General features: G+C 32.5%; 1 protein-coding gene across 8 annotated transcripts; it reads right to left on the reverse strand.

Annotated features, from left to right (window-relative positions):
• Positions 1 to 7,453: 7,453 nt before the first annotated feature.
• Positions 7,454 to 121,635, reverse strand: Usp15 (ubiquitin specific peptidase 15). 8 transcript variants are annotated; one of them, XM_026392948.2, is made up of 22 exons: positions 121,511 to 121,635; positions 95,873 to 96,000; positions 89,412 to 89,542; positions 84,518 to 84,644; positions 78,266 to 78,411; positions 71,354 to 71,415; positions 56,821 to 56,907; positions 51,402 to 51,546; positions 30,088 to 30,261; positions 27,195 to 27,353; positions 26,893 to 27,117; positions 23,196 to 23,279; positions 23,011 to 23,105; positions 22,725 to 22,916; positions 21,735 to 21,850; positions 21,284 to 21,556; positions 20,827 to 20,897; positions 20,344 to 20,459; positions 19,541 to 19,690; positions 17,448 to 17,551; positions 14,493 to 14,581; positions 7,454 to 10,281 (listed from the first exon to the last, which is right to left on the reverse strand). In XM_026392948.2, exons 1-22 carry the CDS (start codon positions 121,597 to 121,599, stop codon positions 10,099 to 10,101), a joined length of 2,946 nt encoding a protein of 981 aa, XP_026248733.1. In that variant the 5' UTR covers positions 121,600 to 121,635; the 3' UTR covers positions 7,454 to 10,098. The 8 variants fall into 8 exon arrangements, 5 of the variants coding, with proteins under 5 accessions (XP_026248733.1, XP_026248734.1, XP_026248735.1 ...); XM_026392949.2 differs by lacking the exon at positions 56,821 to 56,907; XM_026392950.2 differs by lacking the exons at positions 89,412 to 89,542; positions 95,873 to 96,000; positions 121,511 to 121,635 and adding an exon at positions 85,346 to 85,430.
• Positions 121,636 to 128,781: the final 7,146 nt, after the last annotated feature.

Below are 128,781 nucleotides of genomic sequence, written 5' to 3' on the forward strand. Positions count from 1 at the left end.
GAGTCTTACTTCTTATTTTCCAATTTATGTTTTATTTCTTTTTCATGTTTTATTGAGCTGAGTAGAACTTCCAACACAACCATGTTGAGGGAGACATCCTTGTTGATTGTAGGGAGAAAGCACATCTTTCAATGGCAACTGTGGTGGCAGTAGAATCTCTTTAGACATCTTTGTAAAATTGAAGAAATTTCTCTTCCTAATTCTTTGAGACTTTAAAGATTATAAATGAATGCTGCATCTTTTTTAAAAAAAATTTCTTGTAGTTGTAGATAGACAGAATGCCTTTGTTTTATTTTTTTATGTGGTGTTGAGGATCAAACCCAGTTCCTCATGAATCCTAGGCAAGTGCTCTGCCTTTGAGCTACATCCCCAGCCTCGGATGCTGCAAAAGGCCTTTTCTGTATTTACTATGATAGCAATACGATTTTCTTTTCTTTCTTCCTTTCTTTTTTTTCAGTGCTGGGGATCAACCCAGGGCCTAACGTGTACTCTAGGTGAGCACTGTACCACTAAGCTACATTCCCAATCTGGAGTTTTATTTTTCAGTGTGTTAATTTAGTAAATTATATTGTTTACTTCTTGACTATGGGGCCAATCTTTCAGTCCCAAATTCCACTTAGTCATGATGTACAAAAATGCATCTTTAAATATTGGTACACTTAATTTGCTAACAATTTGTTGAGGGTATTTGTGTCTATGCCCACGAGGTTTATTATCTATGAATCTATGTGCTTTTTTTTTTGTATCATTACATGTTTTTCTATTTTTGATATCATGGTAATGCTGGTATTGCAAAGTGAGTCGGATGATTTATCTTCTACTTTATGGAAAATTTTTGCATAACTACTCTTGTTTCTTACTTAAAAGTCTGGTATAACCCATCAGTGGAACCACTGGACCTGAGGTTTTCTTTTGTTGGAAAACAGCTACTAATTCAGTTAGTAGTGATAGGAATGTTGAGGTTATCTGTCTTAAGTGAGCTTTGTTAGTTTTTTTTTTCTTTCAGGAATTTGCCATTTTCATCTAAGTTGTCAAATTTAGATATGAAGCTGTTCATAATATTCCATTACTATACAAGCTGGGCATGGTGGCACAGACCTGTAGTCCCAGCTACTAGGGGGCTGGGGCAGGAAGATCATGAGTTTGCGACCAGACTGGACAGCATAGTAAAATTCCATCTTAAAAAAAAAAAAGGCAGATTCTTAAATAATTGATTTTATACCTTCTTTTCCAAAACAAGCGCTTCAAGTCATAAACCTCCCTTGAACATCTGTTTTGGCCTCACTTCATGAAATTTGACACCATTTTCATGATCAATTATAAATATATTCCCAAATCCCTTGAGATTTCTTAACTCACTATAATTTCCTAGATGGCTAACTTGATTACTTTTGTGGTAAGAGAGCACATTCTGTATGACATCAGTCTGTTGTGATTCACTAAAAATTTATTGCCCAACATTTCAACATTTGATCTATCTTTGTACATTCATTTTGTGTGGTGTTCTATAAATGTAAGTCATCTGATATTAATATGGCTACACTAAATTTTATGGTTGGTGTTTTCATGGTAAAACCTTATTCACTTTCATCTTGTCTGGTTTTATATTTAAACGGTGCCTCTTGGAAAGAGCATCTAAGAGTTATTTATGTATTTTTTGGTGTGTGTGTCGGGGGATCCTGTCTTCCAATTTCTGCCTTATGTTGATTTAGACCATTTACAATTTAATTATTGATATGGTTGGGCCAAAATCTACATATTCCTGTTTTTTATTAGCTTTTCCCCTGTTCTTTCTTTTTTTTTTTCTGCCTTTACTTTAGGTTGGAGGAGGGGGATAGTATTACTGCTTATTCTATTCTGTGGCCTCTACTGGTTTTTACCTATATCTTTCTTGTGCTTGCACTGGGTTTATAATTTGTCACAATCTTTTGCATTAATATTATACTATTTCATACATAAAAATTATATAGCAGTATAATTACATTTATACCCTTCTTCACAAGTTGTCATTGTTTGTATGTCAGGATTCTTCCAAAAGCTCATGTGTGAGAGAATGCAAGAAGGTTCAGAGGAGAAATGATTGGGTTTTAAGAGTCTTAACCCAACCAGTGAATTAATCCTCTGACTGGGATTAACTGAGTGGTAACTAAAGTGGCAGGGTGTGGCTGGAGGCAGTGGGCATTGGGGGACGTGGCTTTGGAGTATATATTAGTATCTGGCAAGTGGAGACCCCCCTCTCTGCTTCCTGTTTTGTCATGTGAGCTGCTTCCCTCTACCTCACCTGGAGCCCCAAGGAATGGAGCCAGCCTTCTATGAACTAAGATCTCTGAAACTGTGAGCCCTCAAATAAACTTTTCCTCCTTAAAATTGTTCTGGTCCGATCTTTTAGTCACAGCGGCGAAAAAGCTTACTAAAATACAAGTATATGTCTATGTGACATACACTTTATTCCTACTTATGTTTCATACCCCACAGCGTTACATTGCCTTTTATTTTTCTTTGAACAATTTTTTTTTTTTTTTTTTTTTGCTATATCAGGGATTGAGCCCATGGACTCATACACTGAGCTATATCCCCAGCCCTTTTGAGTTTCCCAAACTGGCCTTGAACTCCTGACTTCTTTCTGCTTTAGCCTCCTCAGCAGTTGGGATTACAAATGTGCACTACCATGCCTGGCTAGTTTCTTACATGCAAGAGTGATAGTCTTACACAAGCTACTCTGCTCTTTCTCAGAGCTGAAAGTCTGATGTGGTCATTTTGCCAGTGATTTTAATACTGGGCCTTCCCCCACCTATTCTTAATTTCATACTTAATTGGACATTGTTTCTGTAAATTGCTAAGTAGTAATGAAAACTCTTACCCCGTTACTATGCCACATCCATGGTACATGCCTTTCCTCATAGGGCAACTAAGGATGAGAACTGAAAATAAAACATGGTGAGAAAATATATAAGCCTTAAGTGGTAAAAGATGCTGTTAAGTGTTGAGGCAGGAATTACAGTGTGACAGATAAAACACATATACAACAGAGTTAGATATACATTTATCTATAGTATAAATGACCATCATATATTATAAATAAAGCAGCTGCTCATACACTGAAAGTTCACTTGTAATATGATTTTTTTCATTAAAATCAATAATTTTCAAAACCTTGGATTTTAATTGCAAAAGCCAGATGATAGAATAAAAATCGTTTATTTTTTGTTTTTTTGGTTGTTGTTTTTTTGATGCTCAAATATCATGTGTCAAAGTTTGTGGTTTTAGGGATGGAAAGAAGTATTCCTGCTCCAGAGAAATAGAATACTAAATAGCAGACACAGAAGAAAATTGAACAAGTTAAAATGACACAGCTCCCCACTCCAATCCCAGTCCCAAGATGTTACTTTGCTATTCCACGAATCATATGTACAAAGGACTCTGTTTAAAACAAAGGATAGTTTCTTCCCTATTTTCATTAAAAAGTAATGAAAATTAAATTTCATGAAAATTTCTAAGCATGCTAGTAGACCTCTCTTCTGGAATCATTGACCTTCAATGAATAGGTCATAGGCCCAACTGTAAATCAAACCCTGCCAAAAGAAATAGATCTACTTTTGAAAAGTTGTTCTTAATTACCCTAGCTGGCCTTAAACTTGGGATCCTTGTCTCAGTGTCCTCCCCACAATCTATGATATTCTGTTATGTCAGAATGAAAAGACTAATATCCAAAACACAATAAAAACCATAATCTCCAGCCTTTGGATTATTAACTCAAATGACTTTTAGCGACTGTCTCCTGAAGGCAGAGAAAAAGTTTTACATGTGAAAGTTGCAAAGTTATGCTACGTAGGTTTAAAAAATGTCAGCCTTTAATGAGTGATGCACTGTAGATTAATTTATAATAGTCTACACCTCCAAATCCATGAATTCAGTCCCCACAGGAGATTGGTATCATTTTATGACTGCAAAAACTGAAATTCAGACAATGACTTATTTGGAGCTGTGGTGAAAAATGATGCTAAATATAGAATATTCTTACCCATCTCACTGTAGATAATATACTATACAAATAACCCATATTAATAATACTGTTGGAATCTACAGTATTAACAGCCACACAATAGATACATGGCCAAAAGGAACTTAAATTTTACAAATCGAATAGCTTTACTAGAATCACTCAATTAAAAAAACAAAAAATTGGGCTGGGGTTGTGGCTCAATGGTAGAGTGCTCACCTCACATGTCCGAGATTCTGGGTTCGATCCTCAGCACCACATAAAAATAAATAAGCAAATAAAGGTATTGTGTCCAACTACAACTAAAAAAAAAAAGTAAATTAAAAAAAAAATTGGGGAAGGGGCATTGGGAATTGCACCCAGAGGTCCACTGATTTTGAGCCACACCCCTAGCAGAGAGTCTGGCTAAATTGCTAAGGCTGGCCTCAAACTTGTGACTGAGTTGCTTTAGCCTCGTGAGTTGCTGAGATTACAGGTATGAACCATCATGTCCTCCCGAGTCATTCAATATTTAACGGAATCCTTAAAAAAAAAAAAAGTGTGTGTGTATAATTATTTCCCCATCTTTACAATATTTTTTTCCTCAGGTGATAGTGATTCTAGAATACTTTGCATTTGCTTTCTCTTAATTTTTGAGGTCCCTGATAATCCACTAAAATGCAATTAGAAAAAAGGTAATCTTTGGAGATTCTATTAGGTAGTTCAGGGATTCAAATCTGGAGGCTTGGGCGTGGGGCTTCTTGAGGAAATTAGTTAGATGGTCATGATAAGATTAATTTGGATGAAAAATTATCCCTTTGATCTAATGAAAAGATGGTTCTCACTTTAAAGAAAATTAAATGTCCTCACTACGTACAGGGATAATTCAATGTTGGAAGAGAGAAGGCACACACTTAAAGACAGATGTAAGCAGAACACTTTAATGAGTCTAAATTAGTTAAAATTCAGCATTACCTAAGAGAAATGAGCAGAGGCAGGAGTTACAATGTCTGTTAACCTAGAATTTCTTTATAGTCTTTTTTTCAAATATTATAAAACAAAATATTTTAATAAGACTTCTTTTTGAGATGTTACAAAGTTTAGGAATTCTGAAAGATCTTAACTAAGAATTAAAAATGAGATATTTGAGGCTTAAAACAACAGTTTGGAAATGTTAAAAATTTGTCATTACTGGAAAAATGGGAAGGGACTGGGGTTATGGCTCAGCAGTAGAGCGCTTGCCTCTCGGTTCAATCCTCAGCACCACATAAAAATAAATAAATAAAATAAAGATATGTGTCCATCTACAACTAAAAAGTGAATTTTTTTTTTTAATGGGAAGACTATTGGATTGTTTCTACATTATGGGAAAGGACTGTTGTTTCCTTATTGTTTTACTTCTGTGTATGTGGATTTAACTCCAACTAGTTAACAAAGTCACAGAAATGCATTTTGTTGTTGTTGTTGTTACTGCAGGGGTTACCACTGTGCTACATTCCCTGCCCTTTCTAAAATTTATATTGGGTCAGGGTCTTGACAAGTTGCCAAGGTTGGCTTTGACCTTGGGATCCTTTTGCTTCAACCTCTTGAGTTGATGGGATTACAGGTGTGTGCCTCAGTGCCTGGCTGAAACTACGCCCCCCCCCCCCAATTATACAGAATTACCTAAAAGTTTCTGATTTGAGGGGGGAAAAAACTCACAGTAATTGCCAAAGTTAAGCATGATTAAAAAAATATTTTAAAAATATTTTTTATTTTTAGTTGTAGATATACACAATATCTTTATTTTTATGTGGTGCTGAGGATCGAACCCAGAGCCTTGAACGTGCTAGGCGAGCGCTCTACCACTGAGCCACAACCCCAGCCCTTAAGCATGACTTTTTACTGTAGAATATAGGTTAAATATCAGGGATTGAACCCAGGGAAGCTTAACCATTGAGCCATACCCCCAGGCCTTTTTATTTTGAGACAGGATCTCAGTAAGAGGCTGGCTTTGAATTTCAATCCTCCTGCCTCAGTCTCCCGAGCTGCTGGGGTTGCAGGTGTATGTCACCATGCCCAGCTAAAAAAATTTAAACTTTTGAAATACTAAATTTTGTGCACAAAGTGTATAGTCTTATTATTACAGCATATTCATTTAAGAGAACAAGAAATAGCTGTATTTTTAGCAACTCTGTAGAATTAGATTTGCTTCCCATTTCTAGACAGGAAAAAAAAAAAAAGAGACCACCAACCCATTTGTCTTTTGAGATTTTAGAACAAAGTATTATATATCAATTCTTGACTTTCCTTAAATGGTTTTATTTACTTTCTAGAGTCCCTTTGAAAACCTAGTCTTTTCCTTTCACTACTTTGGCAAGTTCTAAGCTCCCAGAGACAGAGCCAGGGAATAATTAGATCAAGGTATGATGTTGGTAAGTTTGTTTCCCAGTGTATGTATATATATATTTGCCAAAAATAATTTTTGAACTGTTTTACACCATCCATTTAAAAATTCTTTACCCCACCATTAGTGAAAACAGGCTTGGTGAGTATTACAACTTTAACTGTTGTACATATGTATATATTTTTTTAAATTTTTGTGGTACTCAGTATTGAACACAGGGGCACTCGACCTTGATCACATCCCCAGCCCTTCTTATTTTGAGACAGGGTCTCACTAAGTTGCTGAGACTACACCCAAACTTGGGATCCTCCTGCTCTAGCATAATGAGTAGCCAGGAAACTATTTGCCAGGCCTTACTCTCTATATTATATATTCCAAATTCTGTTATTTTGAAGTTATTCTATGTAGCTTATAAAAATACGAACACAGCAAACAGGTTTTTTCCTTAACTCAGTTTAAAGTGAAAATTTTTGTTATCAAGAGGTATCTGGAAATTCTTTTCCTTAATATAAAGTATGAATTTAAGCACCTAAAACACATAATGACTTGTGATGCCCTAAGCCTATTATAAAATGGCATATTTCTTACTGTAAAACTGATAATGAACAATACACAACAATGCACTGCCTTTACACTATATCTAATTTGGTACTTGCTAATTTTCTTTGTCCCCAAATCAATGCTTTGTATTTTTTATATCCAGTTGTTACAAAAGCAAAGATAAATACATTACTACTCAAAGTACACAGATTACAGGAGAAAGCAAGATATTTAAAGAATCAGAGGCTGGGCTGAAGATTTTTCATGGAGATCAATTCAAGCTAAATTATGAGAAAAATATCAGAAAAATAGTCTGGAAAGTATGGTTGCATATGGGGAAGTTCAAAGAAGGGCATGTTTTTAGATGAAGGAGGAAAAGCCATCTTATATTTAACATTTAATTAAAATAGTAACAAATGTACATAAATTTGTGAAGTTAATTTTAAGAGGCAAAGGTTAGTCAGTATTCTAGCCAGTATTCTTCTTATTTAATACTTAGAGATGGAGACTGAATATACTTTTGGAAGCAAAGCCATTAGACTTCAAGATGATTTTCCATTCAGACTAAAGAAACTTTTAATGAGGATAACACACAGTTTACAAATCTCTTTCCCATAAAATACACGATCTCAAATTAACTCTCAACAATCCTGAGGCAGACATTTTAACACAGTGAGAGGTAGTATATATCTTTAGAATACCGTACCACATAGTAATTGTGTGAACTTGGGGATATTACTTAAATGCTTCATATCTTGGTTTCTCCATATGAAACGTGAGGATGACGACTGTCCCTACCACATCTGTTGTAGCATTGAGATAATGTATGTAAGCACTTTACTAAAATGCCTGGTCCATAGTAAATAATTACTAACTGGCAAGGCTAGAAGAATTCTAACCTAGATATATTTGTACTACCCTGTATTACCTATGGATATCTACTTTTAATGTTATATTATTATCCTTTTGCACAATTTTAAAGTTATTTTTTGCAGCTGAAAATGACATTTGAGTTTGACATATTCAATGGTGTTATTAATTATTATTAATGACAGGCATAAAAAAAGGAAGTGGTCTCTATGGAGCATTAGGATAAAGACTAAATCTAGGTCTTGAAAAAGTTCACTTGGACCTTTTCTAAACTTAAAAAAAATAATACAATCTATTAATTAGTGGAGGGCAGAAAAAATGTAAGCTCTGTGGGGGCAGAGATTATTTGTTTACTCTCTGTCTCCAAACTCCAGAACAGTGATTGGCAGGTACACAAACATTTTTTTTAGTGAATGAATTTTTTAGTTAAAAAAATCTACTTTAAAACATGTTTTAATAGTAGGATTCACTTTGTTCTGACATGCTTTCCTGTCTAATATTAACTATATTATAATTAAAAAGTCTAGCATACAGTCGTCTACTCATACAAAAATTTTATCAAAATATTCAGAGTAAGAAATAAAAGACTAAATAAGGCCTTGAATAGCTTTATTGAAATCTGTATAAATAAACATGCACATTTCAAATGTAAACTCAAGTGAACCCAAGTGCAGACAAAATTTTAACCTCTGTCATGCAGGAGGTTAGTTTACATTAAAAAAAAAAATGAAAGAAAGAAAGAAAAAAGAAAAAAAACCCAAAGCAGCTTTTAAAATACCAGGATGAAAAACCAGCTTTAATATCAAGGTATAAAGCAAAGCCATGATTAACATACCTCATTTATCCTGGTCAAATGCAATTTTTTTCCTTTACTTTAAAATGCTAACATAAATAAATAATTTACCAAAATGTGCACTCACAGAGTGAACTTTTATTTACAATACACAATTTATAATCTATTGTATTTGATTAGTTCAAGTGAAGAACATTATACTTTTTGCTTTATTAACAGTGGGACACAAAGCAATTTCTCAGGTAGTCGATATGTGAAATGTGCCCCAGCATTTAGATTTTCTATTAAAGGCAGTTTTGTATGCCAATCGACAATACATTCTTTCAACTAGATCAAAGGGAAAAAAGCAGCAAATGAAAATGCTTCAAATGTTCACACATATATTTGGCATCCTGGATCCTTGAATGTGGTGAACTAAAATCAAATTCAAGGTTTGTATGCTTTATATACTGTACAGGTTCTGACTCTGGAACATGCAAATGCCATTGCTCTTATAACAAGTTACCTTCTGAGAAAAGCTGTAAGGCTATGGTGAATTCCATCAGGAACACACAAAGAAAGTTAACAGACCTACCTTTATAGCCAATTGTCAATTATGATTTAAAGGCTAGTTTATGAAAAAAAAAACTCTCATCTAAGCTTGATGCAGTTATTACTATGGATACAGAATACTACTAAGTATGTCCTTATATTACAATAATTGGGAGAGCTAAAACTTGCCAAATTACCAAAAAATGGGGGAAAAACAGGCAGCAAAAATTTAGTTTTGGACCAACACCAGATTAAAGACAGCATCTTACAGCATGTAAAGAAAAATTTGAATATCTAAGATTCCAATATCAGTAAAAAATACTTACATGTAACTGAAAAATGATTTTAGAATGTAGTGTGAAATCTAGAACCTGTTTCCATAGTGGCAATAAGATGAACATAATAGACTGGATATTTAATGATACTAAAAAAGGAAATGACTTATCAAGATTGTTTCTTGGTTTTTTAATAGGCCCATATTGATTACCAGGGATAGATTTGAAAATTTGGTTTTCCAGCACTACTGCAGTATTTAGGCCATATTGATACTGCAGCTAAACATTATAGTAGTATATATGGCAGCCTAATGCACATGAACTAGATTATCCAAAAACTAAGTTCATAGTTTCCTTGCAGTATAATCAGAGCAAAATAAATGACCAACATCCACAAATTTAACATTTGTCATCAACTCACATCCAAAAAATTAAAGAAAACATAATTCATCAAAACAGCAGCAAACTTAAAAGGGATTTATTTGTGATTTCCTATATATATTTAGCTTGTAAATACAAGACTGTAAATGTATTATGAGACAATTTCTGTTAAAGTTTTCATTGTGTTTCACTTCAAGTACTGCACAAGTTAAAATCTGATAAAGGATTTACATTCGGTTATCTGAAACTCCCCATCTCAGACTTGTTTTAATGTGGTGGGTAACTTCGTTTCCATAGATACCACCAGCAGGAAGTCTCTCTTTTATGGCTTCTAGGACTTTCATTAATTAGTGTGCATACAGTTTTCATTTTCTATATCATTGTCATTATCATTGCTATCTTCATCACTTTCTAATGGGATGCCTGTGGCAGCTGAAGCACCTTTAGTTTCTCGGTCAAGAGGAAAAAAGCCAGTTCCACTGAAAGTGTCTTGTCTCTGGTAGAAGAGTACATATGCTGCCTTGGACTGTCAAAACAAAAAGGGTGTTAAAATGATCACAATTCTTAAAGAACACATAAACTATAGTATAAGTATTTTACCTGGTATCAATTTTGTTAACAAGGCCCAAGTCAAATAGAAAAAAAACACACATGGTCAAATTGAAGTCACTAAAATTAAGTAAATATAAGATGATTTCTACATGTAAAGGAAAAATGCTTAGATTAAAATTTTTTTGTTATTTGGATTAAGAAATAAACACAACTACAGGATAGATTAACCTAGTTACTCTAACATGAAATAGAATTCTATGTCTTCCTTCCTTTTGACTCTAAGGGAAAAGTGAGCTTTTTATCTAATAGTTGTTTCATCCCATGTTTGCTCTATAGTCCAACTTCTTCTACTGTATTAAGGACATTTTCCATCAATTACCACTGTGTTTTTCTGTGTGTGTGTATGGTGGGGGTATGCTTGTGGTGCTGCTGGGGATTCAACCCAGGGCCTCCTCATGAGTACTAGGTAAGCACTCTATTGCTGAGCACCCCCCTCCACCCAATCACTATGTATCTTTTTATTTTATTTGGTACTGGGATTTAACCCTGGGGTACTTAACCACTGAGTCACATTCCTAGCCCACTTTATTTTTTATTTTGAGACAGGGTCTTGTTAAATTGCTGAGGCTGGCTTTGAACTGGTGATTCTCCTGCCTCAACCTCCCACGCTGCTGGGATTACAGGTGTGTGCCACCACGCCCCACTCATTGTGTATTTTAATGAGACTTTATCTTCTAGACTTTTTCTCTTTGGCATTAAAAAATACTTGTTTTTTTTCATCATAAATCCCCTACCATTCTACCTCCCTTCTAGATGCCACATACTTCTTTCTTCCTTACAACTAGGCTGATAAGGTAGTCTATACCCATAATTCACTCTCACACAAACTCAATGCAATGTAATCTAACTTTTGCCCAAACCATTTTAATAAATTGACTTTCACTGGGTCAATAACCTCTGAACAACAACGTAAATGGCGAATTTCTCTATAGTATTTAATGTCCTACCTACTACTTTTCCCTTCATCAATTTTTGGCTTCTGTGACACCAGTTCTCTTTAGATCTTTTACTATCTCTTCAGGTTTCTTCTCAGACTATTCTGTGGCTTCATTAAATCCTAACCTTTATGTTTTGCACTCAGCTCAACTCTCTTTCTCAATTTGTATCCTCTCACTAGATAACTAATTCAAGCTTTTGGCTTCAATTTCTACCTAAGGCTGACAACTCAAATTAATAATTTAAACCAGTTATCAACTCTGAACTCCTCAAATTTATAATTTAAACCAGTTATCACTCTCTGAACTCATCTTATTAATACAACTACCTAATAGAAATTTCTACAAGATAACTATCATATAGGTACTTCAAACTACACAGCAAATTTTCTTCCTAAATTCCCAATCTCGATTATTAAATTAAGAGTCACTTTCAACTTTCCCCTCCTGTATCTCTACATCATTATTTATAAAATTTTATTTATTTTATACTGTAAATCTCTCTCAAATTCACTCTCCCCTTGTCTGTACTGGCACTACCACTAATTTGATTAATTGTGACAGCCTTCTGTATGGACTTTCTACTTTCTCTACTCAGTGCTTTAAATCTAAATGTTCTTGTAGAGAAGTTAAGATACAAATTTAATAATGTCACTCTACTGCTTAACAATCATCTAATGGTTTCAGTCTTTTTTCTTTTTCTTTTTTTTTTTTTTTTTGGTACCAGGGATTGTGAGCTCAGGGGTATATAACCAAGGAGCCACATCCCCTGCCCTTTTTAGTTTTTATTTTGAGACAGGGTGTTGCTAATTGAGACAATCCTTGCTAATTTCAGAGGCTGGCTTTGAACTCATGATCCTCCTGCTTCAGCCTCCCAAGCCACTGGGATAACAGATGTGTACCACACCACACCTGGCTGTTTTTTCAGTCTTTAAAGAAACATTTAAAAACTGGGATGCTGATTTTCTTTAAGACTTAAATTTATCTCTAGCCTAATTACTTCCCCATATTCCTATAAGAACATTTTGTGCCCTTAAAACATCCTGCCCTCATGTCTCCTTTCTTTTGCAGTATTGTTCTTTTTGCTTAGAACCCCTTTGCTTCCTTAATTTACTCATTTGTATTAGTAGACTCAGGTCAAACAGCACTTTCACTATGAGGATTTCTTTAGTCTTATTTGCTTAAACTCCAAATCTGAGTTGAGACAGCTGTCTCAGGTGTAACCATAGTAAAATATTTAATGGTATTTATAACACAATTATTAACTTGGTTAGTTGTCTTATTTTTTTTTTTTAGGGTACTGGGGATTGTACACTGGGGTGCTTTACCACTGAGCTCCAACCCCAGCACATTTTAATTTTTTTATTCTGAGATAGTGTCTAGCTAAATTGCTAGGCCTGGCCTTGAACTTTCGATCCTACTGCCTCAGCCTCCTGAATAGTTGGTGTTACAGGTGTGCACTACCAAGAAGAGACATAGCTGTCTTTTAATGCTGCTTGTAATAGAGTCCCACATATAAAAGACACCACATCCATAAGTAAGGTATTCAAATACTGGTGATGTTTGCACAACAAATCACCTAGAGATGCATTTCTTAGAATGTATCCCTGTTAAGTGACCCACGATTATGTGTATGTTCACACACAAAGAACCATCATTATTAAATGCATGGCAAAATCAAATTCATGTAGTGCATATAAATAAGATAAATTACTTGAAAGGGAGATTAGGGCAATAATGTTAAAGAGACTTTGAAGGATGGGATGTTGGCAATTTTAGGATATTTGGGCTAGGAGATAAAAGAGAACAGAAAAAAAATTGAGGACAAAAGAATGAGGAGTTTAAATATAAACTGGAAATGTTAACTTAGGCACACACCATAGAATGACATTTTGGTCAACGATGGAAAGCATATATAATGGTCATCATGTAAGATTATAATATAGTCTAAGTGTGTAGTAGGCTATATCATCTATGTTTGTGTAAGAATAATCTATGCTATTTGTAAAACAAATTACCTAACAATGCATTCTCAGAATGTGTTCCTATTTTAAGTGATATATGACTGTACACACACACACACACACACACACACACACACACACACACACACGGGGAAGGAGAGAAAAAGGGAAGAGAGAAACAAACATTTCAGTGCTATTCATGTAAGGACAGAATAAAACTATGCCAATAATTGGGCTCAGAAATTTATCAATTTGCTTTTATAAACTGAAGACTTTAAAGCATCAAAAACTAAAGTTAGTCTTTGCCCTCAGGGAATATAATTTAATCTGGGAAATAAAGTAAGTTAGTTTTTCTCACATCAACAGAAAGCCTTTTGAATATTACTATCATATGAGCAAATACAATATTTCTCACTCTTTGTAGTATTCTAACAATGGGTAAAATTTATAGAGCTGCAAAATTTATAGAAAAATAAACCCTTAAACAATTTTAACTTTCTTTTAAAAACACACTAGTCATTTTCCATCTCAACATCTGAAAATAAAAATCTGCTCAGATGTAAAACACAACAAATGTGGATGATAAATGAATGCCAGCGTAAACAGATGTAACATTCTTATTTTTCTACTAGTCACAGAATACCAGAGTAACAAGCATACAAAAGGAGTTAATCTTTTAAAAATTGTATTGTTTAAAAGAAGTTAATAATTTTTAAAAGATTATGTCATTTTGAACTTAAATGTCTAATTGTCTTAGGCTTTAAAGATCATAGGTATGGTAAGGCACTTAAAGGATTTTGACTTTTAAGTAGTCAATATCTAAAATGTTAAGAGCTGACCTACTTTTTAGAGGAAAACTAATTTTCATTAGAAACTCCATTGTACAAGTTACATGAAAAATTTTCAGACTGCATTTTGTGCTTTTGTTATGGGCAAATTTGAAGACAAGTGTCCATTTAGGGCACAATTTTATGTTTCTTTAAATCAGAGCAAGTGTCTCTTAGCTACTAGGCATGCTAGAATATATACAATAGTGTTCCATGGGCCCCTTTTATTAATTTGCCTTTTTTATTGTGGTGGGGCAGTGTACAAGATAGGGATTGAAGCCATACATGCTAACTAAGCATGTACTCTACCAATGAACTACACCATCATCCCTTCCATTCTTATTCATTTCTTAAAAACAGTTGATCCCACAATTTTTGGGAAATACATAATATACTTACCACAATTTGGTCTTCAGATGCAGTGGAGACACTACTGTCATCAAAATAGTACCATTTTCCATCATCTTTATTTTTTGCAAAAGCAGTATCTAATGAGAAAATAAAATCACTTCTATGACTAAAATGATCTAGGGAATTTTCAAAACTCTATAATCATCTACGCAATAGCTTAAACTCTATTAACAATATTTACTAAGCACCTATCATGTGAAATAAATGTCTCATATTTTGACTGCTGTTTGTTTCCCCTCCCAAAAATCAACCATGAAAAAAGCTGTAAGAGGGAAGTGAAAGTCAAACTTAAACAAAACAAAACAAAAAACAAAAAAACCTGGCTAGAGGCAGCAATAAGAAGACAGATTAAAATAATGTTTTTAAATTCCACACATGGGACAACCATTGCCTGATTCTTTGCCAGAGATTATCAGTAATACTCAGGTCTCCTGAATCAAAGGCATGATGTTGTTTACAAGACTTATAAACTTGCTGGATTAACAAAACATTTGACAACTAGTGTGGCAATACTCATTCATGTACTCTGATAAAAAACTAGTTTTGCAAGGAGTTGAGGAAAACAGCCATGCACTGAATAGTTTCCTTTGAGTACAGCCTCTCCCAATTTTTCCCCTTCCAATTACCTAGGACTTTTGACAAACAACTTCTGTACATGTTGAATTCTGTCCTATATCCTTTCTTAAATCTAAGTAAACTCTTTGCTGGATGAAGCATATTGTGTGTTGTGTTTGTTAATCTGAATTCAAGACCACTGTGAAGCAAAACATATTCTCAGGCTGAGTAAAAAGACAAGATTGAACAATCTTGTGAATTATATAAGAGACAAATCTCCAACAAAAGTTAGCCAATTAGAGGACTGAATCAAAAGAAAGCTAGAGCAGCACTTGTAATATCTGAGATAAAGACAAGAAAGAATGCCAAATCCCAGTAAAAGGAACTACACAGAGAGAAGAGCTAACCATTGTAAAAATGAATATAACTATTAATGCAGAACAACCAATAAAACTATTAGGAGAAACAGACCAAATCAACACTTTAAATAGGAGTCTTGATAAATTTCTCTCAGAATAGAATGAACATAAAAAATAATCATACAGTGTAATGATTTGGGTACAACTGAAAAAACTATTTAGAAACATAAGGGGGCCTGGGGTTGTAGCTCAGAGGTAGAGCCCTTGCCTAGCATATGTGAGGCATTGGGTTTGATCCTCAGCACCACACAGAAATAAATAAAGGCATTGTGTCTATATACAACTAAAAAAAAAAATATTTAAAACAAGAAACACATGGATTTATATCTCAATGGGTAACATATGTTTTTTTTCAAATGTATGAAAATTTAAAGAAACCATGTATTAGGCTACTGTCAAAGCTTCAAACTCTTAAAGATTAATACAGACAAAGCTCCCAATTGTTACAAAAAAAACCCCCATGTACTTGAAAATTAAGCAAATAATTAAATGACCCTGGGCTAATAGAAAATCAAAAGGAAATTTAAAAAATCACAGTATTAAAAGATAATAAAAATCCATCACCAAGACCTAAAGGAGTATTAGTAGGAAGTTTATAGTTTTAATTATAGCTTTCAATATAGTTTCAAAAACAGTGGAAAGCAAAAGTTAAGCGGTCAACCCAAGAAGTTAGAAAAATAGCAACATAAAATGACAACCAATTACCTAGGACCTCTGTTAAACAGTTTTTGTCCATGTTATGTTGTTTCTTTTCCTATTTGTGTTCTTTATTTCTTTTTTGTGATGCTGGGGATTGAACTCAGGGCCTTGTGCATGCAAGGCAAGCACTCTACCAACTGAGTTATATCTCCAGCCTCTGTATCTGTTCTTAAATTTAAGTAAGCTCTGCCACTGTGTATTTTGAGTTTGTTAATCTAAACCAAAGTAACAAGAAGAAAACTGTCATCAAGGTAAAAATGAAATGAGACAATAAGTACAATTAACAAATTAATAAGATGAAAATCGAACTTCTGGAAGAATTGATAAAAAAAAGAAAAGAATGAAAAAAGGGACAAAAACATAGGATAAAAGTATTATAAACCATTCTGAAGTATACTGGAAAACCTAGATGAAAAGGATACAGAAAAAGAGTATGGCATCCTATCTGTTTTATGGCTATAATTTTGATTTCAAAGTCAAATAACAATATAAAAAATTATAAGACCACTGAACTTATGAAATTTTAACTATCTTAATTAGTTAATAAAATTCTACTGTGTATCAAAAACCACAAAAAGACAAGTAGGATCATCCCAAGAATGCAAAGATCATTCAATAGAAAAACCTATCAAGTGGAGGAGAGGGTGGATTTGTTAGTTTCAACATGGAAAGAAATCTGGCAGTATTTAAATACTCATTTAAACCTGGCAGTTTCATCTGAGTACACAGTTCAAAGAAATTTTCATGTAACAGACCAGAAACAATAATATTTACCAGTCTCAAAGGTAAGTTGGATATCCACCATATGGTGAATGCAGAGATAAAATATGGTGAATGTAAACCATTAGAGTAGTGAGGAACAATGGACAAAATAGATAATAAAAGTATAAAGAAAACAAGCAAGATCTGCTGAGATCTGTAGTACAGTACCAATTACAAAAGTGAGCAAATATGCATGGTTTATAGCACATGCATTAAACATGTTACAAAGAGAAGGGAAAAACAATGGAGAAGAGGAACCCCAAATGGACCAGTAACACTTCTTCCAGTGCCTTCAACTGACAATGAGGAGCATGATTAACTCAATCCTTTCTTTTCAGATTTAAAAGAAAAGGGTTCAAAAGCTGATTCATTCATTAATCAATATTGTATAACTATTATATGAAAGACCCATCTGACATTTTACCAGAAGTAATAAATACCTTAAGGAAAAAAAATCAATAGTTATTCGAACATCATCATCAGGTTAAAATATAAACTGTCAACTTACAGTGTCCACCTCCCATCCCTCCATAATGGTTGGAAACAGCAATCAAATTATATCGGCAAGGACCTGCATTTGGATTAATTAAGAATTCCGACATATCCAAGTCACTGTTTTTTTAAAGAGAAATGAAGTTAGTGTTATGTTTTCCCTAAATATAATAAATTCATTTTTTTCTTTGAAATGCAATGAATTCTATTCCCTTCTGCCAGTGTTGCCTCTCTCTATATTTTTCACCAAAGAAATTATCAAGAGTCAAGTAACTCATTATCATTTTGATCCAATGAATTGTTTTTATTTAATCAACTAATTTATTTATTTTGGTACTGGGGATTGAGCATCAGGGACACCCACTCAACCACTGAGCCACATCCCCAGCCCTATTTTGTATTTTATTTACAGAGAGGGTCTCACTGAGTTGCCAAGTGCCTCCCCATTGCTGAGGTTGGCTTTGAACTCGAGATCCTCCTGCCTCAGCCTCTCGAGCCACTGGGATTACAGGCATGTGCCACCATGTCCAGCTTTTTTAGGAATGATCTATACAGCAAAAAATAAAGGGAGAGTGAAAAACAACTTTCTTATGAGTTTTTTAAAATTAAGCTAGACACTAGAACATCAAGAATGTCTGTAATCCCAGCTACTCAGATGCTGAGGCGGGATTGCAAATTTGAGGTCTGCCTCAGCAACTGAGTGAGATTCTGACTCAAAATAAAAAATAACAAGGACTGAGGATGTAGCTCACCTAAGTTCAATTCCTAGTATCTATCAATCAAGTCAATTGAAGTACACCTAAGTTCAATTCCCAGTATCTATCAATCAAGTCAATTGAAGACCATTTTTATTCCACATTTTCCTGATTTTGATAACCTATAGACCAGAAATGGGTAGCACTCTTTGAATGCAATTGACTGTTCATAATCATATATGCATGCACTTGGAACACACCATCTTATAAATAGTTTATTATTGTTTTTCTTACATTTGCATAATTTCTGGTTGTTGTTCTTATACTCACATCATTAAAAAGCAACAACTCTACTCGGAGTGTAGCTCAGTTGGTAGAGCACTCCCTTAGCATGTGTAAGACACTGGGTTCTAACCCCAGCACCCCCACCCCGCAAAAACAATAATTCTAACTTCCAAATATACCTATATTAGAATCTAGTTTTCTTGCATTTACATTGTCAAAATGCTATATTCTTGAAAATTTTAATGGCTCACAATTTTGATACATAACCTTTTTCTTCCTGCTCAATAAGTGGAATGAATAATTAATATTTTCAATTTTTTAAAATCACCTGTATCCTTTCCAGTCCCTTTTGTATACACACCTGCCTTCAGCATTTGTCCACTTACTAACTGATTCAAGTAAGTTTTGGTGCACAAATATCATAAAATATGAAAGAATACTGTCACATGTTCTTTTTTGCAATACAGGATAATGCCAAGCTCTTTATTACAAAATATTGTGTGATGAAGTCCTTCCTGCTGCATGACTAAGTGAATGAGAATACAATGTTCCCTTTTTTGTCCTGAATTCTTAACTGTGTTTAGTAAAAGCTAAAAAACAAACAAACAAACAAACAAAAAGAGACTATGAAGATGGTTTCCAGACTTTGTTATACTTTTTTACAAGTATGATGTCATACCATGCAACAAGAAAAACTGAAGGATAAATGCATATAGGGATAATTTATTTCATTATTAAATCAACATTCTAAGCAATTCCATTTTTCTATTTTTATAATATTTTAGTCATTTAAAAAAATTTAGGAATAATTGATGAATAATAATAAAATGAATCCTAGGAAAAACAAAATCGCTAAGTCCATAAAAAATCTTATAATTATAAATGGGGTCAATGAACACATAAGGTAATGCAAGACACAGTGAGCTATATTTATTTAAAAAGAATATTTTCACTTTTGTTTTTGGAAAAATCTCTAGGAATAAAAATTGTGAAATATCAACCCTTAAAATGGTTATATCTACTCAAAAATAAATTCAAATCTTTTATTAAGATACAATGACAAAAAGCATCAAAATAAGTTTGAAAAAAGTTAGAATGCTCAATGTTTATTAAATACAATTTAACTTACTTGATAGGAAAATCAACTAAAGTATCCAATTTATCTCTCATGTATCGACTGTATGAAAATCGCTTGAGATGTACCACAAGTACTGGAGGAAGGGACCATAAATCCAATTTCTTTGTGGCTTGCTGATGTTCTTTACAATTTGGACAATACCTAAAACCAAAAAGAAATATTTAAAAGTTCGACAGAGGTATAAATGGCTAGCTCCATTAACAAAAATAACAAGCCAAAACCCAAGGGTGGGGGGGAAACCCTATATTTTCAGTAAGCAATTATTTTAGGAGTAATATATACCAGACTAGCAGCAACTCCTCTTTATTTTCAATACATTTTAAAAATAAGTCTAACCATTATAAACTAATATGCAAATAAATATTCAAATAAATGATGAGAGCTAGGTTATTTACATTTCAGTATGCTAAAAAAGATATGAATGTATCATAATATTACAAATGTGTGTTGAGACATAGGTATCAGAAAAATGTCAAAACTTTGGACTTTAATGGAATGATATCACAAAATAATTTCCCTAAAAAGCTTTTTCCAACACAGCTGAAACTTCTTAGGAAAAAGGTAATTATAAATAGTAAAATGACTATTAGGGAAAATATAGTAATGAGATTAAAGCTAATACTGGGATAATACTTTTGAAGATATTCCCATCCCTTTTAATAGACTATTACATTACAGAAATTTATAGCAATAAGAATATTTAGTAATCATTTTTTCAACTTGATGTAGCACATATTTCAGAATAAAGCCTTAAAGAAAATAATCAGAAACAATTATTTAACTTTGTCTCTTACCAGGGATCTTCAGCACCTAGCTTTTCTTTTGTTGTGAAAAGTTCAATGCAGTCTTTTAATTTCACAAAGGGTTTTTTAGGAGGTTTATATTCCACGCTTTCATGTTTTTCAAAATCCTAAAGAGAAGTATTTCTTGAGTTAAGAGAACAAATGAAACAAAACTCATTTTAGTGAAACCATCTTACTATGAATAATAATGAAAACTCCTAAACTTTCAAGAGAATCATAAAACTTATTTCAGCTGAGATTTTCATCACACTTTTTAATAACTCCTAAATGACCTTCTATAATTAAAACGTGTCAACAAAAAGCATGTTCAAAACCCCTCTAGTTGAAAAAAAGTTTGTGACCAAATTTTTAATGGCAAAATATAAACTAATTTCAAGGAAGCAGAAAGTGTACAAAAGAATGTGGTTAACTCTAGCAATGAGAATAAAGTAAGCCAAGAAAAGGTAAAAAAGTAGTGTTTGAGTGATAACTTACCTCGGCAGCATTTTCATCAAAATATCTTTTTTTCAATTCAGGATCCCAATCCAAAGCAAGAAAAGATCTTTCTAAGGTGAAAAACATTTTTTTTCTTTAAAATTCAATGTGTTTTACAACTAAAATTTGTATATTTTAATATTAGGGTATATATAAAAATAAACAAGGAGCAATTTTTTCTACTTGCACAGATGATTAGGACAAATAACTGTTTCCAAGCCTTTAATAATGTGAGATCAAAAGACAAAAAGATACAAAGCTGAAGCATGAAGTTAAACCCTGCTTTAGTAAACACTTGCATGTTTTAGTGTACCTGGATATTAAGGCCTTTTATTTAACATTTTAAAATAGATAAATGGTATTTTTCATGGTTGGGCTGAATTTCATAGTTTTATATTTTTAAAAACCCACTTACTGAAATTTGATGCTCAAGTCATTTTTCACAAAAAATACTTACCATCTAGCCTAAGCTGCCTATCATCAAATCTTATATGCCTTGTATCGTCTTTGATGTAGTTGATATCAGTACTGCCTAAGTTGTTGAACTGGAATGTAAACAATCGTTTTTTGTGTCCCGTGAGTTGACCTTTGCAAGTTTCCTCAGTACATAATCCATTTTCAGAATCATTGTCTCCTCCAACTGAATCTTCTGACTGACTATTTTCATTCTCTGAGGGAAGTTCTTGATCCTGGCTGGATTCATCATCTGGTTCATCTGTTTCCATTTCACCTAGTTTTAGATATTAGATATCTTTAAATAAATTCAGTGTTAACATTTCTGAAATAATTATTTTACCTAGATTTACAGATGGTTTGTTTTTTGGTTCCTTAATATCCATTTTTTAAACTTTTTCTCTGAGGCAATAAACCAAGTGAAACATTTTAATAATTTAACAGGAAAGTCTTACTTGGTGAACCTTCTTCATGTATGCCATTTGGGCCATTCCCATTAATATTTTGGTCTTTACAGCAATGCAGGGAACCTTCAGTTTCTTCAGTTTCAGTAGATATTTTGACATATCGGCTTAATAAAATCAGAAATCAAACAAGTTCAATTCTACAGAGATCTAAAAACTACTTTCCACCCTACCAATAAAATGGAGCTTTTCAATGCAATAACAGTGGTTATTTGGTAGATTTAAAAATAAATTAAAACTCAAAGCTTACAATTCCATAAGTAGAATTAATTGTGTTTTATTTGTCTTTATAAAAAGAATAGTTTCTTACTTCTAGAGTGTTATATCTGTCTTTTATGCATTAAAGTTTGTGGCAAATAATTTCTCAACTTTAAAGTATTATATTCCCATTTAAATGATATACATGTTATTGCTAAGAAAGCTTGCTTTTATATGATGTGAACATTTTTAATAATATTTTTTGTGGCACTAGTGATCAAAATGAGGATAATGTGATCTTTATGTATGAGTTATGAAACTACAATAATTAGGTATACAAGAAATAATACTGAACATGTCAACTATAAAAAAATTAAAAAGGATCAAATGGTGTTTATGATTACCTTATATAATTCAAATCAAGATTTTTAGGAAGGTAAAGAATGGACTATACATTGTGACTATTTATTCTTTTAAGACAAAGTATGTTTCTTGAGCTAGTAGTATGCATAAAGATATGAGACTCTGCCATTTGCTACGATTCCAGAGTGTACACATGTATCACAGTTATTGATAATACTGAGTTTAAAATAACCTCAGTAATGCATTTTTTTCATGATCATGAAAGTAGATGACTGTAATCTTGATTTTTAAATTGCTACCTGTCTAAACAAAGTTGAGATAATGTTCAATTACATTCTGGTAGTTCCTTGCATGTTTACTTTTTTACTTGTATTTCATTCCCATGCTTATTTTATTGAAGTAGAATTGTCTGGCACTTACCACATTCTCAAAAGGAGAAGATTATAGAGTTTATCTTCAGTATTGTTTCGTGGGACAGCCATAAGAAAAGGTTGACCAAAAAGTGAAGAACCAGTATGGTGGGTATAACTTGAGTGTCTAAATTTTTCTCTTAGGCAAACAGGAATAATCACATGTTCTGTATCTTCTGTCCTATTGATGTTAATTTCAAACCTATAAGAACACAATGGACCATAAACTCTCAAAATCTTGTTATTTCTTTTGATTATTTTCAAGTAATACTCTGCACAATAAATTTCATACTTACACATAAATATCATCCCGTTCCATAATACTACTAAGGTTTTCATCCATAGGGAATATTCTGTGAAATCTATGATTGTATATATCAGTAACTATCATCTAAAAGGAAATAAATTTCTATTAAGCTGGTTTTTTAACACCGAGAAACTAAACACCAATTTAAATTCTTCAATCCCAGAAATATCTTACCTTATCTGCCGGTACTCCTGACAAAGTAGATAATGCTGTGCAAAGATCTAGTATATTTCCAATTTTGGGGACAACCACTTTATACTAAAAAACACAAAAAATTGTAATGAACTTATTATACTGGGAAAAAAAACACTGAGTAGATGAGACTGACCTCATAATTGTTTTCTTATATTCATTTGGTATTCAGCATTTGGCTTATAATGTCTACCTCCAATCTTGCCATTACCCCAGGAGATAATGTCCATATAGATGATTCATCCCACCCCTTATTTTTCCTCAGTTTCTCAATTCAAAGATCTATCCTTACATTCAAGTATAGTCAACTTCCTGGACCTTGTCGCCACCTGAATCTGCTTTGCTTCTGATACCTTAAACTCTAGCAGGTTATTGTCTAATACCACTACCTGCTTCACCTGGAAACATATTCTTACCTATTCTTATCTTTAGAGATTTCTAGTCCTTATGACACTCAGATTTTCTCCCTACTGTCTTCATGCACTTCCATCCCGACCCCATATTCTTCATCAATTCAATCATTCCATTATAAAACCTTTAACCTCTATTACTCAGTTCCACTCTTGCTGAACTTTCTCAAAGCAGTTCAGATATGCTGCAGAAAACTCCCCAACTTCAGATGCCAGTGAACTTCAAATCCACAGTCTCAACTGATCCTTAACACTGCCCAGAAACAATTCTCTGAATCTTATTTGCTGTTTTTCTCATTTCTCTCAATTACTATTTAAAATATTCACCATTACTTAGGCCTCCTATTTCACTGTATCTCCCCTTCAGAAGAACATCTATTTTACTAAGAAAATGGAAGCTGCCAAGTGGTAAAAATCTGTAACTTCCAGTTCCCTTAAAAAATTACTTGAGGACATATAGGTTTTTTTTTTTTTTCTTTCCTGTCTCTTGCAATACAAGATAAGTGTTTTTCTTCCCATTAAGGGAGAACCCTAGTTTATATGCTCTGAATTCTATCCTCTGTTAATGGAATACAATAAACATCTCAAAAAACAAAACAAAAATAAAAATAGTCCTTCCCTGCTTTCCCTTATTTCCCCTGCTTTATAAATGACTTTATTAACCATATCTACACTGACTATTATAACTTCCTTACCTCCCATTCACTCTCAACCCATTTTCTGGCTTTTGTCTTCACCCCTTTATTTAACCTATTGCCAACATTACCAAAACTACTACACAACTCACTTATTAAAAACCTTTAAAAGCTTTCCTAGCTTTAGGAAGAAGTCCAAATTTCCTATCATGGTATCAAACATCTTTGTGATAGGTCTTTGTGATACTCATTGGTAAAGTTCCTGTTTACCGTATTTTTAGCTACTTATAAATTTTAGAAGTAGGGCAATGACTTCTTTTGTCTTCAGGCCTTGTACATGCCAATTTCTTGGCCTATAATATCTTCATTTCCAGCTGCTACTTACTTAATACATCCTCAATATGATTACTAATATAACCTAAATCAACTTCAGTAACAGGATGTTAGCTAATTCCACTTCCTTGCCAGCTGATTAAACCATAGTGTTAATGAGGATATCGCTTTGTACGTAAGCTGTGTTTAAGAAGAAAAAACAACAACAAAACAACAACAAAAATACCACCCCCATCCCTCTAAAAAAGAACATAAACAACACCCAAATCCAATTCCTGTGTTGATTGTGGACCTAATTCTCACAATTAATATTCTTGGTCACCAAGTGAGTAAAGAAGTAACTCAATGAAATTCACAATGCTGAAAAAATGATTTAAAGCCAAATTACAAAAGAACATTCACCATATACCTTAAGGGCTAATGTGTAGCTTTAATGTAACCTGTCACTATATAATACATATTATTTTATAATATTAGCCTGGAAGAGTATTGTCTTTAACAAATGTGCTGAACATAAATAAAACATCTACTTTTTTTGTTGTTGTAATACATTTTTACTAATTTTTCATATTCTTTTGCTCCATTGGCATGTATTTGCAAAGTTACAAGCTAGTGAGGTAAGGGTATAGTTTAATACTGACAGAACTGAAAATAATGTAGACAATTCTGCATTTACAAACAAATGAATAATCGAGTACCTAAAGAATATATATTATTATCAAGTATGAACAGAAAAAAAAGTGTAAAAAGTAAAAGCAGGTCTTTGTTGATCCTGCTCATAGATAAGGGTAAGTTCTCAACACTACTTGACAAAATACTGACATAAAGCCACTAGGTTTGATTAGTTCATGAAGGAAACATAAAGAAGCAGAGAAAAAAAGGTGAAATTTATATGGGATTGCATTATTTATTACAACTAGACTTCAGTTACCTTGAATGAAATAACTATTTTTCAGAATGTTGTAAATATCCTTCTCTTGTTAAGAGTAAACTCACTTTCCTGCCTGAGTGGTAAAATCATAATTTTGTTCAGAGCATAACTTTCATATAGATTTTGTGACTATTAGGCACCAAAGTTGAGCTATCTGGCTGAAACTCTAAGGATTTAGAGAAAACAATATTCTGAAGTAGGACCATATCTGCCTTGTTTAGTGAACAAAAACTTTATACTATTTGTGCCTAATACAGCATTGTGAATACTTTTTTTGGTGGGGAGGGGTTCTGAGGACTGAATTCAGGGGTACTTTAACACTGGGCTACATTATTAGCCTTTAAAATTTTTTTCTAAGTTGTTCAGGGCCTTGCTAAACTGCTAAAAAGCTGGCCTTGAACTTTAGTCTTCCTATCTCAGCCTCCTAGAGTTGCTGGAATTACAGGTGTGTATCACCATGCCCGGCTTGTATACTGTTGCACTAACATACACAAATTAAGCATTGAAAACAAGATTTATAAGTCTCCTATCTTCAAATAACTTATGGTCTAGGGAAGAAAAACAAGAGCAAATAAAGGTCAAAATAAAATTTGCTAAGTGCTGTTAACAGAATTTAGGGGAGGTAGGAAAAGAAAGGAGATACTTTGGATGGGAGGGGTCAAGTCTCAGAAAAGTACTGATAAAGAAGGGAGAAAATATAGGATTTCATTCACAAAATAGAAAATAGTCCAATTATAACACTACACTATGGAATCAAGCAAACATGATCATTAATGCCTACTACCAGTGATTTTGCATAGGATAAACAATATGTGATAAAACAAAGTATTAAAGATTAGAACATTATTGAATCAAATGTTTTAATCTAACTAAATTTCCATTTCTCATTTTTGTAAGCTAATATTCTTCAACACTGTAAAACAATGTCTGTTTTCTTTGATGAGAAAAAGTCTTTGAGAATACTTTTTACATGACATCCTTCATCCTTTCAAGATTCTAAAAATTATACTAATTTCCAAAGTGTTAAGCTTATAGTACACTACACAAACATTATTACTAAACTGTGCTTTAGGATTCAACACTAATCTCTAGTACTAATTTACATATAGTACTAGAGATTAAATCCAAGGCCTTGCACATGTTAGTCAAGTGCTTTACCACTGAGCTACATCCCCAGTCCTTTTCAAAACTTTATTTTGAGACAGGGTCTTCCAAGTTGCCCAGGCTGACCTTGAACTTATAATCCTCTTGCCTCAGCTTCCTAAATTGCACACACCACCAGGCCCACTTCAAAACTAATTTTATATAGTACTCAACACTATAATATTTGATAAAAAGTAACAAATGTAAAGAAAATAATCACTCCTTACCTGCATAGGTTTGGTAAGTGGATCCATTCTAACTAAATAAACTTCCAAGGTACGTTCTTTTTTCATGGGCAATGGAAGTGTCAAGTAACAAAAAGGATCAAATGTTACTGAAATCTTAGCACATTCAGGACAAACCAAAGTTGATTTGAAAAGGCCATGAAATATATCTACTATGATAGAATCGTTTCTTTTTAAATGGTTTTCCCAGGCTTCTTCAGCAACCACCTATAAAGAAAATAAGATCAAATTATAGAGGTATTATAGAATTGCAACAATACAGACAATAATATCATGAAACTTACTTTATCAGGCCTTCCATCAGCATCTTTCAATTGTATATATGGTTTTTTCCTAATTCTATTCAAATCTTCATGTAGTCCATCTAATAGGAAAGCTAATAGTTCTTGACAGTCTTGCTGTTGATATCCAGAAAACTGGGGTGCAAAACGTCCTACCTGTGTCTGTGAGAAAAGCAAAACCATGAACTCAGCAAGAGTCAGGATTCTTTTAAAATTCTACAGTTGATTCTTATTATTCATGGACTCCATATCTATGAGTTGCCTACTTGCTAAAATTTATTTGTAACCCTCAAATAAAATTTAAACACTTTAGCAGTCATTGTGGATATCCTCAGAGAGGTGAAAAATTTGAGTCATCTAACATGCACATTCTCAGCTGGGGAACAAAGTGATCCTCTCCCCTTTTTATTTTAGCTCTCATACTATATAAACAAATGTCTTTTTGTAGTTGATTTAGTGCTATTTTTTTTTTCACACTTCTGTGCTGTCTTCTGGTTATTTCAGTGTTTAAAGAGCCCCCCATACATAGTGCTGAAGTGTTGGCTAGAAGGAGGCTGTGATGTACCTTTTGAAGAAAACAGATAAGCTTCCTTCAGACATAAGTTACAGTGTTATTGGCTATGAATTCAATGTTAATGAATCAACAACACATATTAAAACAAGTTTTTTTTTTCCATTTTTTCTTTTTAGTACCAGTGATTGAACCCAGTGGTGAACATCCCTAGTCCTTTTTATATTTTATTTAGAGACAGGGTCTTGCTGAATTGCTTAGGGCCTAAATTGCTGAGGCTGGCTTTGAATTCACAATCCTCCTGCCTCAGCCTCATGAGCCATAGGAATTACAGGTATGCACCACCATACATGGTAAATAAGGGTCTTTAAACTAAAATACACATAACACAAAATGACACACTGGTTGGTTGGTGAAAATGTTACAACTAGAAGGTTTGATAGAATCAAAACCTATATTTTCCCTAGTAGCAACAGTTTAGTATGGTTATTCAGTATTTGCAATAAATTTAAGGAATATAACTATTGTGAATAATGAAAATGTATATATACAAAATAGGAACATATATCTTGTTCTGCATTCCAGTTTACATTCAATGAAGCTTGCTTATTTATTTTTTTTTAGAATTTAACCTTTATCTTATTCACTTTTTTTTTTTTTAATGTGGTGCTGAGGATTGAATTCAGTGCCTCACCCATGCTAGGCAAGCACTCTACTCCTGAGCTTCAATCCCAGTCCTCAATGAAGCTTATTTAGGCCAAAATAGAACAGAACATGGACTCCTTAAAAAAATGTATAGATGAAAAACGAACAAAACCCCCCAAAAATGTGTATTGATCATTATGGGTCCTATATTTCTTTGTTACTAATTGCCATTTCACTATTTGTCAAAGGAGTTTTCCGCACTTTTAGCTCTTGGTTTTCCTATTGCCTCTTCCTGTAAATGTTTGTCAGGCAGACAATAAAAGACAAGTTTTTATTCTGGCTATTATTATCATATAGATAATCATACATCTAAAAGAATTTTGAAAATAACTACTCTCTAAAATAGAGAAATGTTGACATGAGAAAAGAACAAGGAGAACATATAATAAAATATTGTACAAAAAATTGGGAAACACTGAAGACTTAAAAAATACTTTAGTAACTTATTGCTTTGGGTCCACTGGGGAAAAAACTTTAAATCTTTTAGTTTCTGTGTGTAAAAAGAGGAAGAATCTCATAAAGATAACAAAAATATTTATTTTCAATTTTGTAATACTATTTTTTGATTGGACTACAAAGAAATGTAATAATATAAATCATAATATGAGGGGCTGGTATTGTGGCTCAGTGGTAAAGCCCTTGCCTAGCATGCACGAGGCACTGAGTTTGATCCTCAGCACCACATAAAAATAAAATAAAGATACTGTGTCCACCGAAAACTAAAAAAAAAATAAAAAATAATAAATAAAACATAATATGAAAGAAGTCAAATATCAAGAACCTGCATTTTTACATAAAATTTAAAGAGGAAAAAAAAAATCTAACAAAACAAAGCTACTTGGAATGAGGGTTGAGTTGAGATGGTTTGTCTAGACTAGTCTGTCCAAATGTAGGGGTACATGATTTTTTAGGAAGTAGTATACAGTTACTTAGTACATGTCCTACATGAATACCATTTAAGTTGATTGTAAAAATTATGGCTTATTATAATTGCTTATTCTTCAAAAGTACATACTTTCTCATCCTACTCCTATTACAATTAATTAGGAAAACTTTTTAACACATAAAGTCAAATTTTAACTTAATTCTTGTTTGAATGAAAAATCATTTGTAATTTTATTGATTCTAAAAAGCAATCTATTCACAAATTTGAATAAACTTTGACTTTAAGAATTACATTGAAAGCACATTCATATTTAGTGACTGTTTTGCAGACTAGCTTTAATTTTTCAAACCCACAATGACTATTGAAATACTCTTGAGTTCTTAGACTTTAATGTTCAAATTTATTTTTTTAAGGTTGTATAATATGAAATAGTCATGTAGATTTTTCAGAGATGTATTCTAAAATAACTATGCAAATAAATGCTCACTGCTATTTCTCTGTAGTAATTCTATCATACCAGTGTTTTTCTCAGTCTTTTAAAATTATTCCCCCCTCCTAAATCCTTTTTAGACTTTCTGAAAACTAATCACCCACTCTGTCATCTGTCTGAAATTTTTTACCACAGATGATCTATCTATCCATCCATCCATCCAACCATCCATCCATCCATCCATACTGTATTCCTTTGAAGGGCTATAAATCATTGTGATAGCTACTATTTTTCATCTAGGAACTAGTTTTTACCCTCTTGGGGTTGATATCACTCTTATTGAGAATGTATTTATCATACTAACCTTAAATGCTCTTGGGGTGACGTAGCTAAACTTTCCAGACCACATTTGCTTGATCAGTTCAGCATATGATTTAGCTATTTCGCCTCTCATTCCTAAGGGATTGTCAAAATTCAGTTCTTCTTGATACTTATCATTGAGGAAATACTCAGTAAGTGGAGGTGTGTTGCTCAAACACTGCAAAGAATAAAATATATTTTCAAGTAAAAGTAATCATACACACACTTTTTTAAAAACATGCTAAAATTAAAGGGAAACAAATTGTTTGCCACAGCAATCAGAAAAAAATAAGATGGTCTCTGGCACTAAGAAGTTACTGTTCAAATAAACACTGAAATGATGCACTCAACTATTCATTTCCCAAATTTCAAATCAATTATTTATAATAAATGAAATGTTAATATTTGTTGCTGTGAAATCTGCATTAATTTTAAACACAGCAAACTACCTGTTAACTGGGAGAGAAGGTCAGTTTTCTTTCCTCTTTTACTTGATTGGTAGAAATTATGGATTGTCTACTCATCCCAGGAACCTATAAATTAGCCTGAGTAGGAAAAACTAAGATAAGAGTGCAAGCAAGAAATTAACTTAAAAAAGAGGTTTAGCTGACTATCTGTAGATTCAACCAACATAGATAGAAAAATACTTGGGGAAAAAATTGTGTCTACAATGAATATAGAGACTATTTTCTTTTCAGTATTTCCTAAACATTACAATATAGCAGAAATTTACACAGCATTTATATCAGGAATTTATGTAATCTAGAGATAATTTAAGACATATGAAAGGATGTGCATGGGTTATACGAAAATAATACATCATTTTATATCAAGGACTTGAGCATTCATGGATTTTGGTACCAATTACCATTGATACTGAGGGATGACTAAATTTACTGCTTCCACTATTAGTTACTTATCATTAAAGAGCAGCCTTAATTTAAGCCTTCCATCTGGCCAACTACCTTTATAAGGAATAGTATAAACTAGCTGAAACTGAGAAAATAAATTTCAGTTATGTAGACTCTGGGTAAGTGTATTCTCACTTTTTTCAGTTCTTGTTTTAATACAATCCAGTTTTCTTCTATGGCAAAATAAAAACTATGAGTAATTTAATTCTTCAACTCTCTTCCATTCTAAATAAAACAATATATTCTTTAAAAATAGATGAAAGTACAGTTTCCACAATATTTTATTTCAAGATGGAATAATTTTAAGCTGATGATACCATATAATTTAATTTTAATACAAATATTACTACTTAATTAATGAGATGCCTAAAAAATGCAGTGTCTGCTATAGACATACAGCCATATAGGTAATTAGTTTTTTCCTTTTTCCCCTGCTGCAGGGAAAATATTTGTCTTGGAGTCAAATGACAAACTGCTACATAAGGAGCTAGTTGCTTGCATGTAAAATAGTAAAGGCCCAGTTTGATGAGAGCCTGGATTTACATTAATGGAAATTCAATGTAAAACATTTAGCGTAAAACATTTTATTTTCAAAGTTTTTCAAAGAGTGCTTGCTATTAAATTAAATATACTTAGGGTGAAAGATTCAGTCTGCTGGGTTTTTTGATAACTCAGATGTTGTGAATTATAACTATCTTTTTGAGCTAAAACTGTAAAATAAACTTATTCAACTTATACTCAGGTCTTTCAAGTAAATTATGGAGCTTAATTTTGTGGTTTCAATTATAAATCAATTTATGTTTACTCAAGTAATCGTAGTATCTATTTAGGAATTTTCTATATAATAAAAATAATATTGTCTAAATTAGTAGTCTAGTCCCTATTCTCAAGGCAAAAGGGAGAACTACTTATAGTGCCATGAAATTTGTATTATCAGATTTTTATACAGTTAAAAATATCTAGGATGGGCTATACAGTTTTCAAGATCATTTACATATCACTTTCAGTGTAAAAATTTTTATTTACATTAGCAAGAGGAAGACAGAAGTAGGCTACAGTGTAGGAGGCAACTAAGGGAAAGGATATTATCCTTTCTAATTTCTTTTTTATCTCAACACCTCTCCTTATCTCATACTCCTCTGGAGTTTAATTTTCTCTTCTTTTTTAATTATATATCCTTTTAATTATAAACCCAAATTCAGTATAAAACTTTTAGTGTAAAACATTTTGGGGGAGGGAGGTCCAGGCAATCTAGAATACAATACAGCTAGCTATAAAGAGCATAAATGCCATCTTATATCACCAAAATAGCACAGATAGGATCAATGTTAAAAGACAATTAAGTGAAGGGAGATTGAATAGCAATTTCCAACAATTATCAATTAGTTTTCAAGTCTTTATATTTGATCAGCTCAGAGTTATGATAAGAATATAACATATTCCACTATCATCTATTAATGCAATCATACAACATAATTTACATTTTACCAAATATCTCAAAGAACCAAGTTGTGTAAATATAAATAATTCCTGAGTTATTTTTACTTAATTATTCACATATATCCTTATCTTACAAAGATAAAAAGTTATTTTAGCTTTCATATATCATCAAGGGTGATTTGTTTTAATAACTTTATTTTGTTTATTTTTTTATGTGGTGCTGAGGATGGAACCCAGCACCTAACGTGTGCAAGGCAAGTGCTCTACCACTGAGCTACAACCTCAGCCTAAGGATGATCTTTTACCAAGTTACTTCCTTGCTACAAATTGTTTAATGGCTTTTCTTTGCTTTCAGATTAGAATACCAAATCCTTAAATGGGTCTGTTGCCCACCTATGTACCCTCAATCTTTCGCCAATATCTTTTCTGTTCCACTTTATTGAGCCTTATTTTAGTTTACTTGTGGTTCCTTGACCTCTAAATATCCTAAGTTTGCAACTTTAGCTATCTGAAAATGTACCTTTTTTTTTTGCCTTACTTAATGTTTACCAATCCATCAAGATTCTGATATTGTGTCTGGGAAGCCTTCATAATACATGTTTCTTCCTGTATGTTTCTGCACTGATTTTATAATAAACTAAAGCTTTAATTTTTAGTTTGCCTGTCTTGTCAAATGATCTGACAAGGAAAGACAAACAAAATGGTCTGACAAATGGTCTGCCTCCAGGAAAGCAGGTACCACAATAACTTTTATATTTACACCTCTAGCACTGAGCACTACTTCACTTGGCCCTTAGAATGTGTATAGTAAATATGTGCTTAATAAAAATGTTTTTGCCTATGTTTACTAATGCATTTATTTTCTCAGATTTACTCTTTTCTTTCAATGTTAGGTTCAGTTGCTCAATGATTTATTTTTAAATAAAATATTACTAGATGCAGCAAAAATATATTTACTTGTAATGAGTAATCTCAAAAGAATCTCCAAGTTCTTGAATATGAAACCAAAAGAAGGGCAATGCACGTTAAAAACGTCCACTCTTTATTTGATCTTTAGTTAATCTATGATCTGTTTTGCAATGAACTTCTGTATTTGGACTTTTTAGACTAGCATTTATTTTCACAGTGACACATGTTGGTTTGAAACAGATTATAATTCACTGTTAACACACTATTTAAGAAACACAAATTATTTTTTATTTTTTAGTTGTAGGTGGACACAATACAGTATTTTATTTTTATGTGGTGCTAAGTATCGAACCCAGTGCCTCACGTGTGCTAGGCGAGTGCTCTACCATGGAGCCACAACCCCAGCCCAAAAATAATTTTAATGAGAAGTAATTATACAAATTACCTGTGAAGATACCATAACTAGTATCTATGTTTTAGCTATTTAGTCCTAAATGGGCCAAAACAAGCCTCTTATTTCTGGAATTTAATGTTTTAAGAAACTCTCAAGCTACAATTCTCTAACAATTTGCAAAAACACACATAAATATGGAAATTCAATAGTCAGTATAAATATATATATATATATAATATATATATATATATATACACATACATACTAACACATAATTATTTATTTAAAAACTAAGGTGATGTTAGGCTTTCCTCCCTCATTTTGAAAATACCACTAAATGAGGAATAAATTCTTGAAATAGCATAAGATGAAATTAAAATATTAAAAGTTTCATTATAATTTTTGGTACAAATTTCAAGACATAATTGGAAAAAAGATCAAACAACTAAAATATTTACATGCCCCGGGTGATGTTCTACTAGTATTCAGTACCACCATTCTGGAAGAAGAAAGTCAGTTTCTTAAAATATTTTTATAATATAATTTGATTTGTAATACTTCATGTAACTCATTATTCAATCCTTTTTATGTAAGCTATCTTGGAAAGATGAAAATCTTTGACTACTGCAAGAAAACTGTACAACTGGACTGGCTGCCATAAAACAGTGCTTTACAGAATAGTAATTTCTATACAGTTCAATAATAAAAACCATAATCAGAGTTAAGCTTTTCTACTATACAAGCATCATTTTCTATTAGATGAGACTGTCCTAAAACAATTTCCTTTCTTAAAGACACATATTTTAAAAGTCCTTTGTTTGTAGGGCATTTTCCTTTTAGTTTGTAAGATACTTTAAATGATATAAAAGGCATCTAACATGTGTTGTGTCTATGTGAATATCTCTCTTATTCTCAATGCTTCTTGGACTGTAAAATAACAAAACTCACCCTTTCTTAACAGCACAATTGTTCTTAACAAAAACTGAGAATATGTATAAGTATGTCATAAAAAATAAATATATAAACAGTATGATTTAGTTTGTGGATACACTGTAAGTATGCTATGTTTGTAAATACTTCCGAGTTTTAAACATGTCTACTAGTCTCATGTTATTTGGAGCTATGTCTCTTGTTAATTTACTGAAGTCAACTCTCTGACAAAGATGAATGTCAAAAATCTCAGTGCTTTGGGAGAACTAAATCTTGTACTTTAACTCTAATAAAATGAGTTTTACCTATCAAGCAATGTGACTGATCATAAAATGCTTTTATGTTTAAGCCATATTTTGTTTCTATCATTATTTGTGCCTAGAGTTGGTCTTAAAATTTCAACTCATTTTGTCAAACAGCATGTTACAATTAAAGCATTAACCAGAAAGAATAAAAAGGTTCTGTACCTACATTCCAACTCAATGCAAAAGTTAAAAAGTAAAAAATTTCTATTAATGAATAGGTACTATTAACCAGGTAAAGTATTTTTAATGCAAGTTTATTGTGTACAAAACTGGCAAGAGCACTTGCAGATTTAGGGATTAAAAAACGAAATTTCATGTTTAGCAGATGGTAGGCTTTTGGAATTTACTAATTTAGCATTTGTGATAGAATGACTAGAGGTAAGGTTCAGGAAATAAGCTACTATGAATGAAAGGCTGTTGATCTACGAAGAATGGTAAGAATGGTTGGTGTATGCACAAGCTAAACATTTAGTGAAAAGCGACTGCTACATATCTATTCTTTGAAGTGGCTATGGGGTTCTTCTCTACATGCATTTTATATTGTATATGTATTTCACATTATAAATTTCAAGTTTAAGATTATCCTTGTATTTGAATTATGAATCTTAAGATATATGCCTTAGCTTAATGTATTAAGACTGCACCTTCACATGTATTCATTCCTCTCCTTAGAAATTTCTTCCCCTGTAAGAAATTCACACTTAAAATTCTTTAAATTTACTTTAGCATCTGCTCAAAGTTACAAGTTCCTCAGCACCTCAAAAACCAAAAAACCAGCAACCAAACAAACAAAAACTAATATTCCATCATCAGGGCTAAAACTATACCACCTTCAACTTACTTATACGGCAGAGTCCATGTCTTAAATTTACACCTCAGAATTTAGCACAGTACCTGACATATAGCCCAATTAAAGTGTCTTGAGTAAATGAAAACTTGTACAGTAGAGAGACTAAGAAACATTCCTCAAGTAAGAAAGCAATGGGAAAACAACAGACTAAAAAGGACATCTAAATTGACCCATTATAACTCTACACCAAAATTCTACAAGTTCAAAAATAACTATAGTCCAAATAATTCCTGAGAGATTTCCCTAGTGAAAGAAAATAACTACTGTATATACCCCATATATATATGTGTGTGTGTGTATATATATATATAAAACTATAACTCTCTATAAGTAAAAGATAAGTGAAAAAAATATATTTTGAAATACAGTTTTTTTTTCTTTTCCCTAAAATTTTCACCCTGGAACTAGACATGAAAATTCTAAAAAGAATTCTCTTAAATAATCAGATGTCTCATCAAAAGACATTCTGCTGTTATGGTTCAAATGTATACACACCTTCATCCACTGCAACCCTGAAGAATTATGTTAAAAAATAATAAACATTCAAATTGTTCATAAAGTATTAATTCTTCATAAAAACTATCTAGTTACAAACTTCCTTCCTTAACCCAACATCCTAAAACTTTAATATATATGGGAAATATAATTTTCTTTCATTGTTTAATTGCTTTGAAGATGCAAAGCATCTTACACATTTTCTTCATATACACATGCACAAATCTTACTGTTCTTACTTTTTGAAAGTAAAAGACTTAGTCTTTTACTATATATGTTCTGATCACTAAGATTGATATTTCTAAAAAAATATAAGTGACAAGTAAGAGTCTCAATTTTGTATTTCACTATAAACTTCAATGTAGGTTTTGTTGTTGTTTTAAACTGATGAAGACAAAGTCCTACTATATAACCAAATCTCAACTCTGTAATCAACATATTTTAGGAAATGAATAATTAATAGCCATCCCATAACTTGTAACGAACTGGAATTTCCCCAGTACCTGGAAAATAGCCAAAGTAATCCCCTTCAAAAAGAGAAAGTTGTCTTTTGTAATGCTGAATATGAACCACTCCCTTTCTGTTCAGGTGCTCCAGAAGCCCAATTCTCAAGTGATCATGTATGCTCACTATTTAGTAAACCGGTAACTAGAACAGGAAAGAAAACAAACTTAATTTTTGATTACCTAAAGTTTTTGAGTTGTGCAACTCATTCTGTAACTGATAAAAATGTAATGCCACTCACAACCCTTTAAAAAATAGCTACACCTTCAAACTGACCAAACGTAAAAATAAAAACCCAATCTAAAATAAGGGATTCATTCTTATTTTTTATGACTTAAAAAATAAAACCTAAAGTAATTAACAGTAAATGTCATTTTAGAATACCCTCAAATATGTTTTTCCACCCTGAATTTTAAGGATAGATGGATAAAGAATTTTTAAATTTGCCTGTTGTTTTCCAATTTGTCATGAGAACAGTATCAGAATTCTAAAAAGGTACTGCCATAATTTAAAAGCATTCTATTAATATTGGGATACTGGCATTAGTTTTGTAAAATTCAAAAAACTAATCAAACCAAAACAAACCAAACCAAAACAGTAGATGATACTAGAAAGTCTGATGTAAGATTTCACAATGGAACTGAAATATAGGCCTGTGCCATCATCAAATAGATTAAAAAATAAGCTTTCTGGTAATTTAATGATCTTATTTTTGTTAATTTTTTTCTAGAAAAGTCAAATCTCATATGAGATTTGAGATTAATTCTGAAGATCTCCAAATATTTTGTGAGAGTAAACAAAATTATTGCTCTATCTTGATTTACATTTCTATTCTTTGAGCTTTTTAAAAAGATGGATATAATTTTCCTTTTATCTATTTTTAAAAACTTTTGCTGTGTTTTCTTCTCTGGTAAAAATCAAGAACTACATACTCTAGATGCTGTTCTATCATTTTTATTTAATTACTCATTCCCTAGGTTTAACAACATGAATAAAATTAAACAAAAGTCCCACTGTTTCCTCTTCCTTCAAATTCTATGATATATCTTCTTTATCAAAGTTCTGGGAAACACGAAAAATGATGGGATACACTTTGTTGGTCAGCAAAGAAATGTCAATCCTTTCCCCCTCATCTACAGGATTGAGGAAAACTAATTCTAAGTTTGTCAAAAAGATTACCTTGTAATCCTGTAACTATAGATGTCCCTGTTAAAAACGTCATGATTATGTAAAGATCACTGATTTTCATATTGAAAGCTGAAAGAAATTGGATAGAAGATCCTTTGTGATAAAGATAAATTTGAAAGTTTTGGCTATAAATTATTATTATACCAACAAAGCTATAAGCTTCAGGTGAGGTGTATTTAAATCAGGCTTTAGACCACTAGACTATGACAGCAATTCTGATTTTTAAACTTTTTTTTACTTTTTAGCAACAGACTATGAGTGATTTTATGTTAAGGTATTCACTTTATGGAAAGCATGCTAAAACCAAATGTTTCTATAATAACATTAAGAAACAATGTTAAGTTACATCTATATATAACAACTAAAGTTTATAAATAATTTTAATGTTTTAGAAACCATCTCTTAGCCCATTAATAATTCAAAACAGGCTCACAATGAAATAAATGCCAATATTAACTTTTTGGCAGGCAAGATAGAAGTTTTAAGGGGGAAAAACATACAGTCACACGCACACACACATGCGCACGTGCACACACAAGTATGTAATATTGATATTCAATCCCTTGCAGATAATATTCAATAAAAATATTTTCAAGTAACTGAATATTAAGAATTATATGATTTATTAATCTTTAATTTTCTTGCAAGGGCATATAATAAGGGGCAGCAGAATTTTTTTAAGTTTTACTGACTTATTACACTCTAAATAACCAAGCCATATATTTGTCATTTCATTACACTAGGCCCATAATTGATAATAATTAAACTCAAGTGAAATAGAAATTTAAACATCATGTGATAGCATGAACTATGAAGATGTCTATTTTCATAATCTAAAAACTTCAAATTTACCTAATCACTCAACAAGTATTTATTAAGAAAATATCATTATTTCAAAAGCCTCTGAAAGTATATAAAATATGTTCTAAAAAGATTTTCTCATATGATTCATTGTAAAATTATTCAAGGAACTATTTTTATTGCAGTGCTGGTATGACCTGTCAAATTATGACTAACATGGTGACCCAATCCAAGTATTATCAGATTTCTTGGACTTTCTATGTTGGTATTTTTTTTTTCAGTTTTTAGTTGCAACAAGTTTCAGTTTTTAGTTGTTTATTACATACTTTAATGCTTTTAAAAATTATTGAGTTCATTTGGAGTTTAGGCAGCTCTAAAAATATCATAAATCTGGTACAGGTTGAATTCCAAACATTTCTGGTAATAATTTTTCTAATTAGTGTTTCTCAAAACATTTGTGTTGGAAGGACTAATTTTTTTTTAATTACTGAATCAAAGATTGGTACTTTTGTGTACAAACCACTAGGAAAATAAAACTGAAAAACAATATACAAAAGCCAAGTCTGATTTTTATTATTAGATTTAATAGCTATAAAATTGCTCTATCAGATTGCTATAGAAAATTTTAACAATTTTCAATTTCTATAGTTATTTCATTTGATCAACACTGTGAAATTCACAGGCAAATCATGAGAAACAATGTCCTAATATACATCAGGCATTATACTAAATATAGGGGATATAAAAGAAAACCAAAGACAGCTTTTGCTTTCATGATTCTGTGTAATGGATATTTTGTCTAGGAGGAAGGGATAGAAGAAAAGGGGGAAGTATAGGAAAGACAACTAAGGAAGAGGTAATAATATGTGCAAAGAGTTTTGAAACTTAATGAGTTCTAAGAATTGAAAGTAATTTTGGATAAAAAAGTAATCAGGATCTGGTATGAATTTTATCCTTCAGGGGATGGTAAACAAACTTTAAACATATTATAATCATATTTTCTTTTCAAATCAATGTATTTGGAAGCAGTGTACTAAATGGGCTGGAAGAGGATAAATAATGCAACAGGAATGACTTGGCATATATTTTTATAGTTCACCTTAAAAATGCTGAATATTGGAATAATGTCCTGTTGGAGGAAACAGTGGATATAACTGCTATTTAAGAGTGAAAAGAACTTTGGATAAATCTCATGTTTTAACGTGGGTTACTGGGTGGACAATTGTAGTTACAAGAGTAAGTATAAGAAATAAAGAGGACTGGGACTAGTCTTAGTAAACATGTTGAGTTATTTGTAGGTTATATCTGTATCAATGTCCATTTAAAAGATCCATACTGGAGGGAAAATGAGGAGGGAGAATTATGGGTGGGACAGCTTCAGGATTTGCCAGTGTAAAAATGGACGTCAAATTCTCAAAGGTAAAGGGGCTACAGAAAACCTAGCAAACAAGGAGGTCAAGAGTGACCTTATCAAAATTTCTATGGAGTGGTATAATATCACAGTGACAACATGAGTTGATATTTATATACTGTTTACTATGCATCAAGCACTTCTTAAAAAATTAAATTTTCACTTTACCGATGAAGAAACTAGAAAGTTTCTTATTCAATATCATACAATTTGCAAATGAGAGAGCTAAGATTTGAATCCAAGCAATCTGATTTCAAATCCATGCTTTTACCTATCCTGCTAGGCACTTGATAGATTTAAATAAGATGTGGATTGAAGAAAAATAAGAAAGCAGATAGAGAGCACAGACTATTCTTTACAAGGTCATGGATCCCCCTTGCACCACTCCTCATTTATTAAAAAAGACATGTATATAAGCTGAAAGGAGCAGTAAAAATGCGAATTTAAAGGAACAAATAATGAACAACAATGGAGCAAGTTTTGGGGAAGGTAATGGAACTTCCAGAAAGACAGTGATATAAATGTGGCAACAGAAATTTTTTTGCAATACCCAATATACTGTATGCTATTAAGCATAAGAGGAATCTCAAAGTATTTTTTTAACTTAATTACTAGTAATATTTTTGTCAGAAATTTATTTTTAAAAAATTGATTTCTCCTGGTAAAGCATATTATACTTTAAAAAGCCCTAGGCATTATTCATAATGCATCAATTATATATCAAATCTAGTATGCAAGTGAGGCAGTATTGTCTGGTATATACCAAACCTGGTAATCGAAGCATTATGAATAAGCATTACATATAGCTCAAAATATTTTAGGTACTCCTCTTTTTACAGCTTGCATACATGAAAAAGCATCAACAGTTAACATGTAGGAAATTCAAGTATGTATTTATTGAATGTATGAATAATGTTTTTACTTTGATAAAACAGATTTCTTATGTATAGATTTCTATGGTGAAAAAAATATGTAGAAACATACATAAGCTATAACGATATAGTTTGTATTTCTGGTAATTCTCTGCTATTTAATGATCAGATGAATAAAATATGTCATAATGGATAGTTACATACTCCACCAAATAAAATTAAAACTCAATTCAAATATCACTTTGGTGAAGCCTCACTTATTTCTGAATGGCTCTCTTTGCTTCCATAACATTTTGCTACTCATGCTATCATATCTTGTTTGTTTTTATGTCTATTTCATTCACTAGTTTATGAACTTCTAAAGCATGGCCACTCTCTTTTTATCATTGTCTAAAACAATGTTGGGTACATAGTAGAGATTCAGTGGATATTTGTTGGGTCAGCTAAATATATAAAACAAGAACATTAGTTGATTTAAGAGCAATCCTTTTCCCCTTTTCTCTGTCCAACCCTAGATGAACTCAGTTGTCTATTTTATGCACCAAGTAAACAGTGCTGGAGAAAACCTTAAGTGAATAAATCTATCATTTTAAACTGATATTCCCAATCTCAAATGAGATCTCAATATTGTTGAGCAATCTTCCCCTTTCAATTCTTAGCTGATGATCTGGTCTCATATTTTGGAGATAATGGGAAGTCACTGCAGAATCTAGAAATGACATCCATAATCTTTCTTTTCTCCTACTTAAACATTCAGTGTCTTCTCTCGGTTCAAATGTTGCATTACAGAGCTTAGTTCTAGAACCTCTATTTCACAGACCTCCTCATTTAGATACATTCATTTCCATGATTTCAAATACCACCTATAATAACATATTTCTTTTTTCCAGCCTAGGCTCTGATCTATATTCCATACAAGAATATTCACCTACTTCTGATCTAGCTACTTAGACGGTTCATAGGCAACACAAAACAGACATGCCAAAAATCAATTCATATCTTCTCCCCACCCTGAATCTAGTCCTCCTACCATGTCTCCTTTCCCACTACCCTGATTTTGCTAAATGGTCATATCCATCATCATGACGTATAAGACGGAAACTAGAAACTTCACCTTTCATTAATTTGAGTTTTTTTTTTTAATGCCAAGTGTTATTCTAGGTAATGAAGCTATAGTAGTAACTAACACAAAATCCCTGTACCCATGGAACGTGTGTGTGTGTGTGTGTTGGGAGTAGAGGGAGACAGAAAGAAAAAAGACAAATATAAGTAAAGCATGTCAGTAGGTGATGAGTGCTGAATGGAATGTGGAAAGGGCAGTTCCCATTTTTCTTTTTTTTTTTTTTTTTGATAGGGTGAATGGAGAAGAATCTGACTGCTAATAAATATCTAACAAAAATAAGAAAGTAAAGCTATAAATAAATATTTAGAGAAATACCATCACAGGTATAGGAAATTGCAAGATCAGAGACCTTGGGGCAGGAATATTTTTGGCATGTCGAAGAAGCTAGTAAAGATAGAATGAAGTAAGCTTGGTGGAAAATAATAGAATATAAGATACATCAGGGGCCAGATCATATAAGGCCTTCCACTATTTTAAGGCTTTAGCTTTTAGTGTTGTCAGCAATAACAACAGAAAAGGATCTCTCTGGCTGTACTTTTAAGGAACAAACTACAGGAATTAAAGGTAAAAGCAAGTAAAACAAAACAAAAATCCCCCAAACAACCCAGCTAAGATAACTGCAGTAACCTAGGTAAGATAATGGTACCCTGAAATATTCAATACCCTTATAATGCATTAAAATCTAAATTCTCCTTGTATGCTCTGGCTTTGGCCTATATCTTCAAATTTAATTTGTCCTACTCTCCTTTTGTCATTTTATACGTGACTCAAACTGGCCCTTCCTAGAGCATTTTTTATATCATTTTTAATTCTCACCTGCCAAATTTACCTATTTCTTGGTCATAGCTCAAATGAACCCCAGGGGTACTTAACTACTGAGCCATATCCCCAGCCCACCTTTTTTTTTTTTCAGTTGTAGTTGGACACAATAACTTTATATTGTTTATTTATTTTTTATGTGGTGCTGAGGATTAAACCCAGCACCTTGCACGTGCTAGGTGAGCGCTCTACCGCTGAGCCACAACCCCAGCCCTCCCCATCCCTTTTTACTTTTTATTTTGAGATAGGGCCTTGCTAAGTTGTTCAGGCTGGCTTTGAACTTGCAAGTCTCCGGTTTCAGTCTTCCAAGTTGCTGGCATTATAGGTGTGTGCCACTATGCCCAACTCAAATGTTACTTCTGCTGAGTAAGATGCCCAGTATAAATTAGGTGTTTTCTGGGCTCTTGTCATTCACTTACAGCATTCCATTGTTTCCTCTTCTTGATGCCTAATGCAATTATGATTAATTTAATGCTTATCTCTCCTGCTAGACTATAAACTCTGTGGAAATAGAAACTGCTTTGTTCATGATGTTGTAATTTGTGCTCAGAGTGAAAAAGACGCTTAGTAGGGCCTCAAGAAATATTTGCTGAGTAAATGAACAACATCATAAGTGTATCTTAGTAGAAAAATTATTTAGCTTGAGTACCTACAATATTCCAAATATAATATTCTCAATAATTTCTAGTTTTGAAAACCAACTTATTCAAGAAGGAAAAATACCTACCAGTGATGTTAAGAATGAAACAATTTCAAAAAGGAGTACTTGAACTATATTTTGAACATTATTACCATTAAATAAATGTTTGTATAACTTCTTAAGGGAATTCATGAGCTGTAACCAAACAATAATGCTATTTTATGGGAGTATCATGAAATATAGAGACCATTCTCTTGGCATAAATATAAAAACTTTTTTGGGGGGTGGTTTTAAAAATTATTTGGTGGTCCTAGGTATTGAACCCAGGGTCTCATGTAAGTCAGGCAAACACTATTCTATTGGGTTTAATCCTCACCTCAAAAGCTTTTTTTTTTTTTTTTTTTTTTTTTGGTGGCAGAGGGTGCCAGGGATTGAACTCAGGGGTAGTTAATTACTGAGCCACAACCCCAGCCCTATTTTGTATTTTATTTAGAGGCAGGGTCTGAGTTGCTTAGTGCCTCACCCTTGCTGAGACTGGCTTTGAATTTGCAATCTTCCTGCCTCAGCCTCCAGAGCCACTGGGATTATAGGTGTGTGCCACCATGCCCGGCCTCAAAAGCATTTTTAAACAAGTGCTGGGGATATAACCTAGCAGTAGAGCACTTGCCTACATGCACAAGGCTCTGGGTTCAATTCCTAGCACAACAAAAACAACTAAAAAACTTATTTTTAATGGTTGTATAACAATGTGAATATACTAAACTATACATTTAAAATGGTTCAAATGGTAAATTTTTTTGTATATTTTACCACCATAAAATAAAATGAATTTAAAGTATTTCTTAATAGTTGATTAGCATAATTTGAAAAAAATACATTGTCTCAGAATGTTCTGAATAACAACTCAATTTCAATTTATTAAGTTATCTTAGTAACTGGAAAGTCACTTGAACATTCCTTGCCCCAATTTCTTTATTAGTGAAATAGGCATGCTTAGGCCCTAAATCCCAGATCTCTGAAAAGAGAAAGTTAAAAAACTAAACATGATATGAAAAACAACTTGTACTATGCAAAAAAGGATACTGCTATTATCAGAGACTACAACTTCAACACTGGGCTACATGTTTTAATAAGGGTATTATAGCTAGTAATTTAGATATTACCATTTACAATGGTTTCAGCAACCATTAACCCTTTCTTGTCCCAAATAGTTTTGTTTATAAATCACTGTAAAAAAAAGTGATTAATAATATTTTGTAATGTTTCTTAACAGAATACTAAAGAATCCATTTACTATGAAAGTGACAATGACACCTAGAAAGTTGATCATGTTAAAAAAAGCATAATCATAAAACTATTTCTACTTATAAACTAAAACAGAAAGATGATCTCAAGATCAACTGTCTTAAAAGAAACAAAATTCAGTAGAAAAGAGCCTTTAATAAGCACAGTTTTGACTGGCTACAATTTAATAAAAGTATACTTTTAAAAGAAATAAGCAATGGACATCAAAACAAGCCCCAAGAGAGATCTGGCATGACTTTCATTCTTTCAAGAATATTTCAGTCCAATCTCCTAAATTTTCTAGTGACCATTCAATCATACCAATTTATAATTTAGAATATAAAACCGAAACACTTTAGAATCTTCCAATCAAAAAAGTATTGAATGATATTAATATACATTTAGTAAATGAGGATGTATTATTTTAATTAAGAAAATGAGCTGTGTGATTTAAGTAACAGAAGTAAAACTGGAACCAGTTTTCCTTTCTTTTCTTGTGGTGGGGAGGTAAATACTGAGCTCTCACTATAGATCACTGACTGACGTTTCTTAGGTTTTTCCTTATGTTTTACTAAAATAATAATTATCACAATCAATACAAGATGTGTATTGTAAGATGTGATCACTATAATACTATCTAATCAGTATATACTCATCTCTTGATATTTATGGATATCAAAATTGCAGATGCTCAAGTCTCATAAAATGGTGCTGTATTTGCATATAACCTATGCACATTCTCTTATATATTCTAAATCATGTCTAGATTACTTATAATACCTAATATAACATAAATGCCATATAAATAGTTGTTATACTATATTTAGGGAATAGTGAAAGGAAAAAAGTCTATATAAGTTAGGTATAGATGTGTTAAAAAAATTTTCTTTTCTATTTGCAGTTGATTGAATCCAGGGAAGGCCAGCTATATTATTATTTGGTGTTGGCTTTTTTTTTAGCCAGAGTAATATAAAACCATTTTGTATGTTAGAATCAGATGCAATTATTTATAAATCCTTAAAACAACTTATTTCTCTGTGATCTACACTCATGTCATTTTCCTGTCATAGAATGAGGGACAGAAAAAATACTTAAAAGTCTGTATTAATTGAAAAATAAAAGCATTAGTCCTAGAGAGATCTACTTATTAAATGAGAAGGTGAAGAGCAGATAAATCAGATTTCCTTCCCACATTTAAGAAAGGCATGTTTTCATGAGAAGAAATCCCTAATAACCAAGTTACGTAACTACAAAGGCATTCTTTTAGAGTTACCATTTCTCTCCTAGTTGTAAATATTAAATTCCTACAGAACTATACTATACAAATTCTTTCCTAAAATAATCTGCCTGAGAATACAGGTTCTCCTTCGTCACCCACTTCTTTCTTTCTAAATGGAAGGGATACTTCTTTGGTGTCCATGTTGAGAAAGCGAATGGCTCTAATGCAAGATTGTCCCTCCACTTTTTTTCTTTTTTTTTGCTTTTGTAAAAATTGAAAGAAGACTTGATTTTCCATCTGATAGATGACTGAATAGATTTTTTAATATATCTGTGCGTGTGTATACACACAGAAACACTTTTTTTAAATTTTTGGTAGCGCTGGGGAAAGAACTCAGGGATTGGTGCAGGGCAAGTGCTTTACCAGTATATTCTTAGCCTGATTAACATTTTTTAAAACGATAGTTTGCTATGCAAGATTTGGCACATAACATGGAAGAAATTCAAACAATATCCTGGATTAGACTAAACACTTGGCCTGGAAAGAAACAGTTTGAAGTTTTAGTTAGCCACATTCTCAGTTTATCAAAAGAAATTATTCTCTAGAAGATCCTCAACTTAAAAAAAAAAAAAAAACTGTCATATAACTCAGAGGGTAAAGTTTTTTTTTTTTGATGGAAACTATATATATGTATTTTAACATAAGGTTGCTAATTTGTTTAAGTGGACTTCTGAGAATTTGTGTTCCAATAAGTGCAAAAAGAAGTTCTCAAGATAAGAGTAGGGTAGTGTTATATTTAATCATATTCAAGCTATGAAGTAGTATAACATAGAAATGACAGTTGTAGTAAGGACTTTTTAAGTTTTACTATGTAATAAAGACCTAGTGTTGCATTCTCTAAAACTTAATAAATTTTTTTCTAACTCAACAAATCACAGAAAAAAAGATAACTTTTAAAATGCTTGGAATCTCGATTCATTTTCTATTTTATGACAAGAATAATAAACAAGTCCTTGATTAGTTTCATTTTTCTCAATGACTTCCTACAATCTATTTAAGGGGCCCTGTCAAGTAAAGAGTTTTAAAACAACCATCTTACGCTGTGCTGCTTTCCAGTGGAAAAGACCATATCATTCCCTTGCTTCAAATCCATCTGAAGAGCTGCTTCTTCCAGGAAGCCAATCATGAGCCTCCTAGGTAGGCCTTGACAATGAAAAAGACAAGGGTTGGAGTGCTCCTGAATCTACCGAACTAACACTAATTCAAATTACCTCCAAAAATGCAAACTGTAAAACTGGACATTCTTTAGATGAAGTAATAGATTTGGGGCACTAGAAAACTATTTTTCAAATATATTATTTGTACCTCCAGGACATGGTGGTAACTACTCAAGAGGCTGAGTTCCGGGATAACCTGAACTGAAGAATTTTGAATTTTGGAGCACCCTGAAGACTGCATATAAATAAACAGTTATACTTTATTGTATTCTTTGTCTATCAGTTTGCCTATGGAAACCTAACCTATCATAGCTCAGAAATGGAGCAGATGATAAATAACCATGAATGCAGCAACACTAAGTGGGAAAAAAAAAAAATACATCAAGTTCCTTTTTTTCTCATTCACAAGGTCTAGTCAAAATGGAATAAGAGATTATTAAGAAAGGAAAACAAATGTTGGGGCCATGGAAGACAGAATATTTCAGGAGTCATTCTGGTTAACTCTTTTAATTAAAAAAAAAAAAGACTAACACAAAAATAGTATCAACCTAATCACTATTCTATGAGTTTTATATTTATCAACTCACTTAAACACTTGCAAAACTCCTAAAATATGGATACTATTATTTTCTTATCATTTGAAGACAAAAATGAGTTGGGGAATAACTTGTCTAGGGCAACACAGTTAATAAGCAGGACATCCATGTTTTCAATCCCGGTATATAACTCCTTAGGACTGCTCTAACTTGTAATTTTTTTATGTGGTTTTTCTGTTCATTTTTTAAAGCTAGACTTTGGTTTTCAAACTGTCCCTCGAGTCCTGGGATTCCATGAGAATGTTTCTGGGGCCATTAAATTAAGGAAAATAAAGATAAGCAGATGGGGTTGTGGGAACTCCACCCAACCAAAGCAATTTCACTACTACCACTGCTTAAATATTGGGGATACAATTAAACTTTAAGTTAAAGAAAGGTTTTGATGCTATAAAGCAAAAACGTTTAAAAGTCACCCAATGTCCAGATTATAACATTCATAAAGGTCAGGATACAAGTCCAAAAAAATTTCACATATTTGATGTTAAATAAATGTTAATTTAATAAACTGAAACTACATGGCAATACTTTATCCACTAAAAAAAGTTAATATTCATACCATTATTACATCAGAGAAATACTGAGTACTGATATAATTAAATAATAACAATTATGTTACATGACATTTAGCTTAGTTTTCAGTCATGGGTGACTAAAAGATTTCACTATCTCAAAGCGACTAATGGACTAAGCATCACTCATTCTCAAACACATACAAAATTGGTATGCTATTCACACATACCATTTTTTGTAGATATATCAGACCAGCTGATGTACTAAAGTGACCACTCACACTTTTTAGGTTCACTGAATTATTTTAAGTGGTTATATTAAAATACACTATCAGTAGAAATGTTATTTCATACTATTTTCAGAAGCTCATGAATGTCTTCAATTTTAAAGAAATTACAAGAAAACTTGGAAAAAGCATAATTGAGTAACAGTATTTGAAAACAATTATTGATAAAATCTATTTTATTAGTTATCTCTTAGTCTTCTCATCTATGGACCTATGAACATGGATGTTTGTGAAGCAGAGGCATTATTTTGTATTTCCTTTTACAATGAATTTTCAGCTTGAGAGCTGATGTTTAAATCAATTTAAAACCATAGCATTTTAAAGAAAACAAAACTAAAGTCCTAGCTTTCCTAATTCTCAAAATTTGTATTAAAAGTCAAAAGCAGCAAAACAAAAGTCACTTTTTTCTTCTCTGACTTGTCTGCAGAATTTTATTTTAGAGAAAGTACAGTTTCCAAAAGATAGACATGAAATAATATCCACTGCTTAAAATAATGAGTGCTTAAATTTTCATAAAAAATCTTTATGATTACTATCATAAAAATTACAAACATCACTCTTGTGTCTATGTCTCAATTAAAATGGAAGACAGGATGGTGAAAAATATTGACAGGGTAAGTGGTAGATCTGCAAATTTATTGTAATAAAATAGCTTTGAACAGAAGCAAAAATGAATAAAATGAAGTTTCTTACACCTTAAACACAGCATATAAGGAAGCTATTCAAATGCTAAATCTAGCTCACTTGCTTGGTTAGATGATTTAATTTTAATACCCATTTTGAAAAACTGCAGTTAATCATATGGAAATTAACTAAACAGACTATGTTAAAGGCACAGGAAACTAGAGAGCATTATTGCCTTATAAGGAATTTAATTTGAAGGCTGGCCAGACCCTCCATGAATGATTAGCTTGAACACTCTGGTTCTCTTCTGATAGACTCAAATTTCTATTGTCTATGTTGTAAAAATATTTTCTTAATCTTTATGAAAAAGCACTGAGATCGATTTTCTATACCAGACTATCAAAACAAAACATCAAACTAATATCAAGCCTCAGGAGTCAAAGTAATTTTGCTATTGTGAGAGTAAAGAGTTATATAAAAATTACATGACTTTGGGACCCTAAAAGAAGCTTTTCTGGTACTGGTGCAACCACATTTTGTATAAAATATTTTCCAGAGATTATAATGAAAGGATTTTTATGGCAAGGGAGGGTAGTCCAAACACAAACCAAATTATAATAAGCCTGTTCTGTCCCTTTCTCTGAAAGTTTAGTACTCAGTATTTTACTTTTGTTATCTAAAGAGCTATCAGGATAATAATAATTTTAGCGTGGTCTTCTCAGATGAGTTCCCCCTTCTTAACTTCCAGAAAAAACAAACAAAAAAACTTATTTTGTTTAGCTAGAACAGGAATACTAGAAAAATAATTTTAAATAAACTAATTCACATTAAGGAATGAACAGTATTACTCATTCAAAGAAGATTTAAAGAAGAATTTATTAATCTATATTATATCCACTTAAACAGATATGCTATTTTGTGAGTGGCTCAATTCTATACAATGAAATCAGAAAATTACTAATTAGGTCTCCCCCTTCTCCCAAGTTTCTAAAAGGTTACTCCTGGCCTACAGTTACCCCAGTTAAATTTTAATTTTCCAAGAATGCTATAAAGACAATGGTTAATTTAGGAGACAACTGGATTAATGACAATGTACAAAATAATTCACTTAAAGATGTGTTATAATGTCATCAATTCTTGATCTACATGTTATCTACATATTTGAAGGTTAATTCTTATGTAGTGGAGATTCAATATTAAAATGTGAGTTGAACAAAATATTCAGACTTAAAACTAAAAATTCAGAATTCACCAAAAAGATTTACAAAAAAAAGGTGAAAATTCAAATATGAAGAATAGTCAGTTTTCCATTATCCTAGGCTTTTTTAAACACAGAATTTTATCTGTAAAAGGGGAATGAAATAACACTATCTCTAATTTTACACACAGTGACAGTGATATTAAAATACATCTTTTATTACTTTAGAATCAAAGTACAAATTTAACAAATTAAGTCAGAAGGCGGTATAGAATAGAAAGAAAAGGGAAGTGCCATGAAAATGGGGTGGGGTGGGGATAAAGGCAGTCATTTCATACATCCCCAAATTAAAAGATATTGAAGGCAAAGTGATTTGTTAAAATATGTATAGAAAAGGTCCACAAAAATTTCCCATTTTGAAAATTTCCCATTAAGGTTAAGGGCAGGGACAGGAGGTGACAAGGGAAAAAAAAAAGCAATAGACTTCTACTGAAGACAGAGATCTCACTAGCTTACTTTTTTCCTTAGAGAGCCTAAGCTTTCTGTTAAGAACCACAATTTTACATGAAGTACTATTTAATCTACTCTACAAAATGGTCAATCATATGCTACCTAATTGAGGAACAAGAAAATAATATTCTACCACTAGTAGTATAATGAATGAGTCAATGTGTGTACATAAATTCCCCAAATACATCTAATACTCATGTTCTGATATGAAAAACCCATCTATTATTTTTATATCAATAAATTCCACGAGACACGAATTTCACATTGTTTGACAAGACCTACCTGAATAGCTGAGTTCATGAAACATGTATTTCCCAAGTTACTTAGGCCACAAAGGCCCGGCTGTTCATTGTTTCTTCCAGGTTCTGAATAATCATAGTTCTTATAAGCAGTATATGATGGGAGACAATAATTTGAGTTTTTCACACTGGAAGAAAGAAAAAAATTTAAAATGCAGCCAATTACATTACAATATAGTTGTAATGAACAGAATACTTCATTTTATTTTTGAGATGGTTAGTTATTACATTTCTTTTAAGAAACACAATTCAGGTACTTTTAAAGACATGATTCTCAAATCAATTAACCCCTCTAAATTAATGTACTCTTTATCCAATCAACAAAATTACTGCAATCAAATACCACACCAACCAATACAAACCACTATTATATCTTTCTACCATTGATTAACAGGAGCAGCATCACAGCTTGCTCCATTCTTCATTGCTCCATCAAATTTAAAACATTCAGATTTTAAACACCACCCGCAGCAATAAATCATCTCATTTATGTTCCTTTTGCATCCTTTTGCATCCAGTAGAGTGAGAACAGTAGAAATAGGAAGAGTTGTGCTTTAGTTACAGGTGAGAGCAGAGATTTCCAAGGCCACTGTGACATCACTGTTCTAATGCACTGAAGATTCTATTTATAAATTCTATGCTAGACCAGCAAAATCTAGTATTCAAATGCAGAAAAAAGTCTAGGTGATCAGGAATGCAAAAAGTGATTCTAAGCAAGTACATTCCTATATTATTTACCTTGTGTTTTTCTTAGCTTGGTAGAATAATACAGGTTATTTAACTAGATAAATATTAACTCAGGATAATTTGTACTCACAGTGTAATAAATGTTAATCTTAAAAAAGCTATTATCAAAAATTAAGAAAAATGAGGATAATTTTTGAAAAAATTAAGAAGTCCATAAATAAGTTAAATGGTTCCTTTTTTCTACACGTAATAAAAAATAAATTTTGTGGAAAAGAATGAATTCTCCCTTAATTTTTAATAGCTTACTTATCTTATAAAATATTTATGATGGATAGTTTGGACATAATTCAGAAAAGCATACTTTCAATCATTACTTTTTACTCATTAGAACAAACCTGAATGAGAATCAAGGTCATGTGCTAAAAGCAAATAATGGTGTAAATAAAATACAGTTTACAAATAAATGTGATGAATCAGTAACTCCACTTATCTCCTCTGGCTATAATTTATTCCTGGTATTATTTTAAAACAATATAATTTTTTATAATTTAAAATAATTCATTTTATTATTTTATACACTATACTATCCCTAGATTATTATAATTTAAGTGAACTATACTATTGCATATTTAACAAAGGCTTTAGTAAATGTAAACATACCCCTCCAAACTGAACTAGTAAAACACAATATAAAACCAAATCAATCCCAAATCACACACATTAACATTATGCATTTTTTCAGAAAAAGCTCCTTTCTCTAAACAAAAAGACAGACCCAACTCTCAAAACAATCCACCTTACAAAAGAGCAGTGCCCAAAGAAATGCAACCTTGATCAATTCAAATTCAGATTTGTAGAAATTTGTTTTAAACTTAAAAAATCAAGTCTTTTGTGTACTTAAATAGTCTAAGAACTGCATTTTCTGTACATTGTACACATTATAGAGAAGAAAAAAATAATATGCATCTATATGGGTCTGATGGTAAAATTATAGTAAGATGTAAGTAGCTAGAGCACATAGGGAAGAATGCCCTAACACAGGCTCATGCCTACCCGCCTTCCCATGGAAACATTAAAAACACATTTACATGCTCATTCCAAAAGTATATATTCAGATTTCTGACTCTTTAAAGGGTATCTATGCCTTTGTTTTAAATGACAGGGTAAGTATAAAACTTGCCCAAAGACTGCAATAGTTTAGATACTCAATGATAATAATGAAAATCAATCAATTTAAAATACTTAAATATTATTGATTCATCACTTGTATTTCATATGTTATGTGCACTTTAAATTATATATTAAAGTTCATCATGGAAAATAGCAAAACTAGAAGTTGTCTACAATACTTCAAAAACAATACATGGAACCTAGGTCCTAAAGAAAGCCTCAATGGAAGTCTTTTATGACCACATCTGCTAATTATTTCATTAAAAAAAAAAAACAACTAGTTATCATCTTTTAAGCTTATGCTACTTTGCAAAAATAAATTTACAGAAGTATATGGGAATTTTAATACAATGCTAGATTAATTCTATATTATAAATCTATCCTCTTTAATGAAGATAAATTAAAAATGCAACAGATTTTTATAAAATCAAAACTTATCTTGACATCATATATATTTTAATACTAACAACCATAATTATGCTCACTTTGTAGTTAATGAAACAATTGTCTCAGCTAAGGAACTTGTCAAGAGTCATATGGTTAACTCTTCTGTCTCCAAATCCACAGTTCCTGTTTATGCATTAATATTATACAGGGAATCATTTCTATTTCAAATGAGAGATTTAAATAAATTTAGAAAAACAGAAATGTGTTCTCATGTGGAATGCCATAGTCCAGAAAACAAATACATTAAAACATTTTTAAGAAAGTGCTAGTAATATATCAACTCAAATATAGCAGGAGAGAACTATGCAGGTGATAAACCTATAACCAGAGAAACAATTTGACAGACATTAAAAAATGCACATAAATTATAATTGAGACAACTATGGACCTACAGATAAAATTACATACAGTAAACAAACTGTACTTCACCAATGGACTCTTCACAGTATTAGTTTTAATAAAAACTTTTTTAACTTTAAATAATTCCAAGCATATGGTATTATCTTTATAATATTCTTATTTCTGGAAATGAAAGTTTTATATCTTAATAATGTATAAGTACAGGATAGTTCAAGTCTTGAACTTGTAAATATATTTCATATAAGCTTATAACTATTGATTTTACTATATAATTTATACTTATAGAATATTTCCACATACATGAGTTTTCAAGAATGCACTTAATTTAAAAAGGCCATTCATTATCTATTAACATACTTTCAGAGAAACTATGCTATTTCCATTTGAAGCTTTAAACTTCCACAAGTAGAATGGAAATATAAGAAATAGACTTTCATATAAAATAACTTTTTGTTCAGAGTTTTAAAGGTAAAAACAACAAAAACTCCCTTCCATTCTATGAATGCTTAAGTTCTGTGCCTAAGAAAGGTAATACATAAATAAAATTTACTTTTAAATTCAAAAATAAGCACAGAATGTGGATTCTCAGTAGGTTTTCACTATTAAAATTTCCTAATACAAAAGATTGTTTTACTGTCTTGAATTTAGTTAGCTAAAAATAAAATCTAGTCATAGGAATAAAATCATTAAACCTGGTTTAAAACTCTTGTAGTCAGAGGTTTTGACATAAGATTGTACTACCATTTTTATTATGTAGGGGAGGAAATAAGATAAAAACAGAAACACACAGATTCCAATCAAAACAGTCTATATTCAATGCAGTATACAAACAATGTTAAAAAGCTCTCCAAAGAATGACCATAAATACATGTTATACCTGTAAATAAATTCTTTTACAACAAATGTGGGAGTGATTTACAATTGGTAGGACCACAAGTAAGACTTTATCTCATACAGGAATTGCTTTTGATGAATTAAAAGATATTACATAAAATACAAACAATTACAGCATAATACTGTTTCATCCTTTTTGCCTGTGGATATATAATTTTAAATAGAAAAGAAAGTGTTACACTTTAACTTTGGATATTCATGGTGTTTTCAGTATTGTAGTGTAATGCTAATACACAAAACATATGTATCTTTATGAATTACTGATATAAAGATGTAAATACTATCTTCTAGAAAAGCTGTACTAATATTCCAACCATGAAAGAGAATCTTATAAGAATGAATATGATTGTGTTTAAGTTTCTCAATGTGACTGAGGCAGGAGAAAGTAAACAAAGTTTTTTTTATGGTTTTAATTTACAAAACTCTAATTGGTGATAAATATGACGTTTAAAATGTTTATCTTACGTTTAATTCCTTTATTTTATTACACATTTATATTGTTTGTCCATTTTTCTTATTTTCTAGAGCTTGATATTTATTCTTTTAAAAAATTCACTTGTAATAGTATTTTTTTTCCATTTACTTCCCCCTTTTTATATGCCTGGTAATTATCTTCTATTTAAAGTTCTAAAAGACAAAAGAGTTATCCAATTTCTCAATGAAATTTCCTGGATAATCTGACCCATTCGTCATTAGTCTAGAATGCTTTCTGATCACATTAACTTCTTTTACATAAGAAGATATGCTTCTGGATTGTCTGAATCCATCAATCTGTATGTGTATTTTTGGTCAGTACTAAATTTTTATATCATTATAACATGTTGTTGTGATACGTAAAATTAATCCTTTGTCATTTTTTCTTTCTAAAATTATTTTAATTATTGTCATCTATTTATAATCCAGATACCAAGTCCCCCACTAAAGATATTAATCTTAAGGGAAAATTTAATTTATGAATTTAATTACTGGTGTTATTTCAAAGATTATTTCACAAGTTAGTCTTTTTGAATTTATTGATAAGAATTATCAGATGCCATTTATGAACTGGACAAATAGTCAAAATATTTATCTAAACTGTTAACCTAATACATAAACCACAACGCACACACACAGATCCATGAAATAAAAGGAAAATATTCATCTCTGGACCAAAGTTCTTTTAGTAAATTGATTGGGCTAACTACAAATGATGAGGTTTTCTTTTTACTTTTTCCAATAAAATAGATATGACAATTTTCAAAGTAATACACCCATAGTCAGGTATTATAGTTAAAGCTCAGATGACTTTCAACCTTTTTTATTATAGCAATACAGCACATCTTTCACATAACTTCTCTAAATTCCAAGATTCCACATTGTACTAATTGTGGGGGGGAGGGATTGTTTTTCTAAACCTCTTTTTAAGAAAATGTAATTGTCTTTTTCATAAACATAAAAATTTGTGTGTGCTTTCCAGCTGAGAAGCACTGATAAACACTTTAAAAATATTATATTTTAGGTTATTATACATCTAGTTCCAAAATGACACCTGAAGTTGATATCTGTCCTACAAAAATGAGTTATAACAAATTTCTATATATTTCAATAATATTTAGAATATAAAATTCCAAAAATGTTTCATTTCTTTCAGTTAACTATTATAGTATTCATATTAAATCAAGAAATAGTTTATAAATGTGCTTGCTTTCTTAGGAAATTACTCATGGAAGAACTGACCAGTAATTTAAAAGAAAACCAGTTTAATGCATTAAGCTTTTATCCTAAATTTTAGATACAAGAGATTTTTTTTGCAACCAAAATAGGGCGATCAATTAAACAAAGAGTTTTTAAGATTTAGTGCTTACTTTCTGTTGTTGATGTTGTTATAATTATTTGATAGAGATGAAGGAGAGATCTTTGGTAAAGTTGAAAAATTGGATGCACCTGGGGACCTTTAAAAATATGAAAATGTTAAATTAGATAAAAAATGAAGAATTTTGAAAATAATTATGAAATAAAGAAAAGAACTAACAGATGACAATGTTTGTAGTAAATGAATGCTGGAAAACAGATTTATGAGCAAAATCACTATATATCCTTTGGTTTTTAACTTGTACTATATTTGTCCTTTTCATATATAATAAAAAGGGAGCTATTTTCAAATTAAATATACACCTTGTTATTATTCCTATAAATTTACTAACTGTACAGATACCCATTTCAGAGTTAAGGTAACAATTATTAACATTTTATAATCACTTTCCATAAATTAATGGAATGAAAAATTTTCCACTTTTGTTTCTCAGTAGGTACCACTGGCATTCTAGTTATATATACACTGACAGAGAACAGAGAATATTACCAATTCTTAAAAATTTTAAGGCAAGGCGGACCTAAGAGCAGAGAGAGTTTCAATCAAACCTAAGTAGTAAAATTTGCCCAAAATCACTCTGGCTTTTAACTAATAAGTACACTTTAAAGGCATAATTTATAACCAACAAACCTACTATATAGAAATGATTAAATTACTTAAAGGTCTCTGAAAGATTCAGTTTCCTTTGAAATTTTGTACACAATTTCAATTCACCAGGCAATATCTAGTCCAGGGGCTCTAAAACATTAGGTTTCAAGGCAGTTAACTAATTCATTGCTAATTATAAATTAGTGAGGCCCAAACAGATAAGTTTCTAAAAATTATTTTATTTCCTCTATTAAGTTACTAAGGAACTATGAAATGGTCAATGGGTAGGAAAGTTTAATCTACAAAATCTACTCTCAGATAATTTGGATTCAGAAAAAAAAATACATGTGCATGTGTATAAATGTACTACATATAATAAATGGTATGTAAGAAAAATTAAACTTTTGAAGTTTTATATATTATATAATCTGTCAAAAATTTCTTTCATTTTCTCATATGCATAATACCCTGGATTCAATCACCAGCACCACCAAAACAAAACAAAAAACCTTCTTTGGTGAAGGCTGTGTATTAAAGGATTACTTAAGTAAAACTTCTCTTTAGGCAACTTTCTGACAGAAATATCTTTAATAAAATGTCATTTTACTATTTTAAGTTAAAACAAAAAATACAATCAACCAAGCTTTAATAGAAAATAATGTAGAAAACACACTTAAAAGTAATTTTAGAATACTATTATTTTCAATAACAGAAATATCTTGGCATTTTTGCTGCCATATTCAGAGTTTTTTTTTTTAACTATGAAAAAACCCTACTATGATTAGAGTTATGGATTAAGGATGTCAATTTTTCAAAATGTGATTCATTACAATTTTTCAGGAACACATATATTAATGGAAATGTTTGTTCCCTTCTATTAATCAGTAAGAAATATGGAAATAAAAAATATATTACTACTTCTAATAAAAATGGCTGAGGAGGGCTGGGATTGTGGCTCAATGGTAGAGCACTTGAGTAGCACATGTGAAACACTGGGTTTGATTTTCAGCACCACATATAAATAAATGAATAAAATAAAGGTCCATCAATATAATAAAAAAATTTTTTAAAATGGCTGAGGAACATATAGATGTGTATTTATTTACTTTTTCTCCTTTTTCTGTCCATCTGTGCTTTTTAAAAAAAAAAAAAAACTCTTCATTACTGACTTTACCTATGGATTATATTAGAAGAAAAAGAATTAAGTTGTATTTTGATAAGAGTTTCTGTGGAATTCATTCAAACTAGGAATACAAAAGAGACAGACAGTTCAGGGAAAATTGACACATAAGTAAAATACCTACAAAACAATATAAATGTGATAACAGATTTTAATACAACATTCTGTAGGTATAACATGATGTTCAGTGAAAGGAACAGGTGAGAACTAGAAATATTACAAGTAGAAAGAAAAGCATTTGCAAATGTGAGATCGTAGAAAATATGTGTTTAGGAAATTATCAGTAAATCCAGCAAAACAATATATAGTGATAGGAACAGAAGTTAGTGAAGTAGGTATGATAATAAAGGGCCACTTTGTTCTGTGAAGGAAAATGGATTTGATCCAATTGTGCTGGGACTTGTTGAAAAATTTTAATAGGTGATCAACAAAATCATATTTACATTCTAGAAAAGATAACTCAGGAAGAAAAACAGAATGAAGGCTGGAAGGTCAGTAGGAGACTATAAAGATAACAAAGGGGAAAATTTAAAAGGGCTGAAGTTAAGAAAATGGTGTGGGCAACTGCAACATGTCTTTGATGTTTTGGAAGCATTTTCAAAGTATAGTACCTGGACCCTAGGGTTCTTTAAGACCCTTTCATGGTATTTGTGTTAAAATTATTTTCATTATAATACCAATATGTTATTTAAATATTACTTGACAGTTTTTACTGGGTGGATATTTGTGCTGATAATGCAAAAACAATGGTGGATAAAACTGATGGCACATTAACATCAATCAAAGCAGTAACAGTGATGCTATACTCTTCACTTTTCCACAGTAGAAAACAAAATTTCATTGATGAAAATCATGTTGAAAAATAAAAATTGATTTTTATTAAATCTAGACTCTTAATTATGCTACTTTTTAATATTATATGACAAATTGGGAAGTTTGCAGGAAGCAGCACATCTGCTACACATGAAGTACCATGGCTTTCATGAGGAAAAATTTGTGTAACTGTTTGAACTGCAAGTGAAACCAGTCACTGTTTTTATAGCACCTCTCTTCACTCCTACACAGAAGAACAACTGGAGGTTGAGGCAGGGACTGCATGTTTCAGGTCAGCCTGGGAAACTTAGCAAGACCAGGAAGAAAGGAAGGAAGGAAGGAAGGAGGGAAGGAGGGAGGGAGGGAAGGAGGGAAGGAAGGAGGGAGGGAGGGAGGGAAGGAGGGAGGGAGGGAGGGAGGGAGGGAGGGAAGGAAGGAAGGAAGGAAGGAAGGAAGGAAGGAAGGAAGGAAGGAAGGAAGGAAGGAAGGAAGGAAGGAAGGAAGGAAGGAAAAGGGCCAGAGGTGGGAATGTGCAAGGCCCTATGTTCAATCCTCAGTATTGTAAGAACAAAACCAAAATCTGAACAAAACCAAAATCCAAACAACACCACAACACAACTTCCGGTGGCTACTAAGACTTGGTTATCCAGTACACATTTTCTCAAAAATGAATTAAGGGAACCTACTATTTCAAGGAAAATAACTAAAAGTATTGCCAACAATAAAAAAATCTTGAGTTTTCAATCAAAAAACAGAATTTTTGAAAAAAGTTCTGCCACCATGTGGTTGTTGGATCCCAGACACTTCTCATAAAATTTTTAAAAATGTGAATTACAGCTAGGTGTGGTGGCATATACTTGTATTTCCAGCAGCTTAGGAAGTTGAGGCAGGAGGATCACAAGTTCAAGATCAGCCCCAGCAACTTAGTGAGGCCTTTAGCAACTTTGTGAGACACTGTCTCAAAATAAAAAACATAAGAAAGATTTGCCTAATTCAGTGATCAATATTCTTCAAATAACCAAGATGCATAAAATTACAAATGATTGGTCTTAATGGAAAAGTACAAAAGATACATTGTACAGTGTGGTTTCTGATCCACAACTGTAATTAACTTTTAATACTTAAACCACCTCTGGTCAAGTTTTGATAAGGTATCAAATATCAGAAAATACTATTCCCATTTTCAACTACGTAGCTATATGAAGATAAATTTCCTTCATGTACTTCATACAAATAGTGTGCCACAATAAATTAAATTTAGAAGCACATGAGAATTTAGTTGTTTTCTATTCATCTAGATAGTAAAGAAATTTGTAAAAATGTAAAATAATGCTATTTTTCCTAGTTTTTTTTTTTAAAGAAAAGTTATCCTTCGTAAGCTACATCAAAAGATAATGGCTCAGCACTGTTATTTATAAATATCTTAAAATTTAATTTTAATTCCTATTATGATAAACACTTGATTAAAAACCCACCTGAACAGAAGTTTTTTTTTGATTCATTAATAATTTTTAAGCATGTAAAGGGGAACTGAGACAAAACACTTAAAAATTTTAGATTTAGGAGATAGAAACTGCAAGACTTGCTAACTTGAAAGGAGTGAGGTGGAAAGAGGAACTCAAGATGGTTCTGAGATAGTAGTTAAACAAGGAATGCAGGAAATGAATACTTTGAGGTTGAGGGGATAGGAAGTAGAGTAAATAGATTTTATTCAATCTGATGTGGTAAGTTCTTTTTTTAAATTTATATATGACAGCGGAATGAATTACAATTCTTATTACACATATAGAGCATGATTTTTCACATCTCTGGTTGTATACACAGTATATTCACACCAAATCGTTTCTTCGTACCTGTACTTTGGATAATAATGATCCTCACATTCCACCATCATTAATAACCCCATGCCCCCCCTCCCTTCCCCTCCAACACCTCTGCTCTATCTACAGTTCATCTATTCCTCCCATGCTCCCTCTTTCCCTATCCCACTATGAATCAGCCTCCTTATATCAAAGAAAACATTCGGCATTTAGTTTTTTGGGATTGGCTAACTTCACTTAGCCTTATCTTCTCTAACTCGGTCCATTTACTTGCAAATGCCATGATTTTATTCTCTTCTATTGCTGAGTAATATTCCATTGTGTATATATGCCACATTTTTTTTAATCCATGCATCTATTGAAGGGCATCTAGGTTGGTTCCACAGTTTAGCTATTGTGAATTGTGCTGTGTTCTTGTAGTATGCTTTTTTAAGTCCTTTGGGTATAGACTGAGGAGAGGGATAGCTGGGTCAAATGGTGGTTCCATTCCCAATTTTCTAAGAAATCTCCAAGTTCTATGTGACATTTAGAGAAAATTGTGAATTCAAAAGAGTTACAGGCAAGAATACAGGATGGCATAATTGTGTTAGTTTTGAGTTGTGGGAGAGGATTAACATAGAACTTATAACCTTTGAGTACCTACTATGGTATGAAAAGATCTTCAGACAAATTTTGTATATTATGAATGCATTTAAGGTCTGAGCACAGCTGCTCTTTATAGTCAGTGAACTTGTTTAATGGACCATGACAGGGAGAGACTTTCACATGTAATGCAAGAGGCTATACACCATCTGCAAAATCAAATGTGGTGACACTGAAGAGGAAGAGAGGATTGGTTAGAGAGGTGAGAATAGTTCTTGAAAAACATTTGTAGTGTGGATTAAAATTCAGGGAACTCTGGGAGACAGCAATCAAAAAGAAGTATTAAAGTCAAACTGGATAAAAACAACAAATAAGACTTTGTTAAATGATGCATTGGTGGCAATGAACATTAAGTAAAGCATTTTGCAAAAAGTTGGATACTAAAAAGGCGGTATTTGGAGCAAGTTAATGTTTTTATATTTCAATGTGGGAGAGATTTGTTTATGCTCATAAGTCAAAAGGGATGATGACATTAGAAAAGAAACAAAACAGTATGGTAGGCATTTTATACATGTAGGAGAGGGGGAATTAATGAAAGAAAAGGCAAAGTCTAGGATGAAATGATATAAAAACTATAGTTGTACTTAAATAGCAAGTAGATCAGAGAGATAAAAATATATGTTGTCCACAGGTGAAGTTGAAGGAAGACAATTTAAAAATGCTTTTCTCGATATTACTGACAAATGATTACAGATCAGTTAAGTAGTCCAATCTAGTTAAAATTTGTGGAATTAATGTCAGGTTGTTTAAGGGTTGACTCATAAGTCTACAGATAATAATCAGTCCCTTTTTTCTTTTCATGATGTAATTTAGAAATTATATTTTTCACTTTCTAGTGGCTTTCTAGAGGGGAGAAAAGAAATGTTTGAAATATGATATACTGACTGGATACCAAGCCACTTACCTAGCGTTAAGCTAATCTTGGCCAGTTTGGTCTAGCTGTAATATAAGGCAGGGATTAATCTCTTAAATAGGACAAAAAAAGGCAAGACATCAATTTAGCTTAAGTGGTTCAGAGAAAATTAAACCTTACCCCTGACAACTGAATGTTTATAGTATTTAAATTCCTCTATGTCCAATATGTTTCAACTAAAAGCATGTAATTCAAGGCTAAATTGAGCTTCTTGCTTCAACAGAAACAAAGTTTTTCTTGGTAAGTGACCTGAATATTTATCATACATGGAAACTGAATGCCATGATATTGAACAATCAAAATGTAGAAGTCTGAATGCTAACATAGCAAAATAGTTATTAAAAAGATTTTTATATTTATTTCAAACCTAACATTGTAAAACAACCCAACTTTATAAAATCTAATCATGCTAGACAAGGCAAAAATTATCAACAAAAGCAAGACCAACTTTAAACTGTTTATAACAACCATCATAAGCCAAGTTCTTAAAGAAAAAATTTAAAATCTCTTGAAAAATATCATCTTCTAAGTGAGATACAGATAGTTCAGTTCAAGAAGTGTTTTCTGTAAGCCTCCTGCACGACAGGCAGGGGATTAGGTACTTAACGATATGCAAGAATTTACAATACATTGCTTTTCATAGTTTTATTTTTGTTTCGTATTTTAATTGCTTAATTTTACAGAAAGTATTTGTAATATATAACTTTCCACTTTAAAAGATGAAGCCGCAGTCATTTCTTCAGTCATTATTATGCTCAGCATCAAATTCACAATATACTTTATTTTAAACTTTTATTACAGAAATTCTGAAACATACACAAACTCTCATTTACCCAATATCAGCAATTCTTCTTCAACAATGACCATTTGCCATTCTTGTTTTAACTATAATTCCCTAGGCATCCCTTTCCTCCCTTCTCCCCTCTTTTTGTGGACTAATGTAAGTTCCAAAGACTTATAATTTCACCCATAAATACTAGCATGCATCCCTAACAGATAGGGATCTTTTTGTTTTAATCACCACATACCATTATCAGTCTCAACCTAGTATAGTTTTGTGCTCATTTTTCCAACTATCTAAAATGCATTATTTTTCTTTCAATTGGTTAGTTTGACTTGAGATCCAAAAAAGTTCATACCTATGTATATCAATTTTAATAAAAAAAGGCCCTTAATACTTCTACCAGCTAACTTATCTTCTTTGATTTCATCTTATAATGCAAATACAATTATTTTCCACTTGTCCTCATTTCTGACCTATTTAAACAGGTAACCTTGACTTTTATGCGTTAATGTAAATTTTATAAACTGCTCAAATCTTTTTTGGAATTAACTAGAAGAGAAAGAAAGTATCCAATAAAGGATAGATATCCAATTTGAAAATCTAAAATTTGAAAAGTTGTAAAATCTGAAACTTTTTGAGCACTTGACACTCAAAATTCTCAAATTTTAGATGTTTTTCAGATTTCTGGATTAGAAATGTTCAACTGGTGAAGTCTACTCAAATATTCAGAAATCTGAAACACTTCTGGTCCCACACACTACCAATTGAGCTCTTTCTCCAGTCCCCCAAGCATTTCAGATATATTTAACCTGTAAGTATTCATGGGTATCTATGAACCAACATTGTCAAGCATTTACTGAGAAGTCTACACTTAAAATTATATTCATATACACATGTATTTCACTGTCTAAATTTTCTAATTTCAACTAAACCTAGATACTGCTTTTAAGTATTGATGCTAACATTGGCTAATCATGACTGTGACCATGTGGTTTGTTTGATAAAAACAGATCTAGTACTAGGTTATACATTATTTTTTCACAACAGAAAGTGGAATAATACTTTGGTAGAAGTTTGGATGTAGAAATGATCTGTTTAATCCATATATATTTTTAGCAATGCAAAATTTACATAAACATTTAAAATCTTAAATTTATTGGTAAATAGCAGTATATAGAAATTCTACTTTAATATTATCATTATACCTTTGCCTTTAAGCGACAAATACCTAGAATGTATATACTTAAATAACAAACAGATTTATCTTCCTGTCTGGGAATCCTTCCTCTCCAACCAAGTACCACCTTTGATAAATATTTCATGAAGAGTACTTGTACACCAGTTGTACCATTTTCTGACTAGCATCTTTTCCCTAGTCATCTACTTCCCACTCCCATCTTGCTGCCTGAACTTACATGCTAGTTTAAACAATGGTCTCTGCTTGTCAAGTTCATTAACCCTCTGTTCTCTATCCCTCCCATCTCTTCAACTTTTAGCTTTGCTGACCATAGAAACAAGTTTTCTGAACCTTTATGATTATTCTATTTGATCCTCTAGTATCAATACTTTGTGATACCCTTTAAATTTTGTATATTGTTCTCTACATTTTCTGATAATTCACATACACTTTAACTTCCCAAATCTATGAACGTGACTGCATCCCTGCAGTACTCATTACTCTCCAAACTTTGGTTCCATATCTTTTAATTGTATCATAACACTTTTATTTGGCTGTTCCACTATCTCACATTTTACAAGTCTCAGAAAAAGTTATTCCGTGACTGTTTCTTAATGGGAACAATAAGATAAAATGTAAAAGCTTCAGTACAATTTGTTAAAATGAAATCAACACTTTATGTAAGGTTTCCCAATATGTATTTTAATAATTTTTTAACCAAATAGGTCTATGCACCATTTCTGAACCAATTAATTCTTGCAGTTACATATGTGAACTGGGCTTAATTAATCTTCAAAATAATCTAAAGAAGTGTTTGAAACAGTACAGAAAAGCAGAAACAGAATATTGCAGTTACAATGATTCCTATTATATGTGCCAACAAAAAAAGCAGTATGCAATAGTTTTATTCACAAAGTGCTTTCCCTTCCAAACAGATTTCTCAGGAATAGAATGCTGTAAAAATACTATTATGGCATTAGATTAAGTTTATACTTGAGAGTTTCAGTCATCAATTTGGAATTTTATTAATCACAACTCTACAAATGGCAGAGAGACAATGTGTAATTATCAGCAGTATTTTTCCATTAGATTTTTTTTTTCAGCCACTGCTTTATCTGGTTGATGGTAAATTCTCTGGATGCTTTCTAGTCCATAAAAACAGTCTTTAGAGTCATCATTGTCTCTTTAGCTTCTTTTCTCCAAAAACTTAATCATTTATTTTTTTTAATATTTCTTGAAGAATTAATGAAAATGAATGGATTAAATTCAAATGCTACCCTCACAAAAAGGAATTTTGACCATAACATAATTATTTAATAGGCTGTACTTCAGCTAGAAGCCACAGTTAAGAAATGAGTTGTCAACCTTAATTTTTCTGATAAAGTGAAAGTTAAACTAATTGTGCAGGTTTCTACTCTTTAGGACCCCCTCTCCTCAAGGCTTCTACAGTTTTTCTACTTTAAAATCTTTTTTTTTTTTTTAGAAATTCAAGATTTAATTAGCCAAACATCCCCAACAGAATAATTAGACTATTCACTTAGTGTTAGGAAAATATCCTTGGAAAATAAATGGTCAAATTTTAAGGTACCATTAGAAGAGGCCATGCTTTTGAGAGGTTGTAAGAAATCTGATACTTGGAAACTAGAAATGCAAGCTTTCAAAAAACAAATAAGCATTGAGTATTCTTAATATATAGCATAAATATAAAGATGAAAAATTCAAATTATGTTGATATTTAGAAAAATTCAGTTAGAAAACTTTTGAGTAGTGCTTAGATTTCTAATGTAGACAATGGATTGTTTGATATGCTAATTAAAAGAATACACACAGTAACTACAGAACTACATGTTTTTTTAAAAAATTATTTTATCCCTAACATCTTTGAATATTTAGTATTTCTTCTCAAAGTAAAAACCACCACTCCCAAAATTTATGCTTCAGATGAGCACACATGGTTTCAGTTCATTTCCATTTTCAACAACATTCCTTTTTTTTCAGCGGTTTTGGAAAGTCAGACAAGTAAAATGCTTTAATATATGTCCTCTACAGTAACATTTAAGTTTTTTTCTTGTTCATAAGAAACACCTAAAATGCAAATTCCTGGGCACACCATAAAGACATACTCTGCTGATCTGGGTGGGAACTGCATAGTACATGTCAAGAAACATTACTTAGAGAATTTCTCAAAGTGTAATCCTGAGGCGTCAGCATTAGCATCACATGTGAATTCGTTAGAAATGATACACTGAATAAGAAACTGTTTTAATTAAACTCTACAGGTGATTATTCTTTCTACCATAACACAACTCAATTTTTCCTTGCCTTTGACACCTTCTGTAGGAACTGGTTATGTGCTATGTGGTATGATTACTGGATATTCGTGATGTTTATTAGAACTAGCATTTTCACACCAAATCTTTATCTGGAAGTTTCTTCTTAAAAAATCTAAAATATTCTCTCTGCTAGTGTCAAGTCACATAAACGTACAATGTGATTCAGTAAATACACAAGTATTCCACTTGATTTATTTTTGGTGGTGGGGGCATACTGAGGATTGAACTCACAGGCACTCAAACATTGAACCACATCCCCAGCCCTATTTTATTTAGAGACAGAGTCTCACTGAGTTGCTTGGCACCTCGATTTTGCTGAAGTTGGCTTTGAACTCCTGGGCTCCTGCTTCAGCCTCCAGAGCCAATGGGATTACAGGCGTGCACCACTATGCCCCCCCTGAGTTGATTTTTTTTAAAGCTGACATTCATCTAGAAAAAAAAAATCTGTATCCTTGCTTCAATTATATAAATACAAATAAAAGCAAGTGATACTTTTTCACCTTTTCCTTTTTTCCCCTCCTGTGTTGTGCTTTTTCTATGTTCTTAAGTAATATTTTTATTTCACATAATATTCTGTTTAAAATGTACAAAAAGGGTAATAAACTGTAAATTTCATTCTGATTTTTTTCCTCTCAACTGTATGTTTTGAAGATTTTACCACTATTAACCAACACCTCATTTTTCTTATTCACTTTACCAGTAACAGATATTGAGCAAGGTTGCCTCAACGTTCTATTACTACCAAAAATACAGCTGCGAAGATTATACCCTTTAAGGACCATAGAAATTCCTCAGAGTACTAGGTCAGAGGATTATGGTACTCCAATTTTAATTCAATACTGACTGATTTATAGAATCTGGCAATACTAGTTTACACTTCTGTCATCAGTACATAAGACTTCCATATACCACCCAACACTTTGCATCAGCAACCTTTACATTTTTTTTCATTCTAATGGATGTAAGGTTGTATCTTATTTCTTTTTATGTTTACTAGTGAGTTTGTCTCCCCATCTACCATCAGCAGTTGGCCTTCTTTTAAACTGTCTACTCATATCTTTTGTCTATTTTTAAGGCAATTTTGTTTTGTTTCTATTAATTTGTTACAGTTCTTTATGTATTACAGATATTATTTACTTGTAAGTTATAGATGTTCCAAAATTGACATTTTATTTTTATATATGGTTTTTCATTAGAAAGTCTTAATTTAAAAAAAATTGTAGTTGTAGATGGACAGCATGCCATTATTTTATTGTTCTTTTTTATATGGTGCTGAGGATCGAACCCAATGTTCACACATGCAAGGCAAGTGCTCTGCCACTGAGCTTCAGTCCCAGCTCAGAAAGTCTTAATTTTGATATCATCAAATCAATTTTTCACATTATACTCTATGATTCTTATGTAGATATTCTCCAAAGTTTCTTCTAAATTAAAATTTAATTTTTTAAATTTAGGTCTTTAATCTTTTTTCCAAATATCTAGTTCTAATAAAATCTAAGTATTCATCTGCTTTAAACACCCTCACTACCTAGGTACACACTATCATATATCACATTCTCATATATAATTAAATCTTTGTGAGCTTACTAGTTTATTTTAGTCTACTTGCCTCCCTCGTCACAGTGTCATGATGTTTTTGTTACCATAATTAGGCTAATTTTTATTATATTAATTCCTACATGATTTACTATGGGTATTATATGAAAGGTCAGAAATCTGTGGCTTGCAGGCTAAATCTAAGCCTTTTGCTTCTTATAAATAAAGTTTTATTGAAACAGAGTCATGCTTATTTTTTAACATAATGTCTATGACTGCTTTCACACTAAATCAGAGTTATATAGTATTGACAGAGACCATGTGGACTACAAAACTAAAAATATTTTTCTTCTCCTGTATAAAGATTGCATACCTCTGGGTATAGAAAGAGTCTATTCATTTATATTAGGAAGTCTTGCTGAATTTTCTCCATCCCAGTAATCTGATTATCTAGGATCCTTATTAAACCAGCAGTTTTAGTGTAGCCTGGGACTCTGAATTTTACTTCCATGCATGTCTAATATTGTACTTTCATTATCGATATTTACTGTAGATAGCAGTGACTTGGATCATGGTCTTTGACTGCATCATGGCTGTGACTGAGCTTGCACTGGGAACTTTCTGTGTAAAGGTGGGAGGACAAGATTGTCCAGTTGTTATGGTAATGCCCTGCCTGAGGAAGCTTTGTGCAAAGGCATGGACCCATAACAGTCTTGATCTTGAGCTCAGACACCAACTGCCAGGGATACAGAATTCTAAGCATAAAATCTCCAAGTGCTGCGAACTTAAAGTCTGTATCCTTTGTAGAAACTTTCCCATAAAATCTTTTGATGATAAAACTTATGTGTTGTACTAGATCTGGGTCATTGTTCCTCCATCAGAGGACAGTGTCCCACCTTTCTCTCCGTATTTGTCTTTCTTAATCCCCTATCGCCCCTCAACAGTTTCTAAAATTCAGCCATGGAGGTCACGGCAATTTACTGCATGTGTGTGATAGATATTATATAAGAAATTGCTTTTTTTTTTTTTTTTTTTTTACACAAAGTAAATAGTATAGTTGTTTGAGTGGATAAAAAGTATACTGAGTTGGGTGTGTTAGCATGCATTACAATACCAGCAACTAGGTGGCTGAGGCAGGAATATACTTGAGCCCAGTAGATAGAGGCCATCTGGGTAGCATAGCAAAACATTGTCTCAAAGAGAGAAAAGCAAAACAATACCACAATGAAGCATTGAGCTAGCAGAAAATCAGTAATTTTATGTGCCAAAGACTTCTCAATCTTTGTAATTCATTTATATTTTTATATTAATCTATAGCCAGTTTTGTAATTTCAGAAATTATTTAAAGATATAGCAAGTATACTACAATTTAAGTTAGAAAAAAAAGCAATGATCTAAAGACTATAAATAAATGTTCATAAAAATATTATTACCTTCTAAATCTTTAACAGGTATGATTCAACTCATAGTTTTTTAATGCTCTACTGCTGAGCCACAACCCCAGTGGCTAAAAGCTCTACTTTTGTACTAAGTTCTACCCTTGAATTATGTTCAACTAAATAGGGTAAGAAAGAATAAAAATCAGGGGCTGTGATTGTAGCTCAGTAGCAGAGCGCTTGCCTCACATGTACGAGGCACTGGGTTTGATCCTCAGTAACACATAAAAATAAGTAAATAAAATAAAGGTATTGTGTCCATCTACAACTAAAAGTATTTTTAAAAAAGAATAAAAGTCATGACAATGTAATTAACATATCTACTAGGCATCTTCTCATGACAAATTTAAACCAAAAAACTTCATGCAAGATAAAAAGGATAGAGAACCACTTACTGAAGGTACATTTTAGTCTTGAAAAAACTAAAGTAGCAGGCTTTTTATTTTAAATTTGATGTGCTAGCATCTACTAAATTAGTAATTTAGTTAAAAATCAATATTTTAAGGGTTTCAAAATGTCATAATCCCTCATCAGAAAATCTGAAATTCTAAAGCTCTAAAAACATAGGTATTTTTTCATAATTCATTGGCAGCAACTAAACAGAACTGATATAAAGCTATTCATAATTCTCACTTATCTCACTTGGAATAAATATTTGCTAGAGGAAAATAACACATTTGAATATAGAGCGTCCCTCTTGTATTTATTCTCCATTGCAATTATAGGTGGCAAATGTACCATATTACTTCTCAAAGATTTGAAAAGTCTAAATATTGAAACACAACCAGAGTTAAGTGTTTGTCATAATGGAGTGTGGCTCTCATAATTCTAAAAAGACTTAAAAAGATTTTTAATTCCTCCCTCATTTACCATTAAAAGCATCTCTTTCTTAGTACTCTAGGTACATCTCTACTTACATTTTTATATTCTAAAACATTTATTTAAAAAAATAAAAATATTACTTTCACATCAGATTCATTGTGATAAGTACTAACTTAACAGATACTTTTCTTAAAAATCACAAAAATAGTTTGAGAAAATCAAAATGTTTAAACATTTAGTATATTAGACAATGCAACTTTTCCATTTGTAACATTAATTTACACTGTACCTTATAAGAGATCTGAACTGGAAGCTTTTTAAATTGTAATACCGTAATTCAATTGTAAACTTAGATGACAAAAAGTTAAAAAATGTATTTTTGCAATACACAACTAGGTTCTTCTATCATTCTGGACTTCATTATCTGAAATCAAAGGCAACAAAATCATGCAATTAAGTCATAAGGAATGGAAGCACTTACTTAGGAGCAGAAGGACCCCTTGGCCAGGTTCCGTCTTCATTTTTCTGTTCTATCACTAATACCTGCAAATATGACACATAAAGGGCGTTTTCCCATTATTTTTAAGTTAAAATAGGTTAAAAGATAAGCTAAATATGCTAAGGAACTAAAATAATTGTGACTATTCAAAGGATACAATAGACAAAGTAAAGATATATCTGCATTTTGATTCCAAAACTAGGCAAGGGAGATAAAAAGATCTCAAGCAGAAGTCAGTAATGATAATGAGAAAAGAAGGCAAATAAAGAAAATCATTGGTTCTATAACTTTTAAGAAAGTTTAAACCAAGGAAATAGAATATAAACTCAGAAGGTATGTTTTCTATTTGTATTGGTAGCTTGTAACATACACTGCAAATAACAGATGCTTAACCATTGGGTATAGCTGTTAAACAGTCTAATCTTAGCTAAATCATTTACTATGTCATTATGTAGTTTATAGAATATTTTAATATTTAAATAAGTCACATTTATGAGAATCAAACTGAAGTACCCTGTTGCAGCACACCTGAGGTAGATAAAAATTGCATCTAATAAATGAAAGAGTGACAATAAAGGGCTAAGGAGATGAACAGACACTTCTCAGAAGAAGATATACAATCAGTCAACAATTATATGAAAAAATGTTCAACATCTCTAGTAATTAGATAAATGCAAATCAAAATGTGCTAAGATTTCATCTCATACAAGTCAGAATGGCAGTTATCAAGAATACAAACAACAATAAGTGTTGGAGAGGATTTGGGGGAAAGGCACACTCATACATTGCTAGTGGGACTGAAAACTGGTGCAACCAATCTGGAAAGCAGTATGGGGATTCCTTAGAAAACTTGAAATGGAATGACCATTTGACCCAGCTATCCCATTCCTTGATCTATACCTAAAGGACTTAAAAATCAGCATACTACAGTAACACAGCCACATCGATGTTTATAACAGCTCAACTCATAATATTTAAATTGTGAAGATGCCCTTCAATAGATGAATGGATAGAGAAATTGTGGTATATATGCACAATGGAATATCATTCAGCATTAAAAGAGAATGAAATTATAGCATTTTCAGGTAAACAGATGGAGTTGGAGAACATCATGCTAAGCAGTAAGCCAAGTAAGCCAATCCTAAAAAACCAAAGGCCGAATGTTCTCTCTGATAAGTGGATGATGATCCATAATGGGGGGAGGTGGAAGAACTTTGGGCAAAGGGAAGGGGAGGGGGCTTGGGGACAGGAAAGATGGTGGAATGATATGGACATCATTACCCTATGACTGCACATACAGTGGGATGCTACATCGTGTACAACCGGAGAAATGAAAAGTTGTTCTGCAATTGTGTGCAATGGATCAAAATGCGTTCTGCTGTCATATATACCTAATTAGAATAAATACATTAATTTTTTAAAAATTAAAAAAAAATAAAGTGAGGGGCTGGGATTGTGGCTCAGCAGTGGAGCACTCGCCTAGCACGTGGGAGGCCCTGGGTTCGATCCTCAGCACCACATAAAAATAAGTAAATAAAATAAAGATATTGTGTCCAGTTACAACCAAAAAATAAATATAAAAATAAATAAATAAATAAAGTGAAAGGGTGAGGCAGAGCTGCACTTCATCTGAACATCCCCAATTCTTCCTTATATATTCCAGAATAAAAAGGAAGTCTTTCTTCCAGTTTTTGCTATGTAGATGAGTTTGTGCAAAGAAGAAAAATTTACTTTTAAAATAATTACCAAAAGAAATTTGTGATAATAAGATAACCCAGTCTATATGATTTTAATAAATAAATATATTACAAATCTGGATACATTCTATATATTCAGTTTCATTAATTTTCCTCATAGTTGTAATTTTTTAACCTATTCTACATACTTTAAGCAATATACTTTTATGGACTATATGATTCCAGGTCATTTATAAATTGGCATTTTGATTCTAACCATGTAAAATATACACCTATTTCAGAACATGCAATGAATAAAACACTGATTAAACAATTCATGAAACCATGTTGGAAGATAGTGCTAAAATATTAAAATGTATTAAAATTGTCTTTTTTTAAAAGTTGTATGATGTATTTGTAATAAATAACATAAAGAACAAGTGCATTGCGTGTAAGGTCCCTAAACATTAGTAACTCCATTTTGGTTCTGGGGCTCCATCTTGACCTGAAATCAAAACTTATATAAACTGCTAAAAAAAAGAAACTTAAGGTACCCTATCCCCTTGACCCCCGCCCCCTACAAGGTCCCTAAACACAAAAAACTTGTTGTTACCTAACCACCTACACCCAAGGTCAATTCTAGTTTGCTCTTGTTCCTTGTCCAAAAGATATATAAGCTTCCATTCAAGTGACACTGGCTACTGGGCCTTGCAAAAGGGCAGCCTGGCAGATATTCTCTGTTAATAAACTTTTGCTTGAACTCAGAGATGTGTCTCGTGATTATCTGTGCCAGCTACCCTAAAATTGTCCACCTACCATTCTGGTCCCCTCCAGGTCATATTCCTCTCCCTATCTACCGGAGACAATTAGCCATTGCTTCAATTTCAAATTATCATTCCAATATATTTTTATATATTTTAAAAATTTATATAATAGAATTTATGATTGATCACTTTTTTTAAGAGGGAGAGGGAGAGAGAGAGAATTTTTTAATATTTATTTTTTAGTTCTTGGCGGACACAACATCTTTGTATGTGGTGCTGAGGATCGAACCCGGGCCGCACACATGCCAGGCGAGCGCGCTACCGCTTGAGCCACATCCCCAGCCCCATGATTGATCATTTCTGAATAAAGTTTTTCTTTACTACAACTTGTAATTTTAGTGACACATATAACATAATGGTCATTTGGAAAACTTAAATCAGCTATAAAACAAGAGATTTTAGCTGCAGAAAATTTTAAAATAATACATTTAACATTGTTTAGTCACAATACCTTCATTTCTAACAGTATTTGTACTGAAAACTTGATGTTTTTACAGCAACTGATGCTAATGTTAAAAGGTTATCATCAGAAATAATAAAATTCATTTCTTTATTCAAATGTCTATTATTCTCTGAATAAAATTTTGCTTATATTAAAACTAAATCAAAATGAAGACATTTTTAGAAAATTTTCAAATTTTAAATCACATACACAAAAGGAAAAAGGGAAAATCTACCTTTTTTGGGACACTTACTTTGCCTAACTTTCTAATAAAGACACTTTGCCTTACTTTCTAATGAGGATACTTTCAGTTTTATTAAAAGAAGGATAATGTTTAGTTCATTTATCACAGAAAGAATTGCTAATTAGACGGAAAAGCTAAATTTTTTAACATTCCACGGTAGGGCCTAAGACTAAGGCAGGAATAAAGCAGGACAGCTTGACTAAGGAGACAGACTAAGTATGGGAGAAGGAGGAAGCTAATTACCCATCCTGTTCTCATAAATTGCCTGTGGTGTGGAGGTGACATAGTGTGAGGGTATTTCACAGAATCTGACACTGTCTTCAGATTGAAGCCCAGGTTCCTTCTGGTGTTCCCCCAAAGTCCCTCCCTCCCCATCCTATACATCTTTAGATACACTCAGGAATTCTTCCTAAGAGCTCTCTCCAAGCTCTTTCCTCCCTTGTCTATGAAGGTATTTGCAACTGAATCTTATATTTTATTAAACATTAATATTGTATCTTAACAACCTGGTGGAGAAAAGTAAATTAAAAAAGAAAAGAACTGTTAAAAGACCTAGAATATTTAATGAATATTCTTTGAAACATTTCAACTCAAGGATCCTTAAAGATACTCAATCGTATTATTAAATGAACTTACTCTCCTATTCTTCAGCCTAGTAAATACATACCTTTATAGCAAGAATATCAAACTATTTAACTTCTCTAAACTTCAGGGTTTTTTTCCCCCTTTTTCAATTTGTTATTTTTAGATACATGTGATAGCAGAATATATTTTGACATATTATACAACATAGAATAACTTGTTCCAATTAGGATCTCATTATTGTGATTATATATGATGTGGAGTTATACTGGTCATATATTCCTATATAAGAATAGGAAAGATATGTCTGGTTCATTCTACTATCTTTTGTATTTCCATCCTCCCACTCTTCCCTTCATTTCCCTTTGTCTAGTCCAATGAACTTCTAATCTTCCCCTTCCCTTCCCTTGTTGTGAGTTAGCATCCACATATCAGAGAGAACATTATCCCTTTGTTTTTATTATTATTATTATTTTTGTATAAGGTTTTTTGAGTTCTTTGTACATCCTGAAAATTAATGCTCTATCTGAGGTGCTGCTGGTAAATATTTTCTCCCATTCTGTAAGTTCTCTGTTTATGTTCTTGCTTGTTTCCTTTGTGGTGAAGATGATTTTTAATTTGACACAGTCTCATTTACTGATTCTTGACTTTACTTCTTGCATGCTTTAGGAGTCTTACTGAGGAAGTTGGTTCCTAAGCCGACATAGTGGGGTTAGTTTTTCTTCTAGTAGGCACAGAGTCTCTGGTCAATGCCTAGGTCCTTGATCCCCTTTTAGTTTTGTACAGGATGAGAGGTAGGGTTCAATTTCATTCTTCTACATAGGGATTTCCAGTTTTCCCAGCACCATTTGTTGAAGAGGCTATCTTTTCTACAATGTACGCTTATGACACTTCTGTCTAGTATGAAATAACTTTATTTATGTTGGTATGACTGTATGTCTTCTAAGATTATAACTTATATTTAATTAGGATCCCATTCTTGTGGTTGAACATGATGTGGAGTTTCATTGGTGGTATATTCATATATGAACATAGGAAAGTTATGTCCAATTCATTCTACTGTCTTTCCTATTCTCATCCCCCTTCATTCCTTCCCCTTTGTCTAATTCAGTGAACTTCCGTTCTTCCTCTCTCTGCCCTTATTGCATATTAGCACCCACATAACAAAGAGTACATTTTATCTTTGTTTTCTTGAGGGAGGACTGGCTTATTTAACTTAGCATGATAGTCGCTAGTTCCATTTACCAGCAAACGCCATAATTCCATTTTTTATGGCTGAATAATATTCCATTGTGTATAGGAACATTTTCTTTATTCATTCATCTACTGAAGGGCACCTAAATTGGACACACATTATAGCTATCGTGAACGGAGTTGGTATAAATATTGATGTAACTGCATCACTACAGTACACTGATTTTGAGTCTTTTGGGTATATACTGAGGAGTGGGATAGGTGAGTCAAATGGTAGTTCCATTCCATATTTTCTGAGGAATCTCCATATTGTTTTCCAGGGTGGCTGCACCAATTTGCAGTTCCACCAGCAATGTATGAGTGTATGTTTTCCCCAAAATCCTTGCTAACATTTATTGTTGTTTGTATTTTTGATAATTGCCATTCTGACTGGAGTGAGATGAAATGTCAGTGTAGTTTTGCTTTGCATTTCTCTAATTGCTAGAGATGTTGAATATTCTTTCATATATTTGTTAATCGATTGTATTTCTTCTTCTGTGAAGTGACTGTTCAGTTATTTTGCCCATTTTTGACTGGATTATTTCCCTTGGTTTCTCTAAATTTTTCACAATCCAGTAATATATTATTGATGTTAGTAGTGATTTTTAATAAAATGGAACAAAACTAAATTTCTATATATTGGATCATCAGGCACTACGTTAAGTAATAAAAATTTTTACAAATATGTAATCCAACTAACAGAAGAACCTCATAGTCTAAATAAGTATACTATATATATAATTAAAGTACCAAAATGAATAATACAAAAGACATATTTGTAAATCATCATGGAAGGAGAAATTTTTCCTGAAAGTAGAAAAATCAGGGGGTATTGAGAAATAAAGTAAAGTCTAAGAGAAAATATAATATTTGAGTAGGAATTTGAAGAATTAATAATTTGATCTGGTGTGTCTACATGATAGGATGGGATGGATAATTTGAATATTTGGATGATAAAAAGCAATTTTTGCCAGAAGAATGCAGGGAACGGGAAGAAGGGTACATCAGGCAGATAAATTATGTAGGCAAAAGTTTAGTAGCATGAAATGGCATACTGTGTTCAGATGTAGTTCAGTTTGGTATTGCCACAGTAAAAAGCATAAGACAAAGTATAATCTAAAGATGCTGGAAGAATAGAAAAGAGGTTAAACCAGGAGTAAGCTAAAGTTTCTGGACTTTATAGTCATTAAGGAATAAGAAAAGGTATATAAAAGGAAAACAATCAGATTTACATTTTAGAATGAATATTCTGGCACAAATAAGAATGAGCGTGGACATATAAGAGACTGAAAGTAGCAGCATTTGTTAAGAGAATATGAAAGATAAGGGCTGGGAATAGAATAAAGAGATTAACTCAAGAGATGTTTAAAAGAATCAATTGCTGGTTATGTTCATTTCTTGGGTTATGCCATTAAAGAAAGACCAAGTTGGGAGATGATACCTGCTAGTAAGGGTTGGCAAACTATGGTCCACTTAGTGTGCTATACTGCTAAAAATAGTTTTATGGTAACAGAGTCATGCACACTTGTTTATATATTGGCTATGGCTGCTTTCATGCTATTATAAGGGCAGTTACAGTTACAAAGACTTCATGGCCTGTAGAAACTAAAATATTTATTACTTGAACTTCATAAGAAGTCTGCTGACCCAGTTTGTACTATTAACTGCTTTATAAAAAAAAAAAATAAATAATTTCTTCTTAACAAGTAGATTATTCATAAGTTCAAGGAAATCAGAAGTTATAGTTACTGACCAGCATGGGTAGAAATGAGAAGAGATAGAAGGTGAAGACAGTAGAACCCACTATATATTACAGGATATTCATTAAAGTTTGTGAATCCAACAAATTTCATGTGTAATATGCTTAAAATAAACAATATTGTTAAACAATACCTGTCCTTGGTATAAGCCAGCATCCTGAATGGTGCTGTCTGGTTTATTCAGTGGTTCAAATGTATTACTCATGTATTTGTTCCACAATCTGGTCTCCTTTTCATCTGGAATATTGAAGATTTTTCTTATTTCCTTTTCAATTGTATCTAGATTTAAGAAGGAAAGATATGTCAATATAATAAATTTTAAAAACATACCATGAAAAGCTAGATGTTTACCTGAATACAAGATTTAAGCTTAAAATAAGAATAGAATAGCAAGAACAGATGAACATATTTGTGAAAAATATTTAAAGAAAAACACAATAAATACACAAAAAAAGTTTGTAAAACCAGTTGTGGTTTTTAGGGGAAAGAAAATAATTGTAACTAGGACAAATGATTACTTAAAAAATTAAAGACCTCAAAAGGTAAAAAACTTCATTCACACAACACTAAAGTATAATTTGTTTTACAAGATGGACTTGAATTTTTGATTAATTACAAAATAAAAATATTTTCTGTGGATATGTAAAAATTAAACTATGATTAAAAGATGCTACTAATTTACATAAAAAATTTAAGAATAATTTATACTACAGAAAATAATTTATAGTTTGAATAGCTAACTAGATCATACAGACACAAAATGAAAAGGAATGTCCCTTGCTTGATGAGAAGTGTGTATTTGTCAAAATTTCTTATATTCAAGGTAAAACTATACATTTTCCAAAATCCTAAATCAAATATTTTTGAGTATTTTTTATACCAGTAGCTTAAGTTGCATAAAATAAGATATAAGATTATCTCTGTATCTGAAGGTACAAATGTAATTATGTTTCAGTACCTATAGTTAAATGAATCTTTTAAGATTTTGAAATAACCGAAAGAAATACTGGACAGAATTATCACAGTTAATTGGTTAATAACTTGCCTAACAGACTCATAAAATCTGAATAAAATATTTAACGATATGATGAAATATGGAATAATATAAAATTTAGAATAGTTGGTTAGTTTGGGGAAAAACATTGTTTGTAAAACACTCAACTTCATAATATATGTTCTTTTAAGAAACTTAAAAAGCTATACCTATTCTACATAAATTTATCCCAATGTTTATATTCTATTTAGCAGCTAAATTTCGGTAATAGTCTTGTAATCAATGAAATTTTGATAGGGTATTAAATTAGTAGTAAATATTGCAGTGCATCTCAAAACAAAGCACATGAAGCAGAAATTTAAATAATGACATAATATAAATGAATGATCAGTACTGCTTTCTTTCTATATATTTTTTTCTGTTCTTATTAAAATAGAAATGTGTAAGAAAAATGCATTCATCATCACTATTTTGGATTTAAGATTCCAAAATGACACATAAATGACAGTATAAATAGTGCTTAGATCAAAAAACAGAACACTATGTTCCCCTTATTCCTATCAAGGGAAGGAAAGAAGCCAAAGAAGTTAAGTTTCGTCTTTCTATAAAAATGAATACATTTCTCCTGACTGCAGAAATAGTTTTTGTTCATTGCAAAAATACTGAAAACACTGACATCTACCAAGAAATAATCACTGTTAACATTCTAATGTCTTTTCTAGACTTTTTTTTCTATTACGACACACAGATATTTATGCACATAATATATAGTATATACGATAATACATGGAAATTTCCTCTTCATTAAGTTTTGTAATCTAGTTCTATATAGGGAAAGAACATAAGAGGTATAAGGAATAGCAATCCAAAGGCCTTGAGATGGGAATGTGCTTGGCATGTTTTAGAAGAGCAAGGCACATGAAAGTGGCTGAGGTATAATGAATGAGATAGAAATGAAACCTAAAGATATTTCTGTACCTTATATAGAATTTTGTGGGCTATCAGAGAATTTTAATTTCATTCTGAGTAAGCAAGGAAGCCACGGAGGAGCTTTGGAGAAATAAGTGAAATGACAGAAGCCACGGAGGAGCTTTGGAGAAATAAGTGAAATGACAGGACTGACATTCTTCATGTTCACTTTTATAGATGGCAGGAGTTTCAAGGGTCGGAGACAAGGTATGGAAGTAATACAAAACAAAGTGGTAGAAACGGAAGAAGTGTTTAGATTTAAGTGATGAGACAGAGGATGGACTGTAAAGTATTTGAGGGTGAAAAATAAAGGAATCAGAATGATACCAATGTTCTTGACCTTAGCAACCTGAAGAAGTGGCCATTACTGAGTTGAGGAAGAATGAACGGGATTTTGGAGTGAGGGTGAAGAGTTTCACTTTATAAACAAGATCTGGAGTACATGAAACTAGAATTAGGAAGAATTAGGGGCAAGACATACAAATTTAAAAGATATTGAAAATACTGATGAATCACCAAGAAAAAGAAAAGAGATCCAACTACTTAGCATGGAGATACTGATATTTTGAGATCAGGAATAAAAGACAATCTTACAAAGGATTCTCACAAGATGCAGCTAGGAAGAAACTGTGCCCTGAAAACCACAAGAAAATAAAGTGTTTCTAGACAGAAAGTAGTTTACTGTGCTAAATTTTGTTGGCTGGCATGTTAAGAAGATGGGAGACTCCTAAATTACCACTGAACTTAGAAATAGGGAGGTCATCAGAGACCATGATAGAAGGAATGTCTAGGGAGTGGTAACATTAATGTGACTGGTTAGAGAGAGAATGGGAGCAGATGAGCCAGAAAGCAAGACACAGAAACTGAGATGGGCAAGTACAGTTACATATGACAGCCTAGACAATAACTGTGGGAACTGGTAGCTGAGGTTAAGTGTAAGTCAAGATCACTTTGGTTAAGAATTCCCAGAGATTGAGAGCATTTTTTTCCCATATATTAACTGGATTCTATTAGCCAGTTAATGAAAAGCTACAGAAAGAGGAAATAAACAAATAGGCAATAGAAATAAATTATGACAAATATTTCTAGTAGGAATATTTAATAAGAGTGCCAACCAATTTTATTAATAAATTTTACAAAGTATTTTTCAAAAAGTTTAAGAACAAAAATTCTGCTTTTAGTGGTTAGCCTTTAAGAAATATAAAATCTAATTTTATTATCTTACTGGAGCATGTTCACTACCCTAAGATATCAATTTAGGGAGAAAAATATTCAAAGGCAAGTATTTTAAACCCTTATATGGCAGATTATTTAGTTTTTGACTATGGCTTCCATCATTCTACTATAAATCAACATACAGTATTAGCTGAAAACAACATTTATTAATTTAGTGATAATGAAAGCCAGAAAATTATGTTTTTAAAAAATAAAACTTGTGGCACTAGGTGATTAACCCAGAGGCACTCTATCACTAAGCTACATCCCCATCCCTTTTCATTTTTGAGAAAGGGTCTCACCAAGTTGCAGAGGCTGGGCTTGGACTTGTCTTCTGAGCAGCTGGGATTACAAGTGTGTACCAGAAATTATATTTCTTAATCCTGTTTATATAACTAATGTAACCATTTCATGTACATGACTTTTTTGATCATTTTCAACCAGGATTTTTAAAAAGGGAAAATTCCATTCATTTTCATTATCCAAATTTTCTGTTTCAAAACTCATGTTCTTTAGAAAAGTAAAAATCAGTCCAATTAAAATGAACAGTATTTTACCATGCACAAACTGTTGTAAGGTACCAGTTAAGAAGAAGATTTTCAGATAAGAGCCCTGGTTAATGAAATTAAAAACTGGCTCTCCCAGGGCTGAGGTTGTGGCTCAGCAGTAGACTGCTCACCTAGCACATGTGGGACACTAAGTTCCATCTTCAGCACCACATAAAAATAAAATAAAGGTATTGTGTCCAACTACAACTTAAAAAAAAAAATGGCTCTCCCATTTGCTATCAGGGTGAACTGAAGTAGATGAAAGCCTAAGCTTCATCATGTTTAACATGAGGCTTTATGGTTGTTAAGGTTCAAATAACAGCATTCCTGAAAAGTGCCTAAAACCATATTAAGTGTTCAATAGCTGTTAAGTTGTATGATAACTAAAACTATAGAAGCCTCTAAAATGCCTGGTTCAATTAACTTTAATTTTTGCAGAACTTTTTAAACTAAAACCTATAGTAAAAAATTGAGAGTTAGCAGACATACATATGCATTGATATTTTATACTCTGATACTTCTCATTCAATTATATTTACTCTCAAAACTGTATAAAAAGACACCAAAGGAATGACTGCCAGTTGGAAAAACATTGATCTAACAGCATAAGAATTTGTATAGAAAATTTAAGTTCATATTCAATTTTAAGAAATATATTCAATGTATGAGGCATTTTGAAAAGTAGAATATTTCAGACTGCTGATTAAAACCTATACTAGTTCATAAAGTTTTTGGAACAGAGATCCTTTACAAATTGAATTTCTCCCTGACAAATTCTTACTTGGTACTTAACATGAGAACTATAAAATGCTTGTTATGAATTCAGAAATTAAACCATTTACTAATTTTCATAAGTTAAAAACATTAAATAAATCATCTAAAATAACGTTTCTTATGGTTTCATTTCTAATTTTCCTGTAAACTATTTAGATACTTTAACAAAAAAAGTATGTAAATATGAAACTATCTATAGTCTCACCAAGTTGCAGAGGCTGGGCTTGGATGTATGTAAATATGTAAATATTATGTATGTAAATATGAAACTATGAAGAAAATATCAAACTTTAAAAATATCTAGAAAACTTTATCAACTAATTTTAGAGATAGCCTCTCATTTATATTCCAATTGGCTGCAGATTGCAGGGATTAGTTTCTGAATTAATTTTAATGAACAAATTTTATTAGAAAGACAGATTCTGATTGTGCACAGATCACTACAATTAACATAATTTTCACAATTTGAAAATATCTAGTTCTTAATATGTAGTAATGTTTTATTATCTTAAATATATTCTAAAAATCTGGAAACTCAAAATGTGAAATAACTTATCCATAATAAATTATAATGAGTTTACTGAAATTCAACCTTGAACTTATAAATGTTCCAGCTAAATAAAGATGGGAGAATAAAGAATTCATGATATAATATTTTATTTGGTAAAAATATTAGAATTAATGTTTTGAAGAATGTTACTATTTCATAAAATATACAGATTAAAAGTACTTTCCTGCTATGAAATTGAAAGTGGTAAAAGCCAAATGACCTCACCAGCTAAGCAAGCACTGTTAACAGGGAGCTATATCCCAGCCCTTATTTACTTTAACGTTCTTAATGATAGGTTCGGATAAGGTAATCTTATTCAGTGTTATAATTAATAAATGTGCTAATCTCTCTTCCATGCTGAGTTCTACATGTCATGTATCCTTCTCCATTGTTTACATTTTCCAAAAAGATCATCACCACTAATCTTGTTTTATAAAATCATTATTTAAAATGAAACAATCATTTTTTGTTTTTATTTTGACTTATAGTTTATAAAAGTACTGTAATTTTTATTAAATTCACAATAATTTATTTTTAAAACTTTATTGAATGTATTCTTGATTTTAAAATAAAACATGGCTTTTTAAATAGAATGAAAATTTTTGTATATTTTAAATATATATATATATATATATAAAGATATAAAGATATATAAAGATATATAAAGATAAGGAAAGAAATAAAATCCACTGATATTTGATTATGATTCCCTAAGTTATTCATTCACAACAAAAATATCAATGTGTCATAATAATGTTAAGCCTGTTGCTTTAACTACTAAATTGTATTTAGAATACAAAATAAATTGAGAGAAAAATGGAAATAGGCCATTGCCATTTTCACTGCTACTTAACCAAATTTTTATTTAAAGTTCTACCTTAATTTACATTTTATAGAAGATATGACATATATTTTTAAGTACTAAATTAAAAAAATAACCATATGATTTTTTTAAAGCAAAGTGACAAATGTTAAGCAAAGTGACACAAATGTTAAGCTCATTAAACAAATGGAAAACAAGAGTAAGAAATAATAAATAATTCATCTCTAAGCTAAGATATATTGTGTCAAGGTTAGGAATCTGTGATGTTTATGAATAAGCCTTTAAAATGGTTATCATTCTAGTTGCATATAAAAAGAGAATTATAACTAAATATCTAATAGCAATGGTTTAAAAAGAGATAGGATCTTGGGGCTGGAATTGTAACTCAGCAGTAGAACGCTTGCCTTGTACACATGAGGCACTGCAGTAGATTCCCAGCACCACATATAAATAAGCAAAATAAAGAATCAACAACTTAAAAAAAAAAAAAAAGAGATAGGATCTTGCATTACCTATTGTGTCAGCTTTGCTAAATCTTCGAGTTACAACATTGTTCATGTTTCCATTTTCACAGAGCTTCAGTTCTGTGAGGTACACTTCCACTTTGCAGTGCTTCACAAACATACCCTGTTCAACCACCTAAAAGAATGGGAACACATCAGTTTCACCTATATCAAAATATTTCATTCTTAAAGCAATATATTTCTCTAAAAAGGCTTTAGAAAAAAGCTGCAGATATCTAATGGAAATAAATTAACTATTAAAACTTGTTAATATAAAACAAAAGATACTGTTATAGCTGAAAGTTAAAAAACACATTTTGGGAAATTTTAGCAAAATATGAATAATTATGATTTAAAACATTGGGAAAGGCAGCCTACTGGTTTATAAAGAAACTTTGGTACACTATAAACAGTGAATACATTTAGTTTTTATGATTAGAAAGTTTACCCAAAATGACTGCATGTGTTTTTTTCTCTAGGTAATATGTGTTAGTATACAAATGCACCTCTGATTAAAGACACAAACATACATCTAGCTTTTAGTAGTAATCCCCAAACAGAAAACCTTTTAAAAGTTTTATACAATTTAAACAACTGCTATATTATCACTCTGTAAGTTAAAATAAATATTTTAAAATGGTAACTCAAAATTACTGCTGCCAAAATACTCGGCTATTGCTCTGTAACTGATATGTTAGTTTCACTCTAAAATGACTTTCTTTGACCTTTACAAGCATGCTTAGTAATTCTATGCAATTGATTTTTTTTAAAAAAGAAGCTGTCACACATGCAAGCAATAAAGTATAAAGAGAGAAAATATTTATATATTAGGGTCACCTTTTAAATAAGTATAATTCCTTTTGATCTTCTAAAGGTTAACTGTAGGATTTCAGTCATGAATACTGTTTCTGAAAATAGTAATAGGCCTGATATGTGATACATTAGACAAATATGGTGAAAGGGAGGCTCCAAAATAACTTAGATGTACTCACAAGCTGACATCAATTCAATATGTGACTTACAAATTCATTTTTCACTTTCAGGGAATCTGTTTTCAGCTCAAAAAATTAAAAGAGCTTAGCTATTATTTACTGTATAATCTAATATGAATTTTTACACGGTCATATTAAATTCTCTTAATCATGTTACAAATTTCTAAAACAGATTATGGCCTACATCTCTCCCTCTGTTAATAAACTTAATTCATTTTATAAAATTAATAATAAATTATTATTTTATAAAATTAATAATTTTATGAGACTACTGGTAGCTATATTTAAGCAGAGAAAAACTAGGAATCATATTTGATTCTTATCAAACAGAAATTTTGGCTCTGGGACTCAATATCTGAGTAAAATCCTAAAATAGTATTACTTACTAAACATTTTTGGATTGCTAAAACTGAGGTAAACTGCAGGCCTCATTTATATTTAAAAAACAAAAACAAAAGAGAGAAATAGGATAAATAAAAAATAAGAAAACCCCTCATTAGGAGTTACATATTGAGGAATATATTTTACAAATAAGCACAGGTTTTTATTTTTTGTTTTTAATTGAGAATCAATTTTCAGAATACTAATAGACATTTTTTCTGAAAAGAACCTAGTCATTGAATTGTCAGAAAGTCATTGGAAAATCTATAAAAGCAGCCGGGCATGGTAGCTCATACTTTTAATCCCAGCAACTTCAGAATTTGAAGCAGGAAGTCACCAAGTTCAAGGCCAGCCAGGGGAACTTAGTGAAACCTTATCTCAAAATAAAAATATAAAGGGCTGGGGATGTAGTGGTAGAGCACCCCTTAGTTCAATGCTCTGTCTAAAATTCTCACAGTATTCAAGGCCCTTTAGGTTTTCATTAATATTCATAAAGTCTTATAGCTTCTACCTACACTGCTCACCTCCAAAGTCATCACATTTCAATTTTTGCACCCTACACCTAGGTACCAAAATCAATATCAGTTATCTTTCGCTGCATAAAAAACTGCCTTGAGACTTAGCAGATTAATCCAGCAACATTTTCTCATGTCACTTCTAAGGGTCAAGAATCTGGGAGCAGTTTAGCTGGGTTGATCTGGTTTGGGATCTCTCATGAGGTTGCTGTAAAAACTGTGGGCCGGGGCTTTAATCATCTGAAAACTCAACTAGGCCCAGACAATCCACTTCCAAGCTTACAACTTAGGCCTCCTTCCTCTTTATTAGCACAGATCTCAGTTACTCACCATAGGTTTTCTGAGTGACCTTGCCATATGCAGTTGAATTCCCCCAAGTGAGATATGAGAACTAAAGTGCATGCACACTCAAGATGTAAGCTGCAGTGTCTTTTATAACCGAATCTTGAAGTAATATACCATTGGTTCTCTATATACCAATGGTCACATAATATTATAGTCATTAATAATTATAAAATGAATCATACAACACGGAAGGGGACCCAAAGATGTAGATATGAGGAGTTGAAGAATATAGGGGGTCATTTTAGAAACTTCTATAAGTTACATAGTTTTATATATATTTTCAACTTCATAATAAATTATTAATGTTTTAAACAATCCATACTAACATTTATTTACAATATTTACTACAAGTCTGCTGATAAAAAAATTCTATCAGTTTATATTTGTCTGAAAATGGCTCCTTTCCCTTTCATTTCCAAAAGATTCTTTCCACAATCATAGAATTCTATTCTGGAGTTGCTACTGTTAGGAATTATATTTCTCCATTTTCAACATTTTTTATTAGGTATGATTTTGTTAATATATTCTCAGGTTGGATTCACAGCATTTCTTGTGTGTTAAACTAATTCACTGTATTCCATGTATTCTTTACTTTTGTCTAAATTTTCCATTCTTTTGCCTAATTTCTAGAATGTATATGGTCCACTGACATTATCATTTAGTCTACAAATTCTCATTTACTTAGCATAATATCCAAATACTAAGTTCAATATTTTTTCATATTTTCAGTTTTAGAATTACATCTGGTTGTTAATCTTACCCTACTTTTCAATTATTGCCTTTTTTTAGCATAACACATGTAGTTTAAAGTTTCTGTCTAATAACTCCATTAATTGGATTTCTTATGGGTCTGTTTCTATTGCTTATTGTTTTTCTTGGATTTTGGTCCTAGTGTATTTCTTGTTTATATGTTTTTATAGTAGCTTGTTATTAAAATTAAGTGTCCAAATTTCTAAGTGAAACATTTTATTATTTGAGGCCCGAGAAGATGTGTAACTTTGTTTCTGCATAATAACTAAGGCTATTACCAACTCTAGATTCTTTAAATAATCATTCTATAATTCCAAGTTGAACTTTCTATTCTACAAGGGCAGTCTGTTTACTTCAAGTGAAGTTCACCTGCATCAGTCACATGGGTATAATAAAAATGTCAATTCCTACATTTAGTGATTCAATTTTGGGGGAAGATTCATCTTTAATAAGGGCTCAAGCAGTTCTGTGCAAATTAAAGTTTGAAAACTATTTTTCAGGTTCAGGGAATTCCAGTCACCTTATTAAAAATAAAAGTAGGGTCTTCTAATAGACTTCTCAAATTTCTTTCTTTTTACTTATGTATTTTTAAAATTTATTATTTCATTTTTTTCCTCACTTTAATTTGCTTATCAAACAAATTTTAAGAAATATCAGTGAGGCCTCTTTTAAAGAGTAATGGCCAAAGATGTCGATTTTATCACTCTAAAAAATTAACAATAAAAGAGAGTAATGAAAATAAGAATAAAAAAGAGTAATGGCAATGAAACTGTTAGGTGACCTGGTACCACAGTAAAAATTTGTAGGGTATAATATGATACATGTATAAGGAAAAAAATAATATAGTTTAATACATTTGAAGATATTTTGATCACAGATTTTCCTTTATCCTGGGAAATAAGTTCTTTTAGAATGGTTACACAGCTAAATAGGCAATCTTTCAATTGGTCAAAACACTCAATTCTCCAGGAATGATAAAGCACCTAGACTAATCTCTATTTATATAAATTATCAATATAAATGTAAGGTTAGCTAATTTATCTTGAGTATCTGGTATTCTAATATAGGAATAACCTCAATTTCATAACTCTCATTAGTTGCAAAAAAAGGAAAATTGGAAATTTTTAATATTTCTGGACTACAATTATGAAACTTTAAAATAAAGATATGAAGCTGGGTGTGGTGGTACATGCCTGTAATCCCAGAGGCTTGGGAGGCTGAGGCAGTAAGATCCCAAGTTCAAAGCCAGACTAAGTGATTTAGCAAAGACCTAAGCACTGAGGATGTGCCTCATTAGGTAACACTTCTGGTTCAATCACCAGTACCCCCCAAATAAAAAATATATATATATAATTTTTAAAAAGATACAAAAAAAATCTACATTTTTTAAATTGGAAGATTTTTATTTGAAAAAAAAAAAAAAAAAGGAGTGCAGTACAGAAAATGGAGTTAGGCTGCCTGGTGTACTTTCTACCCTGGCCCCTTCTAACTTTTGGTCTTCATTCCCTCACCTATAAAGTGGGAATATTACTTAGAGTTTTCCATAAGGATTATTTATTAAAAAAGTAATGTCCTTAGAACAGTGAATAGCATACAGTAAATCCTTTCTATATGTTAGCTGTTGTATCATTTTTATAATACAATGTAGACTAACATTTTGCTAGACCTTTTTGCCAGAGTAAGTGATGAGGCTTCATAGTTCATTGTATTAACAATAAGATGTGTGGGCTGCGGTTGTGGCTCAGTAGTACAGTGCTCATCTAGCATGTGTGAGGCCCTGGGTTCAATCCTCAGCACCACATAAAAAAATTAACAAAATAAAGGCATTGTGTTCAACTACAACTAAAAAATACATATTAAAAAAACAATAAAATGTGAATTATTTAAGAAAACTAATAATTAAGTTATTCTCAGATGTACCTTTCGTGCTATTGGCTCCTGACCTTCCATCAATGTGTACCAGCTGACAAGTTTATTCCAGCCCTCAGTTGGCAACAGTATGTAATCCAATTCATCAATAAGATGTTCCTTAAGTGACTGGGCATCACCATCTGTGAAATGAAAAATAAACTCAATACATAAACAAAGCAATAGTTTTTTACCCTAGTATTCTGATTATACATATCACACATTATTTAGACTCATGAAGACTACTTTGAAGTATATAAAAGAGAGAACTCCAAAAAAAAGCACTGGAGCAGTTCAAATTCCACTGTTGCTTGAAAAGTTTTCAATGTGTATGATTAGTCAGTTTTCTAAAAATGTAATTTTTCATCCATTAGGCTTTAAAATATACTCACATAATTATTAGCCAAGATACCTGAAAGAAGAATGTAATATTTTGAGCATCAAACAATCTCCACATGGTTCATTTTATCATTAACGAATGAAGGAAATTCAGAAACAAGTAAATAACCTTTTACAATGATTCCAAGACAAATGGGCTATGAACTATAATAGAAATCACAAAGAGGTATCTTGTGAACCGTCTCATTATCCCAGAAGGCTCAGATTCTTCCCAAGATCTAAAATGGTGAGTTATTCTGACATGCTTCCAATGTTGTGATCTACTTTCAATTTTTTAGTTAAAACAAAAAATTAAATGCAGGGCAGCCAAATCTAGAAGCAATTTCCTAAATTGTAGCTACCTCACAGTCCTAATCTGGGACTCATTTATTAATTGGTCATTTGAATTTCTAAAGTACAGAAATAACTCACTGGGTTTTAGCTAACTTAAAGGAGATTTTCTTATTCTGAATTAGTCATAATTAATAGATATGGGGGGCAATACTGTTCTTGGCAGCATTTCAATAATAAAAGTGTATTAGACCTAATAAGGTCTAATGATTGAATCAACAAGAAAAATAAAGATGTAAACAGAATGTCACTCAGAATTAATCTGTAGTCACAACATTTCTAAACTTTGAGAAAACTCTGAATCTTATGAATTTCAAGAGCAGATATAAACCAAGTATTAATTTTTTAGCTCAGTTTTTATTTAATCATTTATTTGGTTGATGAAAAGATTTTATTTTGTTGATGAGAAGATTTTATAATACATTTCCAAAAACTCTCAGAAGGTAAAAGAAATATAGTCTCACTAGACATCATGTACTATGAGACATACTACCACTCAAAAAGGAAATATCTGTCAATTTCAAAACAGCCCTATAAGAGAGATATCTCTAATATTAAAGATTAGAATATATACTCAGGGATATTGAGTAATTTACCCAAAGTAATTATAGGAAATTACATATACTGTAAAATGTTTTTTATACAGATACTATAAAATGCTTTCTTACAGAAAATCAAGTTATCTCAGTTAATTTTCAAAGTAACAGTATGAAGAAGGTATCTCCATTTTAATTAGAAAATAGATTCAGGGATGTAGATTTAGGGATGACAAAAATCACACACAGAGAAAACTGCAGAGACTCAATTAAAACATAAATTTGTTTACTGAATACCCATTTACACAACATTATAATACACTGCCTTGAAAAAAACTTAGAAAGTTTTAAAATTATGTGCCAGAATCTAATAAGTAATTCATATCTAATAAAATAAAATAATCAACTCATTTTCAGGAGAGAACACATTTAAACTAAATACAGAATTGATATTTGCTGTGTCTCTGTATACTGATATATAACTGCAATACAATATACTATACATTTAAAAAATAGTTTGGTAAGTTTTGACGTTATCAAAATAAGTGTGAAATCATCACCACTAGCAAAATTATGAAAATCTCTCTTAACCCCAAGTTTGTGGCTCTTTATCATTTCTTCTTCCTGCCCATCTTGTCCTAAGAAAACTGATCTGTTTTACAACTCAGACTAACTTGCATTTTCTAGAATCATACATAAAAACAATATGTCCTGTTTTTGCTTTTTGTCAAATTGTTATTATTTTGAGATCATCCATATTATTACCTATCAACAGTTCATTCTTTCCTAAATGCTGAGTAGGATTTCATTATATGGATATACTATCATTTGTTTATCAAACTGTTGATAGGCATTTGAAATTGTTCACAATTTTTTAAATTACAAATAACACTGTGTGAACATTCATGTACAATTTTTCATACAGACAAATGCTTTTATTTCACTTGGGTAAATGCCTGAATAGAATGAATGCATACTATGGTAAATGTATGTTTACCTTGGAATTTCACTTGCTTTTTATTGTTGTCAACATTTTGTAAAGGTCAGTCTTTTAAATTCTGGTCATATTAATACATGTGTAGTAGTACCATACTGTGCATTTGTTTTGTGGTGCTGAGGATAAAACCCAAGGACTCAAGCATGCTAGGGAGGCACTCTACTACTGAGCTATATCTCCAGGCTCCCTTGTTGTGGTTTTAATTTTCATTCCTTTAATAATAATGAGGCTGAGCATCTTTGTATGTGCTTTTTTAAAACTTCTTGTTTGGTAAAGCATTTGTTTGAATCATTTGCCTACCTTTCCCACTGTGCTGTATGTTTTCTTCGAAGTGAGTTTTATTCCATTGTGGTAAGAGAACATAAATTTTGTATGATTTGAATGCTTTTAACTTTACTGAGACAGGTTTTATGGCCCAGAATACAGTCTATCTTGGTAAATATTCTGCATATATACCTGAAAAAAACTTTTATTCTGCTATTTTTCAGTGGCATGTTCTATAATGTCAACCGAGTCAAGTTGAAACAAGCAAGTTACTGATTCCTTTTGCTTTGTTCTTAACTTCTGAAATCCAAACTATGCTAGGTCAGTCAGCATTACTCAATTTTTCTTTGGGATTTAAGGATCTGTATATCTATTTTCCTTCCCAGATTCTCTTTTCTTCCTCCTTCAGAAATTGCTATAATGCATATATTAGTTTGCTTGATGGTGTCCCATAAATTCCTCAGGTTTTCTTTACTTTTTCATTCTTTTTGTTTCTCTGGTGGAATAATTTTAAATGATAAATCTCCAAGTTTGTCAATTTTTCTACTGGATTAAGTCTGTCTTTGAAGATCTTTATCGAATATTTCAGTTATTGTATCATTCAGCTTTAAAATTAGTTTGGTTCTTCTTTATAATTTTTATCTCTTGGTTGATATTTTCATTTTCCTAACTCTGTTGTTTGTTCTCTGCAACTCACTGCACTTCTTCTAGACAATTGCTTTAGATTCTGTCATGCAGATCTCCAATTCTGGAAATTTACTTTGCTTCTTTCTGTCATTTTTCCCTGATGCTTTTTCTTTTTTTAAATGTGTTGTGTGTGGTGGGGCAGGGAATCAAGGATTGAATTTAGGGTTGTTTAACTACTGAGTCACATCCCCAGCTTTGTTTTGTTTTTTATTTTGAGACAGGTATCATTAAGTCCTCAGGGTCTTGGTAAACTGAACTCGTAATCCTCCTGCCTCAGCCTCCAGAGTCACTGGGATTACAAGTATGTACCACCGCACAAGCTTCCCTGATTCTTTATATTCCTTATAGTTTTGCATTTGGTGTTTGTGTAACTAAAAACAAAACAAAACAAAACAAAACAAAAAAAAACAAAACAAAAAAAAAAAAACCAACCACCCCTTCTTAGTCTTTATGGATTAGCTTTGACAGGAAAATACCTTCAGGGATCAGTGAGAACTTTTTCTTTGGATATGTCTTTTCTGTACCAGAATATGTAAATTCCTAATTGTAACTATTCATAGATTTCTTTTTATTCTAAGAACCCATAATCTCTTCCTCCCTCTGATAACTGACTACCATACCACAGGTCAAAATAATATAAAGGCATACTCCACTCCTTTTCCCTAGGGGGTAATCCCCAGGGAATGTTCTGCATATTCTCCCAACATTGTAGAGCTATCACACCTGAAGCAAGTTACTGACTCCTTTTGCTTTATTCTTAACTTCTGGAATCCAAACTATGCTAGGTCAGTCAGGCATAGTGAAACAAGCAGAAACTAGCCCTGTAGCTACTGAACTAAGTGGCAGGATGCTCCACTCTTCTTCTTTCCTGGGAGAAGACTCAGGTTCTAAGCCTTCTCTCAACCTCACAGAGACTTCTGACTGCAGCAACCACCCACACCTTTTCTTTTGTTAACTGCTCTCAGGTATCAGAACTATTCTCCTGGGCAGCACACTGAAAAATGGGATGTTAAACCTGAACTTTCCTTTTTCTTTCCCCCAAAGGAAGATGTCCTGCACCAACACAGTCTCTCTCTTGTTCTAACAGGCCAGCTTGGAGGAAGAGTCCATGTAAATAAAATAAAATTATTCTTCTTTCCTGTTTCAATGTTTGTTTTCAGTTTTATGCTCATCTAGAGTATTGTAACTTTACTGGATCTGGTTTTCCCATAAAGGTGTTCTGGTCCATATGCCACTGTTAAATCAGTGTTTCTGTGGGGGAACAAGGGATGGAACCTTTCTATTCTACTATATTATTGATATCACTCCTCATCATATTATTTAAATTATGCCCTTAGGAAGGTAGATATTAGGGATAATTAAGTCTCTTGATGAATTGTCCCATCCCATTCAGCATTATGAAGTGAGCATTGTTCTGAAACTTACTATTTGGTATTAATATGGCCATTTCAGTTTTCTTTTGATAGTGTTAGCATGAGCATTAATTTTCTACTGCTTCATAATAAATTACCACAGTGGTTTAAAACAACACTCACAGTTATGTGGGTCAGCAGTTCAGGTGGGCTCTGTCCTTAAGGTTTCATGAAGCTGAAGTCAAGATTGTCACCTGTGTTTAGGCTCTTATCTAAAGGCGCTGGGAAAAATTCTGTCTTCAAACCCATTCAGGTTGTTGACAGAATTCATTTACTCATGGTTGCATGTTTGAGATCACCATTTCTTTGCTGGCTGTCTTGTTCCTACAGACCAGCAATGATGCACTGAGTCTTTTTTTTTTTTTTGCTTTGAATTTAACTACTTCTGACACAACCAGAAAAAATTCTCTGCTTTTAAGGGCATATGTGATTAGATAAAGCTCACTTGGGATAATCTCCCCTCTGCCTTATGATCAATCATGGGAGTGATATCCTATTTACAAGTTCCATCTATTCAAAGGGCAGAGGATTATACCAGACAGTTGTTGGAGGTCAGTCTTATCAGCATGGCACATATTGTTTACAATCAGTGTGATCATTCACAGAGCTGTGTTTTATTTGTTTTGCACTTGTCTCATCTGTTTTTTGTCCACTTTTTGGAGGGAGGTTTTTTGTTTTGTTTTGTTTTTTAAGATATTTCTTCTCACTGTGGGTCATATTTTCCTGCTTCTTTGCACACTGGGAAATATTTGGTTGAATCCAAGATATTATAAATATTATGTTATACACTGGATATTTTTGTATTACCATAAATATTCCTTTATCCAAAAATTTGCTTAAGTTACTTGGAAACAGTTTGATGCTTTCAGTTTAGCAGTGCAAGAAAATTAATTTCACCCAACTGTAAGGATAAAACTGTTCTCAGTAGTTTACACTGTGAATTATTAGGTTTTTCACTGGCTGCTGGGCATTCCATTGTTTTTGGTCCTAAGTCCTGACTGAGTGTTCCCTCAGATTCTTTTGGATGGTTCTTTTCCTGACCTTAACAGCTTCCTCATACACATATGCAGATCAATAGTCAGTTAAAACACAGAAGATAGATCCTCTGCAGATCTCTAGGTCTCTCTCTTAGAGATGTTCATTCTTCCCTGGTCTTCCTGAACTCAAATTTTGTCTCTTTAACTAAGGGATACTTCGAGAGTCTTATTGGGTTTCTCCTTTCTGTGCTGCCTCCTGGAAATTTTCAATATAGAAAGCTGAAAGTAATTAACTCACCTGATATTTACATCTCTCAGGGATCACTGTTTTTAGGTACTCGATAACCAGTGTTCTGAGAATCACTATCTCATTTATTTTTTGTCAGAAGGGTAAGTTTGAAGTTTCTTCATTTTGGCCAGAAATAGAAGTTCTGGTACTTACGTTTCACTCCCTTTAAATGTAATGAGATACAGAGGGGCTGACAAGTGGTGAGGGTGTAGAAGGATAATGCAAAAATCCAAGAAGGTAAACATATACTGGTTCTCTCAACTTAAAAAAAAAAGTTTCCTATACTATAGGAAAAATACATGTGATATATATCATTTTCCTGAAACATTAAATAACACTGTGCTTTATAATTTACATTCTTCACTTCAAGGTTTGAACAATAAACCTTAATGAAAAAACAAAATTTGTCATAATACATAACAGTAACTAATTATCATAGAATAATCTGAGCTCATTAGGTCAACTCTATAATACAAAAAGAGAGTTCTAATTTGTTCATTTATTTACATTCCCATATTATAGTCATTGACATTTACATATTGCAATTTAACACATTTACAACTTAATGAAGAAAATAATGACCTTTGAGAAGTCCAGAGTTATCAATGGGTCCAGGATATACATTTTGATCTCCCATCTGGTATTTGTCCCAACTGTCAAAGCCAACATATTTTTTCCACTGTTTGAACCAGCGACTATCAACTAGGTACCTAGAAAAGAAAAGAAATTGGTTTAGGAAAATACCTGGAAACACAAGAACAGCAGAAGAGCTATCTATTTTTGATATTTCATTTTGTATTAAAGAACAAGCCTATCTCAAAGGATTACTGAGAATTACTGTAATACCACTCAGCATTTGGAAGAAAAATACTTCATTTATATCTGTATAAGTATTATTTCTATTATTCTATGCTATTTGAGGATAGGTATTGACATGAAAATGTCATTTTACAAAGATGCAAGTAATAGGTATTCAAGAAAATACTTATTAATTAAACAAAAGTTCAAATAATTATAAGAATCAATCAACATAGTTTTAAAATTCAATGTGGTAAAAAAGAAATATAAAAAAAAATGGCTCTTTTCCAGAAACTTATACAGTATTTCATATACTTTAATGTGTTTTGCTTTTTTTGAGGGAAGGAAAACCTTGTTATTAAGAGCTTGCAAAGTTGATCAGAATAATTATAATTAAACTTAAAAAATATTAAAAATAAGTTTTTTTTTTTACTAACAAAAAATATTAGTAACAATATTATCCCTGACTGTTCTTATACAGTAGTAAAATCTGCTGGGGCATTTTCCTCATATTTAACTGGGTTCAGTTGCAAAGAAAAGCAAAAGTGAAGGTTTCTGAGATGTTTATAGCTCATGTGTGTAATAATACAGATTTTCAGGAGATCATCATCCTAATGCTTCTGGGCTTATCACATACAACACTATAGGAATAAAAACCCACAATTATGTCTGAAAATAACTAAAGCAAAGGCACCCAAGTAGCAAAACCCCATAATTCTTCAAGAATATTCATAAGCATTTTAACTTCCTGAAAGTGAATATGCAGAATTATCTATGTACCAGCATTCCAAATCCACTGTCAGAGTTATGCAACTGGAAGAATTGTGGAACTTCAGATTTGTTGAAAAAGGAAATGAGGCACTAAGTCTTGAGAAAACACTGTTTTCTAAAATCATGTTTGGAAAAAAAAAAATTTTAATGAAATAAATCATACTTGGTTGAAAATTACTCCCTATCTGTGGTATGCTGCTTGCCTAGCATGTGCAAGGTCTGGGTTCAATACCTATTACTGAAAAAAAGTATACACTGTGTAACGTTAAAATCAGGGTAAACATCTTTTCAAACATTTATCATTTCTTCAAAAAAAGAAAAAGAAAAAAGAAATCAACTCACTAAAACATTTTTAGACTTTGTCCTTCCCTGAAATTTAAATACATGTTTTCCCCATGAATTTTATAATCAGTTTATTAGTTTCAACTGAAACTGCATTAAACTGTCAGATTAATTTGGGAGAAATGGCTTCTTTACAATGATGAGCCTTCTGATCCATAGGCACAGAATCTCTCCCCATTATTTAGGTACGATTTAACATCTTTCAATAAATGTTATTATTTTTTCCCCATAAAGATCTTAAGTTGTTGAATTTATTCTTAGGAACCTCAGTATTTCTGCTAAGTGAATTTTACTTTTTTAATCGTTACATTTTACAACTTTGTAGCTGATGCATAAAAATACTACATATTTGTGGCATGACATGTGACACTCTGACATAAGTATACACTGTGTAATGTTAAAATCAGGGTAAACATCTTTTCAAACATTTATCATTTCTTCATAGTGAAAACATTCAAGATCTTTTCTTGTAGCTTTTTAAAAAAATTTTTTTAGTTGCAGATGAACACAATACCTTTATTTATTTATTTCCATGTGGTTCTGAGGATCAAACCCAGTGCCTCACACATACTAGGCAAGCACTCTACCACTGAGCCACAAGCCCAGCCCTTCTTCTAGCTTTCTGACATACACAGTATATTATCTATAGTCACCCTAGGGCAACAGCACACTAAAACTTATTACTTCCTAACTATAATTTACTACATGCTGATCAATCTCTCCCCAACTCTTCCTTTCCCAGCCACCCTGACTACCATTCTACTTTCAACTTTTATGAAATTAAAACTTGTTTTAGATTTCACATGAATGAAATCATGTGGTATTTACCTTTCTATACCCAGCTTATTTTACTTAACAAAATTATCTGTGGTTCCACCCATGTTGTTGCAAATGACAGGATTTTATCCTTTTTCTAATAGCTCAAAAGTACTCCACCACTGTGAATATGTACCACATTTTCTTTACCCACTCATCAGTTGATGGGCACAGTATTGTTCCAACAAATGATTAATTTTTTTAAAGTTATTAATCTTTAAAATAGTAAATAAAAATAAAACAGACACCAGCATCCCTATTAATAGCTCTATTTGTACATTTCCTTGAATTTTTCTATAAAAAGTCATTTTGTTGCAACAATAATGTGTTTTCCCTTTTTCTTTCTAATTCTACTTCTGCTTTCCTTGTCTAATCACTGACTAGAACTTCAAAAATAATATAGAGGAAGACAAGACATTTTTGTAATAACGTTAATAGTAATATCTAAAGTTTCACATTAGGTAAGATAATTTTTGCTGTAGGTTTATAAAAAACATTTTTAGTTGTAGATGGACACATATCTTTATATCATTTATTTAGCTTTTTTATGTGGTGCTGGGGATCAAACCCAGTGCTTCATGCATGCTAAGCAAGTGCTCTACACTGAGCCACAACCCCAGCCCTACTGATTTATTTTTATGTGGTGCTGAGGATCAAACCCAGTGCCTTACATGTGCTAGGCAAGCGTTCCATCACTGAGCTACAACCCTAGCCCGTTTTTTTGTTTTCTTAAATAAGTTTGAGAAGTTCCTCTCTACTTAACATTTGTGTAGACTACCATGATTAATTGTTGAGTGTGTGAAATTTTTCTGCATTTAATGTTTTTCCCCTTACTGAACAAAATTAGGGTAGCTTTTCCTTTTCCCTTTTTTTTTTTTTTTGTTTTTTTTTTTGTAACTTAACTACTGAGTCACTAAGTTGCTTGGGGCCTTGCTAAACTGTGAGACTGGCCTTAAACTTGCGATCCTTCTCACTTGGTCTCCCAAATGCTGGGATAAAGGTTTGTAGCACCATACCCAGCACTAGCTTATAAAAGTAGTTTGAAAGGACAGATTAATCTGTTCCTTTATGATTTGGCATACTTGTATGAAAAGCTGTTGGAGGGTAGTTAATTTTCTTAAATACTGACTTTTGCATTTAAAATGGAAACACAGATTTCCCAGTTCATTTTCTTAAATAGCTAATGTCACATGCTTGAAAAATAGAAATAGACTTGAGATAATGTTACTACTATAATTACAAATGTCATTTCCAAACCTTATGTTGCAAACTATTTGTGGAATAGTATCAAAATTCAATGTATATTTACTTAAGAGATATTTCTTAAAGATGGGATCTTATCTCCAAAGTATTTAATGAATCCTTTACAGTTATACTGGAGGTTTGGAATTGGCAGTATTTATCTGCTATCACAACATCATTAGATCAACTCTCTTTCCTAGATTCTTGAAGTGACTTTCTCTATAATGATATGAAGTGTAAAGTATTACTTTCTCATTTAATGATATTGAGTTGCATTCAGTACTACCTTCACTTGAAAATGGGCATTATATTCTATTACAGTCTGTGGAAATGAAACATGAGAGAAACAGAAATAATAGAGGCATCTATTAAAAAAAACAAAACAAAAACAAAACCATGGAAATCTTATTAGGTATACACAAGTAAGATAAGATTAGATGAAGTAGACAAATAAATTTAAAAAATTATATTTCAAGATCTCTGTAAATTTGTTGTCCCATAAAAACTCTACCCCTCAATCTATGAAATCTGCTAAAATCTCAATAGTCTCAACAAAACAGAATCACAAAGATTATAAATAAATGAACAAAACTGAATTTATACCTTCTCAATAGCACTCAGTATGCCTTTGGGGTCTGGACAAACCAAATTTTTGCTTCTGTGTTTCATTTTGAATAGTTATAAAATTCTTAACATTGCTTCAAAGGTCTTGGGTGATCTGCCCCTACCTACTCCTTCAGTTGCAGCTGGAACCACTTTTCTTTGTGCTAAGTTCCTGCTATAAGAAAGAGCCTTCTTTCAGTTCTTCAACACACTGTTTTCTGGCTCATGGCTCCTTTTGCCTAAAATACTCTCCCTTTTCCCCAAACACAAAACACAAATAGCATGAAAGTTTGGATCCCCCTGCTAAAATCTGTATGTTAAAGTCTTAACTCCCAAGATATTAGGAGATGATAAGGTAATAAGAGCAGAGCTCTCTCTCTCTCTTTTAATATTTTTTAGTTGTAGTTGGTCACAATACCTTCATTTTATTTATTTTTATGTGGTGCTGAGGATCAAACCCAGGGCCTCGCATGTGCTAGGTGAGCATACTACCGCTGAGCCACAATCCTAGCCCGAGCTCTCTTGAATGAGATTTGTGTTTTTATAAAAAAAAGTCTCCGAGAGATACCTCATTCCATCCACCCTATGAAGAAGACCTATGAAGCAGAAAGTGGGCCCTCACCATATTCTGAATGTGTCAGCATTTTGCCATCTTGGATTTATCAGCCTTCTACAACTATGAGAAATAACTCCCTGTTGTTTCTTAAAGTCTCTTCTTGATACTTTGTTATAGGAGCTTGAATGGGCCAAGACTTTTTCTTTTAGCTAATTCCTACAGACTTTCACAAATCAGCCTAAATGACACATTCTCAGGGATTACTTCTCTAAGCCTCTACCTACTTCCTCTGAGTTTGGAAGATGGCAATCTCTACTACATACCAAGACTCTTTATTAGATTATAAAAATTACTTTTAATAATAAAAGTTTGAGTTTTATTCCTGCAAACTTCTCAGCACTTCAATATATTGTTTCACTTATTCCTTAATTACCCAATGATTTAGGTACTATTATCATAATTTCATATGTGGAGCACACAAGCCCACAGAAATTAACATATCAAAGGTTACAAAGTACAAGAGCTTGTGATTAAGAAAATGTGATATTGGCATACAGAGAAGCAGAAAAAGACCAGTGAAAAAGCACAAAGAAATAAGAACTAGACTTGCATATATGTGAAGACATGATAGATCTCAAAAGCATCATTACAGATTAGTGGGGAAAGAAGAACTACCTCTATTAAAAAATACTGAGACAGGCCTGCACTGCTACTGCCATTGCTGCTGTCAGCCTGAGGTCGCCTGGAGGTCTTCCTGGGCTGTCAAGGTCTTTTCACTGGGCACAGCCTTGGTCACCTCAGACTTGAATTCTGACACTACCTCCATGGTCACTGCCATTGAACTGGAAGTCTCCTGTCAATCAACCACCACCTGCACCACTACCGCCATTGCTGGGCCTCTGATTCCACTGCTTCCAACCTGAGGTCGCCTGGAGGTCTTCTTTCTGGGTGCTGCTGTCATGGAAGAAACCCATGCTCCGGATGCAACTGAAGCTGACACTGCTGCTGACCCCCAGAGATCACCTGGTGATGTTGCCCCCACACCTGCAGTTGCAGCTACTGATGACCTGCTACCTCCTGCCACAAACACTGCTACCATGGCCTAGAGGACTGCTTCAGGAAAGACTCCAGGTTTGGCTGCTCATGCCTGCACCCATTTTGGGACACCAGCCAGGGCCTGGGGCCTGGGTGACAGTAGGTTTACCTTAACCAGCCTCTGTCTGGGGACTCCAGCTGGGACCTACAAGTCCAGTGTGGGGGTGTCTGTGGGTTTGGAGTAGCCTGGGGTCTTCCTCCTGAGAGTGCTGGTGGCCCTGTCTTGCTGCTGCATCTCAGGGTTGCTCCTTTGCATGAGTATATCCCTGGTGGTCTCTCTGCAAGTAGGAGCAACACTGAGATCTTGGGACTGCAGTATGGCCAAGCCTGAGGTATCTGAAGAACAGATTGGTGGTATAGAGACTGGGTTTGCAAGGGTTGATCTGAGTTTGGTGATCCTGAGAGATGTCAGAGACAGGTCTGAGAAACTGCTAAACACTGACAGAGAGGTTCGACTTTCCAGCAAGATTTACTTTATTTTTTGATTCACTAATCTCTCTACCATATTTGGAACAGGATTTTTTTTATGCATCAGTGTGTGGAGGATAATGATATATGAAGGGGGTTTTGCATTCTTGTTGTATTCTTCTGTCTTTAATATTTTCTCTTTGTTTGTATTCTTCCTCTCTCTTGTCTATTTTCTTTCCAATTTTTCTCCAACCAACAGCCAATCTTTGTCAACTCCTCTTCCACTCTTCCTGTGAATTTTTACTTCTAGCTTCTCTCTTGCTCCCTTGTGAATATTGCATACTACACTGCCTATTTTCTCATCCACCATTTGAAATTGTAAATCGTTTTAACAAATATTCTGTTTATACTGTGGATAGTTATTGAACTCATCATTTTGGTTTAACGTGAAAAAGCAGTAGAGGGTTTAATGGGAGCTATCAGGTTTAAGGCTATATATTGTGTACACTGGGTGCTATTGATATTGGTCTTACCAGTAAAGGTGAGGTGATAGAAACCTTCAGGGACACTATAGGGCTACAGGGTAGAATTTATCCTGCCTTTGATCCATACTTTTAGATGGGAAAACACACTAACAACATTAAAAAAACAAGGGATTTAAGCATCCCAAACAAACCATGATGCTTCAACAACAGAAGCTACTGATAACACAGTAGAAGAAATGTCTAAGAAGGAGTTCAGATTGTACATAGTTAAATTGATATGAGAAGTAAAGGATAGTATAAGGAATAAAATCAAAGAAAAAATACAGGAAGTGAAAGACCTCTTGAATAAAGAGAGATTGTGAAAAAAAAAAAACCCAAGCAGAAATTCTCAAAATGAAAGAATCAGTAAACCAAATTATAAATTCAATAGAATGCATAATCAACAGACTAGACCACTTGGAAAACAGAACTTCAGACAATGAAGACAAAATATGTAAACTTGAAAGCAGAGTTGAGAACACAGAGAAGATAAGAAACCATGAACAGAACATCCAAGAATTATGGGATAACATGAAAAGACCAAATTTAAGAGTTATTGGGATAGATGAAGGACCAGAGATACAAACCAAAGGAATGTACAATCTTTTCAATTATATAATAGCAGCATTTTCCCCAAACCAAAAGAACAGAATGGAAGACCAAATACAAGAGGCTTACAGGACCCCAAACGTACAAAATCACAGCAGACCCACACCAACACACATTATAATGAGAATGACTAAAACAGGATAAAGATAAAATCTTAAAGGCTGTGAGAGAAAACAAAGTACTTATAGGGGGAAATCAATTTGGCTCTTAACTGATTTCTCAACCCAGACCCTCAAAGCTAGGAGGTCCTAGAATAATATATTTCAAGCTCTAAAAGAAAACAGATGCCAACCAAGAATTTTATGTCAGAAAAATTAAGTTTCATATTTTAAACTGAAATTAAAACATTCCATGATAAACAAAAATTAAAAGAATTCACAACTAGAAAGTCTACACTACAAAGCATTCTCAACAAAATATTCCATGAGGATGAAGTGAAAAAAAAAAAAGTGAAAACCAGAAAAGGAAGGATCTACACTAAAGGGATATGCAACCTAATGAGAAACTAAGACAAATCAAAAACCAGAAATAAATCAAAATGACAGGGAATATAAATCTCATCTCCATAATAACCTTGAATGTTAAGGCCTAAACTCATCAATCAAAAAACATGGACTGGCAATCAATCAATCAACAAATATATGAAAAAGTGTTCAACATCTCTAGCAATTAGAGAAATGCAAATCAAAACTACTCTAAGATTTAATCTCATTCCTGTCAGAATGGCAATCGTCAAGAATACAGGTAACAATAAATGTTGGCGAGGATGTGATGAAAGAGGTACACTCATACATTGTTGGTGGGACTGCAAATTGGTACAACCACGGAAAGCATTATGGAGATTCCTCGGAAAACTGGGAATGGAACCACCATTTGATCCAGTTATCCCACTCCTTGGTTTATACCCAAAGGACTTAAAATCAGCATACTATAGTGACACAGCCACATCAATGTTTATAGCAGCTCAGTTCACCTACTCAATGAGAATATTACTCAGTTTTAAGGAAGACTAAAATTATGGCATTTGCCAGTAATGGCTGGAGTTAGAGAATATCATGGTTAGGCGAAATAAGCCAATCCCACAAAACCAAAAGCCAAATGTTTTCTCTAATATGCAGATGCTAATACACAATAAGGCGCTGGGGGTGGGGTGGGTGGGGTGGGGGGCACTAGGGAAGAACACCATTACCTTAGATTAGGCAGAGGGAAGTGATGGGAGGGGAGAGAAGGGGATGTGGGCATAGGAAAGATAGTAAAATGAAACAGACATTACTACTGTATGTATGTATGTGTGTATATATATATATAACTACATGACTAATATGATTCTGCAACATTTACACTCAGAAAAATGAGAAATTATATCCCATCTACGTATATCAAAGTACATAAATGCATTCTACTGTCATGTATAACTAATTAAAACAAATTAAAAACTACTGAGACAACGAACCACGTACATGGGAAAAAACAAATTACAGCTCTACTTTATACATGCAGTCAGCTCTGCTCTAATGCTTGTTTTGAAAACTTGAATGTGTTAGAATGCAATTGTTATATTAAATAAATGGAAACCACAATGAGGTTTGTCTCACCTGTTAGGATAGCTATTATTAAAAAAGCAAAGGTTAACAACTGTTGGTGGTATGTAGAGAAACTGGAATTCTTGTTCTCTCGGTAGGAATGTAAAATGGTGCATTAGCTATGGAAAACAAGTGGAGGTTCCTCAAAAAACAAAAAACAAACATCCAAAATAATTGAAATCAAGATCTGGAAGACATATACACACTTCCATGTTCACTGCAGCATTTTTTACAATAGCCAATAGAGGAATACATTATGCTAAATGAAATAAACCAGTCATAAAAATACAAATATACAGGATTCTACTTATATGAGGCATCTAATATAGTCTTACTCTCAAATCTCAGAGTGGAATGGTAGGTTGCAGAATAGGGAAGGAACTTGGGGGGACGGGGGCGATAAAGAAATAAGTTGCTGTTCAATGGATATAAAGTTTTAGTAATGCAAGATGAATAAGCCCCAAAGATTTATTGTATAATTTATTGTGCCTATAGTTAACAATGATGTAAAAATTGAGTGTAGCTCTTGTATCAAGTATTATTAGGGAATAATTTGAATTACAATGAACATTGTGTCTTGCTTAAGCACTATTTAATTCACAAGCAAGGCCGGATTAGGTGAGGCAAGTAAAATGTCTAGAGACCCTGAGAATGAATATCGCCTTGGTGCATTATCCTAGTCCCAACTCTACCTCAAATACTTTGTAAACACAGAAAATTACCCATCTGTACTGAGCTTCATAGGAATGCACAAATACATCTCAAACATCTACCTAATCAGAATGTTCTCTACACCAGGGAAGGTGCTCAGCCTCATTAGCAATGGGGAAAATGCAAATTAATATCTGAAAGAGATGCACATATATGCACATATGTTATTAAACGTGTAGAAGATGTGTACTAACAGGAATTTTTATACTGCCAGTAGGGGGGCTCATGGGTTACGCAAGAACCCTCACTTTGGAAAGCAATTTGGCAAGATCTATTAAAGATGAAGATATGCATTCCATACAATCATGTTTTGATATTGTTGCATTCTACCCCTACAGAACTTTTGCACACATTTACAAGAATAAAACTATAATAATATTTACTGCACCATAATATATAAGAATGAAAACTGGAAAAATCTAATATGCATTACTCATACCATGAAATACTAAATAAAAACTGAAGAACTACAATTACATATAACATGAGAAAAAAATCCAAAAAAAATACAATGTTGAATGAAAAAAAGCTGTAAAATTGTACACGCAATACAAGTATATGAGACGAGTACAACTACATGAAAATTTAAAAGATACTACATATTATTTATAAATGAATGCATAAGTAGTAAAGTATAAATAAAGAGAATTATAAAATTCAGTTTCAGAATAATGGCTTCCTCAGCAAGAAAGGAAGGGAATGAGATTAGGGAAACATATAGGGAGATTCAACTGTATTTATAATACTTCATTTTTAAACTAATATGGGGGTATACAAGTGTTTTATTGTATTTTTCTTTATATTCTTCTGTCTTCATAAAATATTACAATTAAGAATGAATAAATTTTTCTGTTTAATGTGAATAATAAGTTTATATGCACATCAAGTGATGGCACATATGTACAATCACACGTACTATAAACTATGAATAATCAATCCTAAGGCCACCAAAACTGATAGGGTTAAATGACAATTAGATGAAATTTTAAGCAGAAAAGCAAGAGAAACAATTATAAATAGCAGATTAGCTTTCTTTTTAGTTGGAATCAAAAATACAAACAGCAAATTTAATAAAATTTATATCACTTTGGCTTACAACTATTTACTTTGAAAGACATTAAGAATTTATGTTATCTTTTATATTTTATTGTTTTCTAAACAGATGAACTTGTATTAGATTGTAACAAAAAAAATCCCTGAGGCTTGAAGAATTGTCACTAGAAAAGTATGATTGATTTGTGATCATTTTTTAATTTATCAGAATATTCAGTCGTGAGAAATTATTTCCTTTTGATAACTAGAACAACCAGTAAATAAGCCAGAAAAATAAAAATGGAGTGACTGCTCATAACAAAGGAGACGCATATAAAGTAGAGATTACTATTCCTGATATCTTGGAAAACTATAAACCATAGAAAAATCCTAAAATTGACATGTTTACTGACTTGAAGCTGATCAAACTTTAGGAGCAAATATTACAATAGACTATAGCTTACAATCATCTAAAATTTAAAGATTAATTTTAATTATTAATATGTAAACATCTAGAATAGTCCAAAATGCAAGTAATAATTAACTTTTTTGTGACTAACAGACTAATTTTAATTTTCTATACAGGAGTCTATGCTTCACAGATGAGATCAAAGGTGAAATACTTCTGTATACTACTGAAACACATAAAAAGTTATGAAGTCAATATACTAACATATAATCAAGAACATCATTTCATTTATGATTAAGACCTTTGTGGCTTAATCACCATCATTTCCCCATTTCAGTGGGTAACAATTCAGTGGTCATTTATCTTGATTCTTCCATACTAGTACATCAACATGAAAATATTATATCAATACTATTCTGGGCTCAAAATTATTAAAGAAAATCTCATGTGTTCTAAAAATCTATAGTTTTCAATCTATCAAGTCCTTTAAAGACTACCTGCAATCCTCCTGTCTGACTATGGCATAATCTCTGTCATTCCCAATAATTTTTTGAATCTTCACTAGTCTCTAACTTCAACAATCTTGTTACCTTGTTGTCTTCCGTACAAGAAAGCAAACCTTGATTTTTTTGTATAACTCCACGGTACCACACATTAATCTCAAGAGATTCCCTTATATATTGGTGGACAATATAATTCTTCTTAAATCCTAGGCCAAAAATTTTTGCTTCTTTGCTTTGGATCCAATTTCCTTCTGCCTCTTTGGAAACTTTCTCCACAGACAGCTCCTATCCCCTCTTTCTCCCTCTTCTGACTATTCCCACTCAGCATATTTCAACACCATCTTTAAACTCACATACTCATTTTCTCCTCTGTTCTCGTTTTTCTGACTTAGTCTTACAATCTTCTTCCTCAACTCTCATTTACTTCCCAATCATTGAAGTAGGTCTTCCTACTTCAATGTGCCCTCAAAAAAGTTAACACTCATTTAAACCCATTAATTTTCAACTTTCCTGTTCTGGGAATATTTCAATACAACTGATATAGGTACATTAAAATAGGTTGGAAATTATAATCTAGAGCATATATAATATCAATACAGTTAACATTATTATAATTTATAGTTATATTCTTATTATATAATTACATTATATATTATATATCTACTATATACTATATTAAATTTTTATAGGTGTTTCATATATGGGATGGTGGGACAAAATGGATTAAATTTCATTAATTTAGAAAGACTTAAGTAGAAAACAGATACTGTAAAAAATCATATACAACTTTCCCTCATTATGACAGAGTTCTTTTTATAAAGTAAGAAGATACATTACTAAGCTATATGTAAGAATTCAAACACATTTAAATTTAAAGGCAAAATCTAACTTTTTTATCCATTTTACTTATTTTGAGAAAGTATTTTCAAAGCAATGTATCTTTGGTGAATGTTAGATCTTCACCTATCAGGAACTTAGTAAAAAAAGCCAGAGTGTTCAATGCTATGGCTATCTGAAAGTCATGCTTTTGTTTTATTTAAGATAACCCACAAAACCCACTATTTTTCTTTTACGAGCTTTTCTAGAATTGTGATATATACTAAACTGTGGATGAACTTTTTCAAACCCAATCTCAACTTGTTCTCACAATTTCTTTTGTTTATACATTTTCTTATCTCCTGAAACCAGGCCAGTAGATTCTGATATTATTTGCTGTGACATCTTAGACAATTAAAATAAAATCCTTAAATTGCTTATCTTAGAAATGAGAATTCATTTATTCAAAAAAATATTGATGGCCTACTTTGTATGTGCTAGTACATATAAAGTGGTAAGTAAAATAGTCAAAGTCCCTATGTTTGTGGAATTTGGAGTCCAGTGAAGAGACATACAGTAAATGTGGTAAAAACTATGAAGGAAAGAACCCAAAACTATGAAAGCATGTAATAGGGGTGCTCTTTAAAATAAAGGAGAATTTCTCCAAACATTAACATTTTTAGCATATGAATGAAATTTACTCTAGGAAAGTTAAGAAAGCTATCTAAACTGGATGAACATCATATACTACAGTCAGAAGGACTCTGGGAATTTTCTATGTTGGAGGAACTGACTACATCAAGTTGGTATTTATGAAAATAGGAGGTAAAAGCTACATAAGACTGAAAGGGTAGACTAGAATCAAGACTATACAGTCTTTAAAGAAATGATAAAAGATTTTATCCTAAGTGTACTAGACACTACTGAATGATTTTCAACAGTGAAGAGATATGTTTGATTTAAATTTCATGAAGATCACTGGGAATACTTCACAAGATTACTGGGAGAATCACATGCTTTTGAAAAGCTTAGTAAATAACAAATCTACATAAAGTTATATTACTAAGAGTAAAAAGGTCTAAATGGTATTATGCTGAATATTTAAAAGGTCTCAAAAGACCACAGTTTTGTTGTGGGCTGGTTGAAATAATTTTCAATGGCTCCAGAAAAGCTGGGGGCATCTGAGTCAAATTTAAGACATTCTTTAAATGCAGTAAAGCTATCATAAGAACTAAAAAAGTTAAGATTTTTATTGTGGAGGCAAGGGAGGGTAAAACAGAAGAATATCACCCTAGAAGCAAATTTAAGAAAGATACATAGGGACCAATAAATGATTCAGAAATAGTCCTGGATATAACAGTTTAAAAACAATGTGAAGAAATCCCAATAGCAGGATTTAAGAAGCCAGAGTGGTATAAAAGGAAGATATATACATCTGTCTTTCTTCCTTCCCAGGGTTTCTTTGCTTCCTTACTTTTAGATATATATGACACTGTGTGTATGTGTGTATTAATTTGTACATGTTTATGCTGACAGCTTCCAGATAGATGTTCCAGGGTAACTAACACATAAATATAATATTGCTTATTTTTAAAAATCCTACCTTTCTCTTTGCACAGTAGGCATATTATATATAAGCTCTAGTTTATAATTTCTTATACATAAGAAAATACACAACAATCTCAGCCTAATACAATGTAGCACATTTAACTTTAAAAAATATAACTACCTTGTGTAGAATTAAGAGCATGAACAATTTTGGATATTAATTCACGCTTTTGACTAATTTCCTTATTTAATGAAATATCTAAAACTCTGAATTTCATTGTTTCAGTAAAACTTAACCAAAGAAAACTGAATTATTTTAAAATAAACCAATGGCCTGGTTTATCTTCAACTGTCAGATTTCAAGCATTTCTAACCTATTTTCTGTTCTCCATATTAACTTCATCAGTTAGCAAGAACTAATTTTTATGACCTCTTTTCAAATCTAAACCAAGACAAAAAGGCAACTTGAGAAGGAGGTCAGAGTACATTTGTTTTATAAACTATGCATCCAGACTACATATATGTGATCACTGATAGCTATGTGTGCCTCCCTCTACTAAGTATATCCTGTACCTCTATCTGACATGTAAATTTGGATAAGCATATGTGAATCAAGAAGGAAACAGTAATTAATAATGTATGATTTTTACTATATAAATTTCCTGAGCTAATGTGTTTAATTGTTTTACAGTAGAAGAATGGGGGACGGAGGGTAGGAGGGAAATAAGGAAGGAAGAGAAAAAAATGAAAAAAAAAAGGGAGGGAGGGAAGGAAAAACACTAAGAAAAATTGGGAATTTCTCAAAACAAAATGTACTTACAACCAAATTTGCTTTAAGAAAAAATTGTATCATATGCTGGCACATACAATTCTGAGAATAATAAACATTCATGTGCATACCCAAACTATGTAGCTAGAGAAAATTATTACAAATATATAGATACCTAAACATCCTTCTCTTTGCAACTGTTTCCCAGAATTTAGCACTTACCTTTTATATTTTTCTTACATAACTATTTCCATGAACAATATACATATTAGCTTAATTTTTCTTTTCTTTTTTCTTTCTTTTTTTTTTTTTAAACCAGGGATTGGACTCAGGGGTGCTTAACCACGGAGCTGAATGCCTAGGTCCCCTGCTTAATTTTTTTTTTTTTATTTTGAGGCAGGGTCTTTCACTAAGTTGCTTAGGGCCCTGCTTAGTTGCTGAGGCTGGCTTCTGGCTTTGAACTAGCGATCCTCCTGCCTCAGCTTTCCAAGCAGCTGGGATTACAGGCATGTGCCATCATGCCTGATTCATTTTGAATGTTTTCAGACATTTACATGGTATCTGACTGCCTTTCCACTTGAAAGATTACTTTGGGTTAACCCCCTTGTAGCATGCCATGCCATTTTCTAGGTGCAGAGTTTGTTGTACTACCTTCTTCCATACACACTGTAAATGTCTTTTTGATTATTAGCATATTTACCTATATTCTTAAGATAGTGTTTGTGCCTTTGGGGCATAAGGATAAGAGTTGGTGAAAGATCTGTGGGTTAAATGACATACAACATTCACTGAGTAAATATTACCATACCAGATATCTCTAAGAAGAGTGGAGGAGATTTCCATGAGAGACAATAATAAGACAAATTGCTAAAAAGAGGAGGATGCTATTTATAAGAGCTAATGAAATGTTGACACATATTTAAGAATATTAAAAAATAACATTTCAATATAATAAGAAGGCCAAAACAGACTTGAAAAATAACTTGTTGGAAGACTCATTACTTTCAAATTTCAAAAATATGGATAGACATATTTTAATGGAATAGAGTGGAAAGTCTAAAAATAAACCTTTACTTTTATAACCAACTGACTTTTGAGCAGAGTGTCAAGACAAGTACACAGGGAAGAATAGTCTTTGATACATGGAGCTGATAAAACTGGATATCCACATACAAAAAAAATGAAATGACCACTTCCTCATACCACACCCCCAAAATATTAACTTAGCTGGATCATAGAATTATATACGTTAAAAACATAAAATTTATAGAAAATAAGGAATATGTCTTTATGATCTTGAGTTAGGCAAAGGCTTCTAATTCATGACACACAACATGATGATGACAAAATAAAAAAACTGAACTGCATTAAAATAAAAACTTCTGTGCTTCAATGAACACAAAGTGAAAAGAAAATCCACAGAATGGTAAAAATTTGCATATCATTTATTTAATAAGTGACTTGTACTTAGAACATATAAACTCTTACAACTCAATGACAAAAAGAAAAAAATCAGATTTTTAAAATAGTCATAGGATTTGGATATTTATCCAAAGATATACAAATGACTAAGAAGGAGATGAAAAGATGCTCAACGCTTTAATTACCAGTGAAATGAAAATCAAAATTACAATGAGATACCATTTCACACCCACTAACAAGACTATAATAAAAGAGACAGATATTAACAAGTGCTGACAAGAATGTGGAAAAACTGGAACCCTCATACACTACTAGTGGTAATGTAAAATGGTATAGTAGTTCCTCAAAAAGTTAAACATAAAGACCTAGCAATTCCTCTAAGGTATACCTAAGAGAAATGAAAACTTGCACATGAGACATTCATAGGAGGATTATTCACAATGGACAAAAATTTGAGGGCTGGGATTGTGGCTCAGTGGTAGAGCACTTGCCTAATATGTGTGAGGCACTGGTTAGATTCTCAGCACCAAATATAAATAAATAAAAAATAAAGGTCCACTGACAACTAAAAAATTTGAACTTAAAAAAATTTGAAATAAAAATGATAAATTATTGAATTTATATAACCAATGGTCAGCAATAAAAAGAAATGATATATGCTACAAGATGAACATTAGCATTATGCTAAGTGAAAGAACTGAGAAACAAAAATCACACATATGATTCCATTTAAATATCGAGAATAGGCAAATTCACAAAAACAGAAATTAAGATTAATGATAGCCTACAGTATAAGAGTTTGAGGAGAAATGAGAGATGACTGTTGGTGTGTAGGAGGTTTTGTTTTAGGATAATGAAAATATTCTAGAATTGATTATGAATTGATTATGAATACTTCAAATAGGTAAACTATTGTATGTGAATTAAATCATAATAAAGCTGTTTATATACATATGAAAATGTATATATAATTTGTTATCATGTATGTATTTCTTTAAAAAGCAAAGAGTGAAGGGGCCATAGATCTGGATGAAATTATTGAGAATGACTTTATTGAGATTTTTTTTGTGGGTTTTGTTGTTTTGTTTTGGTACCAGGGATGGAACCCTGGGGGTGTTTAACCACTGAGCCACATCCCTAGGTTCCCTTAATTTTTTTATTTTGAGACAGGATCTCATTGAGTTGCTGAGGCTGGCTTTGAACTTGTGATCCTCCTATCTCAGCCTCCTTAGCCACTAGGATTACACATGTGCTGACCCCAGCTTGAGCTCAGTTTTGAAGTAAGAGAAAATCAGGAATCAGTAAAATGTATATGAAATAATAGGAATGATGTATAAAGCCAATAAGGCAAGAAAAGGTAAATAATTTGTGGGAAGTAGGAAAGCATAGGTTAACAGACAAGGAGACTCAGAAATTCTATAGGTTTCTCATAACAGATAAAAATATTTATCTAGTATGGCAAACCTGTTACTTCTTGATTTCAATACTTCTGGGTATTCATTGCTCAAAAAGTTGCTCCCATAATCTGGATATAAATCTCTCATGCACAGGAAGGCAATATAGCTACAGTTTACTAAAAATGCAGGTTTCAGAGTTGGACTGCCTAACTTAGAAACTCACTGACCAAGTATATGACCATGTATACTTAACTCTGCAGCCTCAGTTTTTGTATCTGTACAATACTACCACTTAAGCAGGGAAAGAGAGGGAGAGGGAGATGGAGGATAAATCCTTCCAAGGTATACTCCCAGGGACTTACTTCTTCCAACTAGGTCCCACCTTCCCCATAGTCTATTTAGCTATTAATGGATTAATTCACTGATGATGTCAGAATCCTCAAGATCCAATCACTTCCACAAAGCCCCAACTCTGAAAATTGCTGCACTAGAGACTAGGTCTTCAACACCTGAGCTTTTGGGGGACATTCCAGATCTAAACCAAAAAACAGTAAATGAGCAATATTTTTGTAAACCACAGCCACAGCTATATGGTACATGTAACTACTTAGCTGTACTTTCTAACAAGAATAGAAAAATTCTTCAGCTTGAAAGCCATAAAAATAAATGAACATAAAGCTGGATGTATTGGTGTACACCTATAATCCTAGTTACTAGGGAGGCAGGAGGATCACAAGTTTGAGAACAGCCTTGGCAAGTTAGTAAGACCCTGTCTCAAAATAAAAAATTTAAAAAGGTCTGGGGATGCAGTTCAGTGGTAGAATACCACTGGGTTTAATCCCCTGTAATGCGGATACCATACCACAAAATATATCTATAGACCTACATCTATATATAAGTATTATAGATACAACATTTTCCATCTTTATCAAAGATAAATCTCTTCAATAAGTTCTAAAAACACAATTGAAAATAGAAAACAATAAGTCATTAAAAGTTTATTTTACCATAATAAAGAAACGTAATGCTCTTTTACACAAGCAATTAATTTTGGCTCTAATGCTCTAAGGTTTTGATTTAATTGACTCCCTGGAACTATGACTAGCCTGGCTTCAGAGACACTTTTGGGCTTTTTTAGTGAGATCCTTTGACTTCTTTCACAAAAGAAGTCCTTTCTATGAGTGTGTCTCTAAGGGTGGGAATTATCACATTAATACCTGGGTCTTCTCAAAATTAAAAGGAGAGTGGAAGGGATGGTTAGCATTCTTAGCTCTCTCAGAATAATTAGTAATTACTTCCCTTTTCTTTTTGGAAAGCTATAAAGAAAACATGTGGAATCTTAGTCATGAATGTAGTAAAAGTGGGCTGGGGTTGTAGTTCAGTGGTAGAGCACTTGTCTAGCACATGTGAGGCACTGTGTTCTATTCTCAATACCACATTATAAATAAAGAAAAGTCCACCAACAAATATATACATACATATACATATATATACATACATATACATATATATATACATACACATACATACATATATATGAATGTATGAAAGAAAGATGGGTTTTCTATCTTAGAACACAAGCTGAATAAATTTCCTTCTTATTGGAGACCTGTTTGTTTGTTTTTTCTTTTTTGTACTAGAGATTGAACTCAGGGGCACTGAGCCACATCCTCAGCCTTATTTTGTATTTTATTTAAAGACAGGGTCTCACTCAGTTGCTTAGTGCCCTGCTTTTGCTGAGGCTGGCTTTGAACTCAGGATCCTCCTGTTTCAGCCTCCCAAGAGCCACTGGATTTCAGGAGTGCGCCACAGCACTTGGCTTGGAGACATGTTCTTGATCCTTTCCTCAGATACTTAATTTTAATCTGTATCTAAAAGAGAGGTCACTATCTATCAATATTATGATGTGGCTTCTAAATAGTGACTTTTGTGTAAACTGGATAATACATTTCCTGTTTAAAGAATAGATGTGAGAAAGAATCTGGAGAAATTATTTCAGGGCAATAAATGAGTCAGAGTGTGAACTACATTGGTAACTGAGGAAATGAAAATAAAAGGCACAAACTGAACTGACATTACTCAGGGGAGAAAAAAGAAAAAAATCTATGTGGAGACTAAGGAGGATGTGAAATACTGTTTGAATTACATTTGAGTAGTGAGAGCATAAAACCATTTTTAATACTAAGGGAAAATTGACAGTATTTATAATTTTAAGATTATAACCAGGTATTCATACTAGCTCTGAAATCATCAAACAAAAAATGAGGTAAATAAGGACATGTACTTTAAGGACACACAAGTGTAAAACATTTAAAATAGTGACTAGCACAGAATAAACATTCAAAAATGTTTACTGATAGTGGTATTATCAATAGTGAACCACAGGCAAGCCAATTTTTTTCTCTGATTCCTCACCTATAAGAAAGAAATATAAACATATATTTGGTCCTTATTTTGAGGATAAAATCAGATAATATGTGTAATCAACCTAAGATGTTTTTAACCTTCCCCTTACTTCTCTGCCAATATACCGGTAGTTTGAACTTACTTTTCTTTTTTTCCTTCCTGTCCTTTCCCCTCTTCTCCCTCTTTCTCTCAGAGTCTCACTAAACCTGCCCAGGCTCTTCTTCTTTTTTTTTTTTTTTTAATAAACTCAATGAGTTTTTCCCTTTTTTTTTTTTAAAGAGAGAGAGAACTTTAATATTTATTTTTGTTTTCGGCGGACACAACATCTTTGTTTGTATGTGGTGCTGAGGATCGAACCTGAGCTGCACGCATGCCAGGTGAGTGTGCTACTGCTTGAGTCACATCCTCTTGCCATCCTTCTGCCTCTGCTTCCTAAGTAGCTGGGATTATAGGAGTACAAGAACACATTCATCCCAATTCATTTTCATCAATAATCAAGGCTTTTTTTGGTTCATTTTTTAGTTGTAGATGGACACAATACCTTTATTTAATTCATTTATTTTTATGCAGTGCTAAGATTGAACCTGGTATCTCACTACAATCTACTACTGAGCTATACCAAATAATTAAGGCTTATTAATAAAGTGATTCTCAAAGTGAGGGAAAAAAATCTCTCTAAACAAAATGAACATATCCAATGTCTAAGATAAAATTATTATATTATATTATAAATTATATATCAGCAGTAATGCTACTGGGACTGTCATTTTTTTAGAAAAACTAAGATCCTAAGACTATACCTATACCTTCCACTGTCTTAAAAATGTTCTTCAAATTAAAAAATTCATTATATGAAGTATTTTTGAAAAATATCAGTTGATAAACATGGAACATAAAACACCAAATATTAATAACTGTGTTGTTCATACTGGACTAATTCTAGGGATTCGTAGTCCAAAAAGAGAACTTCATGTACCCATAGCTTACAGTAAGCCAATACTTTTAAATTATGAACAAAATACTAAAACAAAATATCCTAAAGATCTTACTACCTTCTTGCTGTGTTATCTTTGTAAAATACTATGAGAAAAAGGCATATTGCCACTAATAAAAGCTTATGCTTATTGATAAAACAATTAAAATTTAGAAGCTCAACAATAAATGATCCCAGATTCTTTTATTTGAAGGTATTTTCAGAACAAGATTATATCTGTTCTATATATTTAGTTATTCACCTATCAGTCTTTAAATATGTTTTAATTTCCAGAAGCAAGATGTTAAGATTTCCCACATACTCCATCATATCTAAATTGAACAGTCACAAGAGACAAGTGTGGGATAAAATGGTAGAATTCTGCAGCTAAATATAAAATAGACTTCCTTTAAAGAGGGGAAAAAAAAAGTCCTTCTTTTTCTTTTTACAGTTAAAACTCTCTTAAATGAATCTTTAATATAAGAGCAAGTTTAGTTCAGCAAGTTCAGGGAATGAACCAAAAAACCATACCACTTAGGGTCAAATCCCAGCTGAACCACCATGTGAACACCTCCCTGAGCCATGGATTCTTATTTTGTCAAATATGAAGTGCCCTGAATTGTGATGAAGAGTAAACAAATCTGTCTCTATGTGTATAACAGTAATTGGCACATAGTATTCTTAAATGTAACATTGTAGGTCATGCCTGACAAACTTATTATTTATTATATTTATGTACAAGCAAGATTAGTAACTAACATAGAACTATTTTGTAAAAATACCTTGAGTGTGCTAATAGGAAAATAGTACAAAATCAAGCCTGAATGTCACAAACTACATAAATGAAATCACTGACTAGTACTGAATTTTCTTGGCTAAATAGGGTATATTAATCCTTGATTCACTAATGAACTTACAGAAAACGCTTAAAGTATGAAAAAAATGCTTTTCTAGATGTTTAAACAACTAAACTGTGAAAAATGTGTTTTAATGGCATTATTTCTGTCCTTAGTTTCACCCATTTACCAGTATTAAAAAGTTTTGCTGTCTTGTTTCATTTCCTGTAAATAGCATAAGTAGTAAACACCCTGGCACAACTAAAATTAATTTAAATAGTAATGTATAATTTTCTTAAGTACATACTAAACAATTTGGAACTCATGTTAGTGTATAATTTCCCTTTACATTATTAACTGATTTATGATTATAAAGTTATTTTCTGTGTCAAAGTGACATAAACATAAGGGAACAAATAAAACCTTAAAGATTTCTAAGTAAAATTGCAAAATAGAGGGAAAGCTCTAAAAGCTGAAATCAAGGGTTCCTATTTAAAACTTCACTTATCTTTGAAATTCTTTGGCAATTTATTGAAACAAAAATAAAGACATTTTAAATGATTCTAAATACAAGTTAACAAACATTACTTTCCAAAGTTACCTAAAACCTAATAGAGTTACTATGGGTTACACAAAAATGACACATAATATTTAACTACACATTAGCATTAAATATAATCAGACATAAATATTACTGAAAATGAAGCTAGGCAAGGTCACACACACACTTGCAATCCCGGATACTCAGGAGGCTAAGGCAGAAAGATGACCAGTAGTACAAGGCCAGCCTGGACAACTTAGTGAGATCCTGTCTCAAAGTAAAAATTTAAATATAAAAGGCTGGGACGTAGCTCAGTAATTGCCTTTCAGGTCTGAGCAAATTCAAACCCCAGCACCAAAAACGAAAACAAAACAGAACAAAAAATTACTGAAAATGATTGGTAGATGAATGCCATTTAGTAAATTGGGGAAAATAAAGTAGTGATTTCATTTTGATAAACGTTTATTTGTTCTCAATAGGTCTATTTTAAAAGAAACCTCCAAACCAGTAACTTTCCTTGTAACTCATCTGTTTACCTAGATCAGTCTTAACAATTTTGAGATTTTTAAGTCTTTTTTATATAGTTCCTAAATTCTAGCTTAATCTTGTTCATGATTTTCTGAATCTCATTATAATGCAAACAGATCAACAAATAGCATAATGAGACTACTGACTTACTTCCTTTGCTAATTGGTGTTACTTTCCTCTCTCTACTACTTCACAGTGGTATGTGCCTCTTCATCTCAGACTTACCTAATTTACTTTCACCTGTAGAATATCGGTTTATATATAAAAATCATTCCCTGTTTACAAATGAGCAGAATTCTGGTATTCATGCAAGATCAAATAAATCTTTATACTTGCCTAGGTACTGGAGTTAGTTACTAGAGGTCTAGGAAAAAGTCTTATTTGCAAAGTGCTCAAGAACTAATTTAATCCATTTGATTCTAACTCTAAATACCTGTATTAAACTCTCAAGAGTAAATAAACTTTATGATAAACCTACCATTTTTTATTAGCAGCAGTCTTTCTGAGATGGTTTTATGTATGTGGTAAGGAAAATATTCCACTTTTGTTAAGGGTAGTTTCAGCTCTAATATGACAGGATTTGCCCAAATACCTATAAAAGATTAATCCAGAGACTTACAGAGTGGCCCTAAAAATAAAAACTTTCTAATGAGTTTCAAAAATCTGCCTAACAACTAAATTATTTTTATTAAATATTCTTACCAGTTCTGTACTCATGAGTTCATTATATAATTTCTATTTATCAGATTATTTTCCTTTATAATCAAGTTTTTACTTTACACTCTTTATTTTGGACAGGTTTCACCTGGTAATTGGCGAGTAAAGTGGCTCATGGATAAACCAAATTGGTTTCTGAAATTCCCCAATACCTTTTTTGCCTGTATTTTTTCCTTTAAATAAAAGAGAAAACTAAGGTGTGGATCAAACTTGCAAAATTTCCACAGATACCTGAATATCTGTGCCCTGTTTTCTTTTCTTTAAAATGAAAGCATTGAAATGACTCGAATATGGACCTACTCTAAAAATGATTTTCAGTAACTTTGCCAAAAAGCAAAAATACACTCATTTGAAAAATACCAAACTTCAATGCCTCAACATATTGCTTCTATCATACTGTAAACACAACCAATCATTACTCAATATACCCAAAACATGACATTAATATATATTATAACTCAAAGATTTATATTTTATGGATATCCACATTTATATTTTAAGACACAGTAACAGGGTGAGTGAATTAAATTTTTTAAAAGATATTCTTTTGCAGGGCTAAGTTTGTGGCTTAGTGGTAGAGCGTTTGCCTAGCATGTGTGAAGCACTGGGTTCGATTCTCAGCACCACTTATAAATAAATAAAATAAACATCCATTGACAACTAAACAATATTTAAAAAAATTTAAAAAAGATATTCTTTGGCATACAATAAAGAAGAAGGCCTGATTTCATCTTTAAAAATTCACAGGCCAAAGTAAACATAGGTGTCCTAGGAAATGCTCAAAATCTCCTCAAAAATAAACATCTTAGGAACAACATTCCAGTATGAACAAAAATGATTATTAAGTAATTTGTAAGTCCATATTTGCTGTACAGCAACAAGTGTATATTTGCACCCCTAGGGATTTTCATTACAGAAACACAGTATGTAGCATAACAAAGTAGGAAAAAAAGTACTAAGGCTTAGATCAAAGTACTTAAATTCAAGTCCCAGATCTGCCAACTATTAGCTTATTTGATAACTACTCCAATACTACAGCATTTGGTCAGGAGTCAATGGCAGAGATAAAAAGGTAACTAAGACTATTTCATAGGTATTACATGTTTTGGAATATTTGATTGAATCTAAATATAACCCCTGTAATAAAATTGTTAAGGTGCATTCTATAAATGAAGACACTGTGGTGCAATGACTTACATGAATTTGCCTCAAAGTCATATTGCAAGTTAAGTGATGGAATAAATTAAGTGAAATAAGTTTAAATCTTATTATACTCCTTCCATTAAGTCACACTGGAGTACGAGGGGAAAAAAAACCACTGTGAATTATATATCACTGTTCTGATGACAGAGGGACGTGAAAATTTTTTATTATAATGAAGAAGCACACTATCCTTCTTCCAAAAAGTATTTTCCCTTTATGTTAAATATTCATGTATTCAAGTTATTCTGGATGTCCCTTGCTGTGGCTTCAAGTATTAAAATCTCCACAAACTTCCTTCAGTATTTTAAGTACAGTATTTTACAAGTTTGAATATTAGCAAGTTACTTAAGCCTCAAGTAGACTTATCTACTTTTTGCAGGCCTATGTTATCCTTCAAACAGGAGGGAAGGGCTGCACTTCTAACAGAAATACTGCCGGCTTCTACCAAGCCTCCACTAGAGCACCAGACCACGTGGTATCTCTCTTAAGCTTAAGGTTCCCTACTCCTCTCCCTCCTTTTCACAAGGACCTAGAAATTAAGGTTTCTTTCTCTTAAGTAGAGCCCTGACATATGCCACCTGTGTAGTACAGACCGCAAACATCCTGCAGCCTGACTCCCGGAAGCCTACTAGAATCAGAATAAAGGGGAACTTGGATGCCGACAATGCCGGGAAGGGAAATGATTGGAAAAGTAAAGCGAGTGAGACTACGATAAGCTATAAGATGAGGACCTGTCAAAATAGTGTAAAACCCACGCCGAACGACTACAACCTATCCTTCGGGAAGGCCTGAGGTGGGAGCGGCACTACGGGAGGAAGGACGACGAAGGGACCCGCACGAGCTGCCGACGCCGCTCCCCACATACCTCTCAGCATGCACCGACAAGCCAAGAACCCTAGCCCTCATCTCGGGTCTAACCTTTGCCCCAAAATCCTGCTGCCTAAGGCGGCCGCCGCCGGACCTGCCCGCACCTGTCACTAGAGAAACACACCAGCCCGCCGTTCCCGCCCAGTCCTCCACCGTCCTCGGGCAACTGCAACCACCTCAACATCTTTCCCCTACCAGGTGTCCCCTTTCCGGAGCGAGGTTTTCAGCAGCGTCGCGATGTCAGAACGCTGGGTGTCCAGATCCGCCGCTCCGCCTTCCGCCATCTTCTTCCACTAGCGGCAGCGGAGGCGGCAGCTACGGCGGCGGCACGCCCAGAGCATTGTGGGAATGGCGTCCCGCGGCCCCTCCCAGTCGGCAGGTCGAAACCAAAAGAGACGCGGGGGGAGGGGGGTGCCTCGGGACAAGAGGAAGCCTCGGGGGTGGACTGGGTGCGCGTCTGTGGTCTGCTGCCCCCCATCGGTCCCCGCCCGTCCAGCATCTCGCCTGGGCCTCCTCCGGCCTGGGACCGCCGGCTTTTAACTCTAGTGGCTGAGGGCTCCGGCGTTCTGCGCTTCAGCGGTGCCAGGGCCCGTCCAGCCTCGACTTTGCCTACCCCTCCTTTCTTCCTGCGGACGCCTGAAAAACCCTTATTTGCGTATTCACTCACGCTTGAGGGTGGGGTGGGGCGGGGAGTGTGGGGACAGCTAAGATATGGCAGAAAATTTACAGCTCCGTGACTTTGGGCTTTTGGTTGCGAGTTGCAGAACCCAAGCTCAATGTTTACTGGCACAAAGAACAATCCGAAACCGAACGTTTGGCCGCAGTGCCCTTCCTAGGTTCCTTCCAGCTCCCTTGCTATAGGTAGGGACCTTTTCACAGGCTCTTTGTGACGCCTCCCCAGGCACACCCAGACAACTAAGCTGCAGTGAAAAACATGTCCCAGTTCCTCGCTGAACAGGGAGTAAAATCATGTATTGAATCATGACAGGTACCAAGGGGAAGAAAACTGGGAAAAACCTCCTCTGTGTCAGTGTAACATTTCCTTAGTGTCATCCCATGGTGTGTGCACCTGAATTGAAACTTAGATAACGTGAGCTTTTTCGAGGCCAACAATTACGGTTCAACTGGGGAAATTGAGTCCAAAATCGAGATGCCAAAGTCAGACATATAGCAAGTGGAGAGGCAAGTTCACAGCCCAGGTTCCAAAGACGATGCACTATAATCTATAGCATACTCTACCTCTCCTTAGGAAACCCTAAATTAAAATGTAAATCCCACAAGAGCTGCAACTGAGTTTCTCATGTTCTGCTAGGGTTTTTGTTTCTCTCTCTCTTTCTCTCTCTCTCTCTCTCTCTCTCTCTCTCTCTCTCTCTCTCTCTCGGAAATTTGGTGGCTAGCATCGTGCTGAATAACGTAAACAACACTTACATAGTTAAGCAGTTTTCTACAATTATTAAGTATTTACAAGAATGAAGATGTCCAGATGTGACTTTTTAAGATAACGTCTAACATCTGATGTGACAAATAAAATGATTAACAAGAATCCTGACATGATCTCTCTTATTTTCCCATTTTTAATGCCTACCCTAACTCATTTGGAAGGTTGGTGTAGTTATGTTGGTGAGAAGTGCTGAAGCTTACCAAATAAAAGTATTGTATATTGGTATTTGATTTGGGTATATCCATATTATAATTGCTTGTTGCTATACAATACTATTTTGCATTATCATGTCAGCCTTTACTTGAGAGTCTGAAAGCAACTTCCAGTTACTTCTATTTCTTGTTTGGCTTTTCTTCTGATGGGTTAAAAAAATTAGTGTTTCTTTAAACATGGGTATCCTCAGTTATATTTTCCCCCTTTTCCAAAGTAATTATCCAAAGAGAGGCAGTATGATATGAAAATAATATGTTGTAGCCATGTAGAATTTAGTTCAAACTTCACTTCAACCTCTAGGAGCAAAGTACTTAACCTGTAGATTAATAAAAATTGAGTATTATAATTCCTACCCTAAGGATTCTTGTGAAGATTAAATTAAATAATATGTAAATATTGCTTTGGACACAATAGTCAATAAATATTAGCAGGAGGAATTAGACTGATGACAGAATGAATTGTATAGTATTTGAATTATATCTCAATAAAGCTTTTTTAAAAAGTGTTTGGGATTTTGAAGGCAAATTGTGCTCTGTCATTTATAAACATAATATAATGAAGAAGCAATGAGTCACACACTCTTATTCAGTTTTCTCATTGAAGAGAAATGTTGTTGCCTATAGTCATTCCACTAAGTAAAATAGTCTTTTCTCCACCTGCACCATGCTAAAGGTAGTAAGTTAACTGGATAAAGATGTATAAATTCAACATCAATTTGAGTTATACAGCAGATCAATTTGTAGACTTAACTTGTTGCCATCAAAGTCAGGAAAGAAATATTAGTTATAATATTTTATTTAGTAACAGAGTTACTAGCAACGTTCTAAACACTTTAAAGTACTAACTCTATCCTCTCAGCAAATCTTTAATTAAGGTATTATTATTATTCCAATTATATAGATAAGGAATTGAGACTAGTAAGTAGGAGAACCCAATATTGGATGCAAGGAATCTGGCTTCAGAATTTAGAAGATTTGGGAAATTTTAATTTTTTTCCCTGAACTTTATGATCTCGTTTATAGCAATCAACTTTTCAGTGACCTCCATTTATGAATTCATAGAAATTCTCCTTATTTTACTAATATTTTCTTCAATTATGAATAGAAATAAGACATTGTTCATAAATACTAAATTAGTTAAGGCCCATATTCCTACATTCAATAGGAAGATAAATTAATAAAAACTTACTTTGAATGACACAGATCATTGAGTAAAAATCAGAAGATTACATCTGTTTATTCTGAATTAGGGTCTTCAGTGATGTTTCTCTACGTTAACTTTTACAAATATACTACTTGTATCTTTCTTGTCTATTTTAAAACCTAAGGGTTTGAGTAGGGAAAGCGGGTAAAGAATGCTGAGTACTTTAGAAATCAGGCTTAATGTGAGTAAGGTGGGCCTCACATAAAGTCAGTTGGTTTTGAAATTGAAGATACTCTAGGGAGGATTCTTTTGATCTTGTAGTGATTCCTTTCTCTGCTCACTGTTGTTTGAACAGTCCCTTGTCCAACCTTGAGAGGTCCTTGCACTCAAAAATTAAGAGAGAGGACTTGAAATATAAATATTCCAGAGTGAGTAGAGGCTTAAAACTAAGTTGTCAGATAAGACCTAGTTTTCAGCATGGGGTGATTCAGAGAAGAAGAAAAGGCAACATGTTCTATATAAAATGGTTGAATGGGCGAAAGTTCAAAAGAAAATTCCAAGATAAATTCTGCCAACTTCACAATTTTTTATGGGACTGGCTACTTGAGCCCAAGAAAAATCTGCCTGAAGTCAGTGGATTTAGTTCATTGCAGATGTACACAAAATAAGCATATCTCCTGAAAGAAAAACCTTTGTGACCTGGCTGCCTTTATTTCTCTACTCTTCCTCTCTTTAATCTTCAGGAAGCACTGCCTCACTTTTTCCTTCTCCCCTGTCCTTCCTCTGCAGTTTTTCCCTCTGATAATCCTACCATCCCCTCATTCATATTCATCTCCCAAAACTCTTCATTCTTTTCTTATGTAATTGTGTAATTCCTTTCTCCCTTCAGCAGCTGGAAGGCAGCGGAGGAGGAGTGCAAACACCAAAATAGCACGTAGTAAAATGCTTAATCTGTTAATGACATTTTGAAATTTGTGATGTGAATAAAAATCGTAAGTGCCACGATACAGGTTTTTAAAGTTAAAAAACACAGCGGCTTCTTATTTCAGACAAATGTTAGGTTCCGATAAAGAGGATGAAATCTGAAATCGTAGTGAAGTGAATATAGCACCTTTTGCAAAGAATCAGTATACTTCGATTGTGACTCTGGCTCAGTGCCACTAACTAGCTGTGTAACCTTGGCCAAGTTATTTAATCTCTGTGAGCATTTGTTTTCTCATTATAAAATAAGGTGATTAAACTTCATGGGCTGAAACTCAAATGCTTGCAAGGTTTAGATATAGCTAATGTAAATGGGTGAAGCAAATATGCCTTAAGATAATAAGGAGTTGTGGGGACTCCATTGAACCATCTGCCCCTACTAAATGTGTTTAAATTAAAGGAGTTAGAATAAACAAAATTATATCTCCTTTGCTATGGAATCTAGAAAGTTGAATTTTGGCATGGGCATGAAGTCTACAAATTAATTAATCTGGGTTGTTTCTTAGATCTCTTCTTAAGCATATAAAAAATGCTATGAAAGCAGACACTACCCTGAAGGTTGATATCAATTCTCCCTATGTGTAGCCAATTCTCATTAAATGATGGCACAACTAAACAGATTTGAATCAATAAACAAATCAAGTAGTCTAATGGGTCTAGAATGAAAGCAAAAGAAAAAAACAAAAACAAAAAATCCTTAATAGAGACTATAATCTGTGGGTTCTAGGTATTTTAAAATGAATTGTCCTTTATGATGGAAAAGTTTTTCAAGAAAGAGTTGGCTTGTCCTATCCAGCCAAAAGTGATATAGCTTATTAAACCAAAGTTGGCAATAGGAAAAGTCTATATTACATTTTTTATTTGCTATTTGCCTTTATTGATAGACTTCCAGATTGATAAAAGACCACTTAAAGAAAAAAAAAAAATCTCTAAGCAGTCTCTGGTCCTTTCCCAAGCTTCACAATAATGGATGAACTTTAGAAAGTTAAATTGTTTCCAGATGCTGATCTTTTGTTTTAAATGGACAAAATGATTTAAACAAAATATTGACCTTAACAATATAAATTTGATCATTTGTACTTTATATGTTTCATTCAAAAGTTTAAAAATGCTTTTGTTATGCTAAACATAACATCTATACAACCAAAGTAAAATAGAGAATTGTACAATGAGCTACTGATTCTGCAACTATATAGATTCCAGAGAGATTTACTTTGTTTTCTCCCAAGAGAGGGCTAAATTATTCAGGTTTTCTGTTTGGACAATCCTTCCCTTCATTTTGGCTGAGGACGCAAAACAAAAATTTAAACTGCTTACAAGGAGTTTTAGAACAATATAATAGGTCTTAGAGACTATTCTTGTTCTTGGACTGATGGAAATATAAGGCATCTTCATAATGTTGACTTCCAGGTATCTCTAAGCAGCAGGACATTACATACCACACAGTAGATTTAGGTCAAGTTAGAATATGTCAACAATAAAGAAAAATTGTTTGGTGATTTTACAAAAATATTTATCATTTTATTTTTGTTGTTGTTGCTAGACAGTATGCTTCTGTTTATGACCTTTTGAACTCTGTTAATTATGCATTTCTAAAAATATTCATGGCTGCTATGCAAATAATACATACATGAGATGTGCAATAAATAATAGTATACTTCTACAGATAATTTAATTTACTTAATGAAAATGTCTTCCTCTACTACTTACTAGTTCTGTTACTGGAGAATTTTCCTCATCTTTAAGATGAGACTAATGGACTTATTTCTTAGGATTCTTTCAAAAGTGAATTAAATAATGGAATCAACTACCCCCTGTGTTCAATCCCCAGTACTGCTCCCTCCCACCAAAACAAAGGGGGCTGAAGATGTGGCTCAGTGGTTAAGCACCCCTGGGTTTAATTCCTGGTACCAAAAAAAAAAAAGTCTAACTTTACTCACAATATTTTGCACGAGGGATTCTTAGGGATAAAAAAAAAATGGCATACTAAGAAGCTTAGAATACCAAATACAAAAATATTTTATATGCTTATGATGTGTAATTACACACATAGAAACGTAACAGATTAATAGATCAAAGACTTGTTTTGGAGTCATCTTATCTGTGGATTCACAATGTGGAAAGTAGAATAGTGGCTCTCCAAAGATCTCTATGTCCTAATTCCAGAAACTGTGAATGTGCTACCTTATATAACCACAGTGACTTTGTATATGTGATTACGGTTAAGGACCTGGAAACAAGATCATCTTGCATTATCCCATTAGATCCTGTCTAATTACATGAATCCTAAAAAGTGAAAGGATCAGAAGCGAATGTGACTGACTATGGAAGAATGAAGATGAAATAAAGGGGCCTCAAGCCAACAAATGTGAGTGACTTCTAAAAGCTGAAAAAGGCAAGGAAATGAGTTTTTCTCCAGAATCTCCATAAGGAATACCATCTTGCCACCTTGGATTTAGCCCAAAAGATTTGTGTCAGACTTCCATAGAAATGTATAAGTATATGCTTTTGTTGTTTCCAGTCATTAGGTTTATGGTGATTTATTATAGTGGCAATAGAAAATACAGACAAGTGTCTTAGGGAAATTAAGACAAAGCAAAATATATTCAGATTTAAAATTGATCACTGTGTTCATGTTATATAGCATTACACAGATATATATTATATATTGGGTATTATATCATAGATAGAAATAATAAACAATTGCATGAAATAAGATATATTCTCTGGATGGAAAAATGGAAGATAATTTTAGCAATGACTTCTGTTAGGGTCTGTAAACAAGTCAAGATGGCACCTGGCATTTTGCCAGAGGGAGTGGTTTGTGAAGTAACGCCAGCGAGCCATTAAGATGATAGAGATTCCTTAATGACTGACTGACTGCTGTATCTAGTTTATGTTAATTGAGTTAAGCTGTGTGTAATTTTAAGATGATGAGGATTCCTTAATGACTGATTGCTGTAACTGGATGATGCTAAATTGAAACAGGCTGTGTATTTAGTTAGGTATAAATATCTCTGCCGTCCTGCAATAAAGAGGCTCCCGCTGTATCAACCTTCACAAGTTCCTTGTCACTCCCCCCCTCCCCCCCCTCGTTTATTTTGCCCAGCAAGACTTCGGCAACTTTTAAAATCTAACACAATTTATAATAAAATAAATAATAGCTATACCTAAGTCTCCAGTAATTATGTGATTATTTTAAATTTTTAGGCATTGTCACATCAGTAGGCAGGGTATCTTTTCTTACACAGTGTACTAATTAAAAAATGCTAATATTTTCTGGGAAAATCTGTACAAACATACCCAAGAAAAATGTTTTACTAGCCATTTGGGCATCCTTTAGAATGCTATTAACACGTAAAGTTGACCATCACACTCATGAATTATAATCAGAGAAAATTGAGTCAGGTGGCTTAAGAGGGGTAGAATCATAAATACATTGAGCTGGATAGCACACATCACTGTTAACAGAAGTAGATTATAAATCAATGCACATACCCCAGAGTTTTCTTCTTTCCCTCTCCTCTCCCTCCCTTTTATCCTTTTTGTCTTCAAAGGCATTTGATACAACTCTCTGAGGATAGTGATTCCTTGATAAGTACTTAGAGAGCGAAAAGACTTTGGAGGGAAGTTAAGATTAAAAATAAAACCCAGGTCTACTGTCCAATTAAAATAGTTAACGGAAGGT

Source organism: Urocitellus parryii, chromosome 5 (genome assembly GCF_045843805.1).
Source record: "Urocitellus parryii isolate mUroPar1 chromosome 5, mUroPar1.hap1, whole genome shotgun sequence".
In the NCBI taxonomy this organism is placed as follows: Eukaryota; Metazoa; Chordata; class Mammalia; order Rodentia; family Sciuridae; genus Urocitellus; species Urocitellus parryii.

What these genes read in the sequence shown, in the direction of transcription:
- Usp15 (XM_026392948.2), bottom strand. Translation starts at nt 121,599, where the DNA reads ATGGCGGAAGGCGGAGCGGCGGATCTGGACACCCAGCGTTCTGACATC. An exon ending in AGGGGTCCTTCTGCTCCTAA is followed by an intron (nt 56,908 to 71,353) that starts GTAAGTGCTTCC and finishes ATATTTTTAAAG; the next exon opens with GTCCCCAGGTGCATCCAATT. An exon ending in ACATGAAGAAGGTTCACCAA is followed by an intron (nt 21,557 to 21,734) that starts GTAAGACTTTCC and finishes ATCTAAAACTAG; the next exon opens with GTGAAATGGAAACAGATGAA.